Genomic DNA, 144,179 nt, shown 5'->3' on the forward strand with positions numbered 1-144,179 from the left:
TAGAAGGGTTAATGGTGGCAGAAACTAAGAAAACCCATGGAGAATATCTGATACCTGTGCTCCCAAATGGAACGGAAGGTGCGGGCAGATAGATATAGTGGCACTGTATAAATAATTGTGCCAAGGGCTGGCTCTCACATACACCTTCTGAGAATGTGAGAAATATTCTTTCCTTCTGTGTTTTCCTTTCCTCCTAGGCACAGAGCTAATTCTGGCTCTCTGTTGCAGTAGATCTCATAATTTAAGAAGAAAAAAACATCTACACATGCAGAATGCATTCAAATTTTAAAAATAGACTTCAGAAAGGAAATATTGACAAGATGCCTAATATGCTAAGTATGTGGAATTAAATTGAATGAGGCGTTTGGGGTGGAGAAGCAAAAACAGGCTGCACCACACACATTTGGAACAGCACAACTAAACCCACAATGCTTTTGGTTGATTAACAGGGAGCATAATGTGAGAGGGGAATTGGAGTGAAATGGAGAAGCTGACTTGATATCTTAAGTGTAAGGGAAACATATGATAAAAGAAAATCCCAATAATTAACAATGGATATGAAATCATAAAATTAAAGGCTGGAGGGGAAGATGAAGTTAAAGCACATGAGGAAAAACAGCAATCACTTTCTTAAATAGAGGTACATAAGACTAAAATGGAACAGGAAAAGGGCTTTTCAGAAACTGAAGTGGAGATCCTGTGACAAATGAGGGCTATATAATTCAGGAACACAATACATTGAGGAACTTCTTATCTTCTATTTTTCCATCAAAACCATAACAGGGACACCAGGCTAGGTTCTCCTTGTAGATCAGCATCTCAAAAGACTGAACAATGAAATCACTGGAGGTTGATTAACAGGGAGCATAATGTGAGAGGGGAATTGGAGTGAAATGGAGAAGCTGACTTGATATCTTAAGTGTAAGGGAAACATATGATAAAAGAAAATCCCAATAATTAACAATGGATATGAAATCATAAAATTAAAGGCTGGAGGGGAAGATGAAGTTAAAGCACATGAGGAAAAACAGCAATCACTTTCTTAAATAGAGGTACATAAGACTAAAATGGAACAGGAAAAGGGCTTTTCAGAAACTGAAGTGGAGATCCTGTGACAAATGAGGGCTATATAATTCAGGAACACAATACATTGAGGAACTTCTTATCTTCTATTTTTCCATCAAAACCATAACAGGGACACCAGGCTAGGTTCTCCTTGTAGATCAGCATCTCAAAAGACTGAACAATGAAATCACTGGAGATAATGAGGCAAATGGAGCTCTGAAAGATTGATAAATCCTCCACTTCATATGAATTAAGCCCCCAGAAGACTAAAAGCTACCAAAGGCAAATTGGAACAATTCTGGTCATGGGATTTGGTAGTTCCACCACACAGGAAATGGGCTAGTGGTCCTGAACTAATGGCCATCTAAAAAAATCAAAGGAAAAAGCTAATCATTCCATTTTGGGAAAGGCAGAGGCAGCTGCCAAAGTATCATAGGAGGAACAGCTGTGTTCTTCACTTAGGGGAAAGTCCTAATTAAGTTGAAAATTGCTAACTATTCAGAAATGGATGATTCAGTGAGGGAGAAGGAAGATGAGAACATGAATTTGGTGTAAAAGGAAAAGAGGACCATTTCCACGAAAATACACACACTTGAAAGCATAGTTAAGCTGAACATATGCAAACAAAAGTCTAAGAGAAGGAAAAGCTCAGAATGTTTAACAAAAGCCACCTTTGCCAATGTCTCATCCTCATTCCTCTTGCCACGATGGAAGAATTTTTACAGCACAAAGCCCCATGACTAAGAGTCAGATTTCCCACCTTGCCTTGGTCTTTAGAAACACACAGGAAAATGCAGCCAAATTGCTCTCCGCTTTCCAAACAATCTTTTCATACTAAATGAACAACAAACAGTAATAGAGTATTAGCAATAATAAGCACCTATAAGTCATTCCAGTCCAAACTTTTCATTTACAGATGAAAAAAAACTGGAACCCAAAGAGAGGAAGCAGGTTGCCTGAGATCACACAGAGTTAGTGGCAGTTCCAGCATCTGAATCCAAATGCTTGAATCAGGGCTTTTCCCCTTTCCTATGCAATAAAAAAAAAACCAATAAAAAGAAGAAGGCAATAAGAAACACCTCAGTAACTATTGGGATATTAAGAGTAATCACAAGGTGTTTAAACAATGTGGAAAATAGTTTTTGGATCATTTTGGAGAAATGACAATCACCAAGATGCCCATATAGTACCACAGAGAACTAATCAATCTTGAATGACTGGACCTTAGCACCTTGCAGTCCAGTAAGCCAAAAAGAATAGAGCCATCTGATGAAATTTTTGAAAACATCCTATCTAAAACACCCTAGATCAGCAGAAATGACAAGAGGAACAGAAGCTAAAAACTTGAATTTTTGAAAGAAAAAGTTTTTTTTAAACTATTTTTCCTCATAAGTGATTGGGGTACAGATGGTATTTGGTCACATGAGTAAGTTCTTTAGCGGTGGCTTGTGAGATTTTGGTGCACCCATCACCCGAGCAATATACACTGCACCCTATTTTTAGTCTTTTATCAATCCTCCCCTCCACCCATCCCCTTAAGTCCCCAAAGTCCATTGTATCATTCTTATGCCTTTGCATCCTCATAGCTTAGCTCCCACATATCAGTAATAACATACGATGTTTGGTTTTCCATTCCTGGGTTACTACACGTAGAATAATAGTCTCTAATCTCAACCAGGTTGCTGCAAATGCAGTTAAATCATTCATTTTATTGCTGAGTAGTATTCCATCATATAAATATACCACAGTTTCTTTGATGACCAGTTGGGTTGGTTCCATGACGTTGCAATTGTGAACTGTGTTGCTATAAACATGTGCATGCAAGTATCTTTTTCATATAATGACTTCTTTTTCTCTGGGTAGATACCCAGTAGTACAATTGCTGGATCAAATGGTTGTTCTACTTTTAGATCTTTAAGGAATTTCCACACTGTTTTCCATAGTGGTTGTACTAGTTTACATTTTCACCAGCAGTGTGGAAGTGTTCCCTGTTCACCACATCATTGCCAACATCTACTGTTTTTTTGTTTTGTTTTGTTTTTTGTTTTTTTATTATGGCCATTCTTGCAGGAGCAAGGTGGTATCACACTGTGGTTTTTGTTTGCATTTCCCTGATCATTAGTGATGTTGAGCATTTTTTCATGTTTGTTGGCCATTTGTATATCTTCTTTTAAGAATTGTCTATTCATATTCTTAGCCCACATTTTGATGGGATTGTTTTTTTCTCATTGATTTGTTTGGGTTCATTTTAGATTCTGGATATTCTTAGCCCACATTTTGATGGGATTGTTTTTTTCTCATTGATTTGTTTGGGTTCATTGTAGATTCTGGATATTAGATTGTGAAGCTTTTCTCCCACTCTGTGAGTTGCCTCTTTACTCTGCTGACTGTTCCTTTTCCTGTGCAAAAGCTCTTTAGTTTAATTAAGTCCTAACTATTTATCTTCATTTTTATTGCATTTGCTTTTGGGTTCTTGGTCATAAAATCCTCACCTAAGCCAATGTCTGAAAGGGTTTTTAACCAATGTTATCTTCTAGAATTTTTAGTTTCAAGTCTTACATTTCAGTCCTTGATCTATTTTGATTTGACTTTGGTATAAGGTGAGAAATGAGAATCCAGTTTCATTCTCCTACATGTGGCTAGCCAATTATGCCAGCATCATTTTTTGAAAAGGGTGTCCTTTCCCCACTTTATCTTTTTGTTTGCTTTGTTGAAGATAAGTTGGCTGTAAGTATTCGTGTTTATTTCTGGGTTCTCTATTCTGTTCCATTGTTCTGTGTGCCTATTATTATACCAGTACCATGCTGCATCTGTGACTATGGCCTTATAGTATAGTTTGAAATCAGGTAGTGTGATGCCTCCAGATATATTGTGTTTGCTTAGTCTTGCTTTGGCTATGCAGGCTCTTTTTTGATTTCATGTGAATTTTAGAATTGTTTTTTCTAATTCTGTGAAGAGTAATGGTGGTATTCTGATGGGAATTGCATTGAATTTGTAGATTGCTTTTGGCATTATGGTCATTTTCAGAATATTGATTCTACTCATCCATGGGCATTCGATATGTTTCCATTTGTTTGTGTCTATGATTTTTTTTCAGCAGTGTTTTGTAGTTTTCCTTGAAAAGGTCTTTCACCTCCTTAGTTAGGCATATTTTTAAGTATTTTATTATTATTATTATTATTATTTACAGCTATTGTAAAAAGGGTTTGAGTTCTTGATTTGATTCTCAACTTGGTTGCTATTGCTGTATAGAAGAGCTACTTATTTGGGGAAATTAATCTTGTATCCAGAAACTTTGCAGAATTGAAAGAAGTTCTTAAATATCAACATGAGCAAGAAACCAGCAAGGTTAGAGGGAAAGAAACTTGAAGACTCAAGCTGTGATTCGATTGAAGTGTTTTGGTCAATGGAATTGCCAGTGACACAGAAAACACAGCAGGCCAACTCAAAGAGTAAAATGTAAAAAACACACTGAAAGTTCAATATCTATACAGGTACCAATTCTGTAGTCATATCTGGGTACTATCAAACATGCCTCTGAGCTAGTTAGGCACACCAGTTATTTCCTTCCATCTCATAGTAATGCTTCTGACTCCCTGATATTTCTGACTTTACTGCTGTTATTTGCTGCTGTTTTTCTAAGCAATGTCTCTTCAAAACCAGAGGCAGTAACCCTTTCATAGAAGGAATGAAAACTTCCTGTCAGTCCAATAGCCTTTGAGATTTCAAATGGAAAAGCAGAACAAATCCCTGGAGTCATATAATATATCCAGAAAACACAAACTCCCTTCTGATCCTTGCCCTGCTTTACAATAGATCATTTCACCTCTGGAATCTGTAAAATAAGGTAGATAAGAACTTCCCTGGGGATCAAACATTGGTGGATGACATCTGTTGGTTGGTAATGTTCAGAGAAATAAATTGATCAGCACTTATTCATTGAGGGTCTTCTTCAACCATGGTAGTCTACTGTGAATTGTGTGGAAGGAGAGAACAAATAGTAAAGAAGGTAACTTTACCAAATAAAATAAGCCATAAAAATCTTCACAAGGGAAGACTGAACCACTACAACAACAAAAAAATTTCTCCTTTAATGTCATTAAAAATTAGCTCTATTCTCTATAAAAACACAGAGATGAGTGAGAAATTGCCTAGAGGAAAAAAGGCTAGAATTAGGCCAAGCTGAAAATGGGGAGGGTTGGAGAAAAAACTAAATAAGAGCCTCAAGGAATATAGTGTGTCTGACCAGAGAGGAAGAAGAAGACAGGGGATGGGAGTTTATGTAGTAAAGTTGGCAGTTTACAACTGGCTCCAATGATGAAAGGACATCAGATTTGGCTTACAGTGTTAAGAGTTTAAGAAGAACAGACCAGCTGTGAAAGGTGTTGTATGATAGCCAAGGAGGAGGAATCTTCTTAAACTTTAAGAAAAATTGAGACAGTTATCAACTAGAAATAGCCACCTAAGGAGGAACAACCAGACAATTAAGTACCCTTAAGATTTACTTGGTCCCTAATACTAGTAGTTACAAGCCCCTCACTTGGTAGACTTTCACTGGTTCTTAGTTTTTAACAATAAATTTTTTTCTGAGATAGACAAGTGACCTGCTACTTATTTGATTTTCATCCCATGCTTCGCGGCATTGCCACTGAACAACATCCAAAGAAGGAATGCCAAAGGGAGGAAACTAAGATAAAAGAGCAATTATCCCTCAAAGCGAGCACACCATACCATCTGTTAATTTGAGTGTGGCCCTCATTACAGATCCATTGGCAAGGGACTGTGTGCTCAGGAATCTGAAAACGTTGTGCCCAGAACCCAAAATCAGAATAAAAGAAGCTCAGAAGTTGAAGGGTCCTAACAATTATCAACTTTCTCATTTGGCATTTTTTAAAAAATAGGAGAAAAGCAAATTAATGTGATATATAAACTGTGTACATGGGTATTAAAGAACACCAAGTAAAGGAGAGAATAGGACAAACCGTCAGTCAAAAGAGGCTAATTTATGGGACTTAAATTTTGTCGATGATTTTAAAGAGAGAAAAAGACATGGATAAGTGAAGAGGGGAGACAAGAAACCAAGGAGAATGTTTTTATATCAGCATCATCTTGCCGCTACTGTTTTTAAGTTCCTACTGTGGAACAGACATTGTACTAAGTGTTTTACATGCTTTGTCTCATTTAATCCTTACAACAACCCTACAAGGCAGGTACTACCAGTATCCTCCATTCTGCAGATGAGAAATCCAAAGACTGCACTGGACAAATAACTTGTTTATAGGTTATGAATCTGTGGAATATGATAAGCACATAAAGTTCCCAACTCTCAGGACAGGTCAACAAGCCAAGGAAGAGAAGGGCCCAGAAAAACAAAAACAAAAACCGAAAAACACCTAGTCATCTGATTCACAATTATATTGTACTAAGAAAAAATACCACATATATGACACTTTAATTATTGGTCTTATCAACATTAATGCAACATTGTTCATCATCCCACCTGTAAATATACAAATTGAAACTTTGAGAGGTTAGTGACTTATCCAAGGCTCTAGAATGAACAAATAATAGAATGAAAACTACAATTCTCATTTCCCGGTAGGTCACATGGCATTAAAGTATTTTAGAGGCCATAACCATCTTAGCATTTTGCATATAGCACATGGATTTAGATTTGGGGGAAGGCAAAAAGTATGCACTTCTAGTTACATCGTTCATGGAATGCTCAAACTATAAAAGAAAGTTTATTTTTACAATTAATCTGCCTTTTTAAAAAACATGGCGCTTGCCTGTGTGTTATGAGTTGTTTTTTCATATCCCTAACTCCACACGGTTCTATGTGTGTACATGCCTCCCCCAGGTCTTCTTTCCAATAAGATGTTGACAAGCACAAATATGTCACAAGGTCCCTTACAAACCAAAATACTTTATGCCATAGAACTGCAGCTTCCTATACTCAACACCATATTATTAATGAAGGTGAGCCACCTAACTTACATTAATGTAAGATATATAATAACTCTAACTAAGGCAAGGGTAAAAAATATTGTTTCATTTAACAACTATGTATCCAAGTGGCTCTCTCCTGGGAGTTATAGAGAATTTTATAAAGGGCTTTGGTTGAGGTTTTTTTTCTATCATTAATAAATTCATTTTTCCACTACAAAATGAGGCCAAAATCCAAAGGCACATAAATTCCCATCATTTCTCAGATGACATTCTCCCTATGGACCTGCTGGAAGCTCATTCATATGGCAAGGAGATATGACCTTTCCAGTAAGAGCTGAGCATTTTTCAGTCTGTTGTTAGAAAAAAAGAATAGAGGGATTCTTTCCAGTGTGACTCTTTTAGAAAAAAAAAAACTAACAATGAAAAATGCATCTCCTTATTTATTTTTTAATGAAAGTCTGAGCATGCAGTGGGAGAGAAAATAAAGGAATCAAAACGACATCTACCACCCATTAGCCATTTAAGAACCACGAAGTGAGACAGGGAGAGCAGGAAAAAGCAGCAGGAATCCTGAGGTTGGGGCATGCAGTTTTTGATACAGGGGTAGAGTCAATGCTTCCAGAGGAGAACCAGGTCTTTGCTTACCTCACAGTAAGTGCTCAAGAATATGTGTATTTTGCAATGTAGATGAACACAAACCTCTCTTCAAACCATTGGCAAACATCTTATAATTTCTCAAACCAGAGTCTGGGCTGATTCAGAAAAATGATTTGATAGTAAAGGCAGCTTTCCAGCACCCAGATATTTCACAGAGAGTAAATCAAATGACTTCCTTTGGACATTGATAGTTCTGGCAAACTCATGAGGTTGTCACTCTTTGGCACCACATTTCTACAAATTTCTCCCCGACTCTTCCCCTGAGACTTTTAAAGTTCAATATTCTAGAAACCAACCATTTCCCTCACCACTCCTCTCAAATCCTAAGCTTTGAAACGATCTAATAGCAACCATTTACAACTTAGTGTGAATTTGAATAAATCCATTTTCTCTCCCCATGGACTGCTTGAAGTATGAACTGTAATTGTAAAATGAAATGCCTCACTTTCTGTTAAAAGGATCACAGATAGAGGCTAACAGATGAGGGGCTTTGGGTGGTAGTGTCCCTGAAATCCTATAAAGTGGCTATTTCATGACTCAGTCTCCACAGTAACACTTGCTATGTTTTGAGCACTTACTATATTCCAGGAAATATACTAAGTGCTTTACCTGGATCTTCTCATAACATTCTGATAGGTAATTTCTATCATCATTCCAATTTTGCAGTTGGGAAAATTGAGCGTTCAAAAAAGTAAGGTCAATAGCTATTAAGCAGCAGAGATAGGCATGAAACTTAAATTTGTCTTATTTCAAAGTCTTCAAAGTCTGTACTATTAGCCACTATGATGTTCTGTCTGCCTCTGTATTTACAGGCAGACTAATGATGTCAATCTTGAAGATAATGGAGAAGAGTGGAAATAGTTGTCCTGACTCATTAGGACTGGCTCATATTGGAGCCTGAATTGACTGGACGGACACTATCTGTCTGGAAGATTCCAATGAGAATTAGAATTCTTAGGTTTATCAATGAGGATTAGCTAGATAGTACATATAAAAGGAAATCTGGAATCCCCTTATGTCCCTGCCAATCTCAGTTTCGACCATAGATATTTGTATCTTATTTCACTTCTCTTCTCTCTTATCACCTCATTCTAATTTTCTGAACCTTTCCCCATCAGCCACGGTTCTGACTTTGATCCTCAGTATAGATGGCTGTCATTCCTGTGTTGACTACTTGGAATTCTATGCTTGTCTTTCCCTCTCAGTGTTCCTGTAAGGGATAATGATATATTATAACATGAGCTCCATATCACAATGATTTCAGGACTTTTTAAGACTTTAAACATTCCATATTGATGAGAGCGAAAACTTAAGATACCAACGGGGCTCCAGGTAATGTTGCAAGAAGAATATTCGGTTCTATGTCTGCATTTTTTATATGGCTATTTTAATCTCCAAAGGATCCTGGATGATTAATATTTGGCTTCTGGAAGAAGTACCTCTTTGCTAAATCAAATAAAATAATGTCCAGCTTTGCAAATCTTACTCATTTAATAGACAGTCAATTCCTCACCTAGAGATTCTGTCCCATAGGATCATGTAGGTCATTTATACTAGGTAATTTTTATTTAGAACAAATGAGAGAACTGAGGCACTAAAAGGTGCTATAGACAGATAAACAAAAGCACAGGATGAACATATGGGTCCAACATGATTAGAACACCTATCACATGATGCTCTTCTTCAATGACAAACTTACTTCTGGGTGTAGAAAACATTAAAGAGGAAGTGAAATGGGGGACTACAGCAGGAAGGCATGTTGCTCCTCCATCTTCATCATGCAAATATAATAGTTTGAATGTTGAGTAGGCCCATTTGAAAACTTATTTTGAGCTAAACAGCACATCAACTTAGAAGACTTTTCCCTCTCCCAAGAGTACAAAGCTCATCCCTTGGCTCATCATCCCCAAGAAAGGAAGCAAAGCACACATCTAACCCCCTCAGGCAATCAAAACAAATTCACTCCAAAGGAGGAGGCAGACAGGCAGTCTGGCAGACAGGGCTACAGCGTGGGAATGGGTACTTTCAGACAGTCAAAACATAACGGTGGTAGAAACATCTGCCGCCTACTTCAGTGCAACCCAAATCTGGAGAGTATTATAAATTATACCAACTACAGAACCAACTTTTCCTGGCATTTTAATTACCAAAACATTACAGATTAATTATCCAAACTTTATTTAAATGGCAAGTCAGTCATTTTCCTTCATGAGGGAAAAGGCCATATTAACAGGAGCCTTAAAGTGAACTGTGTTTCTTTGAAAATTGTATTTTAAACTGAAGATCTAGAGCAGATAGTTTTATGGGTCTCTAATTAGCGTCACAAAGGAAACACCAAAAGGTTAATAAGAATGGTTAGTTGGAATGGTGGTTTCCTGGTGCCAGCTCCAGCCGCCCAGTCTGTTTGCAGACTCATTAGCTGCAGATTGATGATCAGCTGAATTCAGCAAGTGCTCACTTGCTGTGTTAGCAGAAGGCTAGTGTGATTTGATACACCTACCCTCCAGCTAACCAGGGCCCAACAATAAGGTAATATTTTCTACAGTCAAAAAAGGCAGGTTTTCTTTGACTTTGTCTTCAGTTGACATCAATTATAAATCTGAAAGCGTTTGGTGAAGCTCAGAGAGGCATAATGAAACCTTCTAAATTGACAGTTGGCACAAACAAAGGTCTGGCTCTAGGTCGTTAAAATCTACTTGTGCAGAGACACTGTATTTCTGAATTCTCATTTTGTCACTAAGCAAAACCATCCAGTGAAGAAAACTCAAATTTAATACAGGACTCACAGATAGTCACTAAACTTCTAAAATGTACAAACAGTGTGATGAACATTGAGTCAAGGAAAAGAATTTGCACTTTAGGCTTCACTCTGGACTTTCTTATAAATTTGTGTTCTGATATTAATAGAGTGTTTAAAATTTTGGTGCATCAGTTTTTCTTCTAAAAAATGGAACAGATATTTAAACACAGCATGTCTGTGGAATATAATGGCTACTTGGATTAAAAGAGCTAAAATTTGGCCAGGCAAGGTAGCTCACACCTGTAATCCCACCACTTTGGGAGTCCAAGGCGGGTGGAAAATGAAGTCAAGAGTTCAAAATCAGCCTGGCCAACATAGTGAAACCCCATCTCTACTAAAAATAAAAAATAAAAAAAATTAGCCAGGCATGGTGGCAGGCACCTGTAGTCTCAGCTACTTGGGAGGCGGAGGAGGCAGGAGAATAGCTTGAACCTAGGAGGCAGAGGTTGCAGTGAGGCAAGATCAGGCTATTGCACTCCAGCCTGGGCGACATAGCAAGACTCTGTCTCAAAAAAAAGAAGAAAGAAAGAAAAAGAAAGAAAGAAAGAAAGAAAGAAAGAAAGAAAGAAAGAAAGAAAGAAAGAAAGAAAGAAAGAAGGAAGGAAGGAAGGAAGGAAGGAAGGAAGGAAGGAAGGAAGGAAGGAAGGAAGGAAGGAAGGAAGGAGAGAGAAAGAAAGAAGGAAGGAAGGAAGGAAGGAAGGAAGGAAGGAAGGAAGGAAGGAAGGAAGGAAAGAGAGAAAGAGAGAAAGGAAAAGAAAATTTCTAGCTAGTGATGGTAATAATGGTTCCCCAAGTTTAAAACAGTTCATGTTTGCATATAAATGATGGTTCAGCATCCACGTTTGACTTGCTTTGGTTTATCAACAGTGTGCAACCTGACTCTTACAAGCTGGAAGCATTTTTTTTAATAAGCTGATTTTTAAATTAAATTAAAGTCAAAACAATTCTTTTGGTTCACCTCCCAGATTAGAGCAACTTACAACCCCATCAATGATTAAAAACAGCAGGTGGTGATGCCTTGGAACAGTTTGACTAGTCTAAATATCTTCTAACATACATCATTCCTCTTTTCCCTCTTTTTCCATGTATTAAAAGGGAAATATTCTATTCACACAGGTTGGAAACTCCATACAGGCTCAAGAGGAGGAAAGAAAGCAAGTTGTCCAACCTCTATTATGCAAGTTAAGGATAGAAAAGGAGAGAATACATGAGCTTAGAGATGGAAAGGTGACCACAGAAATTGGAAAATATATCTCTGGCATTGAACTTGGGTTTGCAAACTCATGACTTGGAAGCTGCCTTGCAGCAATCAACTAAGAGTACCAAGCTTTTCCAAATCATTAGAGCAATGTATGTTTACAGATTTCTACTTAAAAAGGAAGCAACATTATAAGTTATATTTTTATTGAAAGCAAATTACAGTTGCAGTCCTACATTACTTAGAGTCTGGGTACTAGACCATAATTTAGAAAGACCCTAAGGCTTAGCTTACTGGGGACAGAGAGAGATAAACTTGCTTCTAGAATTCTAAAACTCTAGTGTTCTTTAGCCAGATTGAAAATTTTCCCAAGTCAGGAAACTAAAGAGTCTTAGTTGCCATTAAAATGAATATACCTAAGGTTGAAAAGAACTAAACTAATGAATAAACAGGGTTGTCTATTATTTCAAATTTAACAGCTTGCATGTTTGTTGTCTAAACTGTCGTGAAGGATAATGAAGTACAACTATTATTTCTGATTACCAGAGACTCTCAAAAGAAAAATGTATTTGTCATGAGGCCGCCTCAGTGTGACAAAACTTTGAGTAACCTCAGCCACAAAGAGTTCATTTTCTGATCAATTCTTTTGGCCCCTTCCAGATTCATTGCCTTTCAAATCACCTCTTCCACACACCATCCTACACATACATCCAACCACATATTAGATCTCTGAATGGCACATTTTTAAGCGAAGTCCAGTGTTTACCACAAAACCTAAAATCTTGCAGCACCCTTCTGACATTGACACCTGCACACACACACTTACAGTCCCAAAGGATTTGCTCCAAAACAACTCTGGAGACTGATATTTCATTGATAATCTCTTTAGTGCAAACTATGAGAAACTGCCTTATATTTTCTCTACATAGCAGAATGTTTGGTTTATGGGGTTCCATTTTGTCCAGTTGCAAAAGAGTCCATTTTGTCTATCCACCATGAGCTTTAAAAGTCCATCTAAAACCTTAGCCTAGATTATGTGAGATCTTTGAAAATATCCCCAGAAGAAGAAGCTGTGTGTAATCTCCTAAAAAGCAACTTTTCTGATGGTTCTAAAAGGGGAACTCAACCCTCTTCTAATTTGGTGCTTGATGATTTATATGGTTTAACTCTGTGACCCCACCCAAATTTCATCTCAAATTGTAATCCCCATGTGTTGAGAGAGGGACCTGTAATCCCCACCTGTTAAGGGAGCGAGGTGATTGGATCGTGGGGACAGTTTCCTTCATGCTGTTCTGATTATGGTGAGTGAGTTCTCACAAGAGCTGATGGTTTTAAAGTACAGCATGTCCTCGTTCCTGCATTCACTCTCTCTCCTTCCATTTTGTGAAGAAGGTACCTACTTCCCCTTCTGCCATGACTGTCAGTTTCCTGCCAGCCATGCAGAACTGAGAGTCAATTAAACTTCTTTCCTTTATAAATTGCCCAGTCTAGGGCATTTCTTTATAGCAGTGTGAGAACTGAGTAACACAATGATTTTTCTAGGCTGGAGTTTTACTGGAAATAAGCTTTATAGAAAGAGAAATTAAAAAGCCACATTTCCAAAGTGGATGTATCAATTAAGCTTTCCTTCACACAAGGTATACAGGGCACTGAACCATCTGATAAAGACAAGCGACCAAAAATACCTTGGGCAAGTCCTGACCCTGTATGACAAAAAGAATCTATCGTAAGAGAGGAAAGCCATGCCATGACTATTTTGCCTACACAATAAATAAATGACACAAAATTTTGATATTGTTGAAATTGCTTTTAAAACCATGGGGTAAGGCGCGGTGGCTCACACCTGTAATCCCAGACCTTTGGGAGGCTGAGGTGGGCAGATCACCTGAGGTCAGGAGTTTGAGACCAGCCTGGCCAACGTGATGAAACCCCATCTCTACTAAAAATACAAAAATTAGCCAGGCATGGGGGCACGTGCCTGTAATCCCAGCTACTTGGTAGGCCAAGGCAGGAGAATCACTTGAACCCAGGAGGCGGAGGTTGCAGTGAGCCAAGATTGCACCGTGGTACTCCAGCCTGGAGCAAAACTCTGTCTCAAAAAAAATGCTTGATTTCAATCCCTTAAACTGGCTAAGAATGGAGTTAATTCCCCATATTTATTTCATAACAAAGGGCTTAAGAGAAAAATAAACAGAAAAAATATAAATATTTAAAATCCATATTTAGACTCATCATTTCCCATCCTGATGGAGTTTATGCCTCTTACCATCTTATGACAGGATGGAAATAATGTTAGGCTGGGAGTCATGGCTCATGCCTGTAATCTTAGCACTTTGGGAGGCTGAAGCAGCAGGACTGCTTGAGCCTAGGTGCTCAAGACCAGCCTAGGCAACATGACAAAATCCCATTTCTACCAAAAATAAATTAGCAAAGCATGCACCTGTGGTCCCAGGTACTCAGGAGGTTGAGGTGGGAGGATCACCTGAGCCTGGGAGGTTGAGGCTGCAGTGAGCCATGATTGCACCACTGCAGTCCAACCTGGGTTACAGAGTGAGAACCGTCTCAAAAAAAGGAGAGAGGAGAGGGGAAGGGAGGAGAGGGGAGGGCCATAAATAGAGGGCCAGGGTTTACTTGCTGGCCTCAAAGTAGTCCAGTAAAAGTCTGCAAACTTGTCACCATCTGGAGACATTCTTGCCAGGTCTTCTTTATGTCCCTATGCTTTGGACACTGGGAAGTTGCTTTAGACTATTCCTGATTATTCTTCCTCAACTCTTCAAATTCAAGAAATTTCCAGTCTTTTAGGAAATTCTGGATCTCTCAGTCAGTCCTTGATTTAATTAACTGGGCTGAGGAGAAGAGGGGAGGGGGGGAGGAGAGGAGGAAAGAAAGAAGAAGAAAAGAAAGAAAGAAATAGAAAGAAAAGAAAGAAACAAAGAAGAGAAAGAAAGAAAGAAAGAGAAAGGGAGAGAAGGATAGGGGAAGGAAGGAAGGAAGGAAGGAAGGAAGGAAGGAAGGAAGGAAGGAAGGAAGGAAGGAAGGAAGGAAGGAAGGAAGGATTCACAAAACAATTTGATTTGTCTCTTATCTGTTAATGTATTGGCAGTGTTCCTACTTTTTATGGCCTACGGAAGTTGATTTTTCATGAAGCAACTGGAAAACATTCACCTAGCAAATTACCCAAACAGAGCATAATTTTACCTAGCCTACTATGTTGGGGCCTGGATTCCACCATTCCTCCAAAGGGATCCCATTACACCAAAGTGTCCTTTTAAATGTATTTTGCTTTCCAGCTCAAATAATCTTAATTAATTTCCTCACTGATCCTATGTAATCTATTCCATACTGGACCATTTTTGTTACTGGGCCATAAACTACTAGACAATGAAATTCTTGATTGTTCAGTGTGCTCTCTTTATATATCCTGTATCCTCTAATGCTTTCAACATGCCTGGAAATATGGAAATTCTTGATGTCAACTAATCAAGAAAAGCTTTGGCATTTTTTTTTTTTTTTTTTTTTTGGCGAGCGATTAATTCCTTACCACAGGTAGTTTTGTTTTGTTTTGTTTTGTTTTGTTTTTGTTTTTGAGACAAAGTCTCACTCTGTTACCAGACTGGAATACAGTGTTACAATCTCAGCTCACTGCAACCTCTGCCTCCTGGGTTCAAGTGATTCTTGTGCCTCAGCCTTTTGAGTAGCTGGGATTACAGGCATCTGCCACCATGCCTGGCTAACTTTTGTATTTTTAGCAGAGACAGACAGGGTTTCACCATGTTGGTCATGGTAGCCAGGCTGGTCTCGAACTCCTGACCTCAAATGATCCACCCGCCTCAGCCTACCAAAGTGCTGGTATTATAGGCATGAGTGTGTGTGTGTATATTCACACACACACAATATGCACACACACATACTCTCTATATATATGCACACATACTATATTTAGCAGAGACACCCTATTTAGCAGACACACATATATACACTAGTGTGTGTGTATATATGTGTGCATGGGTGTTTTCCTGATATATGTATACATAACACAATAGCATATCTATTTAAAATCAGATAAACAGTTGATATTATTCCTAACGTCCTGCATGAAGAAACCAATGGTGAACTGTCCCAAAACAATTGTTCAAATAATTATTTGACCAAAAGGCCCATGCCAAAAGAATGCTAGTAAAGACATTCTAAAAACAGGGAGGTTTCCATTAGTGAAGAACAACTTTTTGTTCTAGTGATTATTTTTCCTATAAAATGTAAATGTTGCTTTGGAAAAAATCCAATTATGTGATACAGCAGATAATTGTTTTGAACTAAAAAAAAGCTCCATCTGTCACCTTTCTTTCTACCTGCCCAAAAATTGCTAAGACTGAGAGAAAGGATAAAGTTTCTGGGCATCAGAAAAAAAGGGGTACTAGTCATTGACTGCCTCTGAACCATCAAGGTAACTGGACATGTCAGAGATTACATTTAGCATCCTACAATGACATTAACCAAAGGTGAGTAGTAAATTCAACCTCACAACAGGTGGATTTTTTTAAAAATGTTTACCAATGTGATATTGTCCAAATCAGACCATCAAAGGAGAGATATTTTGTGATATTCTTATTGAAAATAAGATCTTGATTGTGATAGTCTTTTTATGTTGCTTCTCTTGCTTTATTGGCATAATAAAGCAAGGTTTTTAATGGTCCCACATCTATTCTTATGATTTTTTTAAATTAGAATTATTCATTTCATCTCAGCAAACCCCAGATAAACAAAAGTAAAAAGATGACAACTTTTATAGTCAATAACAGCAGTAGTTGACACATTCAATTTCTAGAGCTAGGCACATAGTGGGCACTCAAAACTATTACTCAGTAATGAGTGATATGTATCTGTCTCTTCATGGTTTATTTGTGCCTAGTATACCAGAGGTAGAATGAAAGCAGCTGGAAGTCACATATATAGAAACACTGTATACACGTACCTGGGTTCAAGTAATTAAACATTTCACTAGGTATATTTGCAAGAGGATGAAGACATTTTTAAAAGTCTCTATATGAGCAAAACTGGGGAAGAAATAACCACATGAATTGCAAAACAGTGTATCTAGCCTCAAAGATGCTAATTCAGGTCCAGGGGGATCTAATCAACCTCTTTGTTCAAGTAAAGATAAAACTTTTTGACAGCAAATGTTATTCTGATAAAATGGAATTTTCAATTACTCTATGAACATCTGGCCCATGCTACCATTTCTGGAGCCCAGCAGCACACTGCTTTGCAATGACACAAAATAGTCTCCATTGAGAACTCCCTATTTTGCCAAGAGACTAATTGAAATGAGTTTTTCAAAATTCAGTGAGGTGAAAGGTGAGTCAGGGGGATAGATAAGAAGATAAAAGAAGGGATGTTCAGTCACGGAATCATAATTTCTTTAAAAGGCTAGGGGAAACAAAATTACACATTGCTGGTAGAGTGTTGAAAGTGTAAACATCTTAATATACCTGCGGTTAACACTAGACTAAGCATAGTATGCAGCCTGTAGAACATTTTCATGGCAAATTTGTAACAGCAGTTGTATTAGGCACAAATCAAGTTCCTCAAATCCATGTTATACACAGCAAACATGTTAAATGCTATTCAGGTGATGAAACTAGTAAACAAACAGGTCTAGTAAAACAGCAGAACCTATACTTCCAGAAATAAAGCAATCATTATATTGCATTTGCATGCATTTGGGTATAAAAAGCAGATAAATCTTACAAAAAAATTCTGTATATTGCTTCCATTTGGTATCAATTAGCATAAAGAAAAACCAATTCAGTGCTACAGTGAACTCCAAATTGGGTGCATATTAGAGTGATTAGAGTCCTCTTTTCAGCTGATGAATTTATAATCAATAATTAAAATCATAAGGAAAGAGAGACTGAATGTAATTTGAAACAAAATAGCTGAGCTTGAGACTAGTGTACACTTCTAGGGCATGATCCCTATAAACCCCAATTTCATATCAGGATTACATATTTAAGTAAGAATAATGAGATATCTGTATCATCAAAAACGATTATGCAAAGAAGCAAGGAGGAGCCAGACTCTGGCCCCCACTACTCAGCTCAGTGATAACCCAGATCAGAAGAGATTCAAGCCCGGTGATACCTCTAATCATGCAACAAACCCATGAGACTATGGCACCTCTGGCCACTCTACTTGTCAATCACTCTTTTTAGAGACTCTGCAGGACCTGCATAAAGGCAAACTTCTTATCCCCACCAGAGGGTGGTAATTTTACCAAGTAACTCAGACTCCCTCAATCCAAATAATTCCCTCAGAGAGGGAAGGCATCAGTTAAAAAATTTGAGTGTGACTCCCAAGATCAAACTGTTGCCAAATGACAACAGTTACTTGGTCTCAAGGCGTTCGGAGCTATTAAGAGACAGCATTCCAAAAAGTGTCATTCTACAATATGCCAGTAGAAAGCACAGGATAAAAAATTCTCTGTCACCTTCTTTTCTGGGAAGCCATAACAAGAGCTGAATACTAAGGACAAATTGAGATGTATTAATTCATGGGCACTGGATGACAAATGAATTTGTAATTCAGTCAACTGGCAACCAGGAAATTTAGCTTAGCCAGTTCATCAACCAACTGGCCTGGTCTTAGGCATATCAAGAGAAATACAAAGATTGACAGTAATCCAGAAAGCATAGATTCCTGTCATTCCCTCTCATTTCCACCCTCACCAAGCTCACGAAATGTGTTTGGTTGGACAATCAAAATACAATCTCTCTGGTGACTATACACAGTAGAGTGACTATAGATTATAACAATGTATTATATATTTCAAGATAGCCAAAAAAGAGGATCTTAAAAGCTATTACCACAAAGAAATGATAAATGTTTGAGGTGGCTGGATATACTAACCACTCTGATTTAATTATATTATATAACATATACACGTGTTGAAGCATCACACTGTACCCCACAAACATGTAAAATTATGATGTGTCATTTATAAACAAAACAAAAAATAAATTTAGACATTTTTAAAACTTGAAAAAGAAACACATAATCCAAACCTCCTAGTGACTAAATACCTGACTTTTGCCCTTTGAGTTCAAAAATCTTCTAGGCCAGGCACGGTGGCTCATGCCTATAATCCCAGCACTTTGGAAGGCTGAGGCGGGTGGATCACTTGAGGTCAGGAGTTCAAGACAAGCTGGCCAATATGGTGAAATTCTGTCTCTACTAAAAATACAGAAATTAGCCAGGCGTGGTACTGTGCATCTGTAGTCCCAGCTACCTGGAAGTTGAGCCAGGAGAATCACTTGAACACAGGAAGCGGAAGTTGCAGTGAGCAGAGATCGCACCACTGCACTCCAGCCTAGGTGACAGAGTGAGACTCTGTGTCAAAAAAAAAAAAAAAGGAAGTCTTCTAGACATTCTCTTTCCTATGTTGAATATAATATTCTCCTTCCTTCATTAAATATAGTGATTCTGGTTTCCCACCTCTAGAAATGTTCTCAGAGAAGGGTTACTGAAAATGAATGAATTTGGGCTCTTGCTCAGAGTCACAAACCACCCCTGTTATTCATACCAATCATTCTTCTGCTACATTAAAGCCATAAAGACAAATCCCATAGGAACATTTGGCAGTATGGAAAAGCACAGGACCCAGGTGTCTCTCAGAAAGAAGAGTAAATATAATTTGTACCTTTACCTCAAACACAGCTCATTGAACAACCCATTCCTGCTCAACAGAAAAATTAACTGATGTACAAAATTACCTTTATTTTGAAAATTTTGAAATTCCCCATCAATCATGTGTCCACATATGTGCAAGGAAGATGCAATACTAATATCCAAATTAGAAAAGTCACAGAGAGAGTTACAGACATGAAATAAAAGGTGAGACAAACTCCCCAAAACAAAGGTGTAAGGTACGCTCTTTTGGGTACATTTGGCCCAACTTTAGAGTAGTTCTGGCAGAACTAAAAGAAATATCAGGATCAGAGTTAGCCTGACAAATTCATTACATTCTTCACTATGCTCTGGTGACACCTACACAAACCTCAAGAACAGTTGCTCTGGAATTCCAAGGATTTCAGGACACTTGGGTTTAAGATTCCTATCACAGTGCCAATGAAACAAGGGGATTTGGTTTTTCTTCTCAAGAAATACTTGAGATTTTCAGTACAAATCTCAGTCCAGTGCAGATTCTATTTTCCCTTCTCACCTTTATAAATTGGTAGTCCTTTGAAGCAACAATACCAGGCTACCCCAGGACAAATCTAACTACAATGGTTATAATATCAGGCATGCATGATAGATCACCCATTGACTACCTTTCAACCACTGTACCTTAAGATAAAATGTGATATACTTATTATGCAAGTGCAGGCTTGAGATAGTAAAATGCTATGAAATGTTAATTGTTGAAGTTATTGCTCTTTTTTGAGGTTGCAGTCATCAGTCCAAGTGAACTGCTGATGGAACCTATATGGCAAGCCTGGAGTTCATTTGGGACACACAATTATTATTACAGAAAGCTTCAGAAGTAGTAGGATATCACAAGGGAGAGACTGAGGTATAAACAAGATCCAAATTCTTTTTGTACCTAAACTTTAGGCAATCATACAAGTTGAAAAGAACTCACTCAAAGGTTGGCTCAAGATTTAACCACTGCCAGAAAAATAGAAAAAATGAAGATACACACATGCAAATAAAATAGTAAGAAAGAAAATGAAACAGTTGCCAAAAAATGGAATAGCAAAAAGTATATATGTGTGTGTATGCATGTGTGTATATATAAAATCATCATCTTATATGTAGGAGAATCTTGGGACATTGCCACACATTTCCTTTAGAATATTCTCATCATTGATTATGCCAAGGACATAGATGTAAAGTGAGGTCTACAAGGCAAATTGGGATATATGGTCACTACCTATATGGAGACTGGTGGATTCTACCTTCAGCCTAAATGGCTAAGCTGAAATAAAATTTAGGTATGCATTCACAAAAAATATATACTCTTCTTATTATCCAATCTACACAGTGTATATATATAAACATATACATATATATACATAAATACATATATATGTATACATACATACATATGCAATACATCCCATTCGTAATAAACACTCTCCCAGAAAAACTAGCTTGAGCCCCCTGATACCAATTTCCTAGAGAAATGTGACAAAAAATTAAAACAGATGTTGTGCTAGCCAGGCATAAAGTGAGAATCAATTATGACTATTTCCTTTCCTGGAGTCATTTCATTCTAGAGAGCATCTAACTAAAACCCTTTCTTGATATAAATGAAAAAGCGTTTCTTTGAAACACACGACTAGTAAATGATATATATCAGTTTGCATCCTGTGACATATTGCTAATCCTCTGAGTATTAAATTGCCTCTGCTTCAGTTATATAAATGTTTAATTTTTTTCATCTTTAGTTCTAGTAAGGTTTCCCAGAAAGTGTATTATCTCTGCAGATATCACCACTCACCAATTAGGGAAGGCAACAGTGCACAATTCATAGTGACCTCTATATATAATAGACTTTGACACTTGGGTCTGCTTGGGAGGGGATGGATTAGACAATTTAATAGAATCTATAGTGACTAATTCTTTCCATGAAAAACATTTTGTTTTGTGGATGGCACATTTTTTCCTTTGGATTTATTTCCAAAACCAAAACAAAAGCATTTAATGATGTTTACAGTGAAATGAAACAGCTGAAGACCAGCACATAATCACCATATTTTGTTTTCTCATCTTTAAGTCTTTTAGCAGTAGGGCTTCCAGCTGAGCTTGAGTCTAGCTTTTCTCAAGACATAGCCAAGCATTCTGAAGCTTCACTGAGCCTAAACACCAAGTTGAATTCATATTTCTTGATTGAAAAAGACAGGCTGTTTGCATAGCATGTTTGCATCAGTAAAATACTGAAAATGACATTTGTGCCCAAGTCAATCTAAACATTCTGCCTTAGTTGAACTCTGCTAATGCTATTACACCCTGGTTTCTGCCTAGCAAAGTTTTAAATAGTGCCCCTTGCTAAAGCATGTGTGGCTGAGTTCACAAAAATAGACTCTTCTTCATACATGAGGATGCCACTCCTGACATGTGCTTTGAAGTGCCTTTCATATTAATGGAACACTTTACATTCACTCAGCCATGTTCTTTTACCCTGGTGTCCCCTATAACTAATGGCATGGTTTTGTGTAGTAGCTAGAGGGACAGATTTGGCATAGCAGTCCCATAGACAAAATGGGAACTTTGGGACTTTCTATCCTCGGTAAATAGTACACAGTCAGAGAACAGTCTCACTCTGGGTAAAGCTAACCAGTCTGATAAGGAAATAAAACCCACCCCTTTGGTTTCATTAGTGCTGTGTTCTATGCAATTCAATTGATCAACTAAATTCATGTACTAAAGCAAAAAGAGACATTTATTCCTGGAGAGAAGGCATCTGTTCATCTCCTATAAGCTCAGTGCAATTTTATTGAAGAAAATGTATGTAATACGTACATGTAGTCAGCCTCTAAAATGCCTGAACATTATACAGACCTAGGGGATCTACTTAGGGAGGGCAAAGAAGAGTCTGGCTAGGTGTCAGGACATCTCAAAAACCTGTAGATGATGCTGAGGTATGAGCTCTGTAGACATCTTGATAATACACTCATTAAGCAAAGTAGTACAGTGTGCCTACAAACATTCAGTTCTTTGGAGTCGATTGTTGCAATTTACATCAAACCAGTCCTTACCATGGTCAGGCATCTGAGATCCCATGGAGGTCACACTGGTGTTCAGCACATCATTGACAGCAGTATCACAATACAGGCTTCGCTGGACATCATGCTCACTGTCAGTTTGGTCGCTCTCCTCATGTCCACTATCCTTCAGGCTGTTGCCCTCTAAGTCCTTGAAGGTGGAGCTGCTGGGTTGAAGAAAGAATGATAATTTACAACCGTGACAGATCTGATTTTAAAAATCTTTCTGAGCCAGAATGATGTCAGCTCTGTAATGACGCAAACGGTGGCTAGATTGTCCAATAGGGTAGGAATAAGGGGAAGAGAAATTTGCATTTAAAGATAATAAAACTTAACATTGCAGAAAGGTTCCCACTATTGGATGCTGATACGGCTAATATTTTCATTCACTTATCTTCAGTACATCACTACAGACAAGATGAAAGAAGCTACAAATCTAAAACTGCCTCTAAAGAATGTTATCATTTCAGAAGGCTTTATTCTCTTCTTATAAAATCAAAGTAAAATAATAATAGCTAATGATTGCTGAGGGATAACTATACATGACGCACTGTTTTAAGTGTCTGACATTAACTGTTTAAATCATCACAATTCTATAAGACAAAGGTTTTACTAATATTTTCATTTACAGGTGAAAAAAACAGAGGTACATAGAAGTGAGATAACTCACCCAATGTCACACAGCTGGTAAAAAATATAGCTGATCTAAGACCAAAGACAGGTAGTCTACCTCCTGAGCCTGGCCTAGAAATTTACCCACTATGCATATTGACTCTTAAAAGATGTCTACTAACCAACTTTAAAAAGCAAAGGTAGCAGAAACTGAAGCAGTGCAATTAAAATAGGAAGTATTATCAGGATCACAGAACCCAGGTCAGTTTTATCTGAGAAAGACGAATGAACATATTCAAAGAAAAAGAGTAGAGTCAGTAGCTGAGAAGAGGAGAGCCTTGGTGCGTGGAAGGTGTGATGTTTAATTTTGTGAGTCAACTTAACTGCATCATGGAATGCCCAGACAGCTGGTTAAACATTATTTCTGGGTGTGTCTTTGAAGGCATTTCCAGAAGAAATTAGCATTTGAATTGGTAGGCTCAGTAAAGCAAATAACTCTCCCCAATGTGGGTGGGTGTCACCCAATCCATTGAAGGACTAAATTAAACAAAAACTGAGAAAGACGCTGAGTTTGCTCTCTGCCCTACTGCTTGAGCTGGGACATTAATCATCTCCCACCCTCAGTGCTCCTGGTTCTCAAGACTTCAGACCTAGACGTGAAGCTACACTATTGGCTCTCAGGTTCTCAGGCCTTCAAACTACACTTCCATCTTCTCTGGTTCTCCACCTTACAGATGGCAGATTATGAGACTCCTCGGCCCCCATAATCACATGAGCCCATATCTTACAATAAAACTCTTTCTACATATATACAGATTTAGATATGCCTATTGGTTCTGTTTCTCTGCAGAACCCTAACTAATACAGAAGGTAAGATAAAAATGAGAACCAGAGAGTGAGCACTAATACAATTGTGAGTATAGTCATACTAAGAACATGAAAACTTTCAGCTCAAGAGTTGGTGGGTAACATGACCCTTGCATTTATTAAATCAATCTACCATACAATGCACTAAGCATGCAATCCAAGAACTCCATACCATTTCTATGGAATAGACAATAATACATAAGGTACAGCTATAGGACACCCACCTGGTATTTCTAATACTTTGTATGTCCTGACAGAATCCACAGCTGTGCTATACCATGATCCATAAATTATGTATCTGAAATATCTAGTGGATGGTGAATCCATTCCCAAGTCAGTGAGGAAGCAGCAAAGGCACACTCAAGAAAATGTGTTGTTGCCTCAACAAGGAAGAGTGGCATGTTTGTGAATTAAAACAAACCCTAACAGACCAAGTATGCCTCTGAGAAAAGATCCCTGTGGAGATGACACTGCAAACTCACTTGATCTGCTCAACCTTGGACATTCACAGGCCTGGCTCTCTGAGACTGATAAGAAGATTCAGTAAATATAATGAAAAGCTATGCCATGGACACAATGGAAACATTGTCACTCTTCACACTTGGTCAAGAAGAATCACAGCAGATTTTTAACATATGACCAACCTAGATGTAGAATGCTTGCTGACCTGAATATAAAAAGGAAAGATCTGGAGGGCAGTAACTGGAAAGGCATAATTATAAGAAAATAAAGAGTAGGAGAGAGTGAAGCACTGACCTGTTAGCTAATTATTTTCAGAAAGAATAACTGAGTATCAACTGCACTAAATTTAAAATCACTCACTCAGCTCCTTCAATTTATGTCACACAGCTAACAGCCTTGTGGACCCACCAGGATGCAGTTCTTTTAGAAAAACAAATTATCCTACAGTTCTTTTATGGTCAGGATGGCCAATTGGAAACACATGATTTAAGTGTTTCACTATTTCTAGCTTTATGGCGCATATTATGGAGTTTTCTGGAAATACTATTATAATCCCACAGTTTAAGTAAATTTAAAGTTTGCTTTTTAGAAACTATTCTCTGTTTTGTGAGGTGGGTGCCTGCCTACAAGCACCCATGTACCTATGGAGAAAGGAAATGACCTGCCTGGATGATATTCAGGTCCTCCATTTTTATAACAAATATTAACTTTCCAACCTGTATATTTTCTGGTATCTGAAAATTTCCTTAATTCACAACAAAAAACTGCCACTTTAAGCCAAAATAATCAACTCTGAATTCAGCAGTTGTTGAAACTCGCTTGAAACATATGATGGTGATGGGTCTAGTATGAGGGCAACGTAATTAACCAGCCCTTGAAACAGGACTTCCCAACCTTTGCACTATTGACATTTGGGGTTGCATAATCCTTTGTTGTGGCTGCCTATGCATTGTAAGGTGTTTAGCAACATCCCTGCCCTTTATCTACTAGATGTCAGTAGTGACCTCCACTTAAGGGAAAAAACCAAAAGTGTCTCCAAAGAGACATTACCAAATCACCACCGAGTTGAGAACAACTGCTCTAGGTTATTTATTTCTATAGCAAACTGTAGTGAAAGGCATTGAACTTGGAGACATTAGGACAAGTAATAATCTATAATCTACCACTTCATCTATATGGTCCTGAACCTGATACCTAATGTAATTGAATCTCAGTTTCTTTATCTGTAAAATGTGTTTGCTAAAACCACCTTCACAAGGCCATTTAGAAGACTCAAAGAGACTGTACATGAAGTACCAGATACACATAGATGCTCCATAAATGGTTATTGTTTAATGCAATCATTATTCTGTGTAGTAATGCTTTTACTGAGTTACAATTAAATATTATGCCCATGGTTTTTATAGGATTGGTATAGAAAATTTAAATTTAAAGAATATTTCTATAACTTCTATAAATAATAGTCACACACTGCCTAATATGTTAATTTCTTCTAACACTAAAGAACAGAAAAAAAAATAGTTCTGTCAAATGTCCATCCTTCCTTTGTTGAATAATGAAAACTATGTCAACTGATGTACTTACTGCTTTCTCTTGGCTTCTCAAAAACTTCAACATAAATGTAATGTTTAATTGCAGTCAGTTACCTCCCTGGATGCCAGAGATGTCTACCTTACTTCTCCTAATTGGTTTTGGATCTGTCTTTTAAAAATTTGATCATCCTTTTTATAGGCACCTGAATGTTATAAACAACCTTAGAGATTTTGATTTTTAAATAGAAATGATGGAAATAAAACAGTGAAGGATTAGCTACTAGGATGTGAGGGACTGGTAGTGTGAGCACAAGAAGTTGTGTATTCTCAGAATAAAAAGCAAGAGGTGTAACAACTCTCCCAAACCTTAGAATAGTTAACTCATTTAAAGATTAGTTTGCCCATCTGACAAACTAAGTGCCACTTACACTGATCTTGTAAGAGCATTTAGCGGTGTAATGAATGGATTTGTGCAAGGCAGTTTAAGACCCAGTGAACAAGATGCTGCAAATTGTAAAACAGCCTGGTAAATGGCTACTAACCCAAAACAAGTAACAATTTATGCCAGGCATAAAAAATGCTGATTTCACTTGCTTTATTACCAGCATACCTCTTGGGAGATGAAGGACTTGTAAAACAACTTTTGTGGGACAATAAATTAGAGGTTCCTGTTTCCAGTGATATTGTAAATGCACATGTTTCTATTACTGCTCTGGTGGCCAACAGAAAGACAGGTATGTTTGAAAACACCTAGAACAAGGTTCTGTACAGAAGCACTACTCAGCAGACACATAATGAATGAACACACAAATTCTGACCCATATTTACCACGTAAAATATTAGAACTCCTTTCCAAAAGACATAAGATCTGAATGGAAACAGGTTTTATCTTCCTAGTAGGTGATACCACATACCCAGAGAATAATATCTGAGGCTAGGAATGAGAAGGGAGTGAGAATCCAGATTATTTTAACTGTATTTAAGTAATATAAGGAAAATCCTAGAGTGGTTTCTGGACCACCTATATCACAATCACCTTGGGAACCTGTTACAACTGGAGGTTCTCTAGGGATGGAGCTAGTGTGTCTCTGCCTTTAACAAGCTTTCCAAGTCATTCCAATGCACATTAAAATTCAGAAATCGCTGACTTAAAGAGAAATGTAGTGCTAGTCTTTAATAGAAAAAGGCTAAGGTTTTTTCAATTTCTCTCATGCATTCACTCAATAAACATGTACCAACCACTTACTATATACAAGGCCCTATATGAGGTGCTGCAAAACCCCAGGACAATTTGGGTGGAAAAAGAAAGCACTGTGCATGATTTAGGGAGCCAAACCTCCTATTCCTTTCCACACTGAGTCAGTGCTTTGTTGATTTCCTATTTCATTTTCTTTGGCCACAGACTCATGGCCTGCTTGATATTGTTCCCAAAGTACTGCAGGAGTGGATATCAGACAGCAGACCACAAAACGGGCATGAGGAAAGAGTGTTGCAGCACGGGCAAAGTACCACTGCTGGCTTCCCTTGCTCTGAGAAGATAGCAAGAAACAAACAGAGCAGGAAGGAAGTCCATCCAAAAGAAAGTCTGCACTGCCATGATTTGTTAATCTGGGACTCTCACATAAGCCTCCTTGGGTATATCTGCAGGTTGCAAGTGACGTTTTGAGAAAAAAAAATAATAAACTACAGAAATATAATGCTAGATTCCTTGGTGCATGAAATTATGGGGAGCCTTCCATAACACTTCCTTTTCCCTTCCAAATCCTTCTCAATCTTGATTTGTGCCTATGGGAACCCCCTTGCTCTCTGGCTTTCTGTTGGGTTTAGCCAAAGGAAGACACCAGCAGGAGATCAGAGCAGAGGAGGACAGTGATATCAGGATATTGATTGTCTCTGCCCCTTCCTTTCAGGGTCACTTCATGACGACTGGATCCCTTGGCCAACCAAAAGTAACTGTTACTCTCAAGTCAATGTTCCCTACTCTCTTCCCCTGTCCTGTCTGAAGTATTTTTAGCTCTTCCAGTGCCATAATACAGCAGTATCCCTGGAGGTTCGCTAATCGTTTCCAAGCCTTTGTAAATAATTACCTTTGTAAATAAACTTTCCTTAAGCCATTTCAATTTAGCTGTGCCAACTACTTCATGTAGGAAACCTGACTGACGAAGGAAAGAAGCAAAGGTGGACAGTGGTAGCTGCTATTCAACTACTCAAGATAGATAGATGTAAGAGAGGAAAAGATACCTGTGTGTAAACAGTCTGGCTAAGAATGCTAACCACTGCTAGAAAATGCCAAAAAGAAAAATCCAGGAAACATCCTTGGATAAGCAGAAAATGAATAGAACAAGAGAACGTGGATAGAAAAATTAGTTCTCGGCCGGGTGTGGTGGTGAACGCCTGTATTCCCAGCACTTTGGGAGGCAGAGGTAGGTAGATCACTTGAGGTCAATAGTTCAAGACCAGCCTGGCTAATCTGGGGAAACCCCATGTCTACTAAAAATACAAAAATTAGCCAGGCACAGTGGTGCATGCCTGTAACTCCAGCTACTTGGGAGGCTGAGGCAGGAGAATCGCTTGAACCCAGGAGGTGGAGTTCTCAGTGAGCTAAGATCCAGCAACTGCACTCCAGCCTGGGCAACAAAGCAAGGTTCCATCTCAAAAAAAAAGAACAAAAAGGAAAAGTAAGTTATCAAAGTCAGCCTGAAATTGTATTGGCATTCAAAGAAACAGGGACTTGATAGTAAAATTAAAACTGATAATCAGATTCAGAATTTCCTGGCCAAGAGTTTTTTCCATGGATATAAATGGATCTTCAAAAAAACACATACAGCAAAACTCCTTTCAAACATTGCTGCAAACTGTTTGAAAAGGCTTTGCATGCTTTTATCACCTGGTGTTTGCCACCACTCTCGACATTTTCCACACATTTTACATTTATCCCAGTTGGTCCCCAGAACAGCATAGCACATAAGATTCCCTGTATGTTTCTAGGTATTATGCTTTGTCTAAACTCAATTGGCCACACAAATTTCAAAGCCTTCAGGGTTCCCCAAAGCCTCACAATTCTATACACAGAATCCTGTCAAAAATGCATGTGTCTCCCGAGCTTTCAGATGTTGTTGCCTCTTAATCAAGGTAGTCCCTGCTTTAAAAAAAAAAAAAAAGCTATCTTTGATTTCATGGATAATCAAGAGACTTTTCCACCAAGAACCTATTAAGTCTAGCTTGTGCCTTTTGTGTGTATGTGTGTATAAACAAAAAACATATAAAATAATTAACCAAAATCAGAGGTTCCCAGTAAGCCTCAACACTGCTGTGGAAATACATGTATCCCCAAAGCTAAATGTTTAAACTTAAGTTTTTATCTTATCAGTCTACCTTGTAAATTGAATAGTCAGGACTGTTTAAGATGCAAGGGTCCCTGAGAGTCTTAGCTTTCCTCCAGACTGTGAAAATAAGACTCATATTATCAGGTTTTTTTATTTTATTTATTTATTTTTCTTTTTGGTAGAGATGGTGGGGCGGGGAGGGTCTCACTATTTTGCCCAGGCTGGCCTCGAACTCCTGGCCTCCATCATCAGCTTCCCAAAGCACTGGGATTACAGGCATGAAACACTGCGTCCAGTGTCATGTTATCTGTTTAACCTGGCTATAGGATTCTCAGGTACCCTGAGTTAGCCCAAGGGACCTGTGAGGATAAGGCGAGTCACTGTTTTTATCAAAGTTTTAAAATGGAGCTTTGAAAATAACAATCCGAAAGCAGAAAACAAAGCAGATTTCTGCTACAAAGGCACTCTAATCAGTGCACATAAGAAGGTATCTTTTTTCTTTCTAAAACAAATTAGCCAGATAATTTTGAATTCCTCACCTTTTGCTTTTATGATGTGAGCCAGAAAAATATTCTAAATGGATTCCTCCCAACCCCTCAAAAAAAAAAAATTCTCAACTGTGCTTTCACTGGTAATACAAGGACTACCCATTGTCAGACAACTAATGATCATCACTTAGGGTCACAAGTAATTCCAGACCAATACAGATAAACTTAGCATGTTTTAGGGGTTACTGAAGCCTCATAAATTAAATTAGACATGAATGCAAGTTACTTGAAGCTTGTTTATTCCTTGAATTCTACTATTCTGGTGATGTAAATTTATGGGATTAGAGCCGGCAAAATAATAGAATTTGCAACTCTTCTCTGCTACAGCTCTAACATACCCTACTTGCCTCTGTTTCATTTCAACTGTTTTAACAAACATATTCAGAGTTCAATTTTAGCTACAGAATAAGCACTGGACCATTTAAGTAACTATTTACATGAAACAGCAATAAAGTCATCATTTGAATGGTCAGGACTGGTCTTTCTCAGTTTCCACTGAGAGGTTCTGTTCTTTGCTCAGTTTCCATCCTTTAGAGGGCTTCCCAAACCCCTTGTCCTTCTCTCATTGGGTGCAGCCCACTGCACCAGATGGAATCTTTCTTGGCAGTATTCAGCTCTGTACTCACATCCATAACAGCTCCTTAGATACTAAATTATGACCAACCAATCACATAAATCTCAACTTTGAATGTTTCATCTGAAACACTTCTAAATATTTTAAGAAGAATCAGGCAAATTTCTTTTTCTCTCTCATCTAGGAAGGAAAGGATTAGCTTCTCTGTCATTAAAATACCCTCAAAATGATTTCAAAGTTGTTGAAATAGCAGCAATCTCAAAACACATGGGAAGTCCTACATGAAAAAATTTTTAAGGCTTAAAGTGAAGAGCAACAAGATTTTTGTATCAACATGATTGTAAAAGTTTCCTATTGTATATTTCTAATATCACATTAGAAATATTAGAAATTAGAAATAATACTAGAAATAGTGAATATCTGTAATATCAGATTTCTGTCACTATATAAAACTATATTTTAACATAATCCCAATTTTATTTTTCATTTTGAGTGTTTATACATACATTTTCATACAAAGAAATGTAAGATGTCAACAGTGATTACCCTTAGTTGATGGAATTACCAGTGATGTATATTTACTTTTTTTATGCTTCTCAATTTTCCAAACTTCCTACAATAAGTAGGTTAGGCATTCATTTTTAAATCCCAGAAAAAATACGATTTAAAAATTTTAATCTGTTTTGCTTTTTAATGTGAAATCAAGGTTAGTTGTAGCAATAAGCAAGCAAACCAACGTACCTTTTGATTAAATGAGCTCGGCTATTCACGTAGTTGGAGTCAAAAGAATAGTTTTCAGTCTGCAATGAGAAGAAAAAATTTAAAAGATTACATGGATGATTTATAAGTAGAGTCTTAACTGTCCTACTTAGAAGGAATATTTTTTCTGGGCTAAGAAGCAGTGAGTGAATTGGAATCCAAGGCCACAGAGGAGCAGCAGCGTCTGCCTCCTTCGGGCCCTAGGGGCTCCGTGGAGGCAGCAGCTCCCCTCTGCAGACCAAGGCAGTCTTGGCACAAACAGAATATGACTGGCTACTGACCATGCAACCACTTACCGAAAAGAGACAACATGACCTACAATCTTTACAGAAACTAATTGCTTCCCATTCCCCAGTGGAGACAATTCTATGCCCATCAAATTGACTGGAAGTTCAAAGGTATTTTTATTAGTAGTAGATAATTAACATGTTAAAATATTTATTCCAAAGATATGGAAATGCAGGCAAGGTAATCCCCCACTGTGGATTTAAACTCTGCACTTCCCTTTGTTTCAAGACATTTGCTCAGCACTGGTTATACAGGAAGGCCTTTGTTTTATCCCAGATATAAAGGCAAACAAGTATTAAGCCTAAAACAGGGTGAAGAACAGTCCACAGGGGGTGCCAAAGCCTTTCATGTGAAACATGAAGTTTGCAAGCAAACCTGTCTCAGCTCCTGTCATTAGAACACCACTGTTTAATCTGGTTACAGCAGACTGCTGGAGCAATGGCTTTATAAAAGCAAATGCAGAAAACCTGCCAGATGAAAGTGATGAAAAAGCAGCTTATGATCACCCAGAGGTTGGGAGAACTAAAGGGGAAAAGCCTCAGAAGGGGTGAAATCCAGAGAAAAGTTGACACTAAAGTAACTGAATGTTCTAGTAAAGTGGATCTCATCCCCAGCACTTAAGTACTACTCTTCTTGAACCACTGTATGATCTAGAAATTACCCAAACACATCGCCCCCACTCTTGCCATCCCACTAGAAATCTCCACCATTCCCACCTTTCCTTAGGAGCCTTCTGAAATTATGAATGCTTGTTGCTGTCTAGCAAACAAAAGAGCAGAATCCTCTCAGAGCTCTACCTGTCAGATACTAACTCTGCTAGGCTCCTAAATGCTGCTCCTGCTTCCAGGGAGTTCACGGTTTAATGGAGAAGAAAACAGAACAGGCAATAGCAGATCCAGCTACTACATGGGCACCAAACAGCCAGCAGTAAGGGTGAAGACCCCAAGTGCCTACAATAGGTAGGAAGGGGGATGATGAATGTGTAAGAGAGAGGAGGAGACAGTACTTAGAAAGAAACTAAACCCCAACATTGCCTGTACTTACTCAGGTACGTTCATGCACCCACCCATGCCCCTCATTTGAAGATGGACTGTGTAATATCTACTCACACTGCTTTTATCCTGACTTTTATATCCCCTTTTTAATGTAAACTCAAGCAATTTTTAATGCTATTGGAAGCATGGGTTGGGAGACTAAAAATCAAAAGGGTCAGTTCATTTCTGGTTTCTTCATAGAGAGTGAATGCTGAAATTGTCACAAACAGGAAAAGGAAGAAAACTTGAAGCCATGTTAGGAATACAATCCAAGTATTTGCTGTAACAAGTATATACATCAGTCAGTCAACCAACAAACACTCAAGTTAATTCATTGTACCAACATAACAAGTAAAAATGATGTTGGTTAAATGTGTTCATCTATGATATTCAGTACAACATATAATTTAACAAGTGAGAAGTTCACTACTCCATAAAACTTATGCTATCCTGTTGATGTGGTTTGAACCTGTGTCCCCATCCAAATCTCACGTTGAATTACAATCCCAAATGTTGGAGGTGGGGCCTGGTGGGAAGTGACTTGATCATGGTGGCAATTTCTCATGAATGGTTTAGCACCATCCTTCTTGGTACTGTCCTCTCTATAGTGAATGAGTCCTCGTGAGATCTGGTTGTTTAAAAGTGTGTAGCATTTCTTCCCCATCTCTCTCTCTCTCTCTCTTTCTGCTCTGACCATGTTATATGCCTGCTCCCCCTTAACCTTCCACCATGAGGCCCCCGCAGAAGCCAAGGGGATATCAGCATCATGCCTCCTGTACAATCTGCAGAACCATAAGCCAATTAAACCACTTTTCTTTATAAAATTACCCAGCCTCATTTATTTCTTTAGAGCAATGTAAGAATGGACTAATACATCTGTTAAAACAGGGAATTGATTAAGCACTCAGCAGTTCAAATATTCATTTCAGTTTGTGATCTTGGGCAAATTACTTAATCCCTGCATGCCTCAGTTTTCTTCTCTGTAAAACAGGGATAATAGAACATGAATCCAAAGGAGAATTTCAGCTGTGTTTATCAGACCCATGACAGGAAAGGCGGGAATCCTGATCCCTGTGCTTTATATGGAACCTGCAACTCCAAGTAGGATCAGGAATTTGACCTCATTGAGGCAATAAAATAGTGGCACATCCATGTTCTATCTCATCTTGAAAATCTACTAAATCATTTTTTCAAGGTTAGTAAAGAGACACAAATACAAAAAGTAAATCTAGAGGATACTGGCTTTGCAGAAAAACCATAAGATGTGCCAGCAACCCAAGCTACTGTATTTAAAGAATCTGTCTTTACTGCCTTTAAAGAAGACAGTTCTCAAGTAGAAAATTTTCCATATTTTTGCATATAAAGGCATGGAACCTGTGTGCACTGTGCAACAAATATGAAGCTCCATGGAGACCTGACCTCCAGGCATGGTGCCAGAACCACATGTTCAGGCAAAGAAGCAAAACCATGCACATTTTATTTCTAACGAAAATACTACTTCTTGGTCCTAATGCCATAATATATCTCATCATGAGAATTCCCACTCCCTGGCATTAAGTTGAGAAGAGACAAGTCTAGAGGGCTTACTTGTAATGACCTAAACAATTCTTCCCCCCAGTACACGCCAGTTAACCCTGGGCAGATGTGCCAGGCATGATCTGCTACTGTAAAGAGAAGAGTATCATAGAAGCTTATAACCTTCCTATCTTTCTTCCTCCTTTTTTAATTCCAAAGGAGTAAACCACACATTCTTGCAGGTCCTGACCTTCAAATGAAAATATATAGTGCCCCAAATCAGCACAAACCTTCATGGGCAGATGTCCTCTGCTGCATCCTAATGCAATTAGTAGTGCTAGTTAATGTGGCAGGTTCCTAAAACCGATTTTCCCAGAATGGATGGGGCTATGCTGATTTACCCATTGTCTTGTGCCTTTGTAATCTGTCTCAGGTCTCTTTGTGAGGCAGCTGAGTTACAGTTATGGGAAAAATCTATGCAACAGAATTATTCTAATTGGATAGAATACACTATTCTGGCCTCATTAGTACTACATTCCAAACAACTGAGTTAACTGGCCATAGATGGCCTATTATATTATGGGTCTATGTGTACTGACATCAAGTGTTCTAGCTCTTACTGGTTCAAGGTGTATGCCCAAACCCAGCTCCTGTGCACTAAGAGAGCATATTTTTTCACACTTCTGGTGGAGCAAAGGATGAGACTCAGATCATCCAAAAGAAGGAAATAATATTTTCTTAATGAATAGTTTGCATGTCTTAAGCCAGTGGTTCTCAGTCCTAACTACACATGAGAATCATCTCAAAATCTTCTTTTGTGTGAATAAACAAAAAATAAAAATACTGTCACCAAGGACCCACTCCAAGAGATTCTGAGGCAATTAGCCTGGAGTTGGACTCAGGCACTGGGTGGTTTTTTTAATAAAGTTTTCCAGGAAATGTTAGTGTACCTTCAGGGTGGCAAACAATTGTCTTGAACAAAGGGCTGATCACAGGCTCTGACCAAATGTGTTGCATTTTCTAAGGGAAGCCCAGCTGTTTAGGAGTTGTCACTTCTGTCAGATTATCTGTCAAGGTCATTTCAATTTAGGATAAAGAACCACAGAAGAAATACGTTCTTTAAGATATAATACAAGAGCTTTTCTCCTTTCGTGCATGAATGTATTTGCTCCTACTCAGCCTTATTTAATCAAAATTTGCTTGACATTATTCCAATATCTTCTCTAAGTATGCTAAATGGCAAACAACATGAAACATTTGAGAGAGGAAATCTTCTCTAAATGTCACATTAATTTCACTAGGAAATGTCCCTGTTTCTAATGAGACAGCCAGGTTAACAGAAGAACACAGCAAACAGATAAAAACAACATTTGCTTTGGAAAAACCTAATTGTGACATTTAGAAAAAAAATGAGTCTGGAGCAAACCTTTTTATTTTATCTCAGTGGTAAATAAGAGTCACTTTCTTATTTATTATATTTATCACAAATTCTTTCTCTAATTTGAATTCTTTATCCTTGGAATTCACTGAAAGAAAGTGTCTCACTTGACCTAGGTTTAATAACATTTTGATTTTTAAAAAATCTCAAACAATAAATAATTCTGGACAGCTCAGTTTTATAGACAGCTTAGAGCATTCTCCTTTAAGAACTAAAACTTTGATTTAAAATTTTAACCATCTGCCTTGTTCTGAAATATATTGCAAAGTTGCCCTCCTTAAAATAGGGTATAAAAAAACATAATTTAACCTCTTACTGGTTACTTAGGAGCATCTTTATAAACATAAATTATTACACCATGCAGGTTTTGCCTGTATACTCAATAACCCCAAACTGCTGTGGTTCTTTTTCCTGTCTTTAATTTTTAACATAGAATCATCACCAACCTTCTATTAAACACGGGGTTTTTAACTTTTCAGTGCTGTTGGTGTAACAAAAGTAGCTTTTCTTCCATTTCAAGTTTGACACTTTTACTCTACTGTGTTATTGGAAACCATATAATTATATTTATGTCTAGAAAAAAGGAGTTGTAAAGTTCTGCATAGAGGGCTGAGATATTGTGGCCCTCAAGGGGGAAATTACATACTTTTTAATACATGGACTTCTGTGCAGTGTTTTGGTTTTTGTTTGTTAGCTGCTTGGGAGCTTGCTGTACTTACTACCTGCTGTTCTCAGCTTCCTTCTGGATATGGGAGGTTTCTAGTAAGATGTTTTGGTGGGGAATATGTTATTATATTTCGATGTTAATAAGTCTGGCATATCAGAAGTCAAATACTTCCACTTTGTCAGGCCCGCAAGGTACCAGAGAATGCCCTACTTTAATTGTCATTTTGCATTACTTTTACAGTTCACTGAATCGTGCCCTCGTCTCTAGAAGAGTGACTGCAGCTCTCTCAGCACCACATTTATCACCAAAGAGACTTCAACCCTAAGGAAAAAGAAGCCCAGTAAATGCAGATATCCAGGACTAGACTCTTTTCCCAGTGGCACAAATCCCAGGTCACTATACCAGGCAAAAATAAGGCTGCAGACACTGGGAATAAAACAGAGTTTACTCAAATCTTTAGATTTTCATTTGAAAATGAACGATACTTTCAAGTTACACTTTTAAGGTCTCATTAAGCTGAAAAGCATTATAACTGTAATTTGCTGCCTAATTTTTAACAGTTTTTAAGTCTTAAGTAATTTTAGCAATCAAAACAGGAAAACTGGAATCCCATATCAGCTACACAACAAAGTGATTATGAAATGCTGCTTCTTTTTTTAACTGCTGACTTCCAATAGTGATAATTGTGCCTATTGATCTATGATGAAAAGACCCATAACCTTTTTTAAAGCTGGCTGCTGTTTTAGATGTTCAAATGGCCACCTCCTCACAAAGATGATTTTTGGAAATGAGATAATAAATGGTTTTTGCCGACTTCCTACCCCCAACACATAAAAAATGAATATGTAAATTCTATATAAAAATAAAGCCGACGTGCCTCCAGCTAAAATGTATATTCAAAGACTCGTCCATCCAGACAGCAGCAGCTGAAGCAGGAATTAGTGAAGATGGAATAAAAGGCACCACTCCCAGCTGCCATCATTAGAAAGTTCATATTTGCCCTGAACTAGAAAACAAGCTAGGTAAACTCCTACTAACCACACCTATTGTCAGTCATATGCTCCCCACACATGCCAGCCCTAATTCTCTCCCTCTCTCTCTGTCTCTCTTTCTCTCTCTATTTCTCTCTCTCTCTCTCTCTCTCTCTCTCTCTCTCACACACACACACACACACACACACACAGTTTGACTATAGAAAGCAATGTGGTATAGTAGGGACAGCTAGATTCTCTCCCTAGGATTGTCACTAACTTACTGATGACCATGAATAAATCACGGTAACACTCTTGAGTCCTTAATTTATCTATATTTAAAATGAGGAGAATAACCAAAAGGACTTTGTGTTGTCTTCAAGCTCCAACAAACAATTCTAGGCTTCTAAAACAAGGTGATTCTTAATTTATTCATTTATCTATCCAGTAAGAATGAACTAAACCCTGATGAGCTCATGTCCTTTATAGGGACATGGATGAATCTGGAAACCATCATTCTCAGCAAACTGACATAAGAACAGAAAACCAAACACCACATGTTCTCACTCATAGGTGGGGCTTGAACAATGAGAACACATGGGCACAGGGAGGGGAACATCACACACTAGGGTCTTTTGGGGGTGGGGACTAGGGGAGGGACAGCAGGGAGTGGGGAGGTTGAGGAGGGATAACACTGGGAGAAATGCCTCATGTCGGTGACGGGGGGATGAAGACAGCAAACCACTATGGCATGTGTGCACCTATGCAACAATCCTGCAAGATCTGCACATGTACCCCAGAACTTAAAGTACAATTTAAAAAAAAGACATAGCCTGCACCTTCAAGGGGCTCACAAACTAATGGATCTTTGACCAGAGATGATCAAATGTCAGACATTTAACTAAATACACACACACAGACTGGCACCTATCTACCTGCAGATACATGCAAATACTTGTACGCAGGCTACTGGAATGCAACTTGGAGAACTGCACTGCTACTTTATAGTGCTAAATAATACCCTAGTAGCTTGATGATCATAGGTGACTCACATAGGAGAATTTGGCCCTCATATGTGTCATATGTACATAACCCACATCAAAAAAGGCAAGAAACCCCCCTATTCTATCAAATAGGTTATACAAGTCATAAAGTTCTTAAAAAATAGCTCATATGCCTGTCCTTTAGGCTCCACTTCCAAAGCCTTCATCACCTTGTGCCATCGTTTTCTAACCTTCATTTGTTCTAGCCTATTCTGCGAAATGTTGTTTGGATAATCTTCTGCACCCACTATTTTCATCACATTGTTTCTCTTTTCAAGATCTTACAGTAGCTCCTTGTTGCAATTAGCATTAAATCTAAATGAAGTCCTTAGCTAAGCAGTCATCCAACCCAAGCCATCTAATTTCCTTCATTTCTAATATATCTCCATCACTGATTATCCCACATTGCTTAGCATTTTCTCAGCACTTTTTATCCAGACTGTACAATGTGATTATACATTTCCTCAGGTTCTATGATTATTTCATGTGTAGTGTATCAGCTCATCTCTCAACAGGACTGGAAGCTCTCTTTTGAGGTCCCTATGCCATCTGCCACAATGCTAGACACTTAGCATGTGTTTGTGTAATGCATCGATGAATGATCAGAGAAGAGACGGACAGGATTAAGAATAAGGCTACTTATCACAATTAAGGCAGGTGACCAAGTTTATTAGGCCAAGGTGGTTCTACTTCTTCAGAAAGCATCCATTCTGCACACTGCCTTCTGTAGTTACAATTTGCTCACTGTTAGTACTCCCAAATACTACCTTATAAATACACAATAGCCTATATATAGCTAAAAGGGATAAGATGGCACAGTTAAGTGCTTTCTGCCTATCTAACTCTATCAGTCCTGCCACATCTCTGGGAATGGTGGTGACAGCATATGATAGTGTTCCCAAACCCAAATAGGTAACGTTTCTGTGACAAGATGAGGGTTCACCAGAATGTAGACCTCTGAGTCACAGATTGACAGTGTGGCAGCTACTTTTCTAAAGGTGGTAAACAACTCTAGCATCCCAGTGACTGTCAGGACAGGGCTATTAATGAGAAATATAGGCCATGTGCTTAACATTCAACAAATTAAATTGAAAGAATTCCCCTCCTAGCGGCCTGTCGTCACTCTTATTGTTTCACTGGCACCATTGATATGGTCACAATACCTAGAGGTGGCAAAGATGGCTTAGGAAAAGCACTTTTCTTTGCTCTCATCTTTGGGTCAACTACGCTTTTAGGAGAGCAACCTAGTTTTGAATTTCACTACAAAGGCCTCCTTGAGAAACCTAGCAGCTGTCTGCAGTAATCCATACAATTCAAAGCCTGCTGAAAGACGAGCCTAAACACCATACCATTAAACAAATACAGCCTTCTGAAGAAGGCTCTCGACCGTTTTCTAAGTCCTTTTTAGGGCATAGTGCACTCTGAAATAGTATCTGCTTATAGAAAATTTTCTGGGACCAGTTAATGACTATTATATGTACAAATACAAAATCAACAATATCTCAGTATGAGTAAGAGTAATTTAAGAGCAAATAAAATGAAAAATCCAATCATGTAAGTCAAACTCTTTAATCCCATGTAAACAGAACTTAACCGAGAACCAAATAGCTCTCAACCACATTTGCCAGTGGAACAAATTCAGGAGTCCAATCACCCTCCCAAATATGTAACTACAACACATTAAAGGTATTTTGCAGGCACAGAGTGCCTTTCATCCCCAAATATCAAAGCACTTTACAAGCAAGTGCCAACTGTTATTTCCCCCTGAAAGAGCCATGAAAACAAACACACAGGTTAAGTGCTACAGCCACAGTAAGTACTAACTCAGCTAGAGCATGCGGCAACAATAAGGACAATAAGAGAAACCCCAGGAGCACTGTTCTTGGCATTTTCTGCAACTGGGATAGGAAGCAATCAGAAAACAGTAACATGGGGAAGTGATTAGCCTGCTTCCTACCTGTGTTTCTCTGAGTGATTTCCTTGGCTACTTCTGTGAAAGGTCAGGAGCGTAGAGTCCAGCAGTTAGACAAAGAAAAAACTCAGCACACACTAACTGGAAATCATTCTCCAAACCTAACTGGAGGGCCCAGTCACATAGTGCAAGAGATGCAGAAATGAGTCACTTTGTTCCCTGAAACCTTGGTGACCATTTTGGTTGCCCTTTAGAGAGACTGGCAACCATTGTTAGAAGGTGTCCTAAGATGTAAGATTACTAGTCATGATGGTGGTTTCCATTTTAGAAGCTATGATTTGGTAAAGCTGGTCCAACCAACAATAAGAAACCCATATAAGATCTCCCACAGGAGGGTTGGGCATGGTGGCTCATGTCTGTAACCCCAGTGACTTGAAAGACTGAGGTTGGAGGATCACTTGAGGCCAGCAGTTCAAGACCAGCCCGGACAATATGGCTAGAGCCCATCTCAAATAAATATACACATATATACATATACATAATATATACACAGATATGTATACATTTATACGTATACATTATATATACATATACATTATGTGTATATGCATATATGTGTGTATATGTATATATGTATACATATACGTGTGTGTGTGTGTGTGTGTGTGTGTGTGTGATCTCCCACAAGCAATGGGATCCAGGAATCCACAGTATGAGCAATCCTGGACCCAGCCTACCTTTGAGCCCATCTGGCCCAGAGAAGGACCAGCACCCTCAGAACCTAAGCTGATCCATTCCTTTCTGCTAAATTCTATTTTATCAGTGCCTCAATTCTCTGCCACTTACTAGCTACAGAGCCCTGACTGCCTACAGAGTGTGCAAAGTACAATTTCTATTGAGCAAGCTTTGTCAGCTGAAAAGACTTTCAAAATATTTGGAGAGAAAGCGGCGGGTGGCCTTGTGCTTTTGGGCCAAAACAACACCCCCAAATTCTGTTCCAACCAATCCCATTATTTATATTATGTGCCCAGTTGTGTCTACAAGCTTATTTAAGACTGAAGGAGCAACAGCCTTTGGCATATCATTCTAAATTCATTTCCCTTGTACCAGCTTGTTGCTCAAGCCTGTAAAATATGATCGTGCTGACAAAAAACAATCAACTGATAGACTGTCTTGGAAATGGTGAATGCATTAGCTTCTAATATTGATGTTTTCTAATTAGATACGATACAATGGATCATTTTCTTCTTTGTGATCAATGAAACCTACCATAGTTCTCTTTTGTTGTAGATATTACTGCCTTGGCAAACAGAGGGGTGTCCCAGTGTGTTGAAATGAGTAGAGTCAAGGATAAGTACACACAGCATTCACTTATAGTTACTGTCACAAAAGTATAAACATATTATTTATTTCTGACCTTTAAGTACTCATTTCAAATTTAATGAGGCACAATAAACATTTCTCAATCTCAGATTCCATGGTTGCTTAACGCTGGCAGCCCTCTAATTATGACTGTAGTAAATAAAGGGCACTTGGCCCTGTTGAAATTATTAGGCACAGAAGGAAACCCACAGGAGCCTCCAGTTTCTAGTGACTTAAAGCATTATAGCAAATCACTGTTGGAGGCAAGATAGAGCTTACACTTTGGTGTCGCTTTGTAAACCATAACTGAGAAGCAATAAGAAGATGACTCAAAAATAATAATAGAAATGTTTACTCATTCTCTAAAACAGCCCACCCATCCTTCTCCCAAATTCTCACAGTGCTTCTCATTTTATTTGGGAAGGGGGATGAGGAGGGATGAGGGTGGGTTAGAATTTGATCTGATTTAAAATAGAGATTAACCAAAAGGCTACTATCTGACATGAGAGTGCTGGCAACCATGCACAGAAAGCCATAATTACACCTCACAAAGTGGCTAATAGTATCAGCATCTTGAAACTCCCAGAGCAGTAGAAATCTGTAATGCAGTTATGCAAGGCACCAACAGAACAATTACCAAAGCACCTTTTATTTCTATGAAATCTTTTATCACAAAGACTTCCAGAATGTCTAACTGGCTGTTATAAAAAGGGTTCATATACCCCCACAGCTGAAACACAATAGTCATTTTGCACCAGTAAGGGTAAGCATAAAAGATTGCAAAAGAGAGAAAAACTACTAAACCTCAGAAAAAGGATAAAAAAGAAGAATGTTTTTAGATGGGGAGAAAACAGACATGCAAGTTCATAACTGAGGCTGAAGGTAGCTACATTTTCTCAGATCTCATGGCACAAAATTGAAGAATTTTTCTTCTCATCCAGCCAGCAAGACTTTCATGAGGTGCTGAATGACCGCAATGGAGCAGATGCTTCCTCTTATAAGAATTAGCATTTGAAGAGGAGGGTCCAAGACGGCCAAATAGGAACAGCTCTGGAGTGCAGTTCCCAGCAAGAACAATGCAGAGGGTGAGTACCCACTGCATTTCCAAACAAATTTTCACTGCTAACAGACCAAGAGATTCCCAGATCGAAAAGTGCCACAAGTTTTCAGCATGGCAGTTTCAGCCAGTGCTGGGTTGGCTCACAGAAACTCACACAAATCTGGGCAGCCATTTCAACTGGCACCTGGAACACCTGTGAGACACAGCTGACCATTCATCTGAAAGGGAGGGAGGGGGCAGAGACAGGGAGCCAGGCAATCTGGCTTGGTGGGTACCACCCCCACAAAACAAGCTATCTGAAATGCTCTGGATTGAGAATTTCTCAGCAAGTGCAGCTGGACCCACGATGGTCCAGCTCAGTGCAGGAAGGGTGACCTCCACTACTGAGGCAGTCCACCACTACCAAGGGAGTTCACACAGCAGCTGGGCAGAGTCTGTGGTAACTCAGCAATACCTCTGCTGACAGACTGTGACTAGACTACTCTGTGCGGGGCAGGACATCTATGAAAAAAGGCAGCAGCATGACAGGAACTTATAAATAAAGCCAACCTTCCTATGACAGAGCACCTGGAAAAAGAGGTGGTTATGAGTTCCGCTGCAGCAGACTTAAAAAGTACCTTCCCAGCAGCTCTGCATGGTACAACGGAGCTCCCAGCACAGTACTTGAGCTCCTATAAGGGACAGACTGTCTCCTCAAGCAGCTCCCTGACCCCCGTATACACAAAGAGATACCTCATAAAGGAGAGCTCAGGCTGACATCTGGCAGGTATCCTTCTGGGACAAAGATAACAGAAGAAGAAAACAGCAACAACCCTTACTGTTCTGCAGCCCCCACAGGTGATCCCCAGGCAAGCAGGGTCTGGAGTTTACCTCCAGCAGTCCTGCAGCAGAGGGGCCTGACTGTTAGAAAGAAAACTAAGAAACAAAGAAATAACCTCACCATGAACAAAAAGGACGTTCACTCAGAGACTCCATCTGAAAGTCACCAACTGCAAAGACCACAGGTGACAGAGCCACTAAGATGGGAAGAAACCAGCGCAAAAGGATGAAAACACCAAAAACCAGAAAGCCTCTCCTCCTTCAAAGGATCACAACTCCTCACCAGCTAGGGATCAAAGATGGATGGAGAATGAATTTGATGAATTGACAGAAACAGGCTTCAGTGAAGGTGGGTAATAACAAACTTCTAAGAGCTCAAAGAACATGTGCTAACCCAATGCAAAACACAGCACGAGAACTTCACAAAGCATACACAAGTTTCAGTAGCCAAATCGAACAAGTAGAAGAAAGGATATCAGGGATTGAAGATCAACTCAGTGAAATAATATGAGAAAGCAAGATTAGAGAAAAAAGAGTGAAAAGAAATGAACAAAGCCTCCAAGAAATATGGAATTAAGTGAAAAGACCTAATCTAAGATTGATACCTGAATGTGACAGAGAGAATGAATCCAAGCTGGAAAACACTCTTCAGGATATTATCCAGGGGAACTTCCCCAACCTAGCAAGGCAGGCCAACATTCAAATCCAGGAAATACAGAGAACACCACAAAGATATTCCTCAAGAACAGCAACCCCAAGACACATAATTGTCAGATTCACCAGGGTTAAAATAAAGGAAAAATGCTACAGGCATCCAGAGAGAAAGGTTGGGTTACCCACAAAGGGAAGCCCACCAGACTCACAGCAGATCTCTCGGCAGAAACCCTACAAGCCAGAAGAGAGTTGGGGCCAATATTCAACATCCTTAAAGAAAAGAACTTTCAACCTAGAATGTCATATCCAGCCAAACTAAGCTTGATAAGTGAAGGAGAAAGAAAATCCTTTACGGACAGCAATTGCTAAGAGATTTCATCACCACCAGGCCAGCCTTGCAAGAGCTCCTGAAAGAAGCACTAAACAAGGAAAAGAACAACCAGTACCAGCCGCTCCAAAAACATACCAAATGGTAAAGAGCATCGACACAATGAAAAAGAAAATGCATCAACTAATGGGCAAAACATCCAGCTAGCATCAAAATGGCAGGATTAAATTCACACATAACAATATTAACCTTAAATGCACGTGGGCTAAACGCCCCAAGCAGAAGACACAGACTGGCAAATTGGATAAAAAGTCAAGACCCATCAGTGTGCTGTATTCTGGAAACCCATCTCATGTGCAAGGACACACATGGGCTCAAAATAAAGGGATAGAGGAAGATTTATCAAGCAAAGGGAGAGCAAAAAAAAGCAGGAGTTGCAATCCTAGTCTCTGATAAAATGGACTCTACACCAACAAAGATCGAAAGAGACAAAGAAGGGCATTACATAATGGTAAAAGGATCAATGCATCAAGAAGAGCTAACGATCCTAAATATATATGCACCCAATACAGGGGCACCCAGCTACATAAACCAAGTTCCCTTAACGACCTACAAAGAGACTTAGACTCCCACATAATCATAGTGGGAGACTTTAACACTCCACTGCCAATATTAGACAGATCAATGAGACAGAAAATTAACAAGGATATCCACGACTTGAACTCAGATCTGGACCAAGTGGACCTAATAGAAATCTACAGAAATCTCCACCCCAAATCCACAGAATCTACATTCTTCTGAACACTGCATTGCACCTACTCTAAAATTGACCACATAATCGGACGTAAATCACTCCTCAGCAAATGCGAAAGAATGGAAATCATAACAGTCTCTCAGACCACAGGGCAATCAAATTAGAACTCAGAATTAACAAACTAACTCAAAATAGCACAGCTTCATGGAAACTGAACAACCAGCTTCTGAATGTGGACTGGATAAACAATGAAATGAAGGCAGAAATAAAGATGTTCTTTGAAACCAATGAGAATGAAGACACAACGTACCAGAATCTCTGGGACACATTTAAAGCAGTGTCTAGAGGGAAATTTATAGCAATAAATGCCCACAAGAGAGGTGAGGAAAGATCTAAAATCGACACCCTATCATGAAAATTGAAGGCCGGGCACGGTGGCTCAAGCCTGTAATCCCAGCACTTTGGGAGGCCGAGGCGGGTGGATCACGAGGTCAAGAGATCGAGACCATCCTGGTTAACATGGTGAAACCCCGTCTCTACTAAAAATACAAAAAAATTAGCTGGGCATGGTGGGGCGTGCCTGTAATCCCAGCTACTCAGGAGGCTGAGGCAGGAGAATTCCCTGAACCCAGGAGGCGGAGGTTGCGGTGAGCCGAGATTGCACCATTGCACTCCAGCCTGGGTAACAAAAGCGAAACTCCATCTCAAAAAAAAAAAGAAAAGAAAATTGAAAGAGCTAGAGGAGCAAGATCAAAAAAACTGAAAAGCAAGCAGAAGACAAGAAATAACTAAGATAACAGCAGAACTGAAGGAGATAGAGAAACAAAAAACCCTTCAAAAACACAATAAATCCAGGAGCTGGTTTTTTGAGATCAACAAAATAGACCATTAGCCAGATAATTAAAAAAGAAAAGGGAGAAGATCAAGTAGACGCAATAAAAACGATAAAAGGGATATCACCACTGATTCCACAGAAATACAAACCACCATCAGAGATTAATACACACAACTCTATGCACATAAACAAGTAAACCTGGAAGAAATTGATAAATTCCTGGACACTTGCACCCTCCCAAGCCCAAACCAGAAAGAAGTTGAATCCTTGAATAGACCAATAACAAGGGCTGAAGTTGAGGCAGCAATTAATAGCCTACCAACCAAAAAAAGTCCAGGTCCAGATGGGTTCACAGCTGAATTCTACCAGATGTACAAAGAGGAGCTGGTACCATTCCTTCTGAAACTATTCCAAACAGTCCAAAAAGAGGTAATCCTTCCCAAATCATTTTATGTGACCAACATCGTCCTGATACCAAAACCCGGCAGAGACTCAACAAAAAAAAGAAAACTTCAGGCCAATATCCATGATGAACACAGATGCAAAAATCTTAAATAAAATACTGGCTCACCGATTGCAACAGCACATCAAAAACCTTAAGCATCACAATCAAGTAGGCTTCATCCCAGGGATGCAAGACTGGTTCAACATATGCAAGTCTATAAATATAATCCACCACATAAACAGAACCAAAGACAAAAACCACATGATCATCTCAATAGATGCAGAGAAGGCCTTCAACAAAATTCAACAGCCCTTTATGCTAAAAACTCTCAATAAACTAGGTATCGAAGGGACATATCTCAAAACAATAAAAGCTATTTATGACAAATCTACAGCCAATACCATACTAAATGGGCAAAAACTGGAAGCATTCCCTTTGAAATCTGGCACTAGACAAGGATGCCCTCTCTTACCACTCCTACTCAACATAGTATTGGAAGTTCTAGATAGAGCAATTCGGTAAGAAAAAAAAATAAAGGGTATTCAATTAGGAAAAGAGGAAGTCAAATTGTCTCTATTTGCAGACAACATGATTGTATATTTAGAAGACCCTTAAATAGCTCCTTAAACTGATCAGTAACTTCAGCAAAGTCTCAGGATACAAAAGCAGTGTGTAGAAATCACAAGCATTTCTAAACACCAATAACTAACAGACAGCCAAATCATGAGCAAACTCCTGTTCACAATTGCTGCAAAGAGAATAAAATACCTAGGAATAAAACTAACAAAGGATGTGAAGGACCTCTTCTAGGAGAACTACAAACCACTGCTCAACAAAATAAGAGAGTACACAAACAGATGGAGAAACATTTCATGCTCATGGTTAGGAAGAATCAATATCGTGAAAATGGCCATACTGCCCAAAGTAATTTATAGATTCAATGCTATCCCCATCAAACTACCAAGGACCTTCTTCACAGAACGGGAAAAAACTACCTTAAACTTCATGTGGAACCAAAAGATAGCCCATATAGCCAAGAAAATCCTAAGCAAAAAGAACAAAGCTGGAGGCATCATGCTACCTGATTTCAAACTATAGTACAAGGCTACAGTAATCAAAACAGCATGGTACTGGCACCAAAACAGAGATATAGATCAATGGAACAGAACAGAGGCCCTGGAGGCAACGCCACACATCTACAACCATATGATTTTTTACAAACCTCACAAAAACAAGCAACGGGGAAAGGATTCCCTGTTTAATAAATGATGTTGGGAAAACTGGCTAGCCATGTGCAGAAAGCAGAAACTGGACCCCTTACTGACGCCTTAAACTAAAATTAACTCCAGATGGATTAATGACTTAAACATAAGACCTAACACCATAAAAACCCTAGAAGAAATCCTAGGTAAAATCATTCAGGACATAGGCATAGGCATAGGCAAGGACTTCATGACTAAAACACCAAAAGCATTGGCAACAAAAGCCAAAATAGACAAATGGGGCCTAATTAAACTCCAGAGCTTCTGTACAGCAAAAGAAACAATCATTAGAGAGAACTGGCAACCAACAGAATGCGAGAATATTTTTGCATTCTACCCATCTGACAAAGGGCTAATATCCAGAATCTACAACAAATTAAAACAGATTTACAAGAAAAAAACAAACAAACCCATCCAAAAGAGGGCAAAGGATATGAACGGAAGCTTTTGAAAAGAAGACATATATGAGGCCAACAAACATATGAAAAAATGCTCATCATCACTGATTATTAGAGAAATGCAAAGCAAAACCACAATGAGATACCACCTTATGCCAGTTATAATGGCGATCATTTAAAAAATCTGGAGATGACAGATGCTGGAGAGGATGTGGAGAAATAGGAGCACTTTTACACTGTTGGTGGGAGTGTAAACTAGTTCAACCACTGTGGAAGACAGTGTAGCACTTCCTCAAAGACCTAGAAATAGAAATTCCATTTGACCCAGCAATCCCATTACTGGTTATATACCCAAAGGATTATAAATCATTCTATTATAAAGACACATGCACACATATGTTCATTGTGGCACTGTTTACAATAGCAAAGACCTGGAACCAACCCAAATGCCCATTGACAATAGACTGGACAAGGAAAATGTGGCACATATACACCATGGAGTACTATGCAGCCATAAAAAATGATGAGTTTGTATTCTTTGCAGGGACATGGATGAATCTGGAAACCATCATTCTCAGCAAACTGACACAAGAACAGAAACTCAATCACTGCATGGTCTCACTCATAGGCAGGTGTTGAACAATGAGAACACATGGACACAGGGAGGGTAACATCATGCACTGAGGTCTGTTGGGGTGGGCTAGGGAAGGGACAGCAAGGGGTGGGGAGGATTGGGAGGGATAACATGGGGAGAAATGCCAGATATAGTATGGGTGATGGGGGGATGGAGGCAGAAAACCACATTGGCATACATGTACCTATGCAACAATCCTGCATGATCTGCACATGTCCCCCTGAACCTAAAGTACAATAAAAAATTAGCATTTGAAAATGGATGCAACACACAAGAACTTGCCATTTCTTTTTCTCAAAGCCCTTTAAACAACTTTAATTCCCCGGCTGCCTTTATGAGTTAAATAAGTATTATTAACCCTATTAACAGCATTACAGACCAGGTCAAGAGACTTGCCCTCTACTACATAGAAGCATCTAGCATCTGCAACTAGAATTTGAGACTCTTGATGCCAGGTCCTGTGCTCACACCACTAGGCCACACCTCATTAGGATTCTGGAAAACTCAGTGAAATGAAAGTAATTAAGACTGGCTGACTAGATGTACTATTTGAGAGAAAAAAAAAATACACTAGCTTGCTTAAACACGACAGTTTCAAGGGCAGTGAATATAATTAGAGCAATTTCCTCCTGCAGAAAGATTAAGAAATGAAATAATGAGGGGTACACCTCACTCTACTTCTACCATCAGATTCCCAGCAGCAAAAATCAGGACCAATTTTAAACTTAACTGTGAAAAAACAAAAGTTAACCCTGTCAGAAACATAAGAGTGTACGGTGTCAGACAGCATATTCCTCAACCACTGTGGCTAATAGCTCCTTTGCTTTCCCCACATTGCTCTCAGCTTCCTCCCTCCACAAGCTCTCTCTTGGTCAATTTTTCAAACATGTTTAGAGACACCTCTTTCTTCTTTCACTCTTATGTACACACCTTTCTCTCAAAGGAAACTGGTACCCCCTTTCCTCATCCTGGTTGGCTCAATACCTGTGTCTATATCATAATAAGCATTTTTGTGGGAGCTAAACCAGTAGAAACAGGTGTGAGCAGTCATTTCTTAACTATTCAGAGGTATGCTATCCAATAGCATAGATATTAGCCATATGTAGCTAGTTAAATTTAAATTAAGAAAAATTCAATTAAATTAAAATTTTAGTTTTTCAATCACAGTAGCCACATTTCAAGTGCTCAGTAACCACATGTGGCTAGCATGTCCTGGACAGAGCAGACATAGCACATTTCCATCATCACAGAAAGTTCTACCGGACAGCAGTGCCTTAGAGAGAAACTGGAGGTTTGTCACCCAGGATTCGCCAGTACTGAAATGTTACCTAAGGAAATATAAGGAATATACTTACCTCTATCACATCACCTAACACATTGTGTTGCTTAGTTATATCTCACACCTACTAGGTTGGAGAACTCCTCAAGGGCAAGGACCACAATTTTACTGTTGGTATCTTCAGTGCCTGTCACTGTTCCAGGCACAGGCTAGGTGCTCACCCATTGTTTGTTAATTAATTAACAGCTGATAGAAGTCTCTCACCTGTCTCTTTCATAGATTGAATCAGAAATGCAAAGTTTACAAGCTCTTTTAATAAAGGCTAGTGTGATTCCTAGACTTGTATTTGTTTCAACATTTGTCAAGAACTTAAACAGTAGGAAAAACTGGTTTAAGTAAAAAACTAACTTTCTGTTTCCCCATCCCTCTATTCCCACCTCTTTCATTTATCCAAAGTATCATTTATAAACCTAAAAATTAGAATCCCATATTTATTAACATTAAAATGCCAATGTATAATATAGATAATATTGCATGATATATTCCGCACTTTCAAAGACAGTGTTTTACAATCTAACACAATTAGAACAGCTATAGAAGAGTGTATCTCAATGGCCCAATTATAAAAATTATTTTCTCAAATAACAGCTTGCATTAATATAGCAATTGCTTTTTTACAGATCCTTGACCTATGCTCCCTTCTAATAACCACAACAGTCTTAAGATGTATATAGGTAAAATATTCCTTTCCATTTTTAGCAGATGGAAAAATTGAGACCCAAAAGTTTCTTCCCAAATGGAAGCCCAATTGTCTCACTTACTGCTTTTGCTTTCAATTTATAGTCCCTACTGAGATCTAGCCTTCATAAATTAAAAAAAGTACATTTTTATTCAATAGTAATTATTTCTTCAGGTCATGATAGAGCCTATGGTAGCTTTATTGCCAAATGTAGTCTTAAAATCATTACTACAACCTGACAATGCTATGCTTCCACTGAAGTCTTTGAAAAATTGAAAAATTCCTCTTTGGGCTCATGAACAGTCACAGAATATATACCCATAAAGCATTAAAATTCAATATGACCTTAGAGTTTATCTAATCTATAATATATATACATATACGCACACACACACACATATATATATTGCGTGCGCGCACACACACACACATACACACACAATATTTTGAAGATAAGAAAATGGGCCCAGTGAAACTTACAACCACCACAAAGCAATGCAGCTGGTTATCAGAAACTCAGGCATGGGTTCAGAACTGAGCTCTTCTGACATTCTCTCTACTTGCCCAGCTACTTCTTGTTATTTCTCTTAAGAAGTCCTGGAAGAATAAAACCTAATACTCAAAGTCTTGTCAACTAAATTTCTCATGGGAGGAAAAAGTGAAATTTAATGTAAATGATGTTTGTAGATCACTTCTTGTCAATACCCTATCATTAAGAAAAGTAACTGTTCCTAGGGATACTGTAGAAAGAGGATGTACGATCCACCCAAGGAAACAGACTGCCTTTAGCTGAGTGATCCAGAGAATATTGAATGATAAAGCTCTGTGAAATACGGCCTCAATCTAGCAAATGACTTGCTTTGTTGCCACTTAAATCTATAATTGCTAGAGATAAACTGCAATCAAAATACAGTATCTTCTATTAGTTTTGCCCACTGGGGATTGTTTGATCATAGTGAAATTATCTAAAAGGTAAATTTTCTCATTTTTACTGCCTCAGTGGAAAGAAACTCTCTGGCATTAGACCACTAAGGGGAGCTGGAATGATGACAAGTATTGCTCCCTGGTGAAGGGAGTTTTTTTCTTCTCTAAATAGTACTGAACAACTAACTCTAAGCTTCTGCCTTTGGAACTAGAAACAACTAAGTAGAAAAGGGAAAATCTATTCTGCTCACTTCCTAAAAGCATCCATCTCAGGCTTGCTTGCTTTCTCATGTTGGAGTCCTACCTTTGCAGTTCAGATTTCATTAATTCTTATTTGGTGATCATTTGGATAGAGCTAGGGTGCTGTATCTATTTTTAGAATGGTTCACTGGGCAAATTATGGTATTAACAAGATTACAAGGAAAATGTTTAAACTACTTAAGGAATTAATTGTTTTTAAGTACTTTAGAAGCAATTTACAAACAATAGATATATTAATTGCACATCATTCTTATTTATTCATAAAAACAAGTCCAAGGACTTCTACTTGGCAAAACTTCCTGGCACAGACTTTATTAGTCTACTTCTTATTATTCTATGAACTTGAAAGTAATAAAATTGCATTTCTTTTCTATCTGTAATTCTGACTGCCCTTCCCCCAAATAACTCTCAGATTTGACTGTGCCATATAAAGCATGAGTAAAATGAAAAGCCATCAGCCCTGAGTCAAAAGGCAAAAAAGTCACTGAAGACTCTGCACTATGTTTAAGACTTCTCTTTGCACAAGGTGCAGGCAAACAGTAATGAAAAGGGGTAGATGGAATCGATGAGAAGGGTGGAAGAAAAAGGCAAAAACAGATCATTCAGAGGCCTCCCCACAATGGAAAAGATTTGCCTCATGCTCCCTAGTTGTCCTTAACTGACTGTTGCAGAACAAATGTCAGCTTGTACAGCTCAAGGCTGAAATAAATTAATTCAATTCAAGAAATACTGTTAAGACCATGTGTCAGGCCCCATGGGAGATGCTAGAGATCTGGAGATGAACCTGATTCCACTCCTGCCCTCAAGGAGTTCACATTTCTCGTGTTGGGGACAGTTACATGGATACACAATTATAATGCAGGGTTGTAAGTGCTACCACAGTGGTATCTCAGTCTATTTGTGCTACTATAACAAAATATCTGAGACTAAGAAATTTATTTATCATAATTCTGGAGGCTGAGAAGTCCAAGATCAAGGTATCAATAGATTCACTGTCTGATGAGGGCTGCTCTCTGCTTCCAAGATGGTACCTTGTTGCTGTATCTTTCTCTGGGCGGGAGGAACACTGTGCCCTCACACGGCAGAAGATGGAAGAATAAAAAGGGGCTAGTTGGTTCCCTGGAGCCACTTTACAGGGTCAATAATCCGATTCATAAGGGTGGAGGCCTCATGGCTTAATCAACCTCCTAAAGGCTCCACCTTTTAATACTATCACATTGGGTCTTAGGTCCCCAAAATATAAACTTGAGGGAAATACCAACATTTAGGCCATAGCAAGTGGTATGTACAGTGTGCCTGTCGTGGGAGCATGCAGGAGAGAGCAACAGAGAAGAAAGCCTCTGTAGGTGACACATGCCATCAGAAGTGTCCTCAGACTATATGATCTAAGGGGGATAGAACTAGGGAAAATATTTGGTTTCGGGGAAGAGTTTGTTTCTCTCTAGCCGTAATTTTTGATTTTGCAAGTTATGTATGAATGTCAGGGGAGAGAGAAAGAGAGAACATAAGCCATGCTTAATAAAATCAAGCAACTTCTCTACAACCACAAATCCAGCCAGATTTGGGTTGGCCCTCCTGTAAAGTTTGGAAGATGAGTTACATTCCGTACAAGTGCTAGAAAAATCAGTGTCTGAAGGGGTAGCTAATTAAATCACAGAGACTTATATTTTGAGCCAGCAAAGGTTTTCTCCAGTGGTCAGATGTTCATGACTTTCAAATTATTTTTGAAGACTTTGTATAAAGATGAGTCCTGAGACAAGTTGACCCTAGCTTGGATAGCCTCTGAAAATTGCCTCTAGTCCCCTTGTCAAGGATAGGAAAGGCAGATTGAGCTCTTTCCTGCAGCAGCCTGTAGGTGGAGACCTTCACTTTCCTGAGCAGGTCAGTTCCACTCTCTCTCAGCCCTATGAACAGATTACCATAAAACTTGCACACTTGGTGGGGAGCAGAGAGAGCTTTCCTTTCACCATTTATGAACTTTACGGCTGTGGATTTCATGCTTGGTTTTTTCCTCTCCTTATTGCTCAACACTATGCCTTTTTTTTTTTCAAAAGAAGCTGAAAAGTTATTGGGTCACTCTTCTGCCTTCCAGGAGCTGCTGGACCCTGAGTCCCTTCCTGTCTCTCACCAACTAACTGTGCCATCCATAGAGGCCTGACGCCATTCAGTGCCCCAAAGAGGAAGAAGGTCACAAGAAGAAACAAGGGAAATCTTGACTCACTCAGAAACACGGTCTCTACTCTGAGAACGATGTTTCTGTGTCTTCTCTTCCTAGATAAGAGGACCTGAAGGGCTCTGAGGCCAGAGTCTTTCTGTCCACTACAGGCCATAAGCCAACAATGTACACATTGTGTTGCTGTGCAAACAGGGATTACTTTTATCTCTGCTGTGGAAAAGTAAATCAATAAGGCTTGAGAAGACAGAGAATTAATAAATAAAGGTATGAATGACCTCTCCCTATGTGTTCTAAAAGAAATAAGGTAGTCAACCATATTATAAAATTTGCCTTTGAAATTTTATTTTCATAAATCAATATTTCTTCTGTTATTTGAGCATATTATTGTTGTTATTATTAGTACTACAAGTGCTTTTTAGAAAAAAACCTACAGCACCACTAAATTTCAAAAATTCCCACTATGTGTTCATCTTCTCAATATTCCTAAGAGGAAAACAAGTCACATGCAAGGTTTTTACAAGATATTAACTCCTTCCTAACCCCACTAAAGCATACCATACAAAGCTGCTAAGGGTCTCAAGAAGATGGAAGACAGCATAACAGCCATCAGTCCGTCTTTTCTAAGAACCCCACCTTTGTCAGTGGTGAGCACCTGTTTTCTAATGATGAGATGATTAAATACAGAGCACTCTACAAAGGGAAGGGAAATCTCCCGATCATCCAAGGGTCAGTCTTTGGCCTTGTACCTAAGAACGAATTGCCCTTGCTGAGTATGTGAAAACTGTTGTGCTGGTCAGTTAGCTGGTCCTAGACGCAAATACTATAAATATTTGTACTCAACATAACTAATTAACAAGCCAAACATTAAGAAGAATGTTTCATGCTTCTGTGAACGTTTAGTTTTAGTCTCTTCATTTCAATACATTTGCCCAGTGCAGATTAGTGGTAAGGCTGGCTTCATACAACTTTTTGACTCTCTCATAATTAAGCAGTATGAATGTTATTCCACAGTGACATGGTCTCCAGGCCATTTATCAGTCTCTTAACCTTTCTCAAAGCTCATTCTAATGTATCAGTGTTTCATGTAAAATAATGAATCCAGAATTAGACATAATTCTCCAGATGTGGTCTGAACAGCAAAGAATTCAGAGGAAGTAATATCTCCCATAATCAGAAAACTATACCTCCTTAATGAGGCCTAAGATTACATTTGTTTTAGTGGTCCATTTAACTTCAGCGTGATTCTCTCACAACATATCTACCCTTCCTAAAGCTTTCTTCCATTTCAGCATCACTAGCCTCACTCTGGATTGGCATTGGGTTGGAACTTCGAAAACGACCACTGTGGCAAGCAGAGCCACTGAAGGAAAAGAGGACCAAAAGGAAAAGTAACAGTCCTCCCAAACAAAATACATTATACTGGAAAAGAAAGGGAACAGAGCATTTAACAGTGTTACCAATGCACACAGATGTAGAGGGAGATTTGGGGACTACCAGATATTGTGGTAGAGAAAAGAATATCACAGCTGTGCCTACTGCATTCTTCATTTGTAAACAACTAATTACTTCTGCTTACAGAAGTAACACCACATCATACATAAAGGCAGAAATCAGCATAAATAACCAAACTGTTGTCTACTTGAAGAATAAACTGAAAGGAAAAAAGTTATCTAAAACTGTATTCTAAAGCTGTCTATTTAGCCTTTATTGAAAGTCAGACTCTCCTAGATGCAATTTCCCCTGACCTAGCCTTTTGTTCTTCTATGCTCGTCCCTTACTAACCTCTCTGCATGATTAAGAATTTGGTAAATATAGTCAATTATTCTAAAGGTGCCAAAACTCTCATTTCAACTTGTTTCCCAGTTAATGTACCATAGCAGAGAATGAATCGCTATTACAAGGAACTAAAAATAAAAATGTTTCAGAGTCCGTAATTGGCTTGTCTTGCTGGACTTTCTACAGAGCCGAAACACCAGTTCCAGACTATTGGCCCTTGGTTTGTAGGAGAATAATATAATATGTTTCCTCATTAAAACACTTTGCTGTCTACCATTTAAAAATTTAAAATGCATTTTTTTTTTGCAATCTTTCATTTTTAGGAGGTTTTGAAGCTTTGGAGGCACAATGCAAGGACAAGAAAAAACAAATAGGTACTCTGCTCTAACAATCAGCCATTACCTTCATTAATATTTTCCCTCCTTCTAAGCCAGTTTTCTAGCAGCTCCACAATACACCACATCAAAAGGTCATTTGTTTTCCAAAGAATACATGGGGTGTGTGTGTGTGTGTGTGTGTATGCATGTGTTTAAACTCAAATGCTAGTAATTGACTAAGTGGGAACTGAAGATATCTAATAAAATTATGGCAAACAAACATTTGAAATCACAAATTCATGGATCCCTCTAACACAGGGATCCCTCTAACACAGGTTAAATCAAATGAGACTTGTGGCTTTGTAATCATGTCATCGTGGCCCTTCCTACTAGAATGCAGGAAGACAATTATTTGGTGTCGATCTGTGCCCTGTAGCCCAATAGAATTAGTGGTATGTGTTAGTACTTTCTACTACTTCCATCACACTTATCACAATTGCAAGTAATTATCTGTGTGATTATTTTTTAAATATCTATCTCCTGTACTATACTTTGGGCTCCAAAAGGGCAAGGGCAAGTCTGTTTTGTCCTTAAATGTGTATCCTATACCCGGTAGGATATAAAGGTAGGTAGAGTAGGCATTATCGAACAAATGAACCATCTGCTTGGCTGGAGAATAAAGTGTGTGTGTGAAGTGATAAGAAATAAAATTAGGCCGTATTGAAGCCTTACCTAACCACCCTATTTAAATTTGCAAATTTTCTCCAAAACCCACTATCTTCCTTTTCTGCCTTATTTTTCTCCATAGCATTTATCTTCTAAAATATCATATATTTCTTTTATATGGTATTTATTTTGTTTATTATCTCTCTCCCCCTACTAGAATTCCTAACATCAATGATGTTAGGAATTTTTTGTTTACTGCTATTCCTGGAACCCTGAAAACAGCTCCTGGCACAAAGTAGGTATCCAATAAATGCTAATCAAGTGAATGAAGATCCTTTATGGATGAGACAAATGACTATACACACACAAAAAAAAAAACTTTAAAACACTAAATAGATTATACCATTGCCCATTCAATAATAACATATCAAGAAATGGAGGCCAGGCACAGTGGCTCATGCCTGTAATCCCGATACTTTGGAAGGCTGAGGCAGGTGGATCACTTGAGGTCAGGAGCTTGAAACCAGCCTGGCCAATATGGTGAAACCCCATCTCTACTAAAAATACAAGAATGAGCCAGGAGTGGTGGTGCATGCCTGTAATCCCAGCTACTTGGCAGGCAGAGGTGGGAGAATCCCTTGAACCCAGGAGGTGGAGGCTACAGTGAGCCAAGACCATGCCACTGCACTCCAACCTTGGCAACAGAGCAAGACTCCAACTCAAAAACCAAAGAACAAAAAAGAAATGGGTTTATGTGCGCCAGTTTTCAGCTTCCTAAGATGTCAGAACCTGATCCTAATCTCTGATTTAGTAGGACAGGGACTCCTGGAGAACGCTAAATTATTCCATCTTCCATGTATCCTGTGCAGCCTCCAAGCACAGCCAAGCCACTTCTGCAGTAGAAAGCCTTTATTCCCTAACAGGGCAACAGAATGTAAAATAAAGGACACTACCTTCTAATCATGAAATTCCAATATGACATGGGAAGAACGTGCCTTGGGATTTCTTCTAAGGTATTTTCTAACACCCTTTGCTAAAAGCTTTTTACCAGAATTGCCCCCAAACTTGAATTTTATGGGTCAGCCAGAATGCTGGCAGTGACCTAGAAATCTCAATTGCTGAACAGACAGTGAAACAAAAAAAAAATGGGCATTTCTATTCAATAGAACTTTGGAGTATGAGCAAGGCATCTGGATTTCATAAACTACTAAAAGCCTCTTGCTTTTGGTGAGGGGAAACTGTTCTAGCTGGTGTAGAAGAAAGGAGACTCTGGATCAGAGACTTGAGTTCAAGTCCTATTTATCTGTAATCTCAGAAAAATACTTAACTTTTATATGCTTTAGTTTCTTTATCTGTTAAGCTAGGATAATAATGTTTGCAATCTTAAACAGTTGTTGGAAGGACTAAATTAGTTAATATATGAAAAACATTGAGGCCAGAAACTGACATAGATTTGGTGTTTAATTAACATCCTCAGTTTTCTTTCTGCCTTGTATCCCTTCTCCTAGTTTTTGTTTGTTTGTTTGTTGTTTGTTTGTTTGTTTTGAGGCTCTGTCACCAAGCTGGAATGCAGTGGTGCCATCTCAGCTCGCTGCAACCTCCGCCTCCCAGGTTCAAGCAATACTCCTGCCTTAGCCTCCCAAATAGCTGGCAGTACAGGCGTGAGCCACCATGCCCAGCTAATTTTTCTATTTTTGGTGAAGACGGGGTTTCACCATGTTGGCCAGGATGGTCTAAATCACTTGACCTCATGATCCACAGGCTTCAGCCTCTGAAAGTACTGGGATTAGAGGCATGAGCCACTGCGCCCAGCACCCTTCTCCTAGTTTTATGCAGGAAATGGAAAGAAATCGATTTGTTGTTCAAAACCATTATAAAAAGTCTTGGAGTCTTTTTGTGAACCACATATACTCTGAAAGAATCATCTCATTTGGGAAAATTAGTTTCAGTTTTTAACCTCTCCCTTTCTCTCTTCTTTGCACTAGAATAAGAAAAACAACTTAATACTCTGTGACGCCCAGAGAAGAAACTTGGACTTTTACCACATATACTTTTTTAAGGAAGTGAAAGAGAAAGCTCTTCAGAGCTAGCCTATTTTCCTTTCTTTGAAAAAAGAGCAAAACCACCATCAGGCAATGTTAGATGGTCCCTAAGGCATTAAATAAAAAAAAAGGCCTCTAACAAAATTAAAACTTGGAAAATCTCAGAGGGGCAGAAATGTGGGTGAGAAAAACTCACGATTGCCTTGTGAGGGAAAAATAAGAAAAAAAAATGATACAATGAACAGGCTGCAGAGCAAGGCAAGAAAGTTCTAGATGAGCAAAAAAACAAAGCAGGCTCTGCTAAAAGTAGAAGCCAGAGGGATGGTCTCTTGGGAGTTCTCACAGGTGACTACAAGAAAAGCAGCAGCCTCAGGGAACTAACTATTTAGCTCCTCTTTTTAATTACTTTTTTCAGTATGGCTTGTGCTTGCTGACTCTGAAACATCCAAAAGTAGGAGAAGGTCCCATAAAAATGAGGGTTTGTCTAGAGGAGCACAGTTGGAGGGTAGGTAGCTTTCATTGATTTCAAAAATACCTTTCTTAGCAGAAGAAGTCCAGCATTATTTTAAAGTTTACACCCCTCACCCTTTGATAATGCTGAGGCAGTATCTCAGGAAAAGGGGGACAAAAAACAGTTATTAATTACTCTAATTAATCCAATTCATAAGACATATTTGTATGGCTGTCATGACAACTGATTTGACTAACTTGCCAAGAATAGCTTAGCTATCCATTCAAATAAATCCCTGATAATTACCAGTCTAGTTTACTGGGCTTCTGTGATAATAATAATTAGTGCTACTGTGCAAAAGGTTGCACTAAACAATTTATGAATGATGCATTTTGCATGATTATGTGAGTCACAGGCAATGTACAGAATGCTTGCCATTATGCCATTAATATTAATGTGAAAGGGTGGTTAGATTTTAGGCAGTGACTGACACTATAGTCTTTATAGCTAAAAATGAGCAACAGGGGAAAAATGGAAAGTTTACTGCTAGATAAGGCATGTCGAAGGAATCATAAGATACATTGTAACTCATTGTTTCTCTGAAGCCATAATCCATAAATTATGGTCACAAGTCTTGGATTCACAAGAAGATGAAATATTAAATATTTGAGTTATGAAAGTACATGCCCTGGTAGGAATGTTTGTGAAGTTAGGAACATGCTACATTACACATAGCAGGAGCCCCACAAAGGTTTGGGGACAGCATTAAGAAAGAATAAAGTCTGTGTCTAGATGTTCATATTAAGTCATGATTAAAGACAAGCCTCAGAAAAGAAAACCTCCTTGACTAGTGGTGATAATCATGGTCAAGAAAGTAGAGTATGATCCAAACACTTTGAATAGCAACACACCTTTGAGAAATGAGTTCTAAATGTTGCTGTCACTTTTCCATACTAGTAAAATCTCTTTATGCTACACAATTAGGTTAGAAAATACATATATCATACTCTGAGTTTTAAACACACAATATATATGAGTAGTTAGAAAAGACTGGGTAGATAGCAAAAGCATGGTCCTGTGACCTCTTTCCACTTTGACTTACTTTTGATTCCCTTACTTCCAGGGATTTTTTTAAATGACACAGTATTTTGTTGTTAAAGAGAAAACTTAAACCAAAGTCTGGGTTTTTATTGAATTCCAATAGTAAATAGCTTTTCTTATTAGCTAGGTCTCTTTCTAAACTATGTTTCTTTATAAATCACTGTTTGTCATTTCAAGCTTCAGACTATGCTGGGAATACTGTTCACATCAAATCAGAAATTTGGCATTAATGAAGTGCTCTGGTGGAATTGGCAGAAAGAGATAAAAACACATCCCTTTGTTGCCAGTAACTTAGATTTCTTTTAACCTACAGCAAATGCAGAGAATGAAGATTCATTTGTGGTGAGCAATAACTGGAATTCTACAGTAAAGCACCTGGAACGGTGCCTGGCACATGTTAAGCATTCAAGGAATGAGAAGCTACGTGAAGAAGGTATTAGGCAATATCTACACTACTGTAAGACACTAGATTGTGAATTTGCAATGAAGCTGAGGCTGTGGAGCAATCAGATCACAAAGTAATGCCTTTTCCACTTTCTGTTGCTTGTGGGAAACCATGACTCGCTCCACTTTATATTACTTTGCTTCTCTGTTTTTCCAGGGGTGAATAAAATTTGGCTCCCTCTTTGCCCAGGGGTGAACAATATTTTGGTATCAAAAGAAATACAACAGAGATAGATCCTACTTTGCAAGTAATATCAAGGCACGTTAGAGAGCAGTCTACATAGGAATCTTTATTTCTCTATACCCAATGGAGATCTCTTAGAATTATATGATTTATAATACTGTCTTAGGTCTGTATGAAAGCAGGGCTGTTAAAAGACCCAAGAGTTTTCTACCAACTCTACCAATAACAGCATTAGAACCTAGTAAAAGGGGTCGTTTTTTACACACGATTGTATTTTTAATGTTTTTTTCCATTATGGAACAGAATGACAGCAAAATGACATTATGATGAACATGTTGCCTTTTAAGGTGCTTTAAATATGCCAGATACAAAACTGTTTCAAGGACAAGAGTAAAACTAATACTTAATCTTCGTGCACATGATTCTTCATCTAATGCACTGTCCTTCCCCCTGGATCCACCCCAGTAGACTGTAAACTCTTTGAGGTCAAGGATTATTCAGCACTCATTTTTGTTAACTCAGTAGTATCTAGCCTAGTCTCTGATGTATAGGTGTTCAATACCACGCAGCTGAAATAAACTGAATCTGGACAGATATGGCTGACTAAGGCACTGAAGTGTGAGGTCAGAGCTTTGGAGAGCTGTGTGTCACAGCATGTGCAGGAGAAGTGAATCTGCAAGTGTGTAATTAACAACCCAGTGACTGCTGATGAGAAAGAGAATTCGATACTACGCAGCACTGAACACAACTTAACAAGCAGCAACTCATGTAAGGGAACCTAATACTCTACACATTGTGGAGAGGAAAATCCTTCGAGGCAGTGAGGTGTAAGGGAATCTAAACTGCTGTGAATGGAAGGCAGCCTAATAGGGTTCGATGTGATTGGAAATCCAATGTACTGGTATAGAAGGAAATCCAATACGAAATAGTGGTGAAGAGGGAATAAGCGTTGGTGATTAACCAGACTGGTCACTGGAAATTCCCTTTGTTCCAAAAATACAAAACCAAGCTGGATAAATATTCAACCCAGGATTGCAAATCCATTGAGAAAGGGCAGAAATGACCCTGACTATACAAACAGTATTCTTAAGTTGTTCATTTATACCACACAAACTAAGGAGTAGCCTGGGCTCAACTCCCAATCCTGCTCTCATCGTACAGAAGCCATCCAAGAGAAAGCAAGCTGGCAGTACCACTTGCTCCATCAGAAACAGTTACTCTGTTAAATGTCCTTTGTGTTTTGAGTATTAGTGTTTTGCTGGCACGGAAAGTAAGAATATGTCTATTGGGTTCTCTGGCTAACATGCAATCTGCCCACGTGGATCTTTAAGACGAGGGGGAACCCCAGAGCCCCAAAGGGAAAAGCTGAAAAGCATTTTATTGAGAAATCATTCTACTTGTTAAATAACCTGTTCGTCAATACAGTTCTTTTTCAAGCTCACTAACAGTAAGGAAATTTACATGAAAAACGGCCTTTAGGAGCCATCAGTATTATTTATGAGGAGCTGTAACTGTGCCTGATGCTTTACAATAGGCAGAATATGCTAAATTAAACCTTGCCTGTTCTTCATGTGCAGTTATTATGAGACTAGCTGGTTATAAAACACCCTGCATTTATATTAACATGCTAGCCAGTATAACTACCACCTGCCAAGCAATTCTTTCTGACACCGGAACCATTTGAACAAACTACAACAAAAGTCAGGTTAAGACATCAGAAGGAGGTTGGCACTAGGGGCAGATGAACATGAAGTGTGTGGGCTTTTGTCAGAAGACTATAAAGCTGCACACCTCCTCATTCCCTGCAGGTGGACCCTGGATATCTTCTCTGATTATGTCATTGACACAAACAAGTCTTCCCTTTTGTCAGCACTGCCATGCCAAGACATCTTTGGAGCAGCTTAAACTATAGCTCTTCTCTGCCTCTCACATATCATCCACGCAACTGTCACAGACAAACATGGATCGCTCTCTGCGGCCAGAAATGTGGGAGGCAGACAGGCCACAGCTGGATTCTCTGACCTTGGGCAGAGTAAAGAGAGCACAGAGTTAAGAGGGGACAATCCTCTTTGGACTTCAGCAAGAGAAAAATTCAATGAAGAAGTCAGATTAGGGAAGAAGATGAATCTCCCCCGGCCACATCATCTTCATTATTAGGACATGTCAGGAAGCAGGGCAGCTGCTATCAGGACAACAGCCCGGGGAAGGCAAAGAAGAGGAGGAACGCAGACTTTCTGCTTTGCTGTTGGCAAAATGAGTCCTTCCCAAGCGAGTCAGGTAGGGCACCAGCAACTCTGAGATCTGTCACACACACACACATACACACACACACACCCATTTCCTCCCAGCTCTCAGGAACACAACTTTTTTCCCTTTATCTAGACAGCAGCTTTTGCCCACCTTTATAAAATAGGTAGGGAATGGTTGCCCTTGATGGTACTATTACAAAGAGAAAAGGCCAGGATGCATCCCTGTCTCTGAGGAATGTAAAGATGACAAGATAAGGACAATGAAATTACTGTGGCCCGAGGAATAAAGTGCGTCTATGCGCCCTCTGCTGACTGTCAGACAGAAAAAAAGTTGGAGCAGAAAGAGGGAAAAAGAAACAGACTGGAAGCACAAAATAGGGAAGGAAAGATGCCTTTCTTCTCTGGAGACTGATGTCTGTTTATCCAGAGGGACGATGAAGAGGAGGAGGCCTTTTACCTCCTATTTATCAAGAGCAGCCAAGAAAGAATATAAAATGATAAATATTGCCTTGACACTACTGATTCTGTTATAAATGTGACCAGATGAGCCTTGCATGCCCTAAAAACACTATCTTACTGAGCTGCATCTGCACAGCAGCCATTGACATTGGTTGGGGGTAGGAGGTGGCATGAACTCAAAAGGCCATCGAGCAGAAACTGGAGGAATGGATTTGAGCCACAAACCATCCATCTGAAGCTGGCTGCAGGCTGCTTCTTTCTTTACTTTGAAATCGATTATTTTCATGACTACTTTGCTGAAATGAATTTGCTTTCTCCAGAATTCACAGCACACTCTGTGTGTTACCACAACCACCACCTCCTGCCTCAGCCTCTTTCCACTTTTTTAACCAATGGCTGTGTGTTGGATTCAAGACTATAGCACTCAGATTCAGACCACCTTGGTGGGGGAAAATCGTTCCCTGAGATTAGGCCAAGAGTTTAATGCCAGCCTTCAACCATCTTCCTGTCCCCCATCTTTTTGCCTCACAACTCCTGCTCACCCTTCAAGGGTCAACTCAAATATTACTTCCCCAATCCTCCAGACTAGATTGAGTTTCCTCATTTTTCTCTTTCATAATAATATGCTCTTTTCTTTCTTAGCATTATAATTTTATATTGTTGGTGTTTTGTCTCCCCACTCCATGAAGGCAGGGGACTTTATCAATTTTGCTGACCACTATTTAGCCATTATCTAGAACAATAAAAGAATGGGGTAGATACTGAAAAAACAGCATGGAATGAAATAAATTAATATGTCCATAGCAAACCAAACTAAACTATTCAACAAAATGTGTTGCTAGTATTGCAATAACCCTTAAGAAAGCATTTTGAAACACTTCCTCCAAAGTCTCTGTTTTCTGATTCTTATTCCTGCCAAACAACCAGATATATTAAATTACTTCAAAAAGTGCTGGCAGGAATCTTATGTCACAGCCTGCTTTCTGCTTCAATCACCTTTAATTTTGTTTTCAAATTCCAAATCAAAACCCGTTTCCCTGCTACAACTTACCACTGCAAGTGCTTACGCTATGTTTATTTAATTTTGCAAACCAAAGAATCAATAAAACATTGTATTGATAATATAATTTCATTGTATACTGCAAACAGGCCATCAGCTGATACTGAACCAATTAATATTGAATTCTATGTAGTCTCATTTGGTCTAATAGTCACATATGATATTTATGAAATCCATTATTCAGCAATAAAAAGTCCTAGGATTATCTGATCTATTTCTGACCCTTCTGGTTCGAAGAAATCTTTTTTTTGTCCACTTTGAAATGGTACCTATAAGGCATATTACAAAACTGTACTCTGTGAGCAACACAGAAGGTCCAAGGCCAAAGACAATCGTTATTATTTGTAAACACCTCATCCTACTAGTAGCTAACTAAACATGTAATATTACCTAGCCTATGAATGTTTAACACTGATAAGAAAAAACTGGAAAGTCTTAGCTTATTTGAATTTCACATAACTGACTTAATGATGAGTAACTGCAATCCACCAACAGAGACATTGAAAGTCTTCCCTATAGTATATGCCTGTGATAATGAAAGACAGTATAATCTGACGAACTGAAACCCCAGTAAGATCAAGCCTCTTGTGGCTGTTGAAGATAGCTTTTTTTTCTGCTACTCAATGACAGGGAAATTAAATTTCATTTGGGTTTAATGCTTACTTGAAATGCAGTGGAGAGAATTTTTCTCCCCTTGGTTCTTTACTTACACGAAGAGAAAGCACATCCCATGGAACATTTTAGGTAGACTGTAACAGTTACTGGCACAATGAATATGATACACTTCTCTCTGCTACATCATTATCAATTATTACATTACCTTAGGCCTGAACAAGAAAGCAAGAACAAAGTAGGGGGATCTGTTTAGTGCAGAGAACCACTTCTAAAATTAATTTAAAAGAAACTGTCCACCTGAAATGAATCATTAGATAAGCCTTGTATTTTGCACATTTCACAATGGTTGGGATGATGTAATATGGCCAATTACACACAAGCAACTAGAAAGTTGTCGTCCAAAATAGCTGCAGCACAGCTGAGGTTTACTCTGGGTCTGTGGTTTTTAGCCAAGCAACAACCTTCCCTATACACACAGCCACTATAAATTCAAAGGAAACCCTGAGCTGCATTTGGATATCATTTTAATTACACATGCATGGATTACAATTCTATAAGCTAGAGAAGGAAAACAATGAGCCTTTACTGAAATGAACAGAAAGCAGTTAGTACTCAACTGCTAACTCTATTGGGAACAATATCTAGTCATTTAAAAAACAAAAAGCAAACTGGTGTCTCAGGGCTGTATACAATCTGATTAAGAAACAGACACAACCAGCTACCTATTATTTTCTTAGCAATGCTTCACCTACAGCGAGACTCTGTTTGGACGAGTTCACACATTTCATGTTCAGGTTAAATATTATAATAGACAACCACACTTTTATTCCCTCCCTCCCCAAGCCACCTGGCACTTCCTTAAAACTCCCCACAAGTATAAATTGATCCCCAAGTGGCCAAAGTGAAATTAGAGTCCCTGTCCTAAGTCACTACATTTCATCCCAAAATTGAGAGAAGTGTATAAAATATATTCCTGGATAAGAGATACAAGGAGCTGGTTTCCTGGGTAGACAGAAAGCATGTCTGAGACAGAGCATAGTCCTGGGAACATGATCTCAAAAGTTCCTCACCATGAACTGGCTATTTAAAATTCATTTGTAAGTCACTTGCATGAAAGAAAGAAGAAAAGGCAGTGGCCCTGAAACAGAGCCCAGGTCTGCGGAAGCAGCAGGTCACAGGAGAAGAAAGGCTTGGGGCAGTATTTATTAAAGTGCAGGTCACAACCCCAAGGCAGTGGTCCATGAAATTGCCATCTCCAGAGCTTCCTAGCTAATGGAGATACCCAGCACAAAGTCATGCAGGAGAAAGATTGAAAAATGCCAGATTAAGGCCTAAATTGACATCCACTGACTCTAAGAAAAAAAATACTAAGGGATAACATCAGAAAAGGGCTTCTTTCTGGCTCTCTGGCCAGCACCTCTAGCTAACTCTGATTCATGTAGGACCTCCTCCCACTTCACATTTGAACTAGAGATGGGTGTCACAGTAAGGAACAATGAGAAACTCTGAAGGAGCCACTGAGGAAAAGAATAAATACTGTGATGTAAAAAGGATTTTGTGTAACTAAAAGCAGAAAAGCACACTGGGGTGGAATTTATTTGCAGTAACAGAATAGAGGCAAATGGAAGTTTTCTTTAATTTCAAAATTGGATTGTGTTGCCCTATACAGTACACTGCTAGGGGCAGTAAGAATCTGATAGCCTCCTTCCAGGTTAAAAGACACAAATTAAATATTTTCCTAGTCAAAAAGGGATCATAATAATCATAGCTACTTAACATTTACTGATGGCTTATTATGTGCCAGATGCTTGAACACTCACACTGAATCCTCACAAGAATCTGTGAGGTAGGTATCATTACTCTTATTTTACAGATAAGAAAGCTGAGGCATAGAGAGGAAGTAATTTCCCTAAAGCCACTCAGCTCCTGACTCTAACTTCTAAAAGCAAAGATGCAATAAATCAAAATAACTATTACATGAACACTCAAGTGACAAACCATATCTAAGAAAACATGGAGGGTTCAATACAAAATATAGATGCAAAAGTCAAGAGCTCTCCTATGTACTCTGCCAGCTTTGTCCGATTAGAAAACGTAATGGAATAAAAAGCCCACTCAAAATCACAGTGAAACTATTAAATAGCCAGAAGTAATCTTAACAAGAAATGTAAGGAGAACTATGTAAATATACTGATGACATTAGAATAAAACACGACTAAATGGAAACATGTTGTGTTCCTAGATAAAAAGACTAAATATTATACACATGTCAATTCTTCTTAAATTTACCAGTTTTGTAGATTTTCAATCAAAATCCCAATATAATCATTTTTGAAACTTAACATGACTCCAAAGTTCACCTGAAACAATAAACAGAAAAACTGAAACTCTTTTTAAAAGACAGAGAATAAGGAAAAACTGACTCTACTATCTATTAAAACCTATTATAAAGCATCAATAATCAAATCAGTGTGGTATTAGTATAGGAGTAGACAAACAGATCAGTGGAAAATAAATGAATAGGTTAGGAAACGCCCTACTCTCTATAAAAACTCAGCATGTTTTTCAGAAGCAGCAGAAAGTTAAGGTGAAGAAGAAGAAATAAACAATAAATGGCACAAAACCAATAACCACCTAGGAAAATATTTTTATATCATACTTCCAAGTATATGTCAAAATAAATTTCTAATGATTTTAAAATGTAATATAAAAATGAATTCATAAAAATACTGGAAGAAATATATATATAAATCTCTTGGTAGAAAACTGAATAGTTCAAAAGCAACAGAAGAAATCACAGATTAAAGCACTGATCATTTTTTTCATATAATAATTCCAAAACACTATAAGTCAAAAATAAGCATAAACAATTAAAAGTCATACGACAAACTGAAGAAAAGTATCTGCAATAAATTAAACAAGGGATTTACCTTAATGCACATATTTGTAATAAAAGAAATACAAATGTCAACTAAAATTAGATACCCATTTTCCACCTATGAAACTAGTAATCCTTCCCCCACTCCTGTCCCTTATCCTCTCATTTGCTATTCTCCCAACAGATCTCCATTCTAATAAATTTCCTATGTATTCTTCCATATAATTTCATGTATATAGAAACCAATAAAATACATTTTCTTTTTCCCTTTTTTTCACAGAAATAATATTGTGCCCTACACTTTTTTCTGAATCTTTCTTTTATTTAATTAACGATCTATTTAGAGATATTTCCATATCGATATATAAAACACTCCTTTAAAAAAATACTTTCTACTGAGACATACATATTTTTTCCATTTCTGCTATTCTATATGAAAAACCTTGTATATACATCATTTTTCATGTGTTCAAGTATATCTATAAGATTAATTCCCTAAAGGTGGAATTGCTGGGTCAAAGTGTACATGCATTTGTAATTTTGAGAGACATTGTCAAATTGCCCTCTATGGGACTGATACTAATTTATACTCCCAGGCCAGGTGTGGTGGCTCAGTCCTGTAATCTCAGCCCTTTGGGAAACAGAGGTAGTTAGATAACCTGAGGTCAGGAGCTCGTGACCAGCCTGGCCAACATGGTGAAATCACATCTCTACTAAAAATACAAAAATTAGCCAAGCACTGTGGCAAGTGCCTGTAATCCCAGCTACTCAGGAGGCTGAGGCAGGAGAATCACTTGAACCTGGAAGATGGAGGTTGCAATGAGCTGAGATGATGTCACCGCACTTAGGCCTAGGTGACAGAGTGAGACTCCATCTCAAAAAAAAAATTAATACTCCCACCAATAATTCATGGGACCACCTGTTTTCTCATAGCTTCACCAGATTGGTGGTGATGTTTTAAACTATAATAATGCTTTGCCAGTACACTGAAATGGGCTTTCATATACTGTCAATGGGAGTATACATTGCTACAACTTATCTGGGGGAAATATTTACCACTTTAAAAAATATATAAGCCCTCAGATAAAACAATTTCACTTGTAGAGAACTTACTATAGGCAAACAATCAGAGATCACAAGAAAATTTATATATAAGGATAGCCATCATAGTGCTATTTATATAAAACAAAAATTTAAATAACCTCAAAGTTCAATGCTAGCAATTAAGAGTAAACCCTATCTATAGAACACAATAAAATTCAGCCACTAAAAAATTGATTATAAATATTCTCTAATGACATAGTAAAAATGTTAGCTGGGCATGGTGGCTCATGCTTGTGATCCCAGCATTTTGGAAGGCCAAGGCAGGCAGATCACTTGAGGTCAGGAGTTCGAGACCAACCTGGCCAACATGGGGAAACCTCATCTCACTAAAAATGCAAAAATTAGCTATAATTGATAGCCGTCTTAAAGATATCAGTATCAGTATCTTACATTCACCCAGCCTTGCCTAGTTGTGTGGGTGAAACCTCAGGATGCTTCTACACTGGCAAAGGAGAGCCAGTGTTCATTGAAATGACTCCTGAGAATCCAGCACTTCTGCATTTAGCCTTCTCCACTAAATTCCAAGAAAATAAATCCTGTTCACCAATCTGGAGATAACCTTAGGTAATGCTTGCGCCACAGGGAAGCAGGCAGCTGATCATCTTTCAGTTACCAGGGCCAGTGCAAACAGGCCAAACAGCTAAGGCAGGTCCTGTTACCCACTGGGAGAAGAGAAGGGAGAGTGGAGTTTGCCTCTTGGAGGAAGTGATGTTTTCTTTGTATTTCATAATAAATGAATGCTTTGTATGTTTCTACTTGTAACAGAGCACTATTTTGAAAAATAACAATTTAAAACTATATTAGCCAAGTGTGGTAGCGGGCACCTGTAATCCCAGCTACTTGGGAGGCTGAGGCAGGAGAATCGTTTGAACCTGGAAAGCGGAGGTTGCAGTGAGCCAAGATCAAGCCACTGCACTCTGGCCTAAGTGACAGAGTGAGACTCCATTTCAAAAAAAGAAAAAATGTTATGACATAATGTAAATACAAGAAAGAGAAATAAAATGATCTCAACTAAAATTTTAAAACATTAAACCATGGATGTTTTTCTCATTAATTAAACATTTATTAGGCATTTATTTAGTCATGACATTAATATGTGTGTTTCCAAAGATACCAACTCATTGAGATTAGCAGTGGTTGCAGGGGGCTTTTGTGTATCTATATCTCCCTACGTGGCTCTACCGCCCTCATTGGCACTGGTAAACAAGAACATTTCCGTCACAACATCCCGTCAGTTCTTTTCTTGGGACCTAGCAAACAGCAGCCATAAGAAGTGGAGGGTGGGGGCTAGGGGTACCTCAAGGCCTTTTGGCCTATCCAGGGCCCATAGCAAGTTCAGAGTCAGTACTTCATATACATCAAATAGAACATCGTGTGTTTAGTAGGGCTCTCTTCACAGCCAGTCCAAAACCCTCACTGGTTGACAAGTATAAATAGAATTTGAATTCAATAAACAAATGTCCTTGCTTTAGATCTTCTTATCACCTTCTGGGGCTTTATATTAACTTTTGTGCTGATATGAATTTACATAATATTACATAATTTTTTTCAGCTAGAACGCTCTGTTTTATCACATTAACTTTTTCCAAATCCTGGCTTAACTGCAATTAAATATTTTAATTTCCTGGAAATTCTTTTCTAATCCAAACAATCTCATCTTTAAGCCATCTGAAGAGAAAATGTGAATCTTAAGTTGCTCCATAATCAAGTTTCAAATATTCTCAATACTTCTTTAAATGAAGACTTTTACTTTAAGGAACTGAAATATAAAGGAGGCTGGGGTAGGAGGTCCCTCAATTATTAGATCCTTCTTTCATGCCCACTGACATGAAATAGGCAATCGATATTTATTTCTATCAAATGCTCCATGTTATAACATGAAAACCTTACAATTCAACTTTAAACCCATCTAGTTAAATGGTTGCACATATAAGAAATATAGTTCTATTAAAAGTCATAGTCTCCATGTATCCAAGGGACAGACTACAGAATTAGGCCACAGACATTTTCTTGTAGCAAAGATTCCATTCACAATCAGAGTGATGTTGTATAGGGTCATGCATTAGCTACAGGGTGGAGGGTGAAGCATCTGTGTGAGTTATTTTTTCCATGAGAATTTTCTTTACAATATCTAAGTAGTTCTGATGTCTATCTACACAGGGCCACTGAATTAAACATTTTGCCCTTAAGTGTGTTGCTTAGGATGTGAGAAGTTTATATAGCCATCAATTAAAGAGGTGTTCCAAAGGATGCTGGCTCTTGTCTTTATGCTGCCCAAAACTAGGCTACTAGATGAGGATGCAATCAAATAAATCTGCCTTTCATAAAAGGATTGAACCCATTCTACTTTGTTGAAAAAAGAAAAAAACTAGTGCCTTTAGTCAAGGTTGAATTTAAAATTTTTAGCACCTCAATGACCATCAAATCATTGACTCTTTCTTTTTTGTGTTCTAAATGGTTGGGGCTATCATGCTGAAACAGTATGCCTCAGAGCCATGAAATCAAATATTGGAGAATACTAAAAAAGCACTTCCCTCCAAATTGACCATTTGGTGCTGAAAAGGGCACTGAAAAAAATATATTTTGCCAAAAGTGGCCCTTAGATAAAGCCCATATCATTTTTATAGTATTAAATATCCGTATAAGTTGCAATTAAATGTTACTATTTTAAAACCTCTCATTATAAAAATAAAATATGTGAACTAGATGTCTAATACTAGTGAGACAAATCTACTTTTACAAGACTATATCTACGGGCAAGAAGAATGAAAAAGGAAAAAAATATTGTTCATAACATTATTCTCACATTTAAAAGGTAAACTGTAAAGAAAAGAGTTATTTTACATGTCAATCTTCATACCTGTTACCTTCTGAGAGAGACCTCCAAGATAAGAAAATTAAGAAAAAAAAATTGGTATGATCTAATTGAAAAATGAAAATAAGGAAGATTTTGGTCTGCCCTTCCTCAGCATAACTGATAAAAACTGTCTATGCCACCTCTTTGGCCCTTAATACCTACTTTATAATATCACGGTTAATTTAAGTAATTGAATTTCTGATGTCAAAAATCATACATGTCCAGTGTAGAAAATTTAGAAAATTAAAAAGTATACTATTTAAAAAGTAAAAATTGCCTGACTTTCTACAACCTGAGATAACTGTTAATCCTTTGGTAATTTTCCTTCTAGTCTTATGTGTGTGCATATGTGCATGTGTGTGTGTATGAATATTTATATACATATATACACATATATATACACACACACACATACACGTATTTATATACACAATTGGAGTGTCTTATATATTATACATTTTTTAATATATTTAAACAACTGGAATAATTAATATATGCAAATATTAAACAACTAGAATTGATCTATGTGTGTTATTCTATTTTCTGATTTTTTCAATTAATGTATATTATACCGTATTTTTCTGTCATTAAATATTCTCAAAATATTATTCTACTGGCTTCACAGTATTCTAGCATATGTATAAATCATAATACATTTAGCTATTAACATATTGATGATATTTAGGATATTTCTGAGGTTTTATCAAGATAAATTATACCGAGAGTGACACCCTTGTACATGAATTTCTATGCCAATCTAAAATTATTTCCTTAGGATTAATTCCAAAAGTAGAAATATTAGATATCGTAGGGCTTTTAATGTATATTGCCAAATTGCCCCCTGGAAAGATTATATCAATATTTTAAATTATACTCCATGCTGCAATGTATCATAACCCCACCCTTGCCATCACTATTATTTTTTTAATCTTTGTTTATTTGATAAGTACAAAATGACATTTTACATATCAAATCATCATTGTGATTCCCCTGAGGTGATGGATTGGTGAGGAAATAGTTGTGGAGACTTTAACTTTTGTTTTATACATTCCTATGTTGCTTGACTTTTTAGTAGTAAGTATGCATCATTTTTGCAATTAAAAATTAATGGCAGTTCATTGCTATTATTTGATTACTCTGGCTGAAGTATTTTTTATATATCTATTGGCCATTCATATGGTTTCTTTATGAATTACCCATTTGTGTTCATTTTACATTTTTTATATTGAGCTATTTGTCTTTTCGTTGTTTCACAAGAGCTCTTTATATATAAGGATATTGTTTACATGTTCTCTTATTTGAGATGTCTTCCCTGACTTTTGTAGAGCAATCCTCATTTTTGACAAAACATATATGTTTCATACTTCTTTATTTTTCTTCATATCACCATCTGCCCATAAAAATGTAAACTCAATGGAGACAAAGATTTTTGTTCACTGTTGTATCCCTGGCACCTTGAATAGTGACTAACATGTAGTATGCACTCTATAAATAATTGAAGCATTAATTAATCAATTAATAAACACAGGTTCTTCACAGAAAGAGAGCAGAATGGTGGTTGCCAGGGCTTGTGGGTAGGGGAAATAGGAAGATATTGGCCAAAGGATACAAAGTTTCAGTTGTACAAGATAAGTTCTAGAGATTAAACGTACAGCATGGTGACTAAAATTAACAATACTGTATTGTATTCCTGTAATTTTCTAAGAGAGTAGATCTTAAGTTTTCTCACCATTTTAAAAAATGGTAACTATATAAGGTGATGGCTATGTTAATTAGGTTGATGGTGGCAATCATTTCATAATGTATACAAGAGTCAAAACATCAAGTTGTATCCCTTAAATATACACAATTTCTATTTGTCAATTACACACACAATAAAGCTAAAAAACAAATTAATAAATACAGTTTCATTGTGCTATAAATTTAAAATATTTTCCCAGCTTATGGTTTATTTTTTAATTTAGTTTATGATACTTGTGGATATACAGACATTCTTAAATTTTATATAGTCAGCTGCTGGTATTTTTCTTTATGCTCATTTTCATTGTCTTTATGCTCTTGAAGTCCTCTTCAGTTTCAAAATTGATTGGATATTTATATTTTCTTCTAATAATTTTATTATTTGAGTTTTCATATTAACCCTTTGATAAATGTAGAATTCATTTTTGTCATATAGTGGGAAATCAAATCATATTTTTCCAAAATTACATGGTACCATTTAGTAAACAATCCTTGCTTTCTTCATGATTAAAAAAAATGTGTTTAACTTCCATCTTGTCTCCTCAGTGGCAATATAAATTACAAGGTGAGCTACCACTTATACTTTCTCTGTATCTCTCTGGGCTGAGTATAGGGCTGGTTAGTAAAGGATGATCTATAGATATTTGATGGATGGATGAATGGGTGGATATTTTCAAACCAAAATAATTTTTTTAAAGAGCCTAACTACTAAACAGTAAGTCCATTCACTAAAGTCTGGAGGCAAATCATCATAGAGGGCAAGGTTTGATGAAGAATAAATGAATATTCTTTAACAGCAGGGCACTATAACCACTGTAGAGATAGCATCCAATAACAAAATACATTTAATAAATACCTGACACTGTCCAAAAGAAATTGTATAGAATTGATCCTACCATCAAGGAGATCCTAAAAATTATTCTTTAGGGAGCCTAGGGTAGAACAGAGCTTCCAAGGGCATCCCCACCAACTGTCCCTTCCCCTGAAGTAGCAGTGACTCCCTGAAAGAAATAGATTGCTTCGCTACAGAAGGTGCCCAAAATTCTGCTGGATGCAGTGCATCAGCCTCCAACATGCATTGGGTTTAATAATTCTGGAATCAAATCTAGTTTAAAAGAAAATCTACCTCATTTTTGGCTCTTAAGTCAAACCCCAAGTGCCAAGTATATATTGATTCTGTAGGGCTCAGTCAGCCTCCTATGGCCTGAAATTAAAAATAACAGTAAGAACAAAAATACATTTTTTATTGAATTCTGGCTCTTTTCTGATAATCTATAACAAACAGCAAAATGAGCAGAGCCATGGTGGACTGCCTCTTGTGCCAACAAATCCCGCAAAGAGAATGCCAATCAGTGAAATATATTGTTAAGCATGAATAGTAGCTACAATACTTATCTCTGTTGCAAAGTATCAAAATGAAAAAACTTTCAAAGTGGAAGCTTCAAGCAATTGCATTAGAAGTTGCATAATTTGGTTAGACTGACCTTAGAATGGAATAAAAAGCTGCTTATTTCCATAATGTTGGCCTTTAACTGTATAAAAGGTTAGATAATTTATCATGCTATACAAAACAGTTTTCAAGAATACCCAAATTAAAAAGGAGATCTCGGTGACTTCCAGCTCTGTAAATTTTTAGGTAGAGTGATAAGCAACATAATTTATATTTAAGTGAATTTGTGCTCTCCTGAAAGGTCTAATTTGCCAAGCAAGATGCATGCATCTACTATTCATCCCTAGAACAAGTACAGACCAACTGAAGCAAGGTTAGTATACCTATTGCTGCCTTTATGGCATAACTCACATTGAACAGGAAGACATATTTGAACAGAGAGGTTCTGAGTTTTGACACGCACACTCACACCTCAGATTATACACAGAATATACTGCCCTTATTAAAAGCTAATGGGCCATACCTATTGTATCACCTGCCATAGCTAAGTCCTCTGCCCTCAATACCACCTACAGAGCAACCATTGTCATTACATGGACTCAAACTTTAATACAGGTAGCTACATGAAGCCCTTCAAACCAATGCTGCAAAGGGTCATATATTTACACCCAGAGCTGAAAGAGACTTGGAGATCCTCTAATCTCTTCACATATCGTTGCAGGTTTGATGTAGTTTGGCATTTGTTTGGATTTTTCAGAATTCTCTATGTCTTGGATTCTGATTTCCCTAGTGATAACAGGTTTCAATAAACCAAAGCTTCTCTTTTATGAGCTTTTTAATTGTTTCATCTGTTTTGCTAGTGACCTCCCCTGCTACCTCAGAAATGCAGATTTCTACATGGTTATCTTTGATGATATAGTCACTTGGGCTTATCCACACACACTACAGAAAATTGTCCCGATGGAGTCTGCTAGGCTAAAAGAGTGAGGAAAACAAAGCATTGCAAACATCACACACATTTATTTGATCCCATGCTTCCAAATATGACACCATGCACAGCCACAAACCTTTGCAGGTACGGATTTTTCTCCATCTTCCATGATCTCCTCTTGAAGGTACCTGATGATCAGATGTGGAAAGACCAAGCCCCAGATGTCATTCCAAAATGTCCAGTGCCATGGTATTTATAGCTTACCAGTTTTATAAGATTTTAGCTCCATCAGGCCACTACACAATGCATAGTTTTTGTAAAGGCAGGTTAGCATTCTTTCCATTTCAGGAAACTATTATATTTTTTACTGCAACAAAGCACACCTTTTTTCTATTTCTAAAGAATTACCAGTAAAGGCAAAATTACAAAGAATAACTTAGAAGTATAAGCACATACATGCCATTAGTAAGTACACAAGCCACACAGAAAATTGGTGTTTCATATGTAGTACTTGAGATTTGTTTCCAAAGAGTCATAACTACCATAAAATTATTTTGCAATTTTAAAATCAGGCAATATCTTCACTATGAAAAAACCATTATTTAATACTAATGCCATCGTGTTCTCTCCCCTAAGCTTTTAGGAACAAATGTTACCATTAGCATACTTCATCACTCAAAAGTCTATACTTGAAAAAATGTAAATGCACTAATTAAAGAAATGATCAGTACAGCAAGCTCATATTCAATGCCAGTCTTATGAGTTCAGTGTGGCTATGTCCTCACCACGGCCTCTGTGCCTGGCAGCACAGAGGAGAAAATCAGTCTTCCAAGAAGCCATTCACCATTACCTGTAGCCATATGCCTCTGCTTGTCCCTGTATCTCCAGAGCCCTGCCTCCCTCAAGCATGTCAAGTTTCAAATATGAATGCTAGATTACAGACATTTTTAGTCATAAAAAAGCCTCTTAAAGGTTAAGCCAATCCCGCTGAATGCAGTTTGACAGGGTCTCCCTGTCCATTCTTCTCACTTAGAAAAGATACGGTTTTATAGCAAATGACCTGTACACATAGGCAGCCCAAAGCAGACTTCCTGAAGCCAAGAGAATTAAAGAAGAGGAAAGACTGATACAGAATTGTGCCCAAAAGAAACAAAAAGAGAAAGCAAGTATCAGAAAATAATTTCTAATAAATTGAAAATATGCACATAACGTATTCTTAAGCTGGGTTGTATGCACAGCAATGAATATTTGGCTGCTTCCTACTCAGCGTTCTCAATTAAAAAGAGTCCCTGAGAGATCTATCCCTGAGCTATATAAAATTGGGGTGCCATGGCCTCACATTTAGGGGATCACACCCTGCTGTGACTAGGCTTATAAGCATTTTTTTTCAGAGAGACAACCAGCAGAATGTCAAAGAGTCAGGAAGGAGTCCCTGAGGACCTAATCTCTCTCTCCCCTAAAGAGGGATCTAGCCTTTGGATTTAACTTTGCTTCCTGTCAGCTTACACAGGGAATCCATTTTGCTCAGAAGAGCAAACTACACAATCTGAGAAGAGGTGCCCTTCATGCTCTGAAAATCAGATTGGGAGCAAAAACAATCCAGAAAGCAGAGACCGCCAAGGCCAGTGCTGGTGGCAGTGAGGGAGAGCAGCTTGCCACAGAACAGCGGCCAGATGGGGCCCAGTGGGAGAAACTGAAAACTGGCCACCCTGGCACTCAGAGATTTAATGGAGCATCAGAAGACTATGCACATCAAGGCAGTGCTTAAGCATCTGACATTAAGAAGCCGCGGTGCAGCCGGGCAAGTGGCTCACGCCTGTAATCCCAGCACTTTGGGGGGGCCAACATGGGTGGATCATCTAAGGTCAGGAGTTTGAGACCAGCCTGGCCAGCGCAGTGAAACCCCATCTCTAATAAAAATACAAAAAAATTAGCCAGGAGTGGTGGCAGGTGCCTGTAATCCCAGCTACTCCGGAGCTGAGGCAGGAGAATCGTTTGAACCCAGGTGGTGGATGCTGCAGTGAGCCAAGATTGCACTACTGCACTCCAGCCTGGGTAACAGAGTGAGACTGCATCTCGAAAGAAGAAAGAAAGAAAAGAAAGAAAGAAAGAAAGAAAGAGAGAGAGAGAGAGAGAGAGAGAGAGAGAGAAAGAAAGAAAGAAAGAAAGAAAGAAAGAAAGAAAGAAAGAAAGAAAGAAAGAAAAGAAAAGAAAAGAAATAAGAAACCGCAGTGCTAGTCCATCCATGAACACTGAGCTCAAGGAGAACACAGACTTGACACCAAGCTTCCCATCTGCTTCAGTCCCAAAGGGTCTGCTCAAAATTCTGGAGGTAGCTGGTCCTAACACATGTCTGTCTACTAATTTGTCTGTCTCTCATTTTTCCCCGTTCTGAAAAGTGATTTTTCTCCCTCCCCAAAGACTGAATTTAAAGGAATGTCTAAGAGAGCCCTCTCATTTTGCAAAGTAATTTCCAGGCTCTACCCAATCCAGGAAATCCTTCCTGACTTGGGGAGCTTTCAGAATCTGAGACAGTAAACATCTCTTTTCAGGAACAAGCTCTAGAGGTGAAGACAAAAAAAAAAAGACATTCGTGATGGGCTTCTGTTCTGTTCTTTGAGCCACAGGTTTTCAGAGTGAAGAGAACAAGATGGGAAGGTGGTAGCTGTCATATTTCATTTCATTCTTTTAGGATCTGGAGCAAATATTAAATGTTAATACTTGTTAAATTTCAATGGCATGTACCCATCTTTTCTGGAAACTATATTTTAAATATTACATAGTTCCAAGTTGTTTACTTAAGTAAAATTCAACCAGGAAGGCTAATCAGTGAGGATTCAAGGGCCAGATTTCAATGAAGGGAAAAATAAATTGGCCCACCTTTCAAAGGTTTTGTAAGTCTTGTCAGTTTGAGGGATCTAATTTTAAGCAAACAAGATATGTGAAAATCCAGACTTACAAAAGCAATCAGTTAGGAGTTGATTATCCACATTGTATCAGGACTCGTTTATGAAAGGATCTACCACAGGCTTTCTTTAAATACAGAATTCCACTACTGTGATTAGCATGGGGTCTAATTTACAAAACAAACACTCTTTCAGGAACACAACTACCTTCAAAAGTATACCGGCAGGTCCTCCAGGAGAACCCTGTCAAGGTTTTCATTATGTGACAGAAAACGCTTGGAAGCCGCACCAGAGGAACTATTGTGAAGCAAAATGGAGGCTTAGTTTGGCCGCAAACGTCGTGTGCCTGAGTAAGTCATTTGCCTTTTCTATAACTCCGTTTTCATGACTGTAGAGTGGAAACACTGGTCCATTCTGACACCTCTTCTAAAAATGCTGTGAAGCTGTGTGGTGCTAACCAATATGCCAAATGATAACAAGTAAGGTTTCTGCAGAGGAGTCCAGGCTTCCGGAGTTGACAGAGTTGCTGTCCCTCACAGCGGCAGGAATTTTCTTCATCATTCCCCAGGCGGGTACACGGAGGTGCTAGAAGCCTGGGCACACCCACTAGAAGCTGAGTGACCTCACTGTGCAGCCCACACAGAAACCACTCTAACTACACAACAGTCAAATAGGAAATGTAACTTGAAGAGCATTTCCCTCTGCAAACAACTGATCCTCTGGGATTTTCACTTCAAGCCTCTCAATTGTTCGAAGTAAACGAGGCTCACATCAAAGGCCAGCCAGTCACACAACAAGAAATCAAGCCTCTTCTCCGTGGGGGAAAATGGCTGTTTCAGAGCCAGCCTCCCACCTCTCACACACAGGCTTCTGGTATAAATGGCTTTATTTACCCACAGCGGAGACACTCGATTCAACCAAGCTTGGCGTCCCCTAAATCCTGGAAGCTGAGGTACACGGGCAGAGGGGTCAACATCTGAATCTAAAAGCAAACGCCTAAGAACCACAGCACAGCCACAATTGAAAGACTCCAGCTTTGCCAGGAGGTGACTTCATCCTTTCTTAGTCCCCTAATTCCTAACAAGCAATCCCCTAAGCCCTTAGCTTCAGCCCTGGGCACAATAAGCCCAAGCCACAGCACAGACTGAGGCAAGGTTAGGGAGAGAGAGGACTGCAGCTCATCTGTCCCACTTTGTAAATCTGACAGTCAGGCAAAAAGCCAGGTGGAGCCACCTGGACCCAAAACAAGTGGTCCTCTGATAAGAGGAATTCCAAAGCCTTAGAGCCCTCTCTGGAAAATGTCCTGCCTCCAGTCCCTTAGGGAGAAAAATGTCAGGATCATTAGCAAGAGCTCTGGCTGAGCTCAACTTTAGTGAAGGTGTACAGGGAGAGAGGTGATCTCTAAGGTAACCAGTTAATTGCCAATAAGGAATGATAATAATAAATTAGCAGATACTAATGTAAACTAACTCTGTTCTGCAGTTCTGTGGTAGTTGCATGGAGACAACAGAGGAACAGTTTATTCTGGAACACACCTTGCAAGCCGATCCCCACTGGGAAATTGGCTGTCTCCGCTAGAGATGAAATGTGCCAATAAGATACAATGTAGGCAATGGGTGGTCCTAGACCGACTGCTGGTAGACATGGAACCCTTGATTTTAGAAGAAAACTGAAATGAGAATGCTTAAAAAGATGGGGGCTGCATTGTTTTTCATTGCTTTCTCCTGCAAGGTTACTTTTGACCATTAGGGATAGGACTTAAATTATTCCAAGACACCACTATAATAAGGAAACAAACAAATAAGAGGCACACTAAAGGGTTTGTTGGTTTGTTTTAATTAGAGGTGATGCTTTGTGTCATTTTCATACTATCCAAAGGAGCCTTATTATACCTATTATTTTTTAGCGCTTTCTGAATCGACCTGATAGGTTTGTGATGGACTTTAGCCCAGAATTTCATTCAAGTCACTGCAAATCTCTAACTTTAAAACTCTGTTTTAGGAACTAAAGTGTACTGGGCTATTTTTTTCAAAGCCTAACTGATGCTTTATTTTCATTATTTCCACTAAGATGACCATGAATTCAGACTTTCTGTATGATAATTGGAAGCATTCAATTTGGCTGCCACATACACTCTTGTTCTGCAAACTCTTCCACGGCTACTACATTGCTACTTATGAAGACTGTTGTATGAGTGACTATAGCAGAGCATGCACAGACACTCCTTATATGTTTCATAACAAAGAAACTATAGTTTGCCGATGAAAGGTAGCAAATAGTATTGAAGATTGAGATTGAAACCAAAATTTAAATCCCTAGGTACCTGTGACTGAAATTCTGTAAGTTTTTGCCTACTATCAGTCTGTTAGAGCTGTCAGCTCAGAAGTATTCAACATAAGAAAACTAAAATTGAAAAATACTGCACAAAAGAGACTGGGTGTTTGGGCCATTTCTTCCTGCCTCCCTTCTGGAGGCAGGAAGAAGCCTTGCCCAAGTCTCCATTTCCAGTTGAAGCAATGAGTTGCTTTTGAGTTGTGTCTTCATTTTTTTGCCCAGGTGACAAAAATGGCAATGCAGAAATTCTACTGTACAAAGGAATAACACTTTCCAGCATCCAGAGGCACCAGTAGGCATGTCTCCCTTCCATAAGGCTGGAAGAAAAATTATTTGCCTTAGTTAGGAGCCTCTCAATAAACTTGGACTATTTTTAGAAAGATCTTAGCAAACTGACAAACCTACTACCTTACTTCTCTATTTTCTTTCTTTTTCAATCTCCTTTCCCCTCTCTTCACTCTTTTCTATTCCCCCATACACACACACACACACACACACACACACACACACCCTCTAATTCATTCACATATACCCTAAGTCTATAAGTAAAGTAAACCAGAATACGAAGGAATGCAAACCTCTCCTTTCAGTTTAAAATATGTAAAAGATACCTGACATCACTAATTCTACAAAAGTCTTCTATAAACAGCAAAGGCATCCTCCACTTTGCCCCTCAAATTTGCGTACAAAACCACAAAATCCATATAACTGATTTCCCAGCCAAAATCAGAGGACAAGTAAATAATGATATACGATTGTACACAAGATTATCTCTGCAATACTGTAAATTGAGTTCCAATTCTCAACTAGTGTTCCATTCCCTTTACCTTGCCTACCTAACTTCATTCAAAGTCTTACTTCCTTTAGCTTCTAGAGGCAACAACATTCAGATGTGGGTACATTTGGACACTGAAACAAGAGCTATCTTCCATTCAGCCCTAAATTTTGAGGGTTCAATAGCAAATCTACATAAAATGTAGGACTGCCATGAAAGGAGGGAAAAGGAGTTCTTAGGAGTCTACAAAGTAACAAGTGATTAGAAACTATCTTGTATTGCTTGCCAGTGAAATCACTGTGGGTGATCTTAGCTCCCCAACTAGACTGTTGACTCTCTGAGGGCAGAAGTTACATCTTAAACTTATTTGGAATCTCCATGGTCCCTGCCACATAGCTGAGCACATAGTGGATACTCCAACAATGCTTACTGACTTAACCTAATGCCATGGTGATAAATTTCAAAGTGTGATAGAGTACAGCTAGCATGCAACAGGTCTGAGTGGACTCATGTATAATGCCTTTGAGAGTAAGCCCTGTAACTGGATCTACAGTTCATAAAGGGAATGGGTTTGACACAGGTAACCCAACAGAGGAAGTTACTATGTAGTGGCCTTTTGTCCCAACCTGGAGAGTAAGAATGTAACATGTGCTCAGGAAAAGAATGTTATTCGGAATTGAAATTACCTGTTAGTTGTATGTCTTTCCGTAAGTTCCCTAGGGTCAAGAATCAAGTGTTTTATTGCTTTTGTTCCCCAGGAAGTAGTACAGTATATGGCACATTCTAAATGTATAATAAATGCTAATGGGATAAATTAATGAACAAATGAAAGAATGGTTTAATGAAATAAAGAACAAAGTAAGTAACATAATATGATTTAATAGAGAAATTTCTATAAAATCTTATATTTACCACATCATAGCACTTACCATGCTATGCTATAATTGCTTAATAAATGTTGCTTACTTGGATGGATTAATTTATTAGTAGAATATAAAGATAATTTAGGAAATATATCAACATGTTATTATCCTAGCAATAGAGAATGTCCCATTGCACCCTATATTAGCATTTATTATTCTGTATTGCAAATCACCTATTTACTTGATTGTCTTACCCATTAGAATGTGCATTTCTTGTCTTTTTCATCTCTCTAACGACAGAGCCTAGAGCAGTGCCTTACAAAGAGTAGGCACTCAACAAATATCTGTTGAATGAACAAATCAATCATCCCTGCTCTTCTATAGATTTCACTGGTAAGTATTCCACTGAGTCCAGTGGCCTTTGGTATAAAAAAGAAAAGGAGAAGTGTCATTTTCCCTATGCAAGACATTGTGACTGATTCAGGTAAAATGGCCTGGTCTGTATTCAGCAGTAAGTGGCCCTCTCTCCTTTCTGAATGTGTTTGCCAGTTGAACTCTCCAGGCAGGACTGCATATTAGAAATACACACAACCTCACACAACACACTCTCTTGGCCCTGACCCGCTGTACACACCAAAACTGTGTAATTTTGTTAACCAAGGAAAAGCATCTGGCTTTGTGAGTCAGAGACAGGATCAAAACTGAGACATTAAATGGCTTTTCTACATAATCAAAGCAAGATTTTGTTTCATTCTGCCCACGGAAGAATTCCAGAAAGGATACTAAGTCTTAGGTAAACCAAGTAGATATAGTCATATATTTTCTGTCCTTTCCATCTATTTCATAGACACCAGAACTCACATTTCTCTAATGTCTTGAATTGAATGCCTAAGTGATCACCAAGTCCCCAGGATTCAACCCTTTTGTCCATCTCCAAAAGTAACAGCACTGCTACTTATAAACAACTTGGCATCTTTCACCTCTATCGTTAAAATGATCAATATGAATAGTATGGCCATAACACTTTGTAGGACTTATCTATATAGAAGCAGCCTAAATTCCTCTTTGGTTACAAGTGCCTAGGGAGACACACTCAGTTGTGCAAGCCATTGTAACAGTGATTCTCCAATTGTCTAGTGAAGAGGTCTATTATTTTAGGAACACCAATGAGTTGGACCTTCGATATTACATGAGCCATATACCTTGGAACAACTTTGCATGACAGGTGTTCCCATTTTGTAGTTAAAGAAACAGAGTCTTAAGTTCCACAGCAAGCAGTGATCCCTAGATTCAAAATGATGATCAATCTGATTCCACTACATAGCACTACCTTTCACTTTCTGTTACTGAACTATTGGTGATCCACAAGTACTCTTCCAAGTAGTCTACAGTTAAGACTTAGTAGTATTCACTAACATTAATAATTATAACTGCATTTACCTAGCACAATACTGGACTTTCAATAAATCCTTATTTATAGAGTTATAAATTGAAAATATTGATGCTTTTGTTGTTGGCAGAATACCATGAGTTACTCATCAAAAGCACTGTTGTTTGGCCCCATTAATTCTGATGGGAATTATTGTTCAGGAACTAGAAGAAGTAATCAATGTAAGCAGTCCTAAGACCCCTTGTGCTACAAAATTGACAGAAATACAATGAGGCCATTTTATGTATGCATCACAGCCTGGGTATGTCAGGCTGAATTATTTTTAAGGCAGGAAGGTGTCACTGAAACCATACTTGCCAGGGAGTATAGAGTCCTTCAGTATGGTCCTCCCTCCCTTGATGAACAGCTTTGTAAGACTGAGTAAGTCCCTTAGCATCTCTGGACCTCTGTTTCATCATCTACTGAAGGGCAACCTATCAAGATACCTGATTGTGAGGATCAAACAAAACAATGTTTGGGAAAGTGCTCTGAAAGATGTGAAAGTGCTCTCCAAGTGTGCAGTATTCTTTTCACTGGCAGCTTGGAAGAGGACATATGCCTTTGAGTACATCACATTTCCAACCAAAGAGGGACTTAAGCAATTCATGGAAAAACAGAATCAACTTAAGAAATATTATTTATAGCCTTCCACCCAACCACCCACCAGCCATCATCCACATACCACTCTACTGCCCTAAAATATTTCAATAGCCAGCAAACATCTGACCACATAACATTAAATGTTTAAAAAAATATTTCTACTTAAAAACATTCATTCCCAGTGAAGAGAAACAGAGCTAACTCAAATGCACAGATAATTCTTACTCTTATTTTTTGTTATATTGCGCAGGCTGGCAAGCTGGTCTGGAATTCTGGGATCAAGGAATTCTCCTGCCTCGACCTCCCAAAATACTGGGATTATGAGCCACTGCAACCAGCCAGCTAATTCTTAAATTTTCAGCAATAATGACCGTTTCAATCTCTTCAACCATCAAATGTTGCCACTAGAACTGCTAACAAATAGCAAAGTGGCTTTTTAATTTTTGCTTTGCCTCCCTTTAACCAGCCCATCCATATTCTCACCAAGATGCTAGAGAACAGTTATGTGACAAAAGAAAAAGCAAATGGGGGCTTTAGGAGGCTGAATCACTCTCACACTGGAAAATTGGTCCCAGGGCATTAGAGGGTTTCATCCATTTTCAGCACTACTTGATGACTCTTTCTAAGCCACTTTACTGGCATACTAGTACAGCTGGTTGTCAAGCATGCTATATTTGCAACAGGTGGAGCAAACAAGGAGGTCTGGGAGAACCTCATAGAGCCACTTAGTTGCACTCACCTCAGGCAGAGGCACACCGTTGATAATCAGGTCAGGCTGCTGGGGCCCCTGGCTGTTGAAAGAGTGATGGTAGATGTGGTTAGCACGGGTATTCTGGTTCTCCACATTCATGAAAGTGCTCTCAGAGCGGCGGCAGCCCAGGGGCAGTGTCTGCTGGTGGTAGTCAAAATAGTTGAGGGACGAGGTCAGGGAAGAGCAACTGACAACGTTCATCTTGTCTGTCTCCTCCACATCCCGGGGTACCAGACGGATGTCATTCTTACTGATTTTTTTCTTCTTGCTTGATTTCTTTTGATGCCCATAGGAGTACTCAGCGATTCTATGTGACAGAAAAGGCAGCATGAATCGCTAACACCTTTCCAAACCATGCACTGATTAATAAACATTAAGCACCCCAGAGGGTTGCACCCCATCTCTGCTCCAGCTCCTTATTCTGGCGCATTACATCATCGGGTTTCTCCCTGTGCTTTTTACATGGGAAAACAAGCTGAGGGCCATAAACTTTTTGTATTAAATGTAGTAACCTCCCACCAACCCCCCTAAAAAAGTTTCTATGCTTTGGATTTGGAATTTTTCATTGTGAGTGGCCTGGGAGCATGGGTGGGGGACAGGAAAAGTTGAGCCTATGGGAGAGAAAGCATGAAAATGCTCAAATCTGGAGCCTCCCTGGAACAGAAAGGAACTCCTAGGTGAAATACAAAGCAACTCACCAAAGAGAAGATAGAGGAAAATAAAAAATACTCCCGCTTCACCAGTTCCTCCAGGCATTTGCTATGTGGCACATGCCCTCAATCAGCTCCCTCTATGACACACTTGATCAGTTTTGGACTGGGGTAGGAGATCGGACCCCATTCTTTCACATCTCCTCCACACCCTCCTCCCTGCCCTAGCCCGGCTTCCTTTTACTCTCCCACCCCCCTCCTCTCCTAGAAAAAACTAATAGCCAAGCCCATTTAAATGAGGGGAAATGCCTTTTTACCTCTTTCCCCTTAGGCTCACTTTCTCCTCTGTCTTTTTGTCTTGCTCCTCGCTAATGGGAGAAACCGAGATGCAATGCAGACACTTGCTGTTTTGTCCTTTTATAAAACAGCCGAGGAGACAAGTGATGGTTAAACAATTACTGCAAAGGAATTTAAAGGTTAGTGCATTCAGCATCCTTCTCCATTCAGGTGTACCTACAAGCAGCTGTGCTGCAACTGGAACATAAAGAGCTCAATTTAATTAACACTGACACAGACCCAGCCACGTGCACCAAAGACACCAAGCATTAAGAGACTTGTCAAAAAAAAATACATTTAAATGTAGCCAGATTCTCAAGGTGATTTATTACTTTGCACATAATAATTCAGCTAAATTTTAGGAAATTTTATTTCTGGGCAATAATCAGCAGAACAATAGGGTTAATAAATAACACAGGTTGATCTTTACTAGGGAAAAGACTGTGCCTTATTCTCACTCGACAAAGCTAATAGTCTGAATACAAAAAGGGAGCCCAATTCAAGCAGCAATTGCAGATCATCTCGCAAGTCTCATAAATGAATGCATTTCATGAAGAGGTTGTGCAGAGGCTGAGAAAAAGAAACCTCTGCCTAATCACATGAAAAGACACGCTCCTGAACTTTGGGTTTCTAAAAAGTCTGAGCAGATAGGGAGACTGCACATCTACAGAGGCAAATTCTTGCTCTGTCCCCAGGACCTACCTAGAGCTAAGCAATTGGGTTCCCCTCAGCCCTTCACTCTGCTGGGGGAGATTTGCAGTGGTGGGAAGCTGGTACTATTGGGGTTTGGGAGCAGATAAAATCCTCAGAACCCCAGGACTAAGGTTGATTTTCTATTGTAATCTGTTTACAGAATCAATGGGAAATTTTAATCATTTTGTTTACCCATGATGGGTAAGTTTGGCAATGCCTCATCAAATAATTCAGCTGAAGCATTCATTGTGCAGCCCTTTCTGTATTGACCAATTATTTAATTATACTGTACTTCATTAATCCCAAACCATCACAGGAAACAGAGCACTTCACAAAATACACATTTGGGTGGAGTTGGAGAGCACTGAGATTTTACTCTTTTCTTTCAATATTCAAATGCTCTCCTCCTGTTTAATCACCTCCTTGGCAACTTCTCAGAAAGGGCTCTCACTTTTAGGCATACATCACCAAGAAGTGGCAAAGTCTTCAATATCTTTATTTCAAGCTGGGTTTTTTTTTTTTTCATCAAGGAAAGGATCTTATGCGTTTACTTTATGCTGAGAAAATGGCTTAAAAAGAGCCCCCTCCATAATTATCTCCATATAAATAAAATTTTATTGACTCCACATTTTTCTCCTATAAAAATCTCCACTAGCAGTTCACAGGTTTGAAAGGTAAGAGCAATATTAATTTACATTTCTCCCATCTGAAATGACTTGGTGCTGAAGGAAAGAAAAGTCATGGCCATTTCACTAGTAACAGGATTAAAGCATTTATGAGGCATTGCAGCTGCTCTTTTATGGCACCTGATTGATATTCATGTGTGGTTAGCATTTGTCTACTAACTTGTGTAACGCAGAGAATAGTAAAAGGGAAACAATAATTGCATGGCTGTTACATATTCAGGGGGCTTTGATTCACAGAAGTGTGCATTTCAGAAGGTGTCAAATACAAACTGAACCTACAGGAACATATTTTGACTGATTAACATGCAAGCACAAATGGCACAAAAGCACACTGATGTGTAGGTGTGTTGAAAGCAGACACACACCTTGGTTATAAATAACAGCATCATTCATTTTCAGCAAACTAAAGAAACAACTTTTTCAACTGTTTCGATAAGACACTGCTGGAAAAAAAAATGACATGTATCATCCTAAATTGGATTTTAGGATTCTAGGAATGCTTAGACTTCTGTGCTCTATCCAAATGTAAGAAAGGGCTTCAGCGAGACCTTCTAATGTGTTTATCAGGAAGTCTTTTTTTAAAAAAAAAAATACTATGTTTCCACATTTCTTTTCTCCCTTCTCCTCCCCCTTCTCTCCCTCCCTCCCTCCCTCCCCCCCTTTCTGTCTCTCTCTCTCTCTCTCTCTCTCTCTCTCTCTCACTCACACACACACACACACACAGAGAGAGAGAGAGAGAGAGAGAGAGAGAGAGAGATCCTGCACACACTTCAAGAGAAACTGTAACACAATAGCCCATAGTGACATCCACTGGTAGCAACCAGATCTTAATGCCACAACACAGTCTCCCGTTAGAGGAAAGCATCAACTCTAGAATATTGCTATTTTTACTGAAACATCTGGATGCGAAGTCTTGCTCTTCATTGGGATGTTTGGTCTCCACACTACCAACCAACCAGATATTTGAAAACATACAGATGCCTGATAGAATTTCACTTTATATAGCCAGATGTTTGGGGACTAGATAAAACTCATGCCAAGAATAAACTAAAAACCACTAATCACCTGCATCTCCACACACTCCCGTTCTCTCCTCCCCCTAATCTCCCTTTCCCATCTGACACTCCCACTCCAAGTCTCTCTCCAGAGTTCATCACTGCAACAAGACAGGGTAGCTGCCAACACTCCCTCTTTTTTCAGTACCTGTCTCAAAAACACTGTGCCCTGGACACCAAGTTAAGGTGGTTTTCCTGAAAATATGAACAATCCTCTCTCTCTCTCTCTCTCCCCCCCCCGTTTTTCCTGCCATAACTTCAAACCTTCATGGAGACAGCTGTGAAAACTTTAAAATGATAATTGCTCATCATTAGGTGACAGAATCCATTCAAACACTAAATGATTGTCTTCCAGCAAATTGTCAGATCAAAAGAATTGATCAACTTGGACTGTCACAAACTTTTCGCCCTACAGAAAGAAGCACTGCAAGTATGCTGCATGCATTTAAGTAGGAAACAGAAGCACCGGGATTTTCACACAGAGACACAGATAAGCACACCTTATTCAATCCAAGACAAAGAAAGAAAATTTGGCTTTACCTGCAGTTGTAGGTCCGGATCTCTTTGTTGTCTCGCTTGCACTTGATTGCCACGAAGATCATAGTTACAAAGAGGATGCCCGCAATGGAGCCCAGGGCAATAATGAAAATCAAGGACAAGTTCACAGAGCCCATTGACTCTTGGGCATCGAGAGCAGGGGACAAGTAGATTAGGACAAGAGCAGAGGCAGAGAGAGATGTCTTGCCGTGGTCGTGGGCCACCACGATAAGCTCATAGGAGGACTTGGAGCTATCCCCAAAGGTGCGGGTGGTTCTGACTTCGCCATTGATCTGGTCTATTTCAAAGAAGCCGCGGTCGCCCTCGGTCATGTCGTAGGTGACTCGGCCATTTTCGCCCTCATCGTAGTCGTCTGCCTTGACAACAGTCACCAGGTAGCCTATGCCAGAGTTGCGGGGTATGTAGACCTCGGCAGTGCCGTTAATCAGAGGTGGGGCTGTGATGACCGGGGTGTTGTCGTTGACGTCGAGGATGATGACCCGCACCGTCGCGTTGCTTTGCAGTGAGGGGAGGCCGCCGTCCTTGGCCAGCACCTTGAATTCAAACGCCTTGGTCTGCTCGTGGTTAAAGGATCGCAGCGCGTAGATGTCGCCTGAGTTGGGGTTGATGGAGACATAGGTGAAGACAGGCATGTCCCGCACCTGCGACGGCACGATCTGGTAGGAGACACTGCCGTTGAGACCCAGGTCGGGGTCGCGAGCAGACACAGAGAGCAGATAGGCGCCAGGTGTGTTGTTCTCCTGCACAATGACCTGGTAGTAGGGCTTAGAAAAGTGCGGGTGGTTGTCATTTTCATCAGTGATGAGCACGGTAAAGGACTTGGCACTCTGCAGCATGGGCACGCCGCCGTCGCGTGCCTGAATTGTGAGGTTGTATTGGTCGTGCTGCTCGCGGTCCAGCCGTCCGTCCACTAGAATAGTGGAGAAGCTCTCATATTCCTGCAGTCGAAAGGGCACATTGCCCAGCAAACGGCACTGTACACGTCCATTGAGGCCCGAGTCGCGATCAGACACCCGCACCAAGGCGATCACGTAGCCCGGGGGGGCGCTCTCGCTGACCTCCACAAGCTCGCTGTTGACTGACAGCAGGTTGATGACCGGTGGATTGTCATTGGTGTCCAGCACGCTGACAGTGACCTTGCAGTGAGCCGGGATGGAATTGGGCCCTAAGTCCTTGGCCTGCACGTCCAGTTCATACACGTGGCCCTCTTCATAGTCTAAAGCGCCAGTGACAGTGACCAGGCCACTGTGCGGGTCAATCTGAAAGAGCTCGCGCGTGCGGTCGTTGACGTAGCCATAGAAGGAATAGACCACCTGGCCGTTGGTGCCCTCGTCTGGATCGCTGGCGTTGAGGCGGATGACGGGTGTGTTGGGAGGGGAGTTTTCTGGCACGCTCACCGTGTAGGTGGACTCGCCAAACACCGGGTTGTTGTCATTGGAGTCGGTCACCTTGATGTTGAGGCCAACGGTGCCCAGGCGTGGCGGGTCGCCACCGTCTAGCGCAGTGATGCGAAAGCTGTAGTGCGACTGCGTCTCGCGGTCCAGGCTCTTTTCCACTACCAGTTCGGCAAAGCGCGAGCCGTCGCCACGCGTCTTGATCTCCAGGCCGAACATCTCATTGGGAGTGAGCTCGTAAGTCTGCACGCCAAAGCTTCCAGAGTCCGGATCATAGGCGCTGTCCAGCGGGATGCGTGTCCCAGGGCTGGCTGCCTCCGAGATCTCCAGCTCGATCTGTGCTGCCGGGAAACTGGGCGCATTGTCGTTCAGGTCCTTGATCTCTACCTTAATCACGCAGATTTCCATTGAGCTGGACATGACCTCGAGTGAGATGATGCACTTAGGGCTCTGGCGGCACAGCAGGTCACGGTCAATCTTCTGCTTGGTGACCAGGAGGCCAGAGCTGGGGTTGATGTCCACTAGGTGTGGAGCCGAGTTGGACACCACGCGAAAGGCTGAGGCCTGCCGGGGGTCCAGCGCGAAGCCCGCATCCCGCGCGTCCTTGGCCACGTTGGCAATCACCGTCCCGGCACGCTGCTCCTCTTCCACCGAGTACTTGAGGTTAATGAGGGCGGCTGCCTGCGTCCACAGTACGGCCAGCAGCAGCAGCACCGGCAGCAGGAGCGACTCCATGGCTGCGCGGGGCTCTGCCTGGCCTCGCCTCTCCACACCCCTCCGAGGCCGACGCCGTCGGCGCTCCAGCTTCCCGCCGGCTCGGGCCGCCTGTTGCGCGCGCCCCGTGGCCCCGGAGGCCGCGGGAGGAGTCCCGCCCAGGGCGGCCCGGCGGCGCGCGGGGGAAACCCGTGGCGGCTCCAATGCTGAGGTTGCAGCGGACGCGGCGGGGGCTCGCGGGGGCCCCGGGGGCTCCGTGGGGCCAAGGGAGCGCCGCGCGGCCCCGAGCCCCCTCCCTCCAGCCCGGCTACTCAGTTTTCCCCCTTCAAAGTTAGCAGGGCGCAATTGGCTGCAGCCGCGCAGGGCTGCGGGTCGGGCGGCGTCTACGATGCCTGGACGATGCGCCACTGAGTCCGGACAGTACTTGAGGCGAAGGCAGAGAGGGCGGAGGAGGCGCAGCCTTTCAGGCACTGCCCCGCACGCCGCTGCGCACCGGCACTGAGGCTGGCGATCTCGCTGTCTGTGCACCTGGCATGCGCAAAGACCTCCCCCCAGCGCTCCCGGTTCACTGCGGAGAGAGTACCCGCCTGGAAGGCGCCCTCTGGGATCTGGGGGTGCCACACTGGCCCCTTCGAGGCCTGTTTGGGAGAAAGGGGGTGTCACAGGCTGGAGTCAGTTACTGGCAAGCTCCGCGGGCACCCGGGTATAGGGCTGAGCGGGATGGCGGTCCCGGGGCCAGCAGAGAAAGGGGGAGGGGAGAGATACTGCCAGGGCTTAAGCGCGCTCTCTCGAGCTATGGCTGGCTCTGGAGGGCTTGGGGGCGCGTCTGTCCGGGATACGAGGTGGGAGTGGAGTTCCCCCCACAGAGCAGTTAAAGGGCTGCGGGCGTTTGCATCTCGGAAATCAAAGTTAACAACGCAGCCCGACCCTACACATCAAGTTTGTGGAAACGGGGAGATGGCAATTTGTCCAAGAAAATCAAAGCCCCGCTCCTTCCAGTGGCCCGGAGTGGCGGGGAATGGGGAAGAGGGAAGGAAGGGGAGGCAACAACAGTACCGGCCAGGAGAGGCGGGGCCGCCGCTGTGGGTACCGGGTGCTTCTCTGCTCTCCGTTTGGGCTGGGGTGTCGCTCCAAGGACCGCCGCCGCCACCGCCGCCGCCGCGGGAGGAAGCCCTCCTAGCTCAGTTGCATGTCGTTGGGGTCCGCCTCAACAGCTGCCACAATCGATGATTTTGTCGCTGCCAAAGTTTACTTGCTAGAGCGTCTTGATTTCATCTTCCCGAAGAGGCGCTGGCCGCGCTGCGTTGGGCTCTCTCCCTTCCGGGCGCTGGCGCACTCGGGAGGTCTGTCTCGCTTTCTCTTGTCTGTCTCGGACTGTGTGTGAATGTGTGAGAGAGAGAAAGAGTGTGTGGTGTGGGGAGTGTGAGTGTCGAGTATGAGCAAGCAGGAGGCAATGGGTATGGGGTAGGAGGTTTAGGATTTCGGATGAATCCTCTCAGCCGGAATGCAGCGGAGCGCAACGCGCCCAGGGCCAGCGCCCGGCTAGGGATGCGGGTGCCAGTGCCTCCCGGGCAAGCCGGGCATGGTGCACAGGAGCGGTGCTGCCGTCTGTGCCCGCTCGTCCGTCGCCCCGCTGCGCCAGCCGCCGACGCTACTGCTGCTGCAGCTCCTCCCGATGCCGCAAACTACTGGCCGCGGAGTCTGGAGAAAGCCAGAGAGAGCCGGAGCTGCCGAGCCCGGCTACGCCAGGCGCTGGCCAATCAGCGCGCCGCCCAGCGGGCTCCAGTCTTGGGGCGGGGCCAAGGGGCGGGGGGGGGTGGCGGGGGGTGGAGCCAAGCGGAAACTTACACACCGGCGGGACCCAGTGGTACCCTGGCCGGTGGATCCCTGGTGGGATTCTAGGGAGGACGGACGGGCAGGCCAGGCCGGAGCAATAGGGCAGTAATGAGCAGGGAGGCGGTGTGCTAGCGCTGCGGCTGAGCCTCACCGGGAACTGTGCGCCTCTCATGTTTGCAGAGATTTCAGGAAAAATGAGGATGATATGATTCTCTTGCCATGTTTAGCTCCCTTACATATCTTCATATCTTGAATTTTATATATATATATATTCTCAGATATATATCCCTCTCTTTCTCCTTGTCGCTTCACCCTAAAAATTTGTTTTGGTTATCTTCTCATTCTCCGGTAGTGGAAGGAAGAACGGGAAGGAGAAAGCGCCCCTGAGGTGATCATTCATCCAGCTCTTGGCCGGTGCGTCTTCACTTCAGGCTAGAGCCACGGCCGCCATCCCCCCCCCCCACCCCGTCCCGGACCGTCACCCCCATCCTTCCACCCTGGGCAGACGCCGCACTACTCTCTGCCCGCCGCACTTCCAGCAGGGCCTCTGGTTCGGTTCGCTCTTGTCTGTTGCTTGTTGATCAAATGGGATATGTGGCCCGAGGAGGGGGCTGAACACATTTAATTGCCCCTCACCCCACCCTGTTGCCCCTCACCCTACCCTGTTGGAGAATTTAGCTCCCTATAAATAAACTACGTTTGAGAAGAGCCGGCGGAGCGGGCGCCGCTGCGCCGCTCCGCGCCAAGCCAGCAGAGCTTCAAGCCGGGCAGGAGCTGTGGGGCGGGCGCGTCATACGTGTCCGCTTAGGTCGCCGACAGCTGGGAGCCGGCGCCGGTGTGCGGGGCGCCCCAGCCTTCCCGCGGGGTCTGGGTCCCTGAGGGCCGTCAGCTTCACTTCGGCGGTGGTAGTGGATGCTGCATGTGCCAATACTGGGAAGCGGGAGGCCGACGTGGCCAGGGCTGACATCAAGCTCATCCTGCCTTCTGGACTGAAGGCTCCCTGGGGGCAGAGGGGCATTCCTCCCCAACCAGGCTCTGAGGCTTTTAATTAACGTAGCCAGCGGTAAAGACTCAAAAACACCGCCGTTAAACAAGTTTCTTTTTTTTTTTCTTCTCGTAGAAGGTGGGGAAGCTGCTTCTGAATTCACAATTCTTGGAAGACTAAAAATGTCTTCTGAGTGAGTCGTCTCGGATATTTGGGAGTCGGATAAGCAAACTCATAATTAGCCGAGCGACATTGGCTCGAGCCTGTGGGCTTAACAATAGAGTCACTTTTGCCCTTTAAAAAACGTTAAACAAGAAAAGGAAACCGGCATTTGGACACATAATGGGTTTTCTCAAAACTGCCATCTTCTTGCGGAGAGAACCCAGCTGCTTTTTAAAATATTTTTCCTTCCAAGAGGAGCTACTTTAGCAGCCTTTACCTTGGCGGTGGGAGAGGGAAAAGGCAGGTGCCTCCTACAGAAAGGAATTATTTCGCGAGTGAGGGTGCGATCCCCTGAATGTGCAGCCGAGGCCAAAGGGAGAGCGAAGGGAGCCTGATCCGCTTTCCGCGTGGGGGTCGTTTGACTGTTTCATGTTAGGATGTGATTCGGCCCAGAACAGCAGGGAGAAACCCGATGCTTCTGCAATGAGTATCATTTAATTTTGGTCATTTAGAGCTGCGGGTGGACATCACAGTAGTGGCTCAAGGGAGCCCGGTGGCCCGCCCGGTTTTCTCCAGACACCCGTTGGAGAAATGGGCAAGTAGTAGAGAATGACAACATGGCAGGCAGCGGTGGGTGCACCTCGCGGGCTCCGAGAAAGGAAGGGTTTTATTTGATTTATCACAATTATTTACCTTTGATGTCAGAGTGTGGGAATGAAGTGCATCTTGGTCTAATTAAAAAGGCCTAAAAAGGTTTACTATCTGATCACGGGATGTGAACTCGGTGTTTGGCAGCTTTCTAAAATATTGCTTGGACTATTTAAACAGAACAATTAGCAGCATACTAAAATGTTTGCATGCTATGCTTAGAGGCTTTTAGCTGTAAACTTTAAGGCGATCCGTTCCCCCTTTAAGTTAAAAAAGGATGATGCTGCTTCCTTGTGGCGAAGGCTGTCAGGAACCCACTGATCAATAAAAGTAAACTGGCGCCTCCACGGCTTGATTGAGCGGGAGCAAAGAGTCTGAGAAGTAGTCTCGGCCATTAACAATCCCCCAGGTAACAAGAAATGGAAGAATTATTCAGGTAAAATGATTAACATTGTCGTAGCATCTGAAAAGATGCACACAAGATAAGACTGCAGACCTCTTACCTTAGGGAGTGCTAATAGAATGTCTATATTCTGCTGTCTTTTAAAGATAAATAGGAGAATTCAATTCATGTACAAAGTCATTACCTTCGTAATTGCAATCACATTGTAAAGACATGTTCTGCATTTGCAAAGACAAACGCTCTTTGCTAAGGCGATGCCACCATGTTCCCTGCTCCCTCCTCGCTATTCACACTCCAGGCACCCCTCTTTTCCAAGGAGAGCACCCAAGTACTTCCAGCCACCAAACCACTTTTACACAAGCCAGGTGCGGAGGGAGGCAGGGATGTGTGCCTATGCTTTCCTTCTTTCCTATTATCTCCTCCCCACTCTTAAGCTCAAAGTGACAGTTACACAGCATTCCCCACCCCCACACACAAAATAGCTCTTCCATCCCCCAGTCTATTTCTACAGATAATCCTAAAAACAGCCTTTGCCCTCAGAATTCCTTTTTTCCTAATAGACACACTTGATCATTACACTCCAACAATGCCGTTGACTAAATGAGTAGTCCAAAACGCTTTCATGATCAGGAATTTATTAACTAACTGAATAAAATCGTTCTGCATGTAGATAATAAAAACAAGAAAGTTCTCTCGGTTTAGCTTCCCTTTACTTCAATCCTGAAGGGAGCCCCGCCTCCTCAGTCTCTTTAGAGACACAAGAGGGACATCTAGTGACCGTCCTCGGTATTTTTTATCCAACTGCTACTGAGAAACACTATGGTGCTGTGCTGCCCATGGCAGCTCTCTAGGCCAAAACAGCTCCTTGGGCCACTGAGGCCAGAATCAAAATTGGTAGAGATTTTTTTGTCTTTAAAATTTCACCCACGCCACTAAAATCGTGATGAATGGCAATAAAAGAAGACCAAAATGGAAGAAATCTTACTTTCAAATCAAACCAGTATGTGAAGCCAATTCTTGCTGTCCAAGATTGATAAGGGTGGGGTGAAAGGTTTTGTCCTGAAAGGTAAATTAATGGTAAGAACCAAGATACCAGTATACAAGGGACTGTAACTGGGACAGGTTTAAGGAGCTTTCTGAGATGTGTTTGTTTTATTTTGTTGTTTTAGAGACAATGTGTCATTCTGTCACCCAGACGGGAGTGCAATGGTGCAGACATGGGTCACTGTATCCTCAAACTCCAGGGCTCAAGCAATCCTATCACCTCAGCCTCCTGAGTAGGGGTCTCTGTTGTCCAAGCTGGTCTTGAACTCCTGGTGTCAAGCAATCCTTCTCCCTTGGCCACCCAAAGTGCTGAGATTACAGGTATAAGCTACTGTGCCCTAGTCTGAGATGTGTGTGTGTGTGTGTGTGTGTTTTAATGTTTGCTTTAAGCTCAAAAGAGATTAGCCTTCAAATAACTCCAGCCTCTCTTTCTCTCCTCCTCCCCCTCCTCCCTCTTGCCCCTTTTCTTTGCCCTGGCTGCAGAAAAGTGGGTCATCTTCTAGTTTGGCTTTCTTTGCATATCATAGGGATACCATTCCACCCAACTAGTTTGACCAGCTGCCTGAAGAGGTTCTCTTATAAAGAAAAGCTTAATTTTAAAATTAGTAAATTCAATCGAACTTCTTCTGACTGCATATCTGATCTCCTTACTTAGGTTACAATGCCTAGAGAAGAGAACATCAAAGAATGAAAATGGAGGAAATAGCAAAAAACTATAAAGTGTCATTATTAAAGTCATCATCTTATTTAATTTTTACAATATCCCTGGGAGGTAAAGACACTTTGCAGATGTGGAAACAGACTTGTAGAGCAGTTCAACAATTTTCCAATATGACCTCATTACACAAAACTCAACCACTTCCCTTGAGAAATCAACAAGTGCTGGCTTTGTGTCCACCATTGTGTTAAGGATTGAGAATTTTTTTTAAATAGACCTTGCCCTTGTGTAGTTTAACATTCAGTTGATTAATTTAAAACAGCATCAATTTCTATGTACTATAAATTTTCCTAGAGGAGAAACTAGGACGAGGTATGTCATGTTGACAGCTTCCTAAAATTCTGTTCTCTTCTGCCCACAATTTCTAGTTAGTCATTCCCTCCCCTCTCACCTCCCCACCCACTATCCCAGACAGCATAAGGAAAGGCATCAACAGCAGCAGTCAGGGATATGGACCTGCGAGGCAGTGGTAGGGTATCCTGGATGCTGTTTGCAATTCTTCTGAAACACCAAGAAGACTAGGACAGAGGCCAAGAAAAGTCTTTGAGGTCCCTAGCACTTTTCCCTCTCTTCCTCTCAAGCTCCACCCCCTTTACCACCCTGTGACCAAGGATAACATTAACAGCAGGGAGCTGTAGCAGATAAACAAAGTAGAGAAAGTGTTCCTTAAGTGCTAAAATTGTTCATCATGGCCGGCCGCGATGCCTGCCTTTTCCAAGAAACACAAAAGAAGTACAGGACAGTGGAGAAAAAGAGACTGAGAAAATTATTAATCACTTTATGTCTTCCCATTTTGACAAGGCCAGCATCGTTGAACAAGTTATGTCCAAATTCCCTCCATGACTTATCCCCTCCCTTTAGGAATGACACTTCCCACAGGACCAAACCCCTGCTGCTGCCAAACTCATAACTGTCCCTAAATAAGCACACATCATGGGGACTATTTAATTAGCAAAGGCTAAATCAGCACATACATTTCAATAAATGACACGGCTCTCTAACACCTTTTGCACTGCCCTGCAGTGATCACCTGTGATGTTTTGACAGCACCATTTGGGCTCTCAGCATTATTGCCTCAATCTTTTCATGTGAATTTTCTCCAAGTGGACCCCAAATGCTGGTTTCCTAGGTGCAACCTCATGTCAGCTGTTACTCCCCCCATCACTACTTTAGAAAACAGAAAGCTCTCCCTTCAAAGGCACTCTGATTAAATCATGGCCAGCCTTCCCACTGCTAAGGCTCTCATCCCAAGGAGGAGGGTAAGGGTGACATTCCACAGCTCCCCAGAGGAAACGCTTTTTTGAAAACTTGAAAAAAAAATTATCACCAAATTGGAGACCTCAAAATGGGAAATATGAACCACAATGATATAAAGAATACGTAATTGAAAGTGAGCAGACTTTCACTTGGGATGCAGTTTTAGGCCAAGCCATTTTTTTTTTTTTTTTGTACTGCTGTCCCCTGACACTGCAACCTAGTAGGTGGATCCCAGGAACCTTATACCTTGTGTAATTCCCTCAGATTGGAGCTCCTGATTAGGCCTTGGCTTTTGACTCCCACCCTAGGCTTCTCTCACGGTCTCTTCTGCTGTTTCTGAAGCACTATGATGGGGGCAGGAAAGGAGGCAGAACTATCACTGAAAGGAATTGCTGAGGGTGCTGAAAGAGCCCTAGTCAAAATATTAGCCCTACAGGAAATGCCCTGAAGATCAGTTTTCCAAATTAAAAAATAAAAATAAATATCTGAGGCGGGTGGATCACGAGGTCAACAGATCGAGACCATCCTGGTCAACATGGTGAAACCCCGTCTCTACTAAAAATTACAAAAAGTTAGCTGGGCACGGTGGCGCGTGCCTGTAATCCCAGCTACTCAGGAGGCTGAGGCAGGAGAATTGCCTGAACCCAGGGGGCGGAGGTTGCGGTGAGCCGAGATTGCGCCATTGCACTCCAGCCTGGGTAACAAGAGCGAAACTCCGTCTCAAAAAAAAAAATAAAAAAATAAAAAATAAAAAAAAAATAAATATCTGTCTGGTTGCTTGATCTTCTAGGAGGCTGAATTCTTTTTGGAGATGTCCACAAGATTAAAGAAAACAAACCAGATCTTTCAAGATATTCATGGTACTAAAGCTGAGGTGAGTTTGTGATCTCCACACTACAGTACCCTGTTGCACGAAGCTCAAATGAACAATAATAGCCAGAAGAAGAACAGAAAAGTCAACCTGATGAGCCAGTTTCCTGGGCTTCTCTTGGTATTTTGGGCAAAAGATGATCTCAGTGAGGCACTAAACCTGTTGTCTACTCTTTAGTTCTAAGTGACCAGGCTGGGCCTAGATTTAGTCTTGGTTCCTCCCAAGCTTCTCCTAGAACTCAGAAAAGCCCCACCCAGCCTAGCTCCCTGGGAGTTCCAGCTGTTCCACCAACTGATTTTTCACTAAACTAGGAAACTTGCTAATTGGCTAATATCAACTTAAGAGGGAAAGAAGAAAACTAATAAACATGAAGAACTGCCAGTTTGACAGCTACAGTTACATTACCTGGACTAGCAATATGCGTACCAAAGGCATGTCATGTATGCCACTAACAGCACAAGGCACAGTATCTGTTCAGGCTGACAAGCCCTGGGGCAGTGGAGAGTAAACTGAAAGAAGGAGATCCCAGAAGGAGGCAGAGAGAGTACCACAAAGGGGAGAGAGAGAGCAGAAGTGACAGAAAAATCATTTTAGCAGCAGGGAAGTTATGTACCTTTTTTTGAATGAGAGGAAAACAATAACTTGCCAGCTGGGAAAGCATTCTGTTTTATGGTCTAAGAGTTTGCATATTGGTGCACTGGACTTGGGGGGAAGCCTATTAATTTTTGTCTGTTGTCTCTGGCTGGAGCCAGAATTGCCATAGAGGACCAATGACCTTTCTTCCAAAAGCTGGGAGTTGGGAAGGTTAGGGAGAGTGTCCTGTGTCACGGGAGATACAAGCAGGGCTGAGCTTGGCTGGTCTCTTTTGGCAAAGATCACAAAATGCAGCGACATCAGTACCAGGCTATATCCACCCAGAGATAGCAGCCTAGGCAGCAGTGATCAAATTAAGTCTTGCACCTAATGATGGGTTAGTAAGAGAACTAACAGTCATAGAGGAGAGTGGGCCCAGCTTGAGGCCTGTGCAGCTCTGTGTGTTCTCTGCCCTGGGAAATGGTAGAACTTGAGAAAGCCTCGCTGTCTGGCTGTGCAGTTTCATTTGGGAGAACAGGCAATCAGTTCTGGAAGCCTGACTGAAGAGAGTGGACAGAATGATAGCTCAAAATAAGATCCATCAATGACTCTGTTGCAGCCCCAGCCAAACAATCAAAAGCAAATAGTCAGCTTCTAAAATCAATTCTTCGTGAGATGATGAGCCAGCCAGTGGAGTTCACATGGGGGTGGGGTGGGAAGGAGGTTATGGAGGGAGGGTAGAAAAATTCCCTCTTTCAAGCCACCCACCAAAGCAAGCAGCTGCATTTCCTTGAAACAGCAGATTTGGTTCCTAGCAAAATCAGAACTGCAGTCTCCTAGCAGAGCAAAACAAAGGAGCAGGGGGAGAGACAATTTTGAAAACAGGAAGGTGTTTTGGCAACTATCACAGAAGGGCTGGTAAGCCATTGTGCTCTTGGGATCCATCTGCTGAGCTCCAGAACATCCTCCCCCCACCCCCCACCCCCATTCAGCTCTCAGATTGCATGCCCAGGGTCAGGAACAGGGTCATTCAGGAAGAAACAGGAAAGTGGAAAAGACAGACTCAGCCTGAAGATGTGAAGCAAGAAAGGCCAGGCCTGATTTATTCCATACATGAAGGATGCAGTGAAAGACGCAGGCAAGCCCTTCTCATTCTTGGTGCCATTGCAGGGGAGCAAAAGTTGGGTTGATTAAATTAATGAAAAACACATTTAAAATCAGCCTAGAATTTCCTGCTCTAAGAGACCTTTGAGAGAAGAATAGTGACTGCATCTTTAAGGACCTTTATAATTTTTTAGCTATTAATAATTTTGTTAGTCATGCAATATAAGTGAATACTAGCAAGGTAATCAAATTGTTTGCTCTATAGCAGAGATGAGGGTAATCTGGAAAAAGAAAGTTTTTATTCAATGCAATGCATATGAAGACATCTTCCCCAGACTTCTGTTCCTAATCTAGAGAGGATAGAAAGTCATATAGTTTTGCTTTGTTTTGGTTTGGTTTTGCTTTGTTTTGTTTTGTTTGAGACGCAGTTTCGCTCTTGTTACCCAGGCTGGAGTGCAATGGCGCGATCTCAGCTCACCGCAACCTCCGCCTCCTGGGTTCAGGCAATTCTCCTGCCTCGGCCTCCTGAGCAGCTGGGATTACAGGCACGCGCCACCATGCCCACCTAATTTTTTGTATTTTTAGTAGAGACGGGGTTTCACCATGTTGACCAGGGTGGTCTCAATCTCTTGACCTCGTGATCCACCCGCCTCGGCCTCCCAAAGTGCTGGGATTACAGGCTTGAGCCACCGCGCCCGGCCAGTTATTTTTAATAGAACAACAAACTTGATCTCATAGTCTATGAAACCACCATATTAAGAACCCCAGTAGCAGTAATCACCTACAAGTGTTAAAAGAGAATTCACAATGCTTAATTTCAAATCTTTTATCGTACACTTCAAGAAATTCATGCATGGGCCTCCCTTTGTTTAAAACTCAGGGCTCTGAATAATACTTAGTGGACCATTAACCTGTTCTAATATAGCATTAGATTTTTTTAGCCAAGGAGAGTAAAATAAAGATGCTTAATTTAGTTCCCTCTTCCCTGAGAAATAAATAGCTGTCACACATCCAGAACAGCAGGGTTCATGAACTGCTTTGGAACATGGAGATCAATGAAATCTGATCCTCTCTTGAGAAAAGGAGCTCCACGTAGAGTTTAACCAAAGATTTCCTACCATAGGCAGTCCCAGATCATCAGGAAACCTTTGAAGACCATCCCAGGTTTCCTGTTCAGTTTTGTTTGATCTCCAGTGAACATTAAAATGATTGTAAAGCGGTTTTATAAATGTAAATTATTCCATAAATGCAAAATAATTATGTCCAGCCTCGGCAACTAATTTCTGGTTTCTGGAAGTTCCCATGGATCTGTCTGAAATAGACAGGAGACACAACAGAATAATTCAACCTCTGAAGCAGACTTATTTGTCAGGATGGTGATTATGATGATGACTATCTATTTCTTCTTTGTTCCTTAAATTTCTTATTCCAGTAGCTAACATTTGCACATAAAAGGACTGTCATGTTTTGATACATCTTTATGTAATATAGATCTCTTGTAATTATTCATGAACCTAACTTCAGTATTTGTCTCCATTTTAAGCCAACAGGAAATATTAATTGCTTTTTCCGAAAATATTAATTGATTGCCTACACTCAATGCATAAGACTGAGAATGCATAATAGTGTGAAACATGGATTGTGCACACCAAGTGCTTACACTCTAGTTGCGGATATCATAAAAGGAGAACTAAAAATACAAGGACGTATTTTTCAGGTGTCAGAGCAGCAGTGCTCAGTATTGGTGTAACGCAAGTTACGAAGGAACAACTGATGTCCTAGAAGCTGTAGCAGGCCTTTCAGGTGAGGGAAAGGGCGTTTGCAAAGGCATATAAGCTTCAGTGAGGTGTGTTAGGAAAACAATGAAGAGTGCAATTTGGCTCAAGCACTTATTCTACAAACACCATTGAAGTGCTGTGTTGTAGTTATTGAGGTCACAAGCTCTGTGGCTAAATGTATCTGAGTTGAAGTCCTGGTTATACCATTTCCCAAGTTCAGTGACTTCGAGAAAACAATATAGTGTTTGTTTTATAAAGTTGTGATATTACATGAGATGATGCCTGCAAAGGGGAATGATACCTATAAAGCACTTCATGTTTTACATGCCTCGTATAGAATAAAGAACTCAATAATTTTTAGTTGTTATTCTTATTGAGCACCAGGAAGTGCCAGATACAATTCAAGGTACCAGTCTACTACTAAAGAAGAGAAATTCTGTGCCCTCAAGGATTCTGTGGAAGGATTATATAGTAGCATGATGGGAGTTGAGTTTAGAAAGATAGGAAGAGGCTATTGTGTAGAGCCTTGATTGCTAGATTGAAGGATTAGAACTTTATTAAGGTCAGTGAAGTCATACAAGGCTTTGGCAATAACTAAATATCATTCTTATGATTTGTGATTTTTTTAATTTCAAAATAATGTCAGGTTGGCTTCTTCAAGCTTCCTCCACTTAGCCCACCATTTAAATTACCTCATCAATTCGTACACAAGGCAAATTCCAGTACATTTGCCAAAGCAATATAACTAGAGTGAACTCAGAAGCAAGGGCTGCTAAAAATGGGTAGGAACACTGAGACGTGGGTATTGCAAGTAGAGGAGGCTGGTATCAGCAATAGCAGCTGGGTCTCTAAGGCATTGTGTTCAAGGAATTCATCAAGTCCCAAAATGTTTCATGGAAGCAGAAGATAGGATATGTCAACAGACTATTTCAGATAACAAGCACAGGTGGAGTCTTGTGCTGGTTCTAGGACATCTGGCCATCAGTGACAGAGGGTGCAGTGAGCAGAATTTATGACTTGGAGGCTACACAAATACCCAGGGTTCATCTATAACATACTTCATGCTAGGGTAAGGAATCTTTACAGTTTGAACACTTCAATTATTTAATATGTTTGTACCTTTATAATTTTTGGACCTTAGTCTAAGTCATCAATAGCTTGGATGACTGACAGTGTTTGGGTCCAAGCCTAGGGGTGGGTCTCATTAGTAGATCTAGCTGTCAATAGCTGGAGAAAGCAAAGGCACTAGTGAAAAAGAAGGGCTGACATGGAAGACTGTTTGGAATGTGGTGCTCTGGCATTTTGTTTGTAGCAAATATTCCTTGAAATAAAACACTTCATTGATTGGTATCTAGGAGTCTTTTTTTATAAAGAGATTTTATGGTAATGGGAGCTTGAGGTAATAACATTTATAATATCTCAGTTTTTTAGGGAAATTTTCTTAAGTTATCATTCATTCACTTGGCAAGTATTTATTGAGCTCTTACTGTGTGCTAAGCACTGTGCTAGGCACTGGGGTAAGAAAAATGAACAAGATGACCACAGTTTCTGCCCTCATGCAACTTTCAGAACAGTGAAAAACAGACCCATCCTCCCCACAAAAAAACCCAAACTGACACCTACAACAATTTCAAGTCATAATAAATTACATGAAAAACACAACCCAGGCTCAAATTATGATAATGGTGATAGGCACTGTTCTTAGTGCTTTATGCACCATCACTAATCTTCATGATAACCCTTTGAAGTACATCTATTATTACGCCTATTTTACAGGCGAGGAAACTGAGATGTGGAGAGGTCAATGTAACTTGCCTTGGGTAACACAGCTAGTGGTAGGCAGAACCAGGGAAGTGATGCCTGGCTCTGGAGCATGTTTTCTTAACCACTATACCAGAAAAAGAGAGGTTGGAACAACCAACTATAGAGCAAATAGTCAAGGAAGCCCTCTGTAAGAATGTCACATTTAATATGAAACATAAAGACGATCTAAGGCAGTCTACGTTGATAAGAATTCACTAAATGCCAAGACATGGCTTATCAAAATTTTCTTCAAGATATTTCCTGGAGATTAGACCAAGAAGGTCTTGGTAAAAGCAATTAAGTGATTTTCCAAAAGGTTACACAGTGTAAGGAAAAGACAGTGTAAAGAAAGCAGAGGTTAGCATCAGACTTAGTGGTAGAAATGAAAATGATTAATTCTGAGAACTCTGACAGTATATCTGTAAAACCATGTATTGCAATGATTTGCATCTTCTTGGGGACTGAATGTCTTGGAATAGAACTCTCCTGTGTATTCCTACAGTTTCTACTTCTGTCAGATCTTATGACTGCACCAGAGGTGTGGCATGTTCCAAACTTATGACTTCTCTCTCTTTATGTCTTGCCTTGGCATAATGAAAATTAAATGTGTCTCAAAGCAGCCAGATGACCAGCACTACCAACAAACGTCTTTCATGTGAACACAAAGCAAGCCTGACTTTAAAAGTGAATTCAGCAAACGATAGCTCTCTCTCGGTGCTCTCCACACACTTGTTTCAGGCCTGAATGAAACGTGCACCAATTCCAAAGTTCAGAATGTATGCATCTCTCCAAAATTCACATGCTGGAACTTAAATTCCAATGTGAGAGTATTAAGAAGTGGGACCTTTAGGAGAGGGTGATTAAGTCATGAGAGAACAACCTTCACAAATGGTATTAGCAACTGTATAAAAAGCTGGAGGGAGCTAGGTAGTTCTTTTTTTCTTTTGCATCCCTTTTACCATGTGAATATACAGCATTCTTCTCCTAGGGAACACAGCAATAAGGTACCATCTTGGAAGCAGAAAGCAGACCTCACCAGACACTGAACCTACCAGCACCTTGATCTTGGACTTCCCAGCCCCCAGAACTGTGAGAAATAAATTTCTATTATTTATAAATTACCCAATCTGTGGTATTTTTGTTGTAGCAGTGAGACAGGAGAATTCCCTTGACCCCTTCAAGGGGCTTGAGACAGGAGCGTGACTCATTTTCTCAGCCTCCAAGCAAGCTCAAACCCCTTGCAGGAGGGGGAACACACAAGTGAGTGGGTCCAGGAGCCAGGGTGAGTGCCTTTGGGTGTCAACTGACCTGCAGCAGCATCTAGGGGTTACATACAACCTCTGGAGCCCCAGAGGGAATGAGTTACAAACAATACTATTTTAGCTTTGTTGTGTGTGAGCTTAAGTGTTAAACAGCTCAGGTGTAAGGATGTAAGGGTGGAGTTTGTGGAGGATTTTATTAAGTGATAGAAGTCTCTCAGTGGGATGGGGAGCTGGAAAGGGAATGGAGTGGGAAGCTCCTCTCTGACTGTCCCTGGCCAAACTCCTCTCAACATTCAGATGCTTCTTTTCTCTCCTTCTCTGTCATGATGCTCTGCTTCTCTGCCAGTGGAACTTGGGGTTTTTATGGGTACAGGGTGGGGGGACATGGTGGGGCAAAAGGCAACATTCAGGCAGAAAAACGGAGATGTGAAGTTCTCATTTAGGGCCACAGGCCCAGGCTTGAGAGTGAAACCCTTGCCAGGGATCCTACCCTTTTCTACCTAGTATTTCCCTGCCTCCTATTCATATCAGCAACATGAACAGACTAAGATAAAAACTTATCCATCTTACACTAGGTTTCACTTATAAAAAGGTAATCCCAGACAGGCATGGTGACTCATGCCTGTAATCCCAGCACTTTGGGAGGCCAAGTCAAGAAGATCACTTGAGTTCAGGAGTTTAAGACCACCCTGCACAGCAAATTGAGACCTTGTCTCTACTAAAAATAAAAATAAATAAACAAGAATAAAAATGTAATTCCTACTCTCTCCTTTAGCACAAAGATCATAGCAGATCAAGCAGCAAAGTTCATCTTTGTCTTCTGCCAAGACTCACAATTAAAGTCTGCTATGAAAATAATCTGTGATCATGCCAAATCAGGAACTAGCAGTGCAGATGAAACCAAGGAGATAAATAGTAAGGTTCTCAGCACACGTTGGTATTAGGAAGACAGAGCAGCCAACTGACTTTCCAATGATTCTTAGGTCTCATAAAGCATATATAGCATATACTATATATAGTGTAATTAACAAGGAGGTCCTCAGTCTCTCTTGATAGCTATATGTCCTCAGACAAGAGGTCAACAAAAAGAATTGGAGTGCCATTGGGCCACAAGATTAATCATGCCCTAGCACTGGTCAGACCTAGGTTACTAATGCACTGTTTTATTAATCATAATGGATAGCTGTGGCTGGTAAAGTGAACAAGAAACCTGTTTAAAGATTCATCACTGCCAACCTCATAAATTTCATCAGTAGCCCAGAAACCAAACCATATTCCATATCAAGCATCCCTCAAGCAATCAGGAAGCTTCTGGAGAGAAGGATTTTTCATGGACAGTAGAATAAATTCAGCATTCTGTCTGTGAATGAATGACTGCTTGGAGTGAGGTAAGGACAATAACTGCTGAAATACTCCCCAACCCCAGGTGGTGGCAGCACAGCTCTGGCTCCAGAAGCTGAGGCTATTTAATGCTAAGGCTTGGAGCAACTCAGCAGTTACAAATGGCTGGAATCAAAGGAGAAATGTAAAGTCACAGCAGACAGCCGAGTCAGACTTGGGGTTGTACCTGAGGTTCCCTCAAGCTTGTCCCTGCTTTTCAGACACAACTCCCCCGAAGCCCTTGGATTCACTGACAGGAGTATCCTGGCTGGCTAGTTCACCATGGCATCTGCACAAAATAGGCCCCAGAACATCTTCATGCCACTCAGAAGGCAAACGATGGATCTGGTCTGTTCTTTTGCAGGCTTCTGCTTCAAAAAATACTGCCCCCAACAGGGACTGGAAGGCTGGGAAAAAGAAATGTGGGAGAAAGAACAGTTCTCCCTTTCTTTGGCTGGGCTACATTCTTCCATCTCTAGTTCTCAGCCTAGAAAAAGTAATGATGTAGGGCCTCCCAGAATAGCTTTGATCTACTCAAAGTGGTTAGATGAAGTCAAAGCCACAGAAGAGCTGAAATGCCATCTTCTTTTCCTCTTTATCACCCAAAGTCCTCATCTTACAAAGGATGTGCTATTCCAGGCATGACTGGAAAGTGGAGACAACTCATGCCAGTGATGGATATTATTTTCCTGTAAATTTACCTATTCCCTCAGCTTGGTATCACAGTAATGACAAAGGTAAAGAAAGGCGTACAAAAAGACCACAGGCAAAATTAACATAAGGACATATTCAGGACTAAAATTAATTCCTTGAGTATTATAGAGGAATAATAATAGTCAGTATTGTTATTCCTAGAGAATTCTATGGGTTTTTGTTTTACAAAATACTCTCACATACACTGTTACATCTGAGACTCCCAAAAACACTGTGGGTAAGATGTAGAAAAAGCATTTTATAGATGAGGAAACTGAAGCTCAGATGATTAAAGGACTTGCCTAAGGTCTCTCAGCTAGGAAGTAAACAGAAGCCAAGATACAAACCCAAATCTGTCTGACTCCAAATTCAGCTCTTTTTCCTATACCTGTTGCTATGGCCTGAATGTTTGTGTCTCTCCAAAATTTACATGTTGGAACCCTAATCCCAACATGATGGTATTGAGAAGTGAGAATTTTGTGAGGTAATTATGGGTGGAGCCCTAATGATGGGATTAGTGTCCTTATAAGAAGAAACATGAGACATGTTATCTCTCTGTCTGCCATCAGAGGACAGAAAGAAAGCAGCCATCTGCAAATCAGGAACAGGGCCCTCACCAGACACTGAATCTGCCAGTACCTTGATCCTGGACTTCCCAGCCTCCAGAACAATCAGCAATAAGTATTTGTTCTGTAAGCCACCCAGTCTATCCTATGTTGCTTTAGCTGCCTTGATTGACTAAGACACCTGTGGTTCCCAATCGTCATGAATATAAGGACCCCTGAAATAGTTCAAAATATTTCAGACTCCCACAAAAGGGTTGTTGTTCATTTTTGAGCCACTAGTTTAATAAAATGAATCATGACAAGAAGCAAATTTTAATTCATTAACACATTTATTTATTTATTTATTTATTTATTTATTTATTTATTTATTTTTGAGACAGAGCCTCACTCTGTTGCCGAGGCTGCAGTACAGTGGCACAATCCTGGCTCACCACAACCTCCACCTCCTGGGATCAAGCAATTCTCCTACCTCAGCCTCCTGAGTAGCTAGGATTACAGGTGCACACCACCACACCTGGCTAATTTTTGTATTTTTAGTAAAGACAAGGTTTCACCATATTGGCCAGGCTAGTCTTGAACTCTTGACCTCAAGTGATCAACCCACCTTGGCCTCCCAAAGTGCTGGGATTACAGGTGTAAGCCACCATGTCCAGACAATCCATTAATGCTTTTAAATGAATTTATAGTTTACTTAAACAGTAATATTCATTTAATAATATTTCTTGAACACATTAATTTTTTTAATCTACAGGTAATGCTTAAAATATATATATATATATATATATATGTAGAGAGAGAGAGAGAGAGAGAGATTCATAGGCCCTGAACAATAGCTAGGAACCACTTCACTACACCACCAAGAGAGGAGAATTTGATTCTTACTCTGACCACTAAATGATATAACATGTTGAGTAAATACTTAGGATTGGGAATCAGACTTTCTGGGTTTCCAGTGTTATCTACACTAAGGTGCAGATACTTGGTTCTGATAACTTACTAACAGTACTGCCTTGGGCAAGTTAGTTAACCTTTCTGTCTCCATTCTCTCTTCCTTAAAACAGGATAATAATGATACCCACTTTATAAGGTTGTGGAAATTAAATGAATTATACACTTAAAACAATGTCTGACACATAGAAAACACTTAAAATGTTGAATATTATTATCTGCTACTAACCAAATGTATTATCTTTATTTGATGGTTGGAAGTGTCTTCAATGATTTCACCTGAAATAATGATAGCTTAGTTACCCTAAAGCAGGTGGCTTACCATGATATCATAAAGTTTCTTCCAACTCTAAGATACATGGTTCTCAGACCATCACCAGTTCTTCATAAAAACAGGACTGCTATTAGATTTGAGAATCCGTAGGAAGGATATCTAGAATCAGAGCAACCCATGAAAATTTCACTAATTCAGAACAACCAAAACAATATATGTGATCTGGTATGAACTCATCCTAATTTGATTACATCTGCCAAGACCTTATTTCTAAATAATGTCACATTCACAGGTTCTAGGTAAACGTGAATTGGGGGTACAGGGGCACTATTCAACCCACTACACCTGGGAATCTCACATAATCTGCTCATGCCTCAGTTTACTCATCCGTAAACTGGGGAGAAACATGTATTGGAAATATTTTGATGATTATGGCATTCCCATACATTCCAGAATTCATGAACTCTGGAATGTTTGGGATTTAGTTATTTTGGTTAATTAGAAAGGCTCTTTCCTGTAGATCCTACCAGAGTTTAGTTTCTTAGTTAATGAGAAAAATCAGTCTCATAAGTCAAAGAAGAGGATCATTCTAAAACCCCAAAGTGATCAAGTCCCAATGTTTGGGATTTAGTTTTCTTCAAGCACAGTGAAATCATGGGGACTGGCACATTAGAAGAGTTCACAATAGAAATTCAGAAGGATGCAGGATTATGTCTGTTGTCCAAGTGGATCATCTCAAAGCATAAACTGACCGCAAAGTACAATTCCCACACTGTGCCAATACTATGGTTAATACTATGACAGTGGGGATCAGGTATTTTATGTGTTTTGAACAACTAACATTTTGCACTGTGGGTGCTTAATAAATGTTTAGCATCATCATTATCATAATTATATCATAGGTTGCCAGCAGAGATAGCTAGTGCTCATTATAGCTCTGTTTTGAGACAATCTCAGTGGGGGAAATCAGAGAGGAGGAATATGTTCTCCACACGACATAGATTGGCCAGTACAGCAAATTTTGCCTGTGGATAACATCTATGGGATTTTTATACTGCTGTCCCATTAAAACTCCAATCTGTTACCTACCTCCTTATAATTACAATATCCTAAAACACAAAATTCCATAAATTCCAAACATAATGACTTTTTGTTTTTACTGGGAAGAGTGAGAGTAAATGAAAAAGGAGGTACTCATAGGGAGACTCTGAGGTACCTGGAAAAACAAACACTGTATTAGGATTCACAAAAGCCAAACCTAACCCATGGATTCCCTATCTGTGCATCAGTGGTATACTAATTTCCTAGGGCTTCCATAACAAATTACTACAGACTTGGCAGCTTAAAACAACAAAAATTTATTCTTTCACAGTTCAGGAAGCTAGGAGTCTGAAATCAAGTTGTCTACAGGGCCATGCTCCCTCTGAAGACTTTAGGGAAGATTCTGTTCCCCGCTTCCTTCCTATCTTCTAGTGGTTGCCAGCAGTACTTGGTGTTCCTTAGCTTGTAGCTGTGTCCCTCCAAACTCCACCTCTGTTGTCACATGGCCTTCTTCCTATGGTCTCTACATCTCTGTTGCCAAACCTCACTTTCCTTGTAAGGATGCCAGTCACTGGGTTTTGGGCCTACCCTAATTCAGTATGACTTTACCTTGACTTGATTATATTTGCAAAGACCCTATTTCCAAATAAGGTCCCATTTACAGGTTCTGGGTGGATATAAACTTGGTGGGGGTGGGAGGGTCACTATTCCATCCAATATACCTGGGAATGCCACTTGATCAGCCCATTCCTCAGTTTGTTTATTAGCAAATTGGCGATCATAGCTTTGGCCATGTCTATGACACAATTATATTTTTTTTTCGGGAAAATCATTTGCACTTGTAGAATTTTGTACCCACATTTGTGGTTCCAGAGCTAATTTGAAAGATGGGGAAGTAGTTTCTCCCCGCTTCCAAAATACAAGTCAAATTAACTAATGATATTTTTGGTTGGTTGCTTCTTGCAGGAGGGATAGTGAAATGGAAGCAATAACATTACATGCTACAAAACTATGGGCTGGGATTTCATAAGCCAATTTTATATATATATAGAGAGAGAGAGAGAGAGAGTGCATTATTTAATATAAATAATAGATGTTTCAGAGGTAATCACTTTTGAAAAATAAAATGTGCTGTCCTTTAAATAGAAATAACCCTACTGGGCCACAATCAGTGGAACAGACTTTGAAGTGTTTTTCCAGAACAGGAATTTATCCAAGCACTCACCTGCACACACACCTGCCACTTAGTCCCCATAGCATAGACATAAACCCAAGGCCAGGGTAAGCCCAATCTCAGGCTGCTTCAAGTAACTCCCTGTGTATTCAAGACTCATTTAGCAAGTGATTACACAGTATATTGAGTCCTGTTCAATTTCCCTGAATCATATATAAATGGAAATATACCAGTAAGTTTATCATTATTTGAGGCTAATCAACAATGAACTTTAAGGTTAAGTTGAATAAATAGAAGGTTCTTGGTTATAGTTCCCTTGTGCTGGAGGCTTTATAGTTTTCTACTTGGTTCAGTGAAGATGGTTGTTGGTGTTGTATGTGCTCTTGTGGAAAGAGTTACCTCCCATCAGCAGTACTTTTACCACCACTAAAATGAAAAGAAAGCAACACAGAGAACAAATCAAGAAATACCCCTTCGGGCTAATCCGTGAGTAGTTTCCCTTGGGCCCTCTGTGTACTTAATGATGGATTGTTCTGCCACACTAGGGGACTGAGAAAATCCCTCCTCTCTTTCAGCTCAACCCACCTACATTTCAGTAATAGCTTTGCTCAAAGGAAAGGAGAACTGTTTCATATGAAAATTAAGCAGCCAAGCAAAAATTTTGGTAGATAGTCCCCAAACAGCAGCTGGGTGTCAAGCTACACCTTCAAAAAAATATGTAATTTTGATCAATTTGGGGTGTTAGAAATGATCCTCTTCTTTAACTAATCAGATTTATTTTTATAATTAAGAATTAAGGGAGAACCAGGTAGCTAAGACTATTTAAACCAGTCTTTGCAACTGGGATTTCTCTGGTTGTTTCCGGAAAGCAACAGTCAGTTTGGATGATGACATAGGCTTACTGGGGTCAGATGTGAACACCTGGAAAGGAAATATTTGTTTGGAAGTCTCTAAAATATGTTAAAGAAAGAAGTTGTGAGCTTTGAAATATGGAGTCTCTGCATATAGAGTTCAACAGGTCTCTGCAGCAGTAGTCTCTCTCCCCTAATCCTGTTAGGGTTAGCCTGTTACTATAACTAGATTATCTAAATTTACCTAAAAAATTAATAATAATTTTATATTTTATTTCTTTCTTTTTTTTTTTTTTTGAGATGGAGTTTCCCTCTTGTTGCCCAGGCTGAAGTACAGTGGTGTGATCTCAGTTCACCACAATCTCCACCTCCCAGGTTCAAGCGATTCTCCTGCCTCAGCCTCCCGAGTAGCTGGGATTAGAGGCACATGCCACCACGCCTGGCTATTTTTTTTTTTTTTTGGTATTTTTTTTAGTAGAGACCGGGTTTCACCATGTTGGTCAGGCTGGTCTCAAACTCCTAACGTCGTGATCCACCCTCCTCGGCTGCCAAAAGTGCTGGGATTACAGGCATGAGCCACCATACCTGGCCTAATAATTTTATATTTTCTATTTAAAAAGTAAAAGAGTCGTGATGTCAAAATCAGATTTTTGGACTTGCTACACTTACAGTTTAATATTCACTTTTGATTTATATAAGTTGAAGAGCTGAGATTTCTTGATTCACTGAGGATGACAGAAAAAGTACAGGATCAGTAAGAAAGAACTATAAACTTTGCAGTCCTTAGAACCTCTAGGTGTTAATCTGGCCAGGAATGAAGCACATAGTAAAGAGGTGTTTGGGAGCATTGTTAAAGGATGTGTGAGGAAGAAGGTATGAAAATCTGGGGGTCTAGAGTTTAATGATTCTTTCTACAAACAAAGGCTCTTTCCTGTAGATCCTACCAGAAGCCTTGTGTCTGTTTGCAGCAAGTTAGTCGGGCAACTGAGGCGAGACTCTCAGACTAGTTTTTTGAGAGCAGATGCTAGCTGGTGATCCCTGTTTACCAGGCCATGGCAGCTCTGCCAAGCAGAAAGACCCTGTGGAGAGGCTGTGGATTGGAGACTTACGACTGTAGCTCTTCTGAGATGGTCCAGGGCTCCAGAGCTGCCAAGCAGGCACCTGCTCCCAGCACTGAGATTAGGAGAGAAACCAAGCAAGCAAACATTCTCATCAACCAGTATTTAACCTCCTGTTGCTGGGAGTTGAAATTTCTTGATTCACTGCCGATGATGGAAAAAGTACAGGATCAGTAAGGCATGAGTTCTATACAGGCTAATGCCGAAGAGGTTAAAGTTTCCCCTCTGAAACAAGCCAGGACAAAGTGTATTCAACCTCACTGTGCGATTAGGGGTCACGTTTCAGTCACTCAATCATGCAAATGAAGCTCGTTAAAATTCTGCATTCCTTTTTAAACAAACAGGGACTTCAATCTTCATCCCGGCTTCTTGCCTGAATCTATATTAGACAAGTATGGAAATCCAGTTCAGATTTTACTCCCACTGTCATGCGCTGAAGCATTAACTCAAAGACTTGGCCCAGCCAGACAACTCCATCCCTACCTGAGCCAGTGCATTCACTTGAAATAATTTAGTAGCAGGGGCTTTCACTCTGGCAAGCATAGGTAAATCCTGGATTAGCTGTCCTTGTCATTTCTAAATGGACTGCACATCTCCTGCTGCTGGGCCTTCATTAACAAACCACTGAATAAACTGAAGGGAAATAAACAAGTCTCTTGTCGTGCACACGTGTACTCACAGCCTCCTCCACTTTCCTCTCTGACTACTTCTCTTGCCTCCTGGGATTCTCACTTCATGCTGGGATCTTTGAACAGTAGTTTCCTCAGTGCCTTTTTACTCCAATAACATGTCCACTTCTTTTAGCTCTCCTCTCTTCGACTCCTCTTTCTTTGCTCCCCAACTGCACAATGTCATCATCTCCCAAGGATTTCTTTTTTTCCTCTGTCTACAGTGACAATTCATACTCAAAAATAGAGCTCTCCCATTCTCTACCTTTTGCCCTCCCCTCCCAACATGAATAGCCCTAAATAACAACCCATGCCATTATAGATGAGGAGATCAAGGCATGTGTGATTCACAACACCTTAACTAGACTCAAAAAACTGGATAGCTCCATTTCAAAAAGGATCATGAAGAAGAAATTGACATGGGCAGGTGGGCAAGAAGGAGTCCTGAGTTTGGTGCCAGCTGAGTGACCTTGTCAATTTCATGATAGTTCCCTACACTTCTATGTGCCCATCTGCTAAAAAAAAATAGAAACAGCTACCTGATCATTTTATAGGAGACTTATAAGTCAGTTATACAAATGAATAATTCTACAAAAGACATAAAGATCTCCATAAATTCCTCTCTGGAAAAGTGGGAAGAATAGTAAACATAGGAGTACGAGGCTATCAAATTGTGCCCCCACGTATCTGTCCTTTACTCTCTTCTCTTCTCTCCCCATTCTCTCTTCACAAGTGCTATGATCTGAAAGTTTGTGTCCCTCCCAAAAATCATATACTGAAACCCAATCCCTAATACAATAATATAAAGAGCTGAGGCCTGGAGGAGGTGATTAGCTCATGAGAGTAAAGCTGTCATGGATGGGATTAGTGCTCTTATAAAAGAAACCCAAGGGGCCTGTTTGTTCCTTCCACCATGTGAGGACACAGCAACAAGGTGCCATCTATGAGAAATGGATCCTCACCAGACACCGAGTGTGCTGGCGCCTTGATCTTGGACTTCTCAACCTTCAGAACCTTAAAGCGATAAAATTTGTGTTGCATATACGTTACCCAGTTTAAGGTATTTTGTTATAGCAGCCTAAACAGACTAAGGCAATGAGATATCTCATAACTAAAATTGTCATCATTGTGCTGAGGACATTTAAATCTGGATATCTGGGCCTCACCTCTCCACTGAGCTCTGCATTTTTATATCCAATTGCATACTTACTAGGTATCTCATACACATTTGGATACCTTGTGGACATTTCACAGTTAATTTACCCCAAATCCTCTTCTCTTATTCCTCAATCCATTAAAAGAGTCATTATCCATCCAATTATCATAGTGTGGGTGTTGAACAATGAGAACACATGGACACAGGGAGGGGAGCACTACACACTGGGGTCTGTTGGGGGGAATAGGGGAGGGACAGCAGGGGGTGGGGAGTTGGGGAGAGATAGCATGGGGAGAAATGCCAGATAGAGGTGATGGGGAGGAAGGCAGCACATCACACTCCCACGTGTGTACCTATGCAACAATTTTGCATGTTCTTCACATGTACCCCAAAACGTAAAATGCAATTTAAAAAAGAAAGAAAGAAATAGTGTTGGCCCAGAAAATATTTATTCTTGGAAAAAATGATATTGGTATAAATAAATGTTTTTGAATTAAAAAAAAAGATTGGTGGGGTGGAGATGGGGGTTGATGGATGATTAACTTTTACCCTCGACAGCTTCAGAGGGCATAACACTGTGCCTTTCTGAGCTCATCAGTGAAAATCAAGCTCACCAAATATTATACCTTTCTAACCAATAGAATTTGGCCAAGAGTCACCCATTTTGTTTAATGATGTAGCACATGCTCTTGGCACTTGAACTCTAATAAGGACTGTACAGGCACTTGGCAGCACACATTCTACCAAGAGGTGTTGACAACTAAAAAACAAACAAAAGGACAATTTAAATGTAACATCACATCCACTCAAACTGTCACTCAAATGCCTACCAGTGATCTGACACCAAATCAATAGTATTATGGTTCATTGAAGTCAGATCAATGGCTTCACAAAGTTTCAGAGCAGCAGCAGCAGCACAATAGCAAACTTCATGTTTCCTGTCTCTTATTACAAAGGAGGTAATCATTGTCTGGCTCCTCTGAGTGCCAGAGCCTCAGCACACTACTACCTAAAGACTCTGGGACTCTAATTGAGATGACTGGGTATGCTGCCATGCCATTTTCTCCCCACCTACCACCTCCCTCTATCCTGCATCCTCCTGCACCAGGAAGGAGTTTGCAAAGGATTCGTTCCACCCCAATCCAAGAGCCAGGAAGAGTCCATCTTACAGAAGCTCTGTGAGGAACTACCACAAAAGGGCAAATTCCTAGGGAAAAGACTACTTTTTAACGCTAGCTCAAGCTTGAAGGGTTTCAAGTGTCTGCTGGTCTCTTTATTATTTATGTATTCAAGTTTGCTTGACCTTGTGACCCGTTGAGAGGCTTATCTTTTCAACTGGTGGAAGACCCTCTGTCAATTGCCACTTTCCATTCTTTTCCATTATCCCATGCCCCCAAAAGTTAACACTTGGGAGTGTCAATTTTCTAGAAGTTTTTACAGAGGAGTTTAATCATTTGAACAGCTTAATAAGGATTCTACAAATATAAACTCCCCAAAATATTAAACAAGGAGAAAGGACAGTTTCCAAATGCTCTCAGTACTCTAGAAAGGGGTACTCTAGGAGTCTAATAAGTTTGAAAAGCCTCAAGTCACAGGGCAGAACAGCATTAGACAGGTAGGTCAGACAGGGGGTACATTGATTTGAGAACTCAAATGAATTTCTCCCCCATGCCAGAGCACCTATTGCACTCACCAACCTAGCCAAAGGCTTGCACATCAATGAGATGAGGATGAATTATTGAAAAGCTTCTGTATAAAATGCTGCACTCTGCCATTTCCTACAAATCAAATTATCGAGGGAGATATTTGATTGTAAACATATTTAGAAAATGATTTCATTGTCATTTGGTTGGTTTTGCTTGCTCCCCCACCCTTAAATTTCATTTGCATTAAAGTGCTACAAAGTTAAAAAGGTCACACACACCCACCCCCAACCAGGAGCTTGCACACTGGCCACAGAAGCAACTAAATTGAATCAGCAAAAATGAAAACCTATTATAAGCAATAGAAAAACCCTTTAAATCATGCCTAACATGCTTAAAACAAAATTGTCTCCTCCTTACCCAGGCTTCTAACACACGGTTATCCTGAAAACAAATGGCTGCTTTTTTTAAGATTGAGAGACCCAAATTCTATTTATTGTTTTTGAGATGCAGACCTAATGGGGTTAACCAGGTTCCACTGTTAGTTCAAGAAGATCTCTATTTCAGTCACAGTTCACTTTCAGGGCCTACTGCCTCTGGAGGTAGAAGAGTGACCTCACCCTGCTGGGTCTCAAATAGGCTGCACCCATAGGCACACAAGCTCACTCAGCCTAGGCTGAGCAGATTGTTTCCTGCAGCCTTGGGCAGAATAGTCATTAGAAAATGAGGCACCAGATGACCCAAAGGCCAAATTGCTTCTGTTGAAAGACTTGCCTAATGGCATTCAACTAGGATGCCATTGCCTAAGGGAGTTCTCATCAATGCCTTTGGCTCTAAGCACTTGCTTAGACAAAGAAAAGAATGTCTTAGACTTCCCTGCTGTGACATATAGTGACAAGGAGAAGAATCTAGTCCCAAGGGTGAAGGATACATTAATTCATTCATTTTTCTCAACAGCTATGTATTAAGTGCCTGCTATATGCCAGGTATTGAATTTAAACCAGAATGGTGAAATCCCATCAACAAATTTCCAGAGCCACCAGACTCAGTCTCTGCTTCAAAAAATGACAGTAATGCAGCTGAGTCATTGAGGTGTCAGGGAATTTGATCTATTAGAAATGAGCCTCTGGACAAGTGAACTGATAATTAATTTAGCATGTATTTATTTATTGCTCACATTGTATAAATAATTGAACTAAGCACAGTGCCCAATGGAAATGGTGGTAGGGAAGAATACAAAGGAAAGGGTTTCCCCCTACAGGATGGTTAAGATGACAGTGGAGATGCCAGGAAGTAACCAGAGACAAAGCCCGGTATTAATTCATTTGGCTCTGTTTGAACTGCAATTGAACAAGTATATTTTGTGTTTTAAGTTCATTTATTCTTTCACTCATTCAATATTAATTGAATGCCAGTGCACCCATCACAATCCTAGGAAATCTAGGAAGATAGATATACTGGTTTATATAATAATAATAACCATTAAGTGAGGATCTACTCTATACCAGGCTCTGTGGTAAGGGCTTTTACAGGATCGTTTGCATCAGATCTCATAAACTCATTGTGTTTCCAATGATCTTGTGTGTAATAATGTATAGAGGTCACTTCTAGGCACAAGAAAAACTATCATCTGCTAGCTAATGGTTCCTTTACATGTAACATAAATGAAGTAAACAGCTCTTTGAGAAATATAACCTTATGAAAGGTTATTATCTTATTGTTTGTTATAATTATTATATTCATTATAATGATAGTCACAGGTAGGACCATCTATTAATGTGTCAAACACTGTTAGTGGGTTTCCATACATTATTATTTTCATTCTGCACAACCACTTCATGGATTATTACTATCTTTATTTTACAAAGAAGGAAATTGAGGTATAGAGAGTGAAATCATTTGCCTAAGACTCTATAGCTAGTAAGTGGCAAAGTCAGGCTTGAAACTGACTTGGCTGCCTCCAGAGTTCTTCTCTGTTTTTTTTTTTTTTTTTTTGAGACTGAGTCTTGCTCTGTCACCCAGTCCGGAGTGCAATGGCACACTCTCGGCTCACCGCAACCGCGCCCCCCTCCTGGGTTCAAGCAATTCTCCTGCCTCAGCCTTCCAAGTAGCTGGGATTACAGGTGTGCACCACCACGTCAGGCTAATTTTTGTATTTTTAAGTAGAGACCGGGTTTCACCACGTTTGTCAGGCTGGTCTCAAACCCCTGACCTCATGATCCACCCGCCTCAGCCTCCCAAAGTGCTGGGATTACAGGTGTGAGTCACCACTCCCGCTGAGAGTTCTTTCTATTACCTTCACTTTAAAGTTGCTGACTTGAGGTATTTCCATTCTGGTGAGGAAAATAAGACACATCCAACAAACACGTTAAATACGTGAGTGTGGGCATGTCATCTAATGACTCCATTTTCTCTGATAAAAAGAGGATAATAATATCTACCTTAATAAACTTGAAGGGTAATTTTGATGATCAGTTGAAATGTTTTGGAAACTTATTTGTATAGCATTGCAATTTATAAAACAAGTAAAAGAAGTAATGTATGCAGTAATCAGCATAAGATTCAGTTATTGCAATAGCCAGATACCTAGATGGCCTTCTCTGTGTATTTTTTTCTTAATCTTTTAATAGTAAAACCCCATACTCTAGCTGAAATAAGGAAGGCTTGGGGCCTTAACATTTTCTATTCCCTCTGCCTTGTATGTTCTTTTTCTAGAACATTCCAGGTCTGTGATAATTGCCCTGAAGAAAGTAAAATTGTAGTGGATTTCCCTTCCCTACCTTTATGTTACAGCTCTATTTTTTCATGGTTCTTATCGCTACCTGAAATTATCTTCTTTATTCCTTTGTTTGTTTATTATCTGTCTATCCCTACCCACTGGAATATATTCTCCTTGAGAGCAGCAACTTGCCTTTCTTTGTTCACTACTTTCTGTAACCTCAGTTCCTTGAATAGGGACAGGAACATAAAAGATGCTTAATAAATATCTGCACAAAGACTGAAATTGTTACAGTAGGTAGCTAGTCAGGCATGAGCAATGCAGGAGAGCGCTCTCCCCTCACCCACCAGGAATGTCAAGCAACCACCAGGTGATGGTCCAGCAGTTGTCATAACTGACTCTCTAAAATAATAATTGGCCACAGCCAGCACCAGGGAGACAGTTTCCTAACATATAAAAACACCTGAAGTTGGTAATCAGCAGCTTTCAGGAACTGGGCGAGTGGGATCAAACATGCACATTAAAAGGCAAAATGGAAGAGTATGACTTTCCAAGGGCATTCTACGGGCAAAGGGAAGAAAGTCTCAGGCGAGATGTGTACTAATCCAGAAAACACAATGCTAATGCTCACCTCCCAAGTGCAAGCAGTGCACTGTGCATGCAGGAGGCTCACCCTAAGGGAAGAATGAAGGGAAAGGGGCACAAGACACCATAAGTAGGCCAGCATATAAAATCTGAGGTTCAAGGTAAAATGGGTCACTTGACCTCCAAGGTGTCCACTTGGGTCTCTTCTAAGTGTACTTTCCTGCTGCAAACCTGTATGGAGTTGCTGCCACTAATATATTTTGTTGCCAAGTGACTCAGATATTTGCCACCAGTAACATAATAACAATGCATGGCAATGAAACAAAAGGCATTATAAGGCTTTACAATATGAGTAAGTCCAAGCACAAGAACCAGAAATTCAAAAGAGGAATCAATTATTCTGAGCTAGAATAGACCAGTTAAGCATCAGATGGGCATGCACTCAGAATTCCTCCTTGAGGAATGGGGAACATTTGAATGACTGAAAGGTTGCCAGGAGGGCAAGATGAATGGTGTCAGCAGAGGGTAAATGCAGGAGGAAATATGCCTTGTGCCAAAGAATAGTGAAAGACACAGTTGGCTGGAGGTTAAAAGGGTACAAAAGTTGGACATGTACGAAGTTGTGGGTAGATAATGGAGAACCTTGAGTGGCAGGTGAAGAATCTTGGCATTTAAGGAGACTTTTGCTAGGGAAAGCAGTGAAAACGATTTCTAAAAACAAGTGAAATTTGAGTTGGAAGGGAGAGACACCACTATTTTATTTTCTTTGTGGTCATTATCACAGGCATGGGAGTCTTTAGGAAAGAGCATTTCAAGCAACAAGAACAGTAAATGTTAAGTACCCACACCTTTTTCTGGTTATAATATGGGTGTCTTACTACAAAGTGCTTCCTTCTTTTTCCTTTCACAGGTGTTGATCCCTAGTAAACATCTTATACTCTAAACTATGCCTCTGATTGCTTTCTATATCACAGTTTCCTTTATGTACTATCCTCGAAATAATCCTACAAGATAGGTATTATTATCTTCACTGTACAAATGAGGAAACTGAGGCTTCAAGAGATTAGGTAACTTACCCAAATATACACACCTAGGAAGGCCCAAGCCTGAAGAAAGCAATGCTTTGGCAGAAAAAGTGTTCTCTCATGCATCATTCTCTTCCCCAGCTTATCTACATGCAGAGTTGATTACATAAAGTTGTGTTGCCATTGACCAAGAACCTCAACCCAGAATTATCTCTATTAGGTACACAAGATCCAGACAATTGTTCCTACTTTTACTTTCTTAGAGTTACAAGTCGAATGTGCTCACCTGAAGTAATTTTTCCAGTTTAAGTGGACTACATCCTACGTCCCTCAGCAAAACAAGTTCTCAGTAATAAGGGCTAAATCTATCTTAAGTCTCTTAAAATATACCCTTTTCCAAATCATGGCCAAAAGACACTGCATTTGCATCTCCGTATGAGGCAGCTAGTTAATATTATGCTACTGCAGAATATATACCCCTTTCCTTGCAGAAACTGCAACTGAGCAACCACTGTCACATAAGGAAGGTCTACTGAGGTCCCTCCCTATGGGTTCTGTTCGTTTCTCTCAATCAGGAAGACTGTAATTAACTGCACGGGTATCATCAGAAATGTCTGAGAAGAGGCCTATAAATTCAAGGGATGTAAAAGGGGCCAGAAGTAATAATAGAATCATCGTGGATATATATTTAGAAATGCTGAGGAGGTTTAAGATGGTGTAAAACAGCATATGTGTTAACATTTTAGAGATAGACACTCGACCAACAGGGTTAGTGTGTGAAGCAAAGGAGGGTAGAGGAACACTAAAGACCCTCTTGGTTGTAAATTATCTCTATCAGTGGGCTGTTCTTGCCATTGTTGCTGTTGTTTATAAAGTGAAATCAATTTTAGGTAGCTGCAGCTAGCAGAAATATTAACATAGCGTGGGGAGGAATCGTAATTCTTGGCATAATATTATATTATTCCTATTATAAGTGAGACTCCATTTTTTCCAGTCAAAATACAGTATTTCAGTTGTTTCATTGTTTTCTACAAGAGGTCAATGGAACATGGGATTCCTTTCATAAAACCTTACTTTTAGAAAACGTACCTATTCTAGGGTGTGGAAGAGATTCCAAGTCTTATGAAAGGAAACTCAGAGGCAAATGAACACAGCCCAAGATTCTTTTGCCTACAACATAAGAGAACATGCTTCAGCTCCACATCGGATCATTACAAAGGTGACTTCCACACTTTCCTGGAATGAATTGGGCCACTTAATTAGTGTTTCATTTGCCTCTTAAGCCTTTAAAACTCAACAAAAACATAACGGGTATTCTGCATATAAAATGTGCATTAAAATAAAAAGGAACGCTTTTAAGAAATTAGCTGTAAATAGCCCCCAAACTAGTTCCTTCCAGGTGGAAACCTAGCCTCATTCATAATTGTATCCACCACAGGGATTAACATAGTGCCTGGCACCCAGTAGGTATTTGATTAAGTTTCTTATAATTGAATTGAAAAGAGTGTATAAACCAAGTTGAAAGGAATTAATGGAGACAATTCATTGTAAACATATTTAACCGAGCAAGTTACATCCTGCCTACACCTAGGGCACCAAGCTGTTGATTTCATGTGGCTGTCTTAATTTGAGAACTAAGGCCACCTACTTTTTCCTATTAACTGAAAGGGTAGCTATGCCAAGCCCTATTGCCTACCTCTTCCCCAACACAGGGGTTCATATCATAGGGCTTTTAATGCAAATTCTTTCTTTTTTCTTTTTGAGACAGAGTCTCGCTCTGTTGCCCAGGCTGGAGTGCAGTGGCTAGATCTTAGCTCACTGCAACGTCCACCTCCTGGGTTCAAGCTATTCTCCTGCTTCCACTTCCTGAGTAGCTGGGATTACAGACTCACACCACCACACCCAGCTAATTTTTGTATTTTTAGTAAAGATGGGGTTTCACCATGTCGGTCAGGCTGGTCTCCCAACTCCTGACCTGGTGATTCACCCACCTCAGCCTCCCAAAGTGCTGGGATTATAGGCGTGAGCCACTGCAGCCAGCCGCAAACTCTTTTAAAAGCAGAAATCTGTCCAGATTCTGTCAACAATTGACTCATTATTTTTTTGAGATGGAGTCTTACTCTGTCGCCCAGGCTGGAGTGCAGTGGCAGGATCTCGGCTCACTGAAACCTCCGCCTCCCGGGTTCAAGTGATTCTCCTGCCTCAGCCTCCCGAGTAGCTGGGATTACAGGTGCCCACCACCACCATGCCTGGGTAGTTTTTGTACTTTTAGTAGAGACATGGTTTTACCATGTTGGCCAGGCTGATCTCAAACTCCTGATCTCAGGTGATCTACCTCCCAAAGTGCTGGGACTACAGGTGTGAGCCACCATGCCCAGCCAACGACTGACTCATTTTAAATGATCAAATTCTGTATGTAGTCACATGGGGTAACATTTGTCAAGTAATTTTTTTCTAACCTAGAAATGGCTTTAGAAATTTCTGTCACGCTTACAACTGTTCTGCTGAATTCTTTTTTTTTAGGAAATACAATTGATCAAATATTGGTTGCCAACAAATATATCCCAATGTTGTCTCCTCAATCCTTCCTATTTTAATCTTGAGGGCTCTGCTTTTACTAAAATGTTTACACAAGCTATAAATTTTGCCTCAAAACATGCTTCTTGATAACATAAATTTACCCATTTGGATGCAATAGAAAAATCAAGAGGTAGTTTTTTTCCTAAAATTTGGCCCAGTATCCTATAAGAGATTAAAGAATCCTGGGCTATTGATGTAGAGGCGGCTCTGCACTCTCTCTCACTCTGCTATTGAGACACTAAGCATCATTTGCCTCCTGATGCACTTGCATGAATAATGAAAATTCAACTGTCTATGCCAATTAGAAAGCTAAGCTTTACCAATACAAGCTTTCTTAAACATTTTTATTATTGTAAAATAACACATTTCTTTCAAAAAAATTAACGTACAGAAGGCTTTAAATTGAATAGCAATTCCCTCCCCACACCACACTTCAGACCACCACCAACCTCCACAGTCTCATCCTTTAGTAGTAACCAGTATGAACAGTTGGTAAGATATTCTTCCAGAAATTTTTGATACATATACATACATATGTATAATAATTATGTTATAGACAAACAAATAATATTGTACATACTGATTTACAACTTGCTTTTTCAACTTATATATCTTGTATATCTTTCCCAATGAGAACAGATATAATATTCTTTTAGCACCTGCATAGTATTCCATAATTTAAATTACTATAATCGATTTAACTGGTCCCCTATCTATGGATATTGGGTTATTTCTAGTTTTTTGCTATTATAAATGATCATCCTTGTACATGTTTCTTAAAGTACATGTAAGAATTATTGGATGAAAGATAACATGTGGAAATGTAAAATAGCACACTCACTTTGGATAACAACCTGGCATTTCCACAAAAGGTTAATTGTCAGTTGTCATATAACCCAGCAATTCCATTCCTAGGTATATATGCAAGAGAAATGAAAATATATTTTCAGGCAAAAAGTTGTACACAAATGTTCATGCCAGCATTATTCCTAAAAGCCAGAAAGTGAAAACAACTGAAATGTCCATCAACTAAAGAGTGGATAAACTAAGTATAGTTTATATATACACACAACTTCATTATGCATACAATGAAATATTCCTCAGCCATAAAAAGGAATGAAGTACTGATTCATGTTGAAGCATGGATGAAAATTAAAAATATTATGCTAAGTGAAAGCTTACATATTGTGTGATTCCATTTATATGAAAAGTTCACAATAAGCAAATCCACAGCCAGGAGCTGGTGAGAGGAGTGGGAAGTGGGGAATGGGAAGTGACTGCTAATGAGTATAAATTTGCTTTTTAGAGTGATAACAATGTTCTAGAATTAGATCGTGATGATGGCCGCATGGCCCCATTAATATACTAAAATACATTGACTTGTATACTTTTAATGAGGAAATTTTGTGATATGTGAATTATATCTCCATAAAACAGTTCCTGAGGAAAAAAAAGGTAACATGAAACCTTTCAAAGAAGGGTCAGTCTGGAATATACACTGCCCACTGGGGTACTTTTATCTTGGGATATTCCCTACACACCCTAGAAATACTTTTTCTTTATCAGTTTCTCCCACAAGACAGTTAAAATGTTTTTCCTCATTTCCTAAAGGAAATGTCTGCATTTAAATTTGAAGAGAAAAAAATTAAATCAAAGATTAGCTTTCAGAACAAGCTTAAATGTCTTTTTTATAGTTTCTGTGTTGCAGTTTGTTTTTTTTTTTTAATTATAAAAGTAGCACATACTCACTGTATGAATTTTGGAAAAGACATAAAATCCTAAAAAGAAGTAAAGATTATCTGTCATCCACCAGATATAATCCATCTGATTAACCACCAGATATAATCATTGTTAACATTTAAGTGTATCTTCTTCTAGTCTTTTAACATACTTTTGTGTATGAAATTGAGATTATACTCTAATACACAGCTTGGTATCTTACTTTCTTATTTTAATGATATGATATAATGAACATTTTTGCATTTCAAAACATGATTTTTAATGGCTACATGATTTTATATTTTATGCCTGTACCAAAATTTATTTAACCAGTTTCCAATTTGAGGATATTTAGTTACTTCCAACTTTTGCTGCTTCAATTGTGTTGTTAAATCTTTTCACACATTCATAATTATTTTCTTAGGATAAATACCTAACAGTGGAAATGCTGGGTCAAAAGATATGCACATATTAAAGCTTTTGATATGTATTCTCAAATTGCCTTTCAGAAAGTCTAGACCAATTAATACCTCCACTACAACTTTATTTGAGTGTCTGTTTCTATCTTAACCAGGCCAACACTGGTTATGGTCATTTGTTTTTTATTTTATTTTATTTTATTTTTTGAGACGGAGTTTCGCTCTTGTTGCACAGGTTAGAGTGCAATAGCGCAATCTTGGATCACTGCAACCTCCACCTCCTGGATTCAAGCGATTCTCCTGCCTCAGCCTCTTGAGTAGCTGGGATTACGGGTACCTGCCATCACACCCAGTTATTTTTTTTGTGTTTTTAGTAGAGATGGGGTTTTCACCATGTTGGCCAGGCTAGTCTCAAACTCCTGACCTCAGGTGATCCACCCACCTCAGCCTCCCAAAGTGCTGGGATTACAGGCGTGAACCAACATGCCTGGCTTGTTTTTAATTATTTTAATCCTTGTCAGTATGTGTTAGGCACTAATGAAGAACATGATTTCATTGTTATTTTAAATAATGTCCATTGGCCATTTTTATTTCTTTGTCTCATGTGTGTCTGTAAATGGTTTATCTCCTTTGTCTTTTTGTCTGTTATGCTGTTTGTATTTTTCTTATGAATCAGTAAGAGCTCTTTATATATTAATAATACCATAATATCAAGTATTCATCTATCATATATACTTATATTTTAAAGAGCATCTCCACCCTCACAGTACTATTGTACTTCTCTGGAGTCTTTGTGTCTTCATCAGGGCAAAATTTTCCAAAATCCAAAGAGGAAAAAGGATATAAATATTCCCTTTCCTTTCTTTGCTGCACAAAGTAGAAGATATAAGGAACCCACAAATGATCTTAAAAATAAATGGACCATGTTATGAGAGAAATAATTCAGTCTCCCCATGGATTCATTAATGGCGTCTATCACACCTTTTCTCCCAATTCTTTCTGGGCACCTAATGCCTGTTCTAAATCAACAGCCTTAGCGGCTGTGAGCTTGCCTAAACCTTCCCTTTTCACCTGCAATTCGAGGTGAGGCTTTTTTCATAGTCCTGGGCACTTTAACACTTGCTGGTACTTAAAGAGCAAACTCTAGAGATTCTAATCACTAGGGCTAATTACAATGAAAGGAAAATTTTCACTGAAAAGTTAATAAAAAAATTACCGAGTCAAATGGGATCCAATTCTCTTAACTGCCTGATAATGTGGATTATTAGGCTGTTGCCAAAACCTGACTTCAGAACCACATCTATGATTAAGGGGGAGAATCTGTCCTCCTTACCACCCAAAAGGGACGAGCCCTTGGGAGCTCCATACAACATGCTCATTACTGAACTGTGTATAGGCCTGGGGTACAGAGGGACTTGGCTTCCTTATGTTTTGTTATGGTTTCAGGGGCACCTGAAAGCCCTGAGGTTCAAATAATCCTTTTGAGATCTGCTATGTACTGAATTGTGTCTCTGAAAAATCCATACATTGATACCCTAACCCCTCTCAATGTGATGATACTTGGAGATGGAGTTTTTGAGATAATTAGGTTTAGATGAGTTAATGAGGGAGTGGCCCTCAGAGGAAGAGACACCAGGGCTATCTCTGTCTGCCAAGTGAGGTCATAGCAAGACCGCCACCATCTGCAAGCCAAGAAGAGAGCCCTTACCAAGAACCAAATTGGCTAGCATTTGATCTTGTCTGTGAGTAAATAAATTTACATTATTGAAGCCACACAATCTATGGTATTTTGTTACGGCAGCCTAAGCTGACTAAGACATGTCCTCTGACTAATCCCTGAAATCCGACCATGAGTATAGACTAAACATTGAGTGTTCAGTTCAAATACAAGCAACTACATAGAGGAAGTTTCATAAATCATAGACACCTCAGTCAGAATGATCAGTATTTGGCTCTTTCCACAGGCATAGGTGTGGGAGAGGCACAGGAAGTGGAAGAGAAAACAACTGTACAAAGCATCTGAGGAGGATAGATGAAGGGGATACTACAACAAAGCAAAGTTGATCAGTTAACAAATCTACCCAAGGCCAGCAGTGACTAGAGATAACTGCAAATACTAACCCCGTGTTGCTTCAACAGGCACATTGAGTTACAGTTCTTTCCTAACAGTATTGCCATTCCAGTGCTCCCTTTGACCTAAAGAAGCCTCCTCTTCACCCACTGAGGCAAGTAAACAACACAGTATCTACATTTATCTTATAGCTTCATGATAGAATCTTGTCACATAGCTCTATCTATGGGCCAGAGACAGTTCTAAATGCTTACATGTATTAATCCATTTATATTTCACAATCACGATATTGGGGTAGCTATTATTATTATATTGAATTTATAGATAAAGAAATAACAGATAAGAGGTAGAGCTGAGATTTAAATCCAAGTGTTGGGGGAACTGCAAAGTTCATATTTCAGTCTATGCTCGAAGGCCATTTGTCCATTGCTAACGAGATAGCATTCAAAGCATTCAAGCCAAAGAGTCATTATTACTATTCCATTTGGTCATTATTACTATTCCATTATTACTATTCTGCTTTGGTGCTACATCTTGGGTGTTCTTTTAGAAGTTATTTAAATGGCGGGGGGAGGGGAAGATGAGGAGAAGCTTTTTGAAAGACTTAAAACTGTTAGAAGCATAAGCTTAGAAATCAAGACAAACTTGGAATCATGTCCTAATTCTGCTACACACTAACTCCATGAATTTCAGCAAGTTACTTAACATCTCTGAGCTTCAGTTTCTTCCTCTGCAAAATGGATTTGATAATAATCCCTTCTTCATAGGGCTATTGTGAAGATTACATGAGTTAATATGTGTAAAAGACTTATCACACTACCTAGCACCTAGCAAACACTCAATAAATATTACTTAAGTATATTACAAAGCTGGAAAAGACTTCAGGGCTATAGAGCTTAACTTCAGTTTGATATTATTCTGCGTAGCAAGAAAAATACACAGGAACTGGCCCCACCAAGTGGGCAAAGCCTCCTCTTGAGAAAGGGAACCAGACAGCAACTGCTCACAGAGCCAGACTCAACAAATGGCAGCTGCAGTGTCGAACAACAGCACAATTTGTGCACTGACAGATGGAGAGGAAATGGGAGCAGTGTCCTACTGGAGAGTACTTCTGTCATCTCAGTCACACCTGAAAAGTATCCCCTTCAAAATCAAGTACAAAGCGATCAGACATTCTTCATCCCTAGTTTATCTTATTAACCAGAAGTTTGTTTATAAGCCTTGGGAACTTAAAATGCAAACTTAGTTTCCCTATCTTCAGAAGATAAAGAAAAGATAACCAAAATCATATTTATATTCACAAACAAAAATTCTAATTAATTCATAAACACAGAGTACGATATATTGTAATATAATGGCCAAAGAAAATAGATCCAAGTAGACTTGAGTTTGAGCATGGTTCTGTCACTTATAGGTTGTGTGACTTTAGACTAGTAACTTAACTTCCCTGAACCTCATTTTCTGTAAATCAAGGACAGTAGTGGTTGCTACAGGTAGTAAATAATATGTTGGATGTGAAAGTGCTTTACAAACTCCAAAGCATATACAAATTGTGATATGCTAATACAGGCAAACATATGCAAAAAATTACTAAAAATTAAAATTGCTGCAGTAGTAGTTGAAAACACAGGAAAATACCTCTGACCTACAAATCATGTATTATTCATTTATTATTACTATTATTTTGAATGATAAGGTTTTAGGAAAAGCAGGCAAATGAAAGAGTATAAATAGAGACCTGTGGAGAAATTCTCAAGAAAACTTGTGGGCAGTTTTTAGAACTGTAGATGGCACTAGTTCTTCAAAATGTCTCATTTCTCTGTAAAATATGACTTCTCTTTTTCTTGATTTGGAGTGGGTAGAGGATAAAGGATTACCCACGATGAAGGGTTCTCCAAGGCCCCAAAGAAAAGAAAAGTGTATATAGGCACGCTCTAAACTGGAAAGAACAAATAATGCGGCCATCCTGAGTCTTCCCAGAATAAATCCCACTCTTGCTCTCTGGATCCCTTGCCCCAGTTGATCCCAGGCAGCCAGGGCTGCATTACTGCCGTATGGCCACTAGGGACACTCTCGGTGTCCTCCTAAATTTAAAGAAATGAGTGTAACCGGAGTAAACTTTCTCCTTAGCTTTTCTGAGATAGACTAAAATTTTTGAAAAGTGACCTCGCAGAGAAGCTAAGGAAAAGGAATACTGAAATAGGCAAAACAATTCAAAAGCAGAGAGAGCAATGAGTTTAGAGAGCATTAATTTCTTGCCTCTGCTTTTATAAACTCTACATAACTTGGCAATAATCTACTAAATTTTACATTAGCATATTCTTCAGCTGAGCAGTTCTACTTTCAAGTCTCTACCATAGAAATTCTTGGACATGAGCAAAAAGAGGAATTTATAAGTAATCTTGCTGTAGTACTGTTTGTAATGTCAAAAGAAAGAATGAGAGAGATGGAAGGACAAAGGAATAGAAGGTGAGAAGAAAGGAGAATGCATAGAAGGGGACCATTAACATCAATTTGTTTATCCAAACAATAAAATATAGAGTACTGTTCAATCATTTAAAAGGAGATAGATCGGTTTATGCTAACATAAAAAGAGCTGTAACATATTGTCGAGTGAAGAAAGCAGCCTGTATAACAATGCATATGGGAGGAGATTATTTATGTAAAAAAACACAAAACCAAACAAGATATTTCTATTCATGTATATATAGTTAAATTCATATACAAATTTCTGAGGGGATGCATATCAAACTAGTGGTGGAAGGTAGTTCAAAGAGAATTTTGCTTTGTCATCATTGGGCATTTTTAAAAAATGAAAATGTATTTCATATACTTATATTTTTCCTTTTAATTTAGAAACATAATTGTAACCTCCAACGATGGGAACCCAAAGTGGCTTATGATTGGCACCATAACAGCCCAAAGTCATCCTTTGTCCAGTTCCTGTAGGTTCAGATAGTCCACTCTGGTTCAGGCTGCATCCTACTTCAGAATGGCAGCCTTCACCATCTTCCTAGAGTCTTCCCTAAGCTTTGGTTGAAATTTCCCTTTCTGTTGCTCTTAAAAGCATTTATTCATTCACTATTTGTTCAAATCCATCAATTAATTTTTGAGTGTCCACTATTTGCTAGGGGTTAATAGTAAAATTATAGATAAAAACAAACATGGTACTTTCTTTCATTTCTTTTTATTTAATTTTTATTTTAAGTTCAGGTGTATATGTGCAGATTTGTTATATAGGTAAACTTGTGCCTTAAGGGTCTGTTTTACAGATTATTTTATCACCCAAGTATTAAGCCAAATACCCATTCATTATTTTTCCTGATCAAGAGGGAAGTTTATAGCACTAAACACCCAAATCAAAAAGTTAGATCCAAAATTAACAACCTGATATCACACATAGAAGAACTAGAGAAACAAGAGCAAACCAACCTTAAAGCTAGCAGATTACAAGGAATAACCAAAATCAGAGCTGAACTGAAGGAAACTGGGACATGAAAAATGATACAGAATGTCAATGACTCCAGGAACTGGTTTTTTGAAAGAGTTAATAAGATAGACAGACCATTAGCTACACTAATCTAAAAAAGAAAGAAGATCCAAGTAAGCACAATCAGAACTTACTAAGGGGATGTCACCAACTCCACAGAAATACAAAAAATCCCGACACTGTTAGGAGCACCTCTGTGCACACAAGCTAGAACACCTAGAAGTAATGAATAAATTCCTGGAAACATACAACCTCCCAAGGTTGAACCAGGAAGCAATTGAATTCCTAAACAGACTAATGAGTTCTGAAATTGAATCAGTAATAAAAAGCCTACCAACAATAGAAAGTTCAGGACTACATGGATTTATAACTTAACTCTACCAGATGTTTAAGGAAGAGCTGGTGCAATTCTTACTAAAACTATTCCAAAACATTGAGGAGGAGGGATTCCTCCCTAACTCATTCTATAAGGCCAGCATCATCCTGTTACGAAAATCTGGAAGAGACACAACAAAAAAAGAAAACTTCAGTCCAATGTCTTTGATGAATATAGATGCAAAAATCCTCAACAAAATACTGCAAATCAAATTCAACAGCACATCAAAAAGCTAATCCACCATAATCAAGTAAGGTTTATCCCTGGGATGCAAGATTGGTTTAACATATACATATCAATAAATGTGATTCATCACACAGAACTAAAGACGAAAACCACACAATTATCTCGAAAGATGCAGAAAAGGCCTTTGATAAAATTCAACATCCCTTCATATTAAAACCCCTCAACTAACTAGTCATTGAAGGAACACACCTTAAAGTTATAAGAGCTGTCTATGAAAAACCCACAACCAACATCACATGGAATGAGCAAAAGCTGGAAGCATTCCCCTTGAAAATCGGCACAAGACAAGGATGCCGTTCTCAATATTCCTATTCAACATAGTATTGGAAGTGCTGGCCGGAGCAATCAGGTAACAGAAAGAAATAAAGGGCATCCAAATAGGAGGACAGCCAAACTATTCCTATTTGCAGATTACATGATTTTATATTTAGAAACCCCATAGTCTTGGCCCAAAAGCACCTTCAGCTGATAAACAACTACAGCAAAGTTTCAGGATACAAAGTCAACATAAAAAAATCAGTAGCATTTCTACACACCTATAATATCCAAGCTGAGAGCCAAATAAAGAATGCAATCCCATTCACAATAGCAACAAAAAATAAAACTACTAGGACTATAGCTAACCAGGAAGGTAAAAGAGATCTACAACAAGATTTACAAAACACCACTGAAAGAAATCAGAAATAACGCAAACAAATATTAAACCATTCCATGCTCATGGATTGGAAAAACCAATATTGTTTGTTAGGGTCACCACCTGCAGGGGTCTGTCCTGCAGATCCTGACTCAGCGACGGATGAATAACGTACACTCAAACACAGAATACAGTGGAAAAGTGAGCTGGGGTATCTGAGCCACTCACTCGAAGGAGTTAATGGCAGCCGGCCTTGACCAGCCCCCACTCCAGTCTTTTATTTAGTATATAAAAGGGCAAGGGTCTTTGGATAAACACCATTCATTAGAGGGTAATTAACTTCTGCTGACTCCCGGAGTAGACTGGCAGTTAAGCACACGGGGATGATCAAAGGTTTTACTAATGGAGCTGGGGGTAAACAGACTTATCTGGAGACACTTCTTTTATAATTTCTAGTATTTACACTACAGTCATAATACCCTAGGTTAAGAGCTGGTTTTCTTTGACCTATTTAATCATTAAAAGCTATGTAAACCTTTGGCCTTCCAAAAAGGTTTTTGTCTATTCCCTAGAGCTATCTCTAATATTTTTCCTTTAATATTTTTGCCACCACGCTGAGTGAACCCGCACAATTTTTAAAATGCCCTTACTACCCAAAGTAATTTACAGATTCAATGCTATTCCTATCAAGCTAACAATGACATTCTTCACAGAATTAGGAAAAACTATTTTGAAAATCATATGGAGCCAAAAAATAGCCCAGAAAGCCAAGGCAATCCTAAGCAAAAAGAACAAAGCTGAAGGTATCACACCACCCAACTTCAAACTATACTGCAAGGCTATAGTAACCAAAACAGCATGGCACTGCTACAAAAACAGACACATCAACCAGAAAAACAGACTAGAGAGCCCAGAAATAATGCCACACACCTACAACCATCTGACCTTCGATAAATTCGACCAAAATAAGCAATAGGGAAAGGACTCCCTATTCAACAAATGGTGCTGAGTTAATTGTCTTGCCATATGCAGATTGAAACTGGACCACTTATGTATTAGTCCACTCTCATACTGCTATGAAGAAATATCCAATACTGGATATTTTATAAAAAGAGGTTTAATGAACTCACAGTTCCACATGGCTGAGGAGGCCTCACAATCATGGTGGAAGACAAAGAAGGAGCAAAGGTATGTCTTACATGGTGGCAGGCAAGAGTGCATGTGCACAGGAACTGCCCTTTATAAAATAATCAAATCTCATGAGATTCATTCACTTCATGAGAACAGCACAGGAAAAACCCTCCCCCATGATTCAATCACCTCCCACAACATGTCATGATTATGGGAGCTACAAATAAAGATGACATTTGGATGGGGACACAGCCAAACTATATCACCTTCCTTACACCATAAACAAAAATCAATTTGAGATGGATTAAAGACTTAGCTGTAAAAGTGAAAACTCTAAAAACCCTGGAAGAAGAAAAATAAGAAATTTTTTTAAAAAAACAAACCCTGGAAGATAACCTAGGAAATACTCTTCTGAACATAGGACCTAAAAAAGACTTCACAGTCAAGACACGAAAATCAATTGCAGCAAAACCAAAAATTGCCAAAGGGAACCCAGTTAAACTAAAGTGCTTCTGCACAGCAAAATAAACTATCAACAGAGTAAACAGACAACCTATAGAATGGGAGAAAATATTTGCAAACTATGCATTTGACCAAGGTCTAATAACCAGAATCTACAAGGAACTTAAACAAGTTTACAAGAAAAAAGCGAACAACCCATAAAAAGTGGGCAAAGGACATGAATAGACACTTTTCAAAATAAGACAAGTAGCCAAAAAGCATATGAAAAAATGCTCAATATCACTGATCATTAAAGAAATGCAAATCAAAACCAAAATGAGATACTGATAGGGTTTCATCTGTGTCCCCACCCAAATCTCATCTCAAATTGTAATCTCCATAATCCCCACTTGTCAAGGGATAGACCTGGTGGGTGGTGATTAGATCATGGGGGTGGTTTCCCCCATGCTGTTCTCATGATAGTGAGTGAATTCTCACAAGAGCTGATGGTTTTATAAGTGTTTGACAGTTCCTCATTCACAGGTTTCTTTCACCTGCTGCCATGTAAGATGTGCCTGCTTCTCCTTCCACCATGATTGTTATGTTTCCTGAGGCCTCCCCAGCCATGCAGAACTGTGAGTCAATTAAACCTCTTTCCTAATAAATTACCCATCTCGGGCAGTTCTTTAGAGCAGTGTGAGAACAAACTAATACAGATACCATCTCACACCAGTCAGAAAAGCTATTATTAAAAAGTCAAAAAATAACAGGTGCTAGAAAGTTTGCAGAGAAAAGGGAATGCTTGCTTATGCACTGTTGGTCTAAATCTAAATTATTTCAGCCATTGTGTAAAGCAGTCTGGCAATTCCCCAAAGAACTTAAAACATAATTACCATTCGACCCAGCAATCCCATTGTTGGGTATATATACCCAAAGGAATTGAAATCATTCTTTTATAAAGATACATGCATATCTATGTTCATCACTGCACTGTTCACAATAGCAAAGACATGGAACCCACCTAAATGCCCATGAATGGTAGCCTGAATAAAGAAAATGTGGTACACGTACACAATGGAATACCACACAGCCATAAAAGAGGATGAGATCATGACCTTTGCAGCAACATGGATGGACCTGGAGGCCATCAACCTAAGCAAACTAACACAGGAACAGAAAACCAAATACCACATGCTCTTATTTGTAAAAGAGAGCTAAACTTTTAGTACATATGGACACAACGAAGGGAAGAAAAGCCACCAGAGCTTACTTAAAAGTGGAAGCTAAGAGGAGAGGAGGGTGAGGATCAAAAAACTACCTATCGGACTATGCTTATTACCTGGGTGACAAAATAATCTTTATACCAAACTCCCACAACATACATTTTGCCTATATAACAAACTTGCACATGTACCTCTAAACCTGAAATAAAAATTTAAAAAACCATTTCATAAAAAAATTGAAAAAATTTTTAAAAACAAAATAATAATATTATTATAGCAAACATTTATTTAGCTTTTACTATTTGCCAGGCACTATTCTAAGTGCTTTACACCTATTAGCTAACTCAATATTTTCAACAACCTTATGAAATACATACTATTATTATCCAATTTCCAGATGATGAAACAGGCACAAGTTAACTAACTTGCCCAAATTTGTATAGAATTTCTAGCCACGCAGTCTGACTCAAGAGTCTGTGTTTTTTACAACTATTCTTCATTTTCTCATAAGTATCTCTGTGGGTATAGGCCTCTCTCCCCACTCCTCCATGATCCATCTATCTTTGTCTTCATACATTCAACAGATATTTATTGAAGACCTATGCTGTGTCAGGCACTGTTCTAGGCATAATGCGATAGAAGTGAACAAGATAAAGTTCCTGCCACCATAAAGAATGTCTAGTAGGGTAGGGCAGTTGAAGGCAGGGTGATGGGGGGTAAGAGACAACAAATTAATCTAAAATGTGGCATCATGTAGTCATATGTGTCTAGAGGAAAATAAAGTAGGGATAGGTGTTATTCACTTTGTCTGAACAACTGTTACTTGCTACATATCAAGGCAGTTTTTCTTCTTTAGAAAAAGTCAGGTTTGCTGTTTGTTGTTCTAGGCTGGCAGGAGGGTATGTGGCTTCTTGCCTGCTGGGATAGATAGTAGAAAACTGCAGATTGCTCTCTTTCATAAAACTAAGCTCCTGAGGGGCCTTCCTACCTTGTTCTTGTTTGATAAGGGCCATTTGCAGAGCAAAGATGACCATATACTCTGAGTCTGGAGAAAGTTCACCTCTCTCCCAGATCAGGCTCTCAGTTCTTCCCCTTCAGGGCCCTGTCTCAAGTGAATAATCTCATAACATTCCAACTAAGCCAGTTTGATATGACTTGGCTGTTGAAGTCAGGGCACCCTGCTATGTACCAGGCATTGTATCCAGAAAAGCAAGTCAAGACAGATTTGTCTGCAACAAATCCACACCATCCAAAAAAAAGTACACTTTAGGTATCAGCAACTGTCTTTGGTGTGTGCCCAGACACTGCCTCTCATGAACCCATTTCAAATCCCTTTTCCTTGTTTTCAGCAAGTCATTTTGGTCCACTCATGTGGTTCTTCCCCTGAGCACCCTTTCTCTCAGAAGGAACTTCTATTAAGAGGCCCTTGGGTCCCTGCTTACAGCAAACTCCTTGGTACATGTTAGCAATTAAGAACACAAGTTCTGGACTCAGAGACCTTGGGTTAGATTATCAGCTCTGCCACTATGGCTATATAATCATAAACCCCAGTTTGCTCATGTGTAAAATGGAAATAATAATACTTACCTCCTAGGGCTACTATAGGAATTGAATGAGAGAATGCATGTAAAGTACTTAGCATGGTGAATGAACCATTTAAAAATGTTGATATCCTTCAGCAGCCTTTTCTTGGCTTCTTCTCTTCTCACTTTTTGTTTGCTCTCTAAGAAATCTTATCTACTCTACAGGGTCAAATACTGCAAATATTTCAATAACTCCAAAGTTTTACTATAGCCCTGAGCTATCTCTGGAATTATTTAAAGTGAATAATTTTATATATATATATATATATATATATATATATATATATATATATATATATATATCAACTATGAGATAAAAAGCATGGGCGGAATGATGTAAGTCACCACACCAGTTCATTCCTTGAGAAGGTCTGTCAAAACAAAATCAGCTGAACTAAATAATTTGCACAGTAAAATAGTTGATTTACAATCTAGCTAGCTCCTTATCTCTTCACACACAACTAAGAATTGCAGATACACATTAAATAGCAAAGGCATTTCTAACTAAATGCTCCACAAACACCTGAACTCACCATCAGTGAGGAAAGACTACCTAGCAGTCAGCACCTGTCTTTCTAGACAGGTGTTGCAGACATGCCCTCCACCACCACTGCTGCTATACTCAGCCACTATTTCTCTGAAACTCACTATCAACTCATGGGTCCCAGGCTGCTGAATTAGTTAGTACATATGCCTCCATACCTGACTTTGGGCCTTTGGTGATTCTCAAAACTCCCTTCCTTGCTTTGGAAACTTGGCTGTTCTGCACAAGTTTTAGTTCTGCTGACATTTTTCATTTTCATACCTTTATATTTACCTGGCTCCATGGTTCCCAAGTCATCCTTCATCCAAACTCCCTATCACAGACTGAGGGCTTGATATCACCTTGCCTAGAACCCATGGTTTCAATGGCATTCTGTCACTCACCTAGGGTCAAGAACCTGCAGATTTTTATGTGACATTGGAGATGTAGCTGAAGATCTTGCCCCATCTTCCCCCTAAGAACTCCTCAAGTTAATATTGGAAAAGAACATTTGCTAGCATACACTTTGTATATGCTTTACCAGGCAGTATCACATCTGCCACTCCAGAACTTCTTGGCTTGCCTACAAGGTAGAAATGGCTGGGCTTTGACCCACGTCTCTATCCTCTATCACAGGAGAGTGAGACATTCTTAGCTCCTCATGAGGGTGAGGAGGCTCTCATCCTCAGCTAATTCTTGAACCAAAAAGCTCAACTGCCAACCCAACCAAAACTATCTGCCAAGGCAATGAATACCCTCTGCTGGAGAGCCTACTAACCCATTCAGTACAAACTGCCATTGGACTGCAGTTACCAACCATCATAAACTCCCAGTTTGTTCTCATTCTCAGCTTGTGTTCAGTAGCGATCTGTGCAGTTTTTCATGGAAAATTGCACCTTGAACTTTTCTTCCCACTATGATCACCAGCATAGTCTATAATCTAAACTCCTACCTTTCCTTCTATCTTAGCTCAAATAGCTTTTCCCTAACTTCTCAAATCTCCCCCCACCGTATTGTAACATGCTCAGTCCTTGCACTTACCAAAATTATAATATTTACATTTGCTTATAAATGTACAACCCCCATTTGTGATTCAACCACTAGAATCAGAATGGGAATGGAAACTATAAAGGGCAGAGATCAGATCTAGTTTTGCTCATTCTATATCTTCAGCACTAGCCAGAACCAGTCACATAGTAGGGACCAATAAATATTCACTGACTGAACAACATAAATGAATTACCATTATGGATCACTTCTTGCTAATCCTTGAGCTTTGGAAACAACTTTGCAGACCAGACCTTCACAAAGCCAGACCAAAAGGGCTTATAATCTGGCCCAGCTTTCAAAGAAGGCTACAAAATTAAGGCTTCTTTTTTTTTTTAATTATCAGCAACTTTTTTCATTTTATTTTATTTTTTCATTCTACTTTTACTGTAGGTTCAGGGGATACATAATTCTTTTCAATCCAACCTCAGTATGAATACGCAGTCATATTTTTCAGCTTATACAGTGTGCCATTAGGTTTTAGTGATTATTGAATAGAGACTGTCCCAGTGTGTTCTCTTGTAAACTTTAGTACACCAGGAATTGCATTTCCCACAATCCTCTTCCCTAGATGGTACTTGCTTGGAGTTGGCCAAAAGTGAGGTTATGCAAGGTTTGTAAAGCAGTAGCCATTACACTAAAAAATGTCATCTTTGTTTATAACTAGTGAGAGACAGAAACAGAAGTGTAGACAGGTTCCAGTTTGTCTTCACTTTTTCCTGCTCCATCTTTAGCTTTTCTTCCTACTAGTCCTGCTGACCAACAGCAACCCCAGGCCCACCACCAGATGCTTTACTGCAACCTTGCAGAAGCAGTATCAACATACAAAGCCAAAAATCTTGCATAGTTTTCTACATCATCTCTGATTCATAACCTAATGTTAGCAGCCTGACATGCCTAACTTCCAGAATTTCCTGTAAGCTCCAACTCTTTTAACCTCATGGGAGCTGATTAGTGACCTTTCTGGTTACCTTTGAACTCCTATTTCTAGACTTTTATTTTCCTCCTGCAATATTCCCCTCTCACAATTGTAAGGGGTCTAATTCTTAAAACAAATCTCTCACACCATAAAACTGCCCTCCTGACTGAATTCTGACTGATATAAGATCCTGCACCAACTTCCGAATTGAAGCATTATTAGCTTTCTAAAAATATATATAATGTCAGAGTAGTTAGAATGTACTCACCTTATCTTACTATCATTTCCTGTACTGCATTCCCATCTGCATTTTCTCATCTCAAACATGAGAAACTTTTAAATCCAATTCCTTGTTTTTACTTTTTTTTAAAGGTTTTTAATTACTCAAGTAATACATGAATACATTCTCACCATAAAATATCAACTATACAGAAGTATAGTTGACACTCTCCATTCTATACTATGCCCCAGAAGTAACCTCAATGCTAACAGTTTTATATATATTCTTCCAGAATTTTTCCTATGCATGTGCAAACACAGTTTGAGGTGTTTTATCGTTATAAAAATTGGACACGGGGAGGGGAGCACCACACACTGGGGTCTGGGTCTGTTGGGGGGAAATAGGGGACGGACAGCAGGGGGTGGGGAGTTGGGGACAGAGAGCCTGGGGAGAAATGCCAGATATAGGTGAAGGGGAGGAAGGCAGCAAATCACACCACCACGTGTGTACCTATGCAACAATCTTGCATGTCCTTCACGTGTACCCCAAAACCTAAAATGCAATAAAAAAAATTAAATTAAATAAAAATTGGATCAGACTCTATACATTTTATGTGACTTGCCTTTTTTAATCTGAAACATGCCTTGGCAATCTCTCTATGTCAGTAGAGACAGGTCTATCTCAATTCATTCATGCTTCTGAGTAGTATTTCATAGCAAAATGATATGATAATTTATATAATGCTTTCACTACAGATGGACCATTGGGTTGTTTACAGTCTTTTAAAACCATAAACTTCCTGTACAAGTCTCCTTGTTGAGATGTACAAGCATTTTTATAAGTGAATTTGCTACATCAAAGTATATTTGCATTTTAAAGTTTGATGGAGTACTGCCAAATTACCCAACAACATGGCCATATGGATTTACATTCCCACCTATATGTATAATATTATCAGTTTCCCACACACACTAACCAGTTCTACATTTTATCAATCTTTATAGCTTTTCCTAATCTAATGGGAAATACACACACACACACACACACACACACACACACACACACACCTATTTTGAATTATTTTGATTACAAGTGAAAAATAGTATATTTTCATATACTCATTGGTCATTAGTATTTCTTCAATGAATTGCCTCTTCATAGCTTTGTTTATTTATTGAATGAGTTTTTGTCACCTTCTTATTGATATGTAGAAGCACTTGGTGTATTATGGATGTTCATTGTCTTTTACATATATTGTAAATATTTTTCCAGTCTGTTTCTTGTGTTTTCATTTGTTGCACGTCACAAATTCAAACCATTATGAGCCAGGAATGTAATTTAATTGTGTGATGCTCACCAGGTTAAAGACAATAAGGAATAAGGCAAAAAATGTCCACCAAACAGTTTTAAGGGCAAAAAAAAATATTTAAAGCTCTCTGCAGGACAAAGTGTGTTGCATGTATGAGCCACCAGTTTGAGACCTAACTTTTAGTGACTTTTTGTTGTTGGTGGTGGTGTTTAGAGGTATTTTGGGGGTTTTTCTTTTTTTTTGGTTTTGCTTTTGCTTTTGCTTTTGTATTTTATGTTGTTATGTTAGTGTTTTCCATTATGGTTTTCTATTATAGTTTCTAGGTTTCCTTTAGCATGGTAACTATCAAGGCTTTATTCTCTTGTATTTTAGGCTAACACTTGATATTTTATGTTCATTTCTCAAAGATTACGATAGAAAACTAACTGTATTAAAGTATTATTTTTTGTCCCAACATCTTTTACTGAAGAGTTCATCATGTTCCACTGATATAAAATTTCACACTTATCACATGATAAATTCCAATTTTTTTAAATGAGTCTATTTCAAAATCCTTCCCTTTTATTAGTAGCCTATTACATTCCTAAGCCATATTCACACCGTTTTAATTATTTTAAATTTATACCATATTTTGATGTGTGGTATGGAGAGTCATCTCCCATTTTTTTTCCAAAATGTCCTTGGCAATTACTGCCCATTTTCCTTTTCTTTTCTTTTTTATTTTTTAAAAGGTTTAAGTTCAGGAATACATGTGCATGTTTGCTACCTACGTGAACTAGTGTCACAGGGGTTTGTTGTACAGGTTATTTCACCACTAAGTATTAAGCCTACTACCCAATTGTTATTATTCTTGATCCTTTCCCTCCTTCCACCCTCTGAGAGGCCCCAGTGTGTGTTGTTCCCCTCTACATGTCCATGTGTTCTCAACATTTAGCTCCCACTTATAAGTGAGAACATACTGTATTTGGTTTTCTGTTTCTGCATAATGGCCTCCAGCTCCATCCATGTCTCTTCCTGAAAAGGACATAATCTCATTCTTTTTCATGGCTGTACAGTATTCCATGGTGTATGCATACCACATTTTCTTTATCCAGTCTATCATTGATGGGCATTTAGACTGATTCCATGTCTTTGCTATTGTAAATAGTGCTGCAATGAACATACACATGCATGTACCTTTATAATTGAAAGATTTATATTCCTTTGGGTATATATCCAGTAATGGGATTGTTTGCTGGAATTATATTTCTTCCTTTAGGTCTTCGAGGAATAGTCACACTGTCTTCCACAATGGTTGAACTAATTTACATTCCAACCAAATGTATAAGCATTGCTTTTTCTCTGCAACCTAGCCAGCTCCTACTATTTTTTGAATTTTTAATAACAGTCATTCTTATTGGTTTGAGCTAATATATGTTGTGATTCTGATTTGCATTTCTCTAATTATCAGTGATCAGTGATGTTGAGCCTTTCTTCCTATGGTTGTTGGCTGCATGTATGTCTTCTTTTGAAAGTGTCTGTTCATGTCCTTTGCCCACTTTTCAATGGCATTGTTTTTTTTCCTTGTAAATGTGTTAAAGTTCCTTATAGACACTAGATAGTAGACCTTTGTCAGATGAATAGTTTGCAAACATTTTCTCCATCCTGTAGTTTATTTGTTTACTCAGCTGATAGTTTCTTTTGCTGTACAGAAGATCTTTAGTTTAATTAGATTCCATTTGTTAATTTTTGCTTTTGTTGTAATTGCTTTCAGCATCTTTGTCATGAAATCTATACTAGTTCCTACATCCAGAAGGGTATTACCTAGGTTGTTTCCCAGGGTTTTCATAGTTTGGGGTTTCACATTTAAGTCTTTAATCCATCTTGAGTTGATTTTTGTGTATGGTGTAAGGAAGGGGTCCAGTTTCAATATTCTGCATATGGCTAGCCAGTTGTCAAAGATCAGATAGTTGTAGGTGTTTAGCCTTACTTCTGAGTTTTCTATTCTGATCTATTGGTCTATGTGCCTGTTTCTGTTCCAGTACCATGCTGTTTTGGTTTCTGTA

General features: G+C 39.6%; 1 protein-coding gene across 4 annotated transcripts; it reads right to left on the reverse strand.

The window, feature by feature from the left end:
• Nucleotides 1-22,290: 22,290 nt before the first annotated feature.
• Nucleotides 22,291-93,608, reverse strand: PCDH19 (protocadherin 19). 4 transcript variants are annotated; one of them, XM_078363738.1, is made up of 6 exons: nucleotides 92,975-93,608; nucleotides 89,793-92,556; nucleotides 86,800-86,940; nucleotides 85,821-86,139; nucleotides 31,095-31,153; nucleotides 22,291-22,596 (listed from the first exon to the last, which is right to left on the reverse strand). In XM_078363738.1, exons 2-6 carry the CDS (start codon nucleotides 91,937-91,939, stop codon nucleotides 22,368-22,370), a joined length of 2,895 nt encoding a protein of 964 aa, XP_078219864.1. In that variant the 5' UTR covers nucleotides 91,940-92,556; nucleotides 92,975-93,608; the 3' UTR covers nucleotides 22,291-22,367. The 4 variants fall into 4 exon arrangements, with proteins under 4 accessions (XP_078219864.1, XP_078219862.1, XP_078219863.1 ...); XM_078363737.1 differs by having other exon boundaries at nucleotides 22,293-22,599; XM_078363736.1 differs by lacking the exons at nucleotides 86,800-86,940; nucleotides 92,975-93,608 and having other exon boundaries at nucleotides 22,292-22,596; nucleotides 89,793-92,418.
• Between the last annotated feature and the right edge of the window lie 50,571 nt (nucleotides 93,609-144,179).

Source organism: Callithrix jacchus, chromosome X (genome assembly GCF_049354715.1).
Source record: "Callithrix jacchus isolate 240 chromosome X, calJac240_pri, whole genome shotgun sequence".
In the NCBI taxonomy this organism is placed as follows: domain Eukaryota; kingdom Metazoa; phylum Chordata; class Mammalia; order Primates; family Cebidae; genus Callithrix; species Callithrix jacchus.

What these genes read in the sequence shown, in the direction of transcription:
- PCDH19 (XM_078363737.1), bottom strand. Translation starts at nt 91,939, where the DNA reads ATGGAGTCGCTCCTGCTGCCGGTGCTGCTGCTGCTGGCCGTACTGTGG. An exon ending in GTGAGCCTAAGGGGAAAGAG is followed by an intron (nt 86,140 to 86,799) that starts GTAAAAAGGCAT and finishes TCTGTCACATAG; the next exon opens with AATCGCTGAGTACTCCTATG. An exon ending in ACGGTGTGCCTCTGCCTGAG is followed by an intron (nt 31,154 to 85,820) that starts GTGAGTGCAACT and finishes TTCTCATTGCAG; the next exon opens with ACTGAAAACTATTCTTTTGA.